The sequence below is a fragment of the Somniosus microcephalus genome, chromosome 14 (genome assembly GCF_052327205.1).
Source record: "Somniosus microcephalus isolate GS21.2 chromosome 14, FLI_Smic_1.0, whole genome shotgun sequence".
Taxonomy (NCBI): Eukaryota; Metazoa; Chordata; class Chondrichthyes; order Squaliformes; family Somniosidae; genus Somniosus; species Somniosus microcephalus.
In genome coordinates, this window is record NC_141000.1 from 55,597,775 (window position 1) to 55,741,953 (window position 144,179).

At 45.3% G+C, this 144,179-nt stretch overlaps 2 protein-coding genes and 1 long non-coding RNA gene across 5 annotated transcripts in view; 1 reads left to right on the forward strand and 2 right to left on the reverse strand.

The window, feature by feature from the left end:
• Positions 1–14,192: 14,192 nt before the first annotated feature.
• LOC147107500 (zinc finger X-chromosomal protein-like) lies at positions 14,193–70,274 on the reverse strand. 3 transcript variants are annotated; one of them, XM_086006573.1, is made up of 10 exons: positions 69,541–70,274; positions 46,876–46,954; positions 45,319–45,416; positions 38,860–39,426; positions 34,690–34,848; positions 33,766–33,909; positions 32,766–32,807; positions 26,394–26,513; positions 21,532–21,672; positions 14,193–18,034 (listed from the first exon to the last, which is right to left on the reverse strand). In XM_086006573.1, the coding sequence occupies exons 3-10, from the start codon at positions 45,383–45,385 to the stop codon at positions 16,839–16,841; spliced, it is 2,436 nt and encodes an 811-aa protein (XP_085862699.1). In that variant the 5' UTR covers positions 45,386–45,416; positions 46,876–46,954; positions 69,541–70,274; the 3' UTR covers positions 14,193–16,838. The 3 variants fall into 3 exon arrangements, with proteins under 3 accessions (XP_085862699.1, XP_085862700.1, XP_085862698.1); XM_086006574.1 differs by having other exon boundaries at positions 26,394–26,531; positions 39,097–39,426; positions 69,541–70,273; XM_086006572.1 differs by having other exon boundaries at positions 26,394–26,531; positions 69,541–70,273.
• On the forward strand, positions 68,322–77,600 carry LOC147107501 (uncharacterized). Its single transcript, XR_015080819.1, has 2 exons — positions 68,322–69,543; positions 76,092–77,600. It is a non-coding gene; the product is annotated as an uncharacterized LOC147107501 (long non-coding RNA).
• A 54,857-nt stretch (positions 77,601–132,457) lies between these two features.
• Positions 132,458–144,179, reverse strand: part of eif2s3 (eukaryotic translation initiation factor 2, subunit 3 gamma) — a 58,395-nt gene continuing 46,673 nt past the window's right edge. Inside the window, exons 9-12 of the mRNA XM_086006575.1 lie at positions 142,007–142,151; positions 140,453–140,622; positions 139,936–140,108; positions 132,458–138,801 (exon numbers count right to left, since the gene is read on the reverse strand). Of these exons, the coding sequence (XP_085862701.1) occupies positions 138,738–138,801; positions 139,936–140,108; positions 140,453–140,622; positions 142,007–142,151 (552 nt within the window). The 3' untranslated portion in view covers positions 132,458–138,737. The remainder of the gene's footprint in view (positions 138,802–139,935; positions 140,109–140,452; positions 140,623–142,006; positions 142,152–144,179) is intronic.

Below are 144,179 nucleotides of genomic sequence, written 5' to 3' on the forward strand. Positions count from 1 at the left end.
TCTATGGGTGCTCCGGAGGTAGAGCGCTGATAGCAACCGACGGAAGCGGCGAACGGGATGCCGAGGAGACCGCCGTCTACGTCTACGATGGAAGGTGGCCAGGGTGGCTGGGGTCCAATTCGTCTCAGTACTCCAGTCAGACTGGGTTCACGTACGGGGAGGCCTCCCTCCTGTGCCTCAGGGTACGGGTCATTACCACAAGGGTCAGCGTCACCGTAGGGAAGCGTATATGTTTAACGTGCAAGGGACATATTCCTCTGGATAGGTGGTGGTGGCTCAGGAAGCTGAGCAAAGATATGAGGAACCCCACAGTTGAGTGGGAACGGTTGGGGAACAATACCCACCGGACGATTACAGGGACTCATGGGGGATTAAGTGTGTGTTGGGACAAGTGGTGGGAACCGGATCAAGGGATTTACATCTGTATGTGGGGGTCGGAGATGGTCTGCCCCTCAGCTATATCCATTATTTTCCACCGACAGTGGCAAGACACCAGGGAGGGGATGAAGTGGGATACCAGCCTGAAGGCGTGCGCGGTCCCATTCTCCCCGATCCCAGTCAACGCCACTGAGCTTGCTACCCACCCCCGAAAGCCCCTGCCCATGGCACAGGTGGCGAGGTTACCCAGGGAAGGGTGCCCCACCACCACCAGGGGACCAGGGAATGGGTTGGTACTAGTGCCTACCGACCAGGTGCTGTTCCGGGGGTACACTACGCGGGAGCCTCCGTGATTTTAAATCTCACTGAGGTACATTTGCTGGAGTGGTGTCCCAAAGAAACAGAGCAGCTATACCAGGCCCTATTAAAGGACATGTTCAAGAAGTTTTATGAGTTCTATTTCGCCCATTTTGACAAAACCGAACTCTACACCACACACCGCGAGATTTTGGGTAATGCAGGGAGACAAAGAAGGGGAGTATGGAATGATGTTTTTGCTGCGTTTAATACTGGGTCCTCTGTCATCAACAGTTTGGATGACATAGAGCTGCAGACCCAGATAAACGGTTTAAAAACTCAGTTAAAGAAGATATTAACGGATGAGAACAGGGTGCTGGGCTCTGACTTGCATGAGGACCAGGCCATGACGGTCCAATTAAAGGAGATTATAGCGGAGTTGGAGAAACACGCAAAGATGGTAAATGCCCTCATAAGGGAGGAGAGAAATGCTTCTGACCAGGCTGCACAGAACGAGGTGTGCGTGCTATATGGGGCATGGTTGCTGGGCGAGGGCCGCAGCAATCTGGAGGATTTAAAACAGGGTTTAGTCCCCTCCTGGGTCAGCAACAAGCACCTCGCAGCCCTCCACCTGTTTGAGAACGCATTAAGCCCATGCCAACTCCGGCTAGCTTCCGAAGCCTACCCAGTCCCAATGGATTGTGGACGGTCCAACCACACGATCATGGGAGTAGTAGTTAGGATGCCGGTCATGGGTAGTGTTGTGTCTGTGTATAATAAGACACAGACTGCAGGAGAACGGTATAACAGGTGTTTACTCAACGTGGCTCACAGTGTAACTGATCTGTACAGATTACTACTCAGTGCTATATACAGGTGTGGTCACTGCCGGTACTGCAGTATACATGAGCTGTAAAAGATAGTTCCCCTCTTAAAGGTATATACATTATAATTCCTCCCCTTTTAGATTAACAGTACCATAACACTCATTTAACAATTAAATATCAAACTAATTACAATTAACACTTTTAACATGCAACATTAGCTGAAAATAGTCTATTTATATATTCAGTCTTTGGGGAGGCTTCCTGATCCTTTCTGGATAGCGCCTTTCCCGAGTGTCTTGCTCTTGGTGCGGAGGCGATTCTGGCCCCCTGTCGTCGGTTGGGTCATCAGCTTCCGATGCTATTGTTTCTGGGGTAGATGCGACCTGTACGTTGGGTTCATCACCAGGTACGTATGGGCGAGGCATGGGGTTGACTTGTTCCTGTGAATTTAGGATCTGGTCAGCATGGCATCTCACAATGCTCTCCCCAACGTCCACTGTGTACATTAGTGGGCCCTGCCGTGTGCATATCGTTCCTGGCTGCCATTTTTCTGTTCGGTAGTCGCGGGCCAAGACTGGTTGCCCTACATTGAAGCTCCTTGTTGGCTTCTCATGGATGTGCTGGAACTGCTTACTCTCAACATCTCTTCGTACGTTTGGTCTGAGCAAATCCAGGCGAGATCTTAACCTTCGGTTAAAGAACATCATGGCTGGGGCCTGGTTGGTGACTGCATGTGTCGCATTCCGGTAGGCGAACAGGAAATTGTCCACCTTGTGCTGCAGCGGAATGTTGTCATTGTACATAGCCTTTATTGCCTTCTTAAAGGTTTGTACAAACCTCTCAGCCAATCCATTTGTGGCTGGATGATACGTGGCAGATGTGTAATGCCTTACCCCATTCTTTTTCAAGAACCTCCGGAACTCTTCGGACACAAACTGTGGTCCGTTGTTGGAGCAAATCCGTTCTGGCAAGCCATTCCTGGCAAAAATGGTCCGTAGGACTGCAATAGTTTTCTCCGTGGTGGTGGAGGACATTTTGATGACCTCAGGCCATTTCGAGTGCGCATCCACGGCTATTAAAAACATTGAGTCCATGAATGGACCAGCAAAATCAATATGCACCCGTTGCCATGGAGATGAGGGCCACTCCCATGGGTGTAGAGGGGCCTGTGGTGGTGCATTTTGGACTTTCTGGCATCCTGAGCAGCTCTTGGTCAGGTCCTCGATTTGTTTATCGATTCCCAGCCACCACACATAAGCCCTGGCTAGGCTTTTCATTTTTACCCCTCCCAGATGAACCTCAAGAAGCTCATTGAGCACTCTATCCCTTAACTTGGGTGGAATTACCACTCGGGATCCACACATCAAGGTCCCCCGTGACCAGGATGTCGTCCAAATAACACTGGGTCCCTGAGATCCCTTGCAGGACTTGTTCCATTGCCCTCTGCCAAATAGCCGGAGCTGATGCTACCCCGAATACCAGCCGGTTGTATTGGTAGAGACCTTTATGGGTGTTGATTGTGAGGTATTTTTTTGATGCTTCTTCTACCTCCATTTGCAGATACGCCTGGGCCAGATCAATCTTAGTGAAGCATTTCCCTCCAGATAGCGAGGCGAAAATATCTTCAATCTGCGGAAGTGGATATTGTACGGTGTGAAGGATCGGGTTCACTGTTACCTTAAAGTCCCCACAGATGCGAACCTTCCTTGGTTCCCCAGGCGTGCTGCTCAACGACTTTTTCATCACAGGGACGATGGGTGTAGCCCACTCACTCCAGTCTACCTTGGACAGTACACATGAACGTTCCAGACTCTCCAGCTCTGCTTCGACGGCTGGGCGGATCGCATAAGGTACCGGTCTGGCCTTAAAAAAATTTGGGCTTGCGTTTTCTTCAATTTTATTCATCACTGTCATGCCTTTTAGTGTTCCGAGTCCTTGCTGGAACACTTATTTTGCGTCAGTTAGGATCTTTGACAGTCACCCAGGTGTGACGTTGTCATCCTTTTTGTCAGCCACAGTCAGTGCCTGTATGGAATGCCAATCCAGTTGTATTTTCCGGATCCATTCACGTCCCAGTAATGGTGGTCCTCCATCTTGCATTACATACAGGTCTAGTTTTGGTGTTTCCTTACCGTTATATATAACGGTCACCCTTATTTTTTCTTTGGGGTAGACTTCTTGCCCTGTGTACGTCTTCAAAATAATTTTTGTGTCTCTCAAGGGTATGTGTGAGAATAGCCGCTCGTAGTCCCGTCGGTTTATGACTGTTAGGGCTGATCCTGTGTCCAATTCCATCTTTACCTGGACTCCTGCTATCTTGAGAGTGACCCAAATGGTTCGGTGATCCTCCGTTGTAATCACATTATGACGTTTCAGACAACTCAGTTCCCTGCTTTCGGAGTCGTTATCACTCTTTTGTTCGTCTGAACTATTCTCCGTCATCTTATGTACCTTCTTGTACTTTCCTTTGGTAGGTTTCTTATTGCTGGTTTTCTTTCCCGACCTGCAGACTTATGCTATGTGTCCTACTTTTTCACACTCTCTGCACACTTTGTCTTTGAACCAGCAATCATTCTGGTCGTGTGTTGTTCTGCCGCAGCGATAGCACTTCTCTGTTCCATATGACATTTCGTTTGTGCCATATTCTTGCGGTCTCTGTTGTATCTCTGCAGCGCCCCGTGCTGCTGCTTCATATGATACCGCAATGCTGAAAGCCTTTTCCAGCGTAAGGTCCTTTTCAGATAAAAGCCGTTTCTGGGTTCCTTCACTTTGAAGCCCACACACAAACTTGTCCCTTAAGGTATCTGCCAGTCCCGCTCCAAACTGGCAGTGTTTCGATAGTTTGCGCAGTTCTGTTAAATAATCAGCATTGCTTTCATCCTTATGCTGGTTCCATTTGTGAAAATTGAATCTTTCTGCTATCAGCAGCGGTGTGGGGTTTAAATGTTCCTGTAGTATCGTTACTATGTCTTCAAAACTCTTTTCCATTGGCTTCGTTGTGGTTACTAGATTTCGTAATAAACCATACGTCTTTGCACCCATTAAATTTAACAGTACCGATGCTTTCTTGTCATCTGACACCTCATTTGCCTTGCAGTACACCTCTATTCGTTCGACATATGTAGTCCAATCTTCGACTTCATTGTCAAATGCGGTGATACTGCCACTCTTCGGCATTTTGGGTGTGGTTTAAAATGGCGTATCCCAATGGCTTAAAATTGTGTCTCCCGCGCTTTCCTTCCTCCCCCGCTGCTGCCAACGCCGCTCCCAGTGGTTCTCGTAGCAATGGCGGCGCCCTGTAGGTTTCGCGCGCTTCTCCTGCGCTGCTGCCAACGCCGCTCTCGGCGGTCCTCATGGCAATGGCGGCGCCTCGCGGGTTTCTGCGCATCTCTCTCTCCCTCTCTTCGATGCTGCTCGGCCCCTGAACACCGGCTGCGCCCTGTGCGCTCTGCCCTCTCTCTCTCTCTCCCCCGTCGACGCTGCTCGGCCCTTTGCTGTGCCGCTCGGTCGGGCTCTAGCCCGCCGCTGTCCGGGAAGGGTCTGCGCACTACCTGTTGCCAGCCCGCTTCGCTGGACCACCTCGACTGGAAAGCCAAGCCTGGCCCTCGACAGCCTCCCCCGCAATTCTCGAGTCTCTGCTGGATGACTGGGCGGTTGCCCGTGGTCGACGCCCGAGTCTCTGGCCTTGACCTCCAATCCACTGATCTCCAGGAATGAATCCCCGGGAGGTGATGCAGAGTTGCAGGTAGGTTCGAACTTGCCTCGTCGCCAATGTTGTGTCTGTGTATAATAAGACACAGACTGCAGGAGAACGGTATAACAGGTGTTTACTCAACGTGGCTCACAGTGGAACTGATCTGTACAGATTACTACTCAGTGCTATATACAGGTGTGGTCACTGCCGGTACTGCAGTATACATGAGCTGTAAAAGATAGTTCCCCTCTTAAAGGTATATACATTACAGGTAGGACAGCCCGACCCGCACTGGTATACATGGTTGAGAACATTGGAGTCATTCAAGGGGGTGCGCACATTCGTTTCACAGCGGTCCCACCTTACGTCATAAAGTGGGAGCACGCTATGACAGGTACTGACCTTTCAGGGTGCCGGAGCCGGGGAGCACACATAATCCTGTGTCCCCAGCACTTGAATGCCTATTCAAAACCGCAGTGTGGGTTCAGAGCTGCTGGTGCGAAACCTATAAATTGTACCATGGAGGCAATGGCACAAGGCCATGTTCCCCCGCAGGTAGCATATATAGGAGGTGGGACATATTGGGCTAGATTTTCGGGGAGCTGTCAGGCGGGGTTTCAGGCGTGTGCGGGGGGGGGGGGAAATCCCGAATTTGGGGGTCCCGCCACCATCCTGCCCAAAACCCCGCCCCACGTAAGTTTCAGGGGCTGCGGGTACCCGTCCCGCACTGGAACCCGCCAAAACCAGGCGGGAAGGGATTAGTGCCAATTAACTGCCTGTTAACAGGTAGTTAACAGGCAGTTTTTAGCCTAATCCCTATTTTGAGGGGTTGAAGGAGTTGGAGGGGTCGCGATGTTGGCGCTCAGGTGAGTGATGGGTGCATGAGTGCAAAGGTAAGTGTGTTTGGTGTGTCTAAAGTTTGTAAAGAACTTTTACTTACCTGTACTTACCTTAGCAGCCTTTCTTCCTGTAGCCGTCGGGAGCGCATCACTCAGCCGGAACTGAAAGCTGAACGGCTGCGATCTGTCAAAAGTGACAGCCTTCAGCTTTGAGTGCCGGCAAGAGTTCTAACTGAGTCTGTGCAGAATGACTCAGCTTAAAACTCATAGGCCTAGAAATTCGGTGGGCTGCGCCACCAGTTAGCGCCTAAAGAGGGCACTCAGTGGCTTTAGCGCCACTGGCCACGCCTCCCGCGATATTTAGCGGGGCGCTAATGGCGGCATTAGCCTGTAGCACTGCGCCGCCACCGATGACGTCATCGGTGTGCGCAGCGCCCCGCTACCACCCCGAGCGCAATATTGGGTCGCGCCCCCCCCCGTAGCGCCGGTCGCAAAACACGACCGGTTCACGGGGCCTACCTGTGGCAATAGTGGCGCAAATTAATGTGGAGGTGCGGGGCGGCCATTTTTTTCGGTGGCCGCCTGCCAGCACCTCCTCGCGCCGCCCTCCCTGGCCTCCTGATCCCCCCCCCCCCTGGGCAGTGCCGGCTGTGTCCCGAGCGCCCAGCACTTCTCCTCGGTGCTGGGCTCCTTTGCCGGCACTCGCGATCAGTGATCGCGCTGGTGCAGGCCCCTCCCCCTCAAGAAGCGGAGGAAGGCCTGCAGTATCGCAGCGCGCTGTGCCGCAGCATGTGCCGCTGTGGCACGTAGTGCTGCGATATTCAGTTTGAGCGCCCCAAGCGGGACGCGGGGAGCCTCGAGCAGCGCCCCGAGTCCCTCTTGGGGCGCTCCAACTGAATATCGGGAGGGCGCAAGCGGCCCCGCCCAGAGCGCAAATTCCGGCGCCCAGGCGAGCTTGGCCCCCCAAATGCGGCGCCACCGAATTTTTAGCCCAGAGTGTCAGTGTTTTACAGCTTCAAACAGCTGTGAAACACTGATATTTCATCTGTCAAAGAACTCTTGACAGATGAAATTTCAGTCTGTGACGTCACCTGTTGCCGGGTGGCCCTTAATTGGCCTGCTGAGCCCGCTGGGCGGGCTCAACAAGGTCAATCAAGGGAAAATCGTGCGGATTGGCCAGACGTCTAAGTAGGCGGGTCAAAAACCCGAAAGCGGAAGCCCCGCCTTCTTCCCGATAGGTTCGGCAAAATCTATCCCATTGTGTCACCACAGGTACGTCTCACTACCAGCATGGACAGCATAGCTGGTGTCCGGTTAGTGATAGCAGTTTCTGTTTTAAACCCGAGACAGAAGTTCAAGTGGCCCAGGAGCAAATTGTCTCACTGTGAAGGAGAATTTTACCAACTTGCAGAAGTACGTAGCGCATTTCGGCTACGAAATTCCCCCTCTCCCTGAACACCTTACCAAAATACTCAAAGCCATTATAGTTTTGCAGAAACATTTTTACACTCTAGAGCAGAAAACAGTAGAGATAGGGACTAAGAATCATAGAAATTTACAGCACAGAAGGAGGCCATTCGACCCATCGTGTCTGTGCCGGACGAAAAAGAGCTATCCAGCCTAATCCCACTTTTCAGCTCTTGGTCCGTAGCCCTGTAGTTTACTACACTTCAAGTACATATCCAAGTAATTTTTAAATACATTGAGGGTTCCTGCCTCTACCACCCTTTCAGGCAGTGTGTTCCAGACCCCACCACCCTCTGGGTGACAAAAGTTCTCAACTCCCCTCTAATCCTTTTACCAATTATTTTTAATCTATGCCCCTAGTTATTGACCTCGCTGCTAGGAGAAATGGGTCCTTCCTATCCATTCTATCTAGACCCCATATAATTTTATACACCTCAATTAAGTCTCCCCTCAGCCTCCTTTGTTCCAAAGAAAACAACCCCAGCCTATCCAATCTTTCCTCACAGCTAAAATTCTCCAGTCCTGGCAACATCCTCGTGAATCTCCTCTGCACCCATTCTAGTGCAATCACATCTTTCCTGTAATCTGGTGACCAGAACTGTACAAAGTACTCGAGCTGTGGCCTATCTAGTGTTTTATACAATTCTAGCATAACCTCCCTGCTCTTATATTCTATGCCTCAGCTAATAAAGGAAAATATCCCATATGTCTTCTTAACCACCTTATCTACCCGTCCTGCTACCTTCAGGGATCTGTGGACACGCACTCCAAGGTCCCTCTATACTTCTCAGTATCCTACCATTTATTGTGTATTCCTTTGCCTTGTTAGCCCTCCCCAAATGCATTACCTGGTGACTTCACAATAGGGCTCAGAGACTCCAAACATAAAACTATAACTATGAAGTAAAAAGAAAGCAAACTGCAATGCTGGAAATCAGAAAGAAAATGCTGGAAATATATAGCACCTCAGTCAGTGTCAAGGAGACATTAGCAAACTTGCAGACTGGAGAGTTAAGTGGGAAATGAACGTTAACATAGATATATGTGAGGTGATGCACTTGGGAGGAAAGACAGAAACATCACCTACACCTTAGAAAATAAGAAAGTGAATGGCATAGAAGAGCAAAGGGATCTAGGGGTACAGATGGACAATTCATTAAAAGCAGCATGGCCGGTCAGCAAAGCAATTAAAAATGCGAACAAAGCACTGGGATTTATTTCTAGGGGTATAGAATTCAAAAGTAGTGAAGTTATGTTAAGCTCATATAGGACCCTGGTCAGGCCGCACTGTGTACTGGGCACAGTTCTGGTCTCCATACTATAAAAAGGATATAGAAGTACTGGAGAAAATGCAAAAAATATTTACAAGGATGGTACCAGGACTGAAAGATTAGAGCCATCAGAAAAGATTGAAAAGGTAACATAAGAAGATAAGAACGTAAGAAATAGGAGCAGGAATAGGCCAGTTGACCCCTCGAGCCTGCTCCGCCATTCAATAAGATCATGGCTGATCTTAAGACTTAGAGGAGACCTGATAGAGGTCTTTAAAACTATGAATGGGTTGGACAGAAACAGAAAATGCTGGAAACACTCAGCAGGTCAGGCAGCATCCATGGAGAGAGAAACAGAGCCAACGGTTCAGGTTTCGCCAGAACAGCTTTGAGTTCTGACGAAACCCGAAACGCCAACTCTGTTTCTCTCTCCACAGATGCCACCCGACCCGCCGAGCATTCCCAGCACCCTCTGTTTTTATTTCAGATTTCCAGCATTTGCTTTTGTAATCGATTGGACAGGTTGGATGTGGGGGGAATGTTTCCACTTGTGGGAGAATCTAAAACTAGGGGCCATAAATACAAGATAGTTACTAATAAATCCAATGGGGAAATAAGGAGACATTTATTTACTCAGGGAGTGGTTAGAATGTGGAACTCACTATCACAGGAAGTGGTTGAGACAAATAGCTTAGATGCTTTCAAAAGGAAACTAGATGAGTACATGAGGGAAAAGGAAATAGAAAGATATGCTGAAAGGCTGAGATGAGGCAGATGGAATGGGAGGAGACTCGTGCAGGGTATAAACACCAGCACAGGCTAGTTGGACCGAATGGCCTGTTTCTGTGCTGTATATTCCATGTAATTCTATGTAAGTTGGTTTAAAATTTTGGGTATAGACCTTTCATCAAAACTATAGACCTTTCATCAAAACTGAAAGATAAGTAAGCATTTTAGTAAGGTTGGAAAAAAACAAAGAAACAAGCAGTAGATTCTCTAATCATGGAGAGAGAGAGTGACAGAGAGAGAGTTAATGGGTTGAATGGCCTGAAAGTTGCTCTATTGGAAACTGTTGGATGATATAAAATATTTACAGTGAGGAAATGGAAAGACTTTACAACAACATTTTGCATTTATATAGCATCTTTAATGTAATAAAATGTCCCAAGGTGCTTCACAGGGACGCAATCAGACAAAAATTGACACCGAGCCAAAGAAGACGACATTGGGATAGGTGACTAAAAGCTTGGTCAAAGAGATAGGTTTTAAGAAACGTCTTGAAGGAGGAGAGAGCGGTGGAGAGGCAGAGAGGTTTAGGGAGGGAATTCCAGAGCAAAGGGCCTAGGCAGCTGAAGGCACAGCCTCTAAAGGTGGAGTGAAATGCATGAGCGGCGTTTTAAAAAAAAACATGCAAATAGTTAAGAGGTTGAAAAGACATGGGAGATGCGCACACAATGAGAAAAGGAGGAATTGGAGAGAAGGAGATCGGAACCAAACTCAACAAATGCTGGCTTGTGCTGAGCATTTCTGGAACAGCATAGGAGACAAAGACAGAGAGGTCAGAGTGGGAATAGGAGCGAGAGTTAAAGTCACAGGGGTGGGTTGGAGGATCAGGGTCAGATTTGCAGACAGAACAGAGGTGTTGAGCAAAGTGGTCACCTAATGTGGATTCAGTCTCTCCAATGTAGAGAGGGCCAAACCATGAACAGTGACTACAATACACTAGATTAGATGGAGTACAAGTGAACTGCTGTCTCGAATGCAAGGAGGGTTTGGGCCTCTGTTGTGGGAGGAGGTAAAGAGACAGGTGTTGCGTCTGCTGCAGTTGCAGAGGAGAGTGCCAGGGAAGGGCAACTGGAAGTAGAGGGAGTGGAAGAGTGAACAAGGGTATCAGAGCGGTAATGTGGAGGGGATAGGATAGCTAGTGGGATAGTGTTGGAGGTGGCAGATGATGATCTGACAAATGCAGGTCCTAGCAAGGTAGAAACTGAAGACGAGGGTTGATCCCGTCGTTGAAGGTGGAGGAAGTGGCTCGACTGAAGAGAAAGGAGGACATTTCAGAAGCTCTGGCTTGGAAAGTGGAGTCATGAGAGCAAATGCAATAGAGACAGAGAAACTGGAAGAAAGAGACAGAGTCCTTACAGGAGATGGGATGGGAAGTAGCACAATCCAGGTAAGAATAAAGCACTGAAAGCCAGAGAACAGGCAGAATTCACTTACCTTTCAAGATATCACCATGGACCTCCTGACAGGAGGACACTTTCTGGTTCAAACACAGTATTGTGTACGGACACATGACACTTTATAGGCTTGGCACTGGGGTGAGACATCCCAAAGGCTACACTTTCAGGTGTGATGCCCTTGCAAAGTGTAACCAGCAAAGACTGACAATAAAGCACACTACAAAATGGGTACCCTGGAGTTTTAGCAGCACTAACTTCAGGGGCTTTTCCTGTGACTATTCACCTCTGCCACATTAAATTGGAGAGTATATAGCAGTGCAAACTTTAGATCAATGAACAGACTCAATTCCCCCCCCCCCCCCCATTCTATTCTTATAGCTTTACTTGTGCTTTCTCTTGGCTATTAAGCAGGCTGGCAAAATTAATAGCAGTCCTCAGGAGAAACAGTAACTCTCTACCTATTTTCCAAAATCAGTGACCAAAGGGATGTTGCTGACCGTGGTTACCTGATAAAGTTCTTCCAAATTATACTTTATTGATGTGCTATTCTGAATGGCGCCCACTGCTTCATGGAGTTTCTGCCACATATCCTGAGTGTAGTTGTCAGGCAATTTTGGTTTATCTTTGAAGTTCTTGAGTATTGGATATTGTGATTCCACCCTGGTGGGACATTTTCAATAACATAGAGGTCCCTTCGTGGATCAGACTGGCCTCCCACATTCTCATGGTTTGCCAGTTAGGGATAGTGTTGTATTTATTTTGCATTCAGTGAAAGGGAAAAGGTCAGTTGTTAGAATTCCGAAACCAGAGGATCTGGAAGGAACATTATGTAAAGGTGGAGGGAGATACACCTGTTTGAGTTTTTCCTTGTATTTTTGATTAAAGGTTGTTGTTTTTTTGTGTTTGTTGTTTTTAATAAAGATTCTACGATGCGTTGTTAATAAAGATGTATGTGTACCAAGTGGTGCAGGGGTGTTGGACCCCTCCATGCTTGGCTGTGTGTAAAACGACTGTGGTTATTCTATGTATACTTATGTACACTACATTTTCGCGGAATGGGAAGTGCATGTGTCATGGGTGTATTAGATAGGTAATTACAGGGGAAGGTTGACTATGGAGGGTCAGAAAATTTTGCTCACCTTGTAAGGATGATACTTCAAGCAAGTTTTAGTATCACAGGGGGGAGTGTAAGATTCGCAAAATTCCCACATTCCCCCAAGGTTATTAATAAAAGGGACCCTGCATAGACATTTTAAAAAGGGTACCCAAAAGATGGCGTCCGCACCGCGTGACCAAAAGCCTGTAAGATTTTTAAAGCTTGGACTCTGTAGCACAGAACAGGCAGTTTCGGGAAATCGAAACTTAAAATGCATTTCTGTGAAAAAGGACTTTGTGTTTGAAAACCCAAACAGTTAAGCAAACACTGAATATGCATTTCGTCAGATTGGAACAGATCAACCCAGTTAGGCCTAAGCATGAAGCCATTAGTTTGTCTGCATAAATAATCAGAAACAGCTTAGGGAAGCCACCAAGGCTGCACAGGCCGATTAAAATGCATTAATGACAATACAGCTCGGATATCGGGCCATTAGGTGCGATAAACGGCCATCTAGAACTAGTTAGTTTAGATTGGTGTAATCATTTAAAACAGCCCGCCAAAAGTGAAACAATGGACTGACCCGATTTGGCGCGCAGATTAGGGCCTGCCGAAGGAGTATAATTGTAGGCCCATCAGTACCAATCGCTCTCTTGACTCTGACCTCTTGTCTGGTCTTGGGCTGCCGCCGTTCATACTCGTACCCTGGCCTCATGGCGGGTTCTCTTCTTGCTCCCCGCATTGGGTTTTCAACAGTCAAGGACATCTATACCAATCGCAGGGGTGGGGAATGAGACCCGAGTCCAAAGTCACCCAGGACACCCGGGCCATGGGAGAGGGCAGAGGAAACGAGGCGAAACGAACCAAGACGAAGAATAAGGTAGACCCAACAAAGAGCAGAGAAGGGCAGCAGAAGACGCACTAACAAAACCCGAGCGCCTAGTTATAAGCTGGCGCTTGGAGGAAGAAAATATATGGAGAGAATAAGTTGGCCATTGGCCACTGCGAATTAAGCAGGCGTTAAACGCAGGTGTCCACGCCATAACGAATATACTGGCATTCTGAGAATGGGTAGAAAAATCTAAGCAGTAAAGACTGCCAACGCAACATTACCGCCGACGACCGCCCGAGGGAGAAGAGAACCCATCGCGACGAGATGACAACGGTAGCTGAGAGGAAAAGGTGTGTCGCAGCAACAGCTCCAGCACAGCGCCCTGAGACCACGTGGCGACAGAGTATCCCAAGGGACAGGAGACCAGACCTCAAAACTCGCGATTGCTAAAACAACAGGCTTTGCTTTGGATTGGTGAGCACGAATTCTTGGCCCCTCATAGCTTAATCTAGTTAGGTATAAGGGTGGGATAAGGATAAGGGGATTGTTAATGTAGTTTATTTTCCCTCGATGTGCCGTGTGTTCCCCATTCCCTGTATAAGTAGTTATTTTGTTTATGCCTGTAAGCATTTACCAGTAATTTCTCGTAAGACTGTGTTGTTATTTCTGTTTTAATAAAATCTTGGTTTTCTTACATCCAAACCACTTGTCTACTCGAATTTTTTCTGTATCGCCGCCTGCACCTAAGTCCGGTGTCTAGAACCCAGGGGCGTGGGAGCGATTCGAACCGCTCACCAACAGCCAGGGGCATAACTGACTGGGCGCACGCGACCCGCCACCCCCTACATGATCTTTCTTGTTCATATTGCTCAATGCATTCATGTTTAAAAAAAGGAAAGATTTGCATTTACATAGCGCCTTTCACGACCACCGGACGTCTCAAAGCGCTTTACAGCCAATTAAGTACTTTTTGAGTGATGTCACTGTTGTAATGTAGGAAATTTAGGCTGATTTGACCACTCCAGTAAATGTCCATTTGAAATTACTCAAAGCTGACCTCAACTGTCCTCAAAGGTCTTCATTCTGGCTGCATGGCAGCATTGAAATTCCAGTCCAGAATGTGCAGAGACAATACGCAGTAGCCTGCACAATGCAATATTTAAAACACTATTAACCTGACTTGCAACTCCTTATAATCCCAAAGATTTATTAGCTATTGAAAACCTGTACAGAAATGTATTCATTACTAATAGTGAACAGCTTAATTACTACCAATGTACTTACAAAGACTGGGGAAAATTCAGTAAATGATGCAAAGGAAAATAATCTGAATTTTATTTGTTTACAGATTATATGAAGTACAATGTTAAGTACAATAATGTCACAGAGGATGGTTCTGTTTACAGGGACATAAAACTTACTTTTCAAACCAGCTGGCTTTTTAAAAATCGAACAGTTTACATTTTATCCCAGTAAAAAAAATTCTACACCCATTCAAAAGTTTCCCTCGGCTGCCCCAAAAAACGGATCAAATCCATTAAACAATTCAATTGTTTAACAGCTAAAATTACTTTTCCAAGCATGTAATTATGTCCGCACAATAAGCAACTATTAACTTTTTTAATGCAGTATATGTCTTTAAATTTTTAAACATATACATTTTCCCTTATTGCCCCTTCTCCAAAAGTCTCAATAAATTGGACTAGCACCAGCAGCCTCTGGCACTGAGTGCTCAAGCTCGACCAATAGCACAGTATCTGTTGTCAGCGTACAGTTTAAACATTTTTTTGAGTTCCTAATATCAGAGTAACAAATTTAACACCAAATATGTTTCTGATGAGACAATAACTCAACTAAATTTCATCCATGTAGAGTAGCTATTATGACGCACATGAATTTCCATTACAAAGCACAACAAAGAGACTGGGGCATTGTTGCAATATTAGACTCACGTTAATTTATAAAGGATGTGGGGGTGGTGTGAAGATAGCCAACTAAAATAGTAGAACATTTACATAACTGCTACATAGTATCTATTTCACTGCACTGCAAAATCTGTTATTTCAAGCAGGTATCAAAAGAAATAACAGCAGAGTTTATGCTGTGTATTTTGTAGTAAGGTGGGGAGGGGCTTAAAGCACAAAGATTAAAATTTTACAAAATTGCAATCTGTTTTTAGTGCTCCTCACACACCAAAGCATTCTGGAATGATTTCAACAAATTTATTGCTCAAAAGCATTTTCCTTAAGGATAGAATATGCTACTTTAAATTAGATGACTGCTTTCTGAAGAATTTAAATTATGGTTAATCACTGTGCTTCCAAAAATCTTTTACAGTAATGGAATGTTGTCTTGTACCATGTTTTCTTTTAAATAATGTATTTTCCCCCATTTACAGCCAAAGGTGTCTAATGCCTGGAGAACATGTAGAGGAATTAGAGTTTTGCCAGTTATAGAATGATATAATTTGTAGCTCTTCCATTTGAAATTTATTTCAACTTGCACGCCATTTACACGATGCTGATATACATAAAGGCCAATTTATTACATTTCAAACCTTGCAGGATGCTGTAGAAATTATAAGTAGCACACTGTCTCGAAGCTCAAACAATTAGAAAAAATTATACAAACCTGAAATTGCTGAATTATACTGTCATTTTCTTTCTTATTTGTCTCAACCTTTCAATTTTATTCTGTTTCCAAGTGAATATACTGTATTTGAAGATTGCATTCAGGTTATTCCACTTTGTATTTTACCCGGCAGTGGTTTCTCAATACTTTAAAAGTTGCATCCTTTCTTTTTGTATTTGTGTTACAAAGATTTAGGTAGACAGAACACCAGTCTCTCTCTCCCCGCCCCCCTCCACTATGACCAGACTGAGGTACATGGTGTAAAGCAGGATACTGCATACATCGGAGTTATTTCTTTTAAAATATAGTTTTTGCAGCTCATGCAGAACAGATACTAATACGTACATATTTTTCCTTTAAACTGCTAATTTAAGATTAAGCTGCAGTATACTACAGAAAGCACTGGACTTTTTTTTAGAAAACATATAGTGCTATTTGTTTTATTTATACAAGATACAGACATTGGCAAAATATAATCCTGGAAAAATGTGTACACTTGTAAAAACATGAGCGATGTCATTCTTTTTACACAATATCTGGAAAAGTAAATTAGCGGAGAGAATTCTGCCACAACAATGCATTGCTAGACCACACTTGACACCGAGGAATGAAGCACATCTGGAAATACAGGTAAAATGTAGTAAGGCAAAGGCCTTTAGGCTCAAGATTATGTCAGTGAAGTTTTTTTTCTCTTTCTAAAACATGAAATTGTAATAAAAATTGAAATCCAAATAAGGACTGAAAACATTCTATTACCAGAATACATTGCAGCGTCAGAAGCGTAGGTGAAAAAATATAACTATAGCTCAAACACCAAAATGAAATGTCAAAATACAGAAGGATATGCTGAAAACATGGATTTCAGCCAGTTAGCAAGCAAGCACATAAACTGTAGCACTTCAACAAAACTGAGCAATGAGACAAACTGATAAAGGGCCACATTTGCCATCAATAATTAATCTGAAGCTAAATTGTTCTCGTATAAAATAGTTAATTTTGGGTCCAGTAATTATATAATGGCAGGGACCGTAGAACTGTAGCTGACTGGTTGCAGCTAACTTGTTACTTTCATCTCTTAAAAGAGCTGACACCATGTTCCAAAAAAATGTCCATTTAATGGATTTCTAAAGTCAAAGGACATACGGCTTTTCAATTTAGGCTAGATCTCCAATCTATGACACAATACAAATGGAGAGGGGGGAAAAGTTAGTTCAGTAATCAGAGTGAACTTAACTTCCAAGTCTTTAACAATGAATGGACACAAATATTCTTTATCGAACAACTGATGTACTAGAAGCAGTTGCTTCCTAACTTGAAAATAGTTCATGATAACCCCTCGACCAAAACAGCATCCTTATGATGTCGAGAAATATGCTGGTTCTTTTCTGAAGGTCTTCGGAAGCCTTTCTTGCAGTAATCACAACGATGGGGATAGTCCTTTGTGTGAATAGAAATAACGTGCCTTTTAAAGCCTGAGGCATCGGTAGTGCTATACTCACAGTACTCACACTGATAAACTTTTTTGCCACTGTGGGTTTTCATGTGCTTCTTGAGCTCAACCTGTTGCCGAAAGCCCTTTTTGCAACGTTTACATCTGAACGGCAGATCCTTGGTATGAACTGAAAGAATATGACGGCTAAGCACAAAAGGGTCTGCAATTTTAAAGTCACAGTGCCTACACTGGTGCAGTTTTTTACCCTTGTGAGTTGACATGTGTTTCTTGAGCTCTGAGGGTCGATGAAAGCCCTTGTCACATACCTCGCACTTGTGAGGGTAGTCCTTGGTATGGACTGAAATAATATGGCGCTTCAGATCACTGGAATTGGAACTCCTGTGATCGCAGTGTGTGCACTGGTGGGTTTTGTGTCCCTGATGAATGGCGGCATGTTTCTGCAGTTCTTTGGCATCTGTGAATGTCATCAAACAATGCTCACACTTGAATGGCAGATCCTTGCTGTGCTTTGTCTTCATGTGGGTTTTCAGGTTTGAGGCATCAGCTGACTTGTAGTCACAATACTGGCACTGGTAGGGTTTCTCCCCAGTGTGGGTTCGCATGTGCTTCCTCAGCTCTGATGGATGGCGAAACCCCTTGCCGCACTCCACACATATGTGAGGGAAATTCTTGCTGTGCACGGCCAAGAGGTGGCGATTCAGAAGCCCCTGCTCCGCAGTCTCATACTCGCAAAATTTGCACTTGTGCATCTTTGTGGCTCCCTTTTCCCGGTGAACCAACTTATGGGAAACCAGTGCTCCTGGGTGAGAAAACATCTTGCCACATTCATCGCACTCATAGGTCTTCTCCACTTTGCTCATGAGCATGTGGCTCTCCAGGTGGTTGTGTAAACTGGTTTTCTTGTTGGTAGTGTAATCACAGTCAGTACACTGGTATTTTTTCTTGGTCAGCTGCTCTGGATGATTTTTCATGTGTCTCTTCAGGAAGCCCCTGGACTTGAACTTTTTTCCACAGATCATACATGGATAAACAGTTATAGGATGTCCATCAGGCCCTATGATGATTGCTGCATCAGAGTGAAGAAATAAAAGTCAGCATTCTACTCCAAACTATTTTATGTTATGCGACTGTTACTTTGTATGGTTAATTAGCTTACGAGTTTCCAAGAACAAAAACTAGAATAGCATGGCAATGTGTTTCATTTGAAGCTTCACTACAGATAGATAGTTAGCAATTTTCTGTAATGAAATTTTAATTCTTGGCATCCCTGTAGCAATCGTTTTTGGATAGTATATTTTGTGTAAACTTTAAAATTGTACCTTTCACCCAGAGGCTTGGTTTGCAACCTTCTCATGCGCAAGTGCAAAAACCCAAATTAAATCACCTCCTCAAAATAAAAATAAAATCTCCATCCTTCCGCTCTAGTACTGAAAGGAAAGGTTGTGTAGTCAAAATGCTTTAAGGTAGCCCCTCCCCCATGTTTCAATTGGTTAAGAGAGCACATCGAGCTATACGATCCTGAGTTTGTTATTAGCTGACCTCAGCCAGACTGGCATTAAAGGTGTTGCAGTTGGCCTTAACCTCCTTCAGCTAGGGAGGGGGAGAGTAAATAGTAATGGTTCCCATTCCTGATTGCAATCCAGTGACCTCTGCTGAAAAGTGGACGGCAGGTCAGCACAGGATTAGATAGGCTGTGATGCACATGCCCAGTAGTCTGCCGACAATTAGTCTGGGCTCACATATTAAGAAAGGTCGCTTGGGTGAGACACCAGAGCATACCCGAGGCCTGTGAATTCATACACCAGTGTAAGCCAGTGCCCATCAGAAAATGGGAGGTGGGTGTTTAACAAAACCCAAAAGAGAGCACATGGAGGCAGATCAACGTAAACTTAAAAAGCCAGATACTGCATAAACACACTAGCGCTGTCCTTCAGTTCTGCCTACCAGCCTGGTGGGAAAGGGAAAAGGTAGAAGCGAGCTGTACCTGTAGAAACTTCCAGAGTTAGCCCAATTACAATAATGTAAGTGAGCTCCTGGTCCATATTGTGGCTGACTTTGGAAGCTTGTCTGGGGGAGGGGGGCAAAAAATTACATGGGAACATTTGAAAGGACACAGCCACGTAAAGGTAAGTGACTATTTATGAGGGAAATTAGTTTTTAAAAGGACTAAATATTTGAGGCATGCTTGAGCCCAACACCAATTTTGGGCAAAAACATAGCTGGTACTATCCAGTTACTGCTACAATAAACATGGAAGAAACAAACAAAGAGAGTCAGTGGGTTAGTGATGGAGCAGCACAGCACCTAACTCCCTGCTTGATGGCTGGTGTACTGGAGCTGCGCTTGCATGAGGTGGGTGAAAGGAGGGTTACCGTGTTAGCCGCTCTAAAGTATCTTCCGCAGAGATCAGTGGGGCAGCATGTTTAGCAGGTGGTGGTGGTGGCCAGGCTTAACATTGTATGCACTGCCTACAAGATCTGGAAACAAATGTGGAAGCTGGTATACATTATGGAAGCTGCCAAGGTAAGCCTATGCAATGGTTCCATTTACCAGGTATATGCCCAGCATATGCATGCCCCACACGGTGCTATTGGGCCATGCCGAGCCCTCACATAACTTTACATTTTTTCATTGCTAACCATGCGTGTACATATGCACACATTTCATCTTTAATTTGTAACAGGCCATGGCACACATCTTCAAACGGCTTCACACAAAAAAACATTGTAGCACAGCCACTGCAGTTTTGGCACATGTTTCTGTCACTGTTTCATGTGCTCCTTCAATTCATCATGCCAAGACTACATTACATGGCAGCTAATACAAGGAAATAGGCCAAGGCAGGAGAAGGTCTCAGAAATTACAAGCCCTTGACTCCCTTGGAGGATACCATCCAGGGTGACCTCGCCTCTAAGAACACTGAGGGTGCAAAAGGAGGCGAGTCTATAAACCTGTCTGTAAGGGAGCAGCATCTGCTGACAAGAAATGCCTACTGCACCTGGTATTCCCAGGCAGTCGCCAAAGCAAATACTAACCAGGTTTAACCGTTCCGCTTCCAAGATCAGATGGGATCGGGCGCTTTCAGAATAGTGTGGCAGTAGGCCAATGTATGGGGGGTGGGGTGCAGAGATGGACATTTTTAATGACAAATAAACAAACTTCCCACAGTGCTAGTTTTGCTTTAACTAATTCTGGAGTCTGAGGAACAAAGTTAGGTTGAGTCTAATTTGAGGGCCAATGTTAGAAGGCTCTTAAATATGTATGTAGGTTTGCAGCAAGTTTCTACGGAAACACAGTGCAGGATAAACCAGCAGGATCAGAAGTTTCAGTTTGTGATCAGCACATGGCAAGTTCTTGGCACCTCCTCTGGCAGTGTGGACAAGTGTACATCAGGTGCTTTCCTACAAGGATTGAGGGAGGACATTTTTTAAAAAAGAAAATGAATGACCAAATCTTCCAGCACTACTCTCTCACATGTCTTAGAGATCAATTTAAGAATAACATTGGACATATGAGGAGAGGTTGAGTAGATTGGGACTCTACTCATTGGAGTTCAGAAGAATGAGAGGCGATCTTATTGAAACATATAAGATTGTGAAGGGGTTGGATCGGGTGGATGCGGGGAGGATGTTCCCGATGATGGGTGAAACTAGAACTAGGGGGCATAGTCTTAGAATAAGGGGCTGCTCTTTCAAAACTGAGATGAGGAGGAACTACTTCACTCAGAGGGTGGTAGGTCCATGGAATATGCTGCCCCAAAAAGCTGTAGAAGCTACATCATTACATAAATTTAAAACAGAAATAGACAGTTTCCTAGAAGTAAAGGGAATTAAGGGTTACGGGGAGCGGGCAGGAATTTGGACATGAGTCTAGGTTCGGATCGGTCATGGCCCTGTGGGTAGCGGAGCAGGCCCAGGGGCTGTGTAGCCTGATCCTGCTCCTATTTCGTGTGTCTAATTCTGTTAGATTCAGGAGATGGTTCTGTGATAGTAGATTGGCGGTTAGGATCAGATCAGCCATGATCTTATTGAATGGCGGAGCAGGCTCAAGGGGCCGATTGGCCTACTCCTGCTCCTATTTCTTATGTTCTTACTGGCAGGGGCTTGGAAGAAAGTAATCTATTCAGTCAGGGAACAGTGCAATGGTACGTGGTTAAAGGAAAGTATCATTTTAAAATGGAATGGGAAAACAAATTAAGGGTATGTATGTAGATAGTTTCCAGTTATACTAGTATCAAAATGAAACAACTGTCAGAGAATGCTCCCTCCTCCCCCAAGTTTAGCATTTTTCAGTTTTGGGAGCAACAAGTTAATGTTCAAATAGAGAACTGTGAATGATGGTTCCTGGCACACTGAATTTTAAAAAGGTGCTAAAAGGCGATGAGAGGAAACCCCTTTGTTTGAAGATGAGCTAAAGACATCGCTTCCTGCAGATATGTGAACAGGAAAAGTAGCCAGTTTTGGTAGGTTTGAGTTGACCAGTTATCAAACAGCATTGCAAAAAACCGATCTTCCACTGCCACCACTGAATGGGCATTAAAAATTAATGAGGAAAATTCTGTACCTGTCTGATACTGTCTACTTTCAAGTCTCTTCCTTTTCCTTGACTTTGGCTTAGCCAGCCTGGTAAGCTCAGCTGTTCCATCTGCTTGTAGAAGGTGGCTGGCAGTTCCATTCCTGTTCTCTACAGTATCAGAACTATTACCTGAGAGAGGACAAAAATCATCTGTTTTTAGCGTTCACTTTACATATTTTATTTCAGGATTCTAATTAAATTAAAAAAATAAATTCATGTATTTTCATATCATATCTTCTATATATATAAATAAATAAAAGGATATGTCTCTCTGTCTGTCTCTCTGTCCGGCTATACAATCAAAAGTTATAGAGCGTACCTACACATATGTTATATCAAAAGAAAGCTCATCATTAGGGGACTCTTGTAGGCGTATTTACTTTTTGCTCGGACAAAAATTGTGCCGACGGTATCCAAAAAACGTTCAAAATTCCGCTCATTAGCATCGAGTGGGGGCGGGTTCATTGTGTGCGCGGGCGGGCCATCCTACAGTTGAGTGACGTGATGATTGACCAATCCTACAGTTCAGTGACCTGACGGTTGACCAATCGGTGCGTGTGTGGGTGGGCCTTATCATTCTGAACTGAGGTGAGTGGCCGCCATCTTGATTCCAAACTGTTCATTTCTTTTTCCCACTTTCTGAGTGTTTCTTTTCAAATCTACATTTCCAGCAAAAAAAAAGTTGCTTTACAAACAAATTGTTTTTAAAAAAAAGTTAATTAATTTGTAAATCTTTTCTCTAACATCTAGAATTTTCCTACCTTTCACCGTTTTTCCAGGCCTGTAAGCCTGGGCCTCTGTTGCCCAGCCACGCCCAAGCTAGGCACCTCCCGTCGCGCTCAACAAGCGGCTCGCGATCGCCACCATCTTTGTGAAGGCTGGAGGGGGCGGGCCTGAGCCGAGCGTCGCCACCGCCGCCATCTTAGTAAAGGCGGGTGGGGCAGGAGTCAGCGCGCGCGACTTGAGTCCGGCCGGGCCTCACGTGGTAGGTTGCGCGGCGGCGTCTCTCTCTCTGCTCTTGAAGCCGGCTCAGGCGGGGGGGGCGGAGCTCGGGAGATCAGGCCTCGGGAGATCAGGGGGGGCGAGCCTCGGGAGATCGGCGGGGGCAGGGCTCGGGAGATCGGGTTCGGGAGATCGGGCCTCGGGCGGGGCTCAGGAGATCGTGGCTTGGGAGATCGGGGGGCGGGGCTCGGGAGATCGGGGGGCGGGGCTCGGGCTGACGGGGCGCTCCCCTCCCCCCTTTTTCCCCCTCCCCTTCTTCCCCCTCCCCCTTCTTCCCCCCATCCCCCTTCTTCCTCTCCCCCTTCTTCTCTTCCCCCCAGTCGCTCTCTCTCTTCCCCCCAGTCGCTCTCTCTCTTCCCCCCAGTCGCTCTCTCTCTTCCCCCCAGTCATAGAGTTATACAGCCCTTCGGCCCATCGTGTCTGCGCCGGCTATCAAGCCCTATCTATTCTAATCCCATTTTCCAGCACTTGGTCCGTAGCCTTGTATGCTATGGCATTTCAAGTGCTCATCTAAATGCTTCTTGAATGTTGTGAGGGTTCCTGCCTCTACCACCCTTTCAGGCAGAGTTCCAGATTCCAACCACCCTCTGGGTGAAAACGTTTTCCCCCAAATCCCATCTAAACCTCCTGCCCCTTACCTTGAAACTATGCCCCCTGGTTATTGACCCCTCTGAAGAGATCGCAAAGTCTCTGAAGAATGGATTTAGTCAAGAATATTTTTTGTGGACTTTATGGGATTTTTCTGAGGGTATTTTCCCTGTTATGGGATCGCCCTGTGCAGATACGTGAAAGACTGGTTTGTTAAAACTCCAGAGAATGCATGGCAGTTGGCTGTGACAAAAGGACTCATCCAGTATGTATGGGTCCGGCCGACAGTCCTGGAAAAAGGAAGTGGGCCATTGAACTTGATTAGAAAAACCACTCTAATATGCAAAGCACTTCTCACCTCCATCTCAGAAGAGAAGCAGAACAATGAACCCACTAGCTCACCCAGCAAAGACCGAAAGATATGTCCCAGGCTTCGGGCCATTAACCCAATACGCATGGGTCTGAGGATAACTCATCACAGATTTAGCTCCGGTGTGCTCAGAAGCAAATGGATTTTTAAGATTGGTGGGAAAAGACTATCTATAAAGACAGATTCTTTTCCACCATTCTCTCTCTCCTGCTCCTGCTCCAACAAGACAAGTACCAGAGAAACCGACGAGCAGAGCGATCGAAACCGGGGTAAGCTTAGTCTCTCAGAAGTGAAGTTTTTGGGCTATTCCGAGGGTTTATGCGACTGGGTAATTTGTTGGTAGGGGTGGAATCAGCATCCACCATAGCAATAAGGGAATTACTGCTTGTTATAGTCTCCAGTTTTGTACTGTATGTATGTTGATCATAATCTGGATTTTATTCTCCACAGGGATAGTGATTTCGTGTAGTAGTGCATGTTTTAGCCAGTGTATGTTAGACCAAATAAATACAAGTTTGATTTTTCACCGAAGCATTCCTGTCTGTGACTTATTTCATTTACACTCTAAATAATAATTCCCGGGTATAGAACTTTCGTAAGGCGGGGGCGATTCAAACCGTCCGTCTAGCAATTGGGCTAGGATCAAAAACCGTTTACATCTCCTGGCGACCAGCGGCAGGATCTGGGTTAAAGGAGTGTAAAAACCGCCTACACCTCTACTAAGGGGAAAAGTTCCTTTCTATCTACCCTATCTATGCCCCTCATAATTTTGTACACCTCAATCAGGTCCCCCCTCAGCCTTCTCTGCTCTAAGGAAATCAACCCCAGCTTGTTCAGTCTCTCTTCATAGAAGAAGCGCTCCAGCCCAGGTGAATCTCCTCTGCACCCTCTCCAATGCAATCACATCCTTCCTATAGTGTGGCGACCAGAACTGCACACAGTATTCCAGCTGTGGCCTAACTAGCGCTTTGTACAGCTCCATCATAACCTCCCTGCTCTTATATTCTATGCCTCGGCTAATGAAGGCAAGTATCCCATATGCCCTTTTAACCACCTTATTTACCTGTCCTGCTGCCTTCAGGGATCTATGTACATGCACACCAAGGTCCCTCTGATCCTCTGTCTTTCCTAGGGTCCTACCATTCATTGTGCATTCCCTTGCCTTGTTAGTCCTCCCAAAATGCATCACCTCACACTTTTCAGGGTTAAATTCCATTTGCCATTGTTCTGCCCATCTAGCCAACCCGTCTATCAGTGTGCACATCTTTGATTTAATCTTCATAGTCAAATGATGGTCCCAAATAACGAATAAAGTTGCAAATTTAGATATCGTTTTTCAATCATCTGTTCAATTCGATCTTCCCCTTCAACTTTAACCTTTGCATTTCCACTTGTGTCCCAAATCACATTGTATGTCTCGTCCATTGAAATAATAACAGACAATGTCCTAAAACACCATGATTATGCTGCTCTGTGATTAGCTAACAGAACCTCTTCTGCAAGTACTGGGCCCGATCTTGCCTTCCTGCAGTACCGCAACAAGACCGTGCCACAAACTTATGATATTGTCCAGTGAGCAGCAGAGTTTTAATGATTGTTATGGGAAAGGTTCAAACTCTGACCCTCTAGGTGGAAGTACAATGGTTACCTATGTTTCAACTACTTAATGAAACTTATGTATAGGTCTTGCTCACTCATTCCTTTTGTTAGCAAAAGGTTACTTGTACAAGTCACACCATATTTACATACTAGACTTTATAGGACTTGGTTTTAGCACACAGAACAAAAAACACCCAAATGGCTTTTTCTTTCCTACTTTCATATTATAAGATGTAATGACATTTACCACATGCCATGTACCTCGCTTAGTTTGTAGGATCTGACCCACTGTAACTGCAGAACGCTGAAGTGAAGCAGAACTGAGATACGTCACCCCTATTTACTATACTGTTCTTACTAATGGCTTGCTAAAGAGCAGCATTAGTTACGCCCTCAAATGGCTTAGCGCCCCACTGCATCAGAATGGTGTTGGGAGATCTGAATGATTGGATGATTTAGCAAGTTTAAAATAGGGGAACAAAATGAAGATTGCTTAGCTCACAATGTCCGTTCAGTCAAGCCCAGAACGATAAAAATATTTTTGTCTGTCTACTACAGGGAACACTAGATGGCAGGACTGTCATATGAGGAGAGATTGGGTCTACTAGGCCTGTATTCACTGGGGTTTAGAAGAATGAGAGGGGATCTCATTGAAACGTATAAAATTCTGACAGGGCTAGACAGACTGGATGCAGGGAGGATGTTTCCCCTGGCTGGGGGGTCTAGAACGAGGGGTCACAGTTTCAAGATAAGGGGTAGGACATTTAGGACTAAGATGAGGAGAAATTTCTTCACTCAGAGGGTGGTGAACCTGTGGAATTCTCTACCACAGAAGGCTGCGGAGGCCAAGTCACTGAATATATTTAAGGAGGAGATAGATAGATTTCTAGACACAAAGGCATCAATGGATATGGGGAAGAGAGAGGGAATATGGTATTGAGATAGAGGATCAGCCATGATCATATTGAATGGCGGAGAAGGCTCGAAGAGCCGAATGGCCTACTCCCGCTCCTATTTTTCTATGTTTCTATGTTCAGAGGCTACAGGGAACCTTACTCTATAAGGACCAGTGAAGTGTCTTGAGTTGGGGGAAAAGTTTCTATTTTCAGCTTAGAGATGCCTCACCTTGATACGTGCAAAATATGTGAGAAAAAAAATCCAATAAACTTTCAATCAGAATCAAATGTATAACTGTATACCACTGCACTGACAATAATCCCACTATATTTTTGAAATTAGTAAAATAAATCTTAACTGGTAACTCCTTAAGAAAATCTTTAAAGATATTTACCATATGCACTAGCCCAAGCTACAGGCACAAATGTTTTGCTAATGTCTGTGTCCTCAATTTGTTGCTCATGACCTACTGTTGCATCATCTTCTCCTACGATGACTTCCATGTAAACTTCATCTGCAATATCAGAACAATCTGTGAAAACCAGAGAACAGGCATGAGGAGTGACAGGGACTATCTCTCAATTCTTTCAAATAAGCTCATTTTACAAACTTCTCACTAAATGTCAAGTAAAAAGTACAAACCTCTTGGAACTACAAAACTGTAATGCAAATAAACATACCTCTAAGAGGTTTGCATTTTCAAGTTGTTTGGATCGTTCGCACTGAAATTTCAAACAAGCTGCCCCAGCATCAATGCAATTCCAAACAGAAAGGCTTGATGTTCCATCAGCCCAGATTTGTTTTATTTGAATTTGAATTCAAACAGCATGTGAAGTATTTACTTTGTTCACATTTACATTTTTCTTTTTCCTTCCCCACCACTTACTTTTGTTTAACTCAATCTCTTGCCTGCTATCTCTACAATTGAGCCAGTTTCATAACATTCAGGGCATTCTGAAGGGGGAGGGCGAACAGTCAGAGGTGGTGGTTCACATTGGTACCAACGACATGGGTAGAAAGAGGGATGAGGTCCTGCAACAAGAATTTAGGGAGCTAGGTAGCAGGACCTCAAAGGTTGTAATCTCTGGATTACTCCCGGTGCAATGTGCTAGTGAGTATAGGAATAGGAGGATAGAGCAGATGAATGCGTGGCTAAAGAGTTGGTGCAGGAGGGAGGGCTTTAGTTTCCTGGATCACTGGGTCTGCTTCTGGGGAAGGTGGGACCTGTACAAGTCGGACGGGTTGCACCTGAACCGGAACGGGACCAACATCCTTGCGGGGAGGTTTGCTAGTACTGTTGGGGCGGGTTTAAACTAACTTGGCAGGGGGATGGGATACGGAGTGGAGCTATAGTAGGGGGTGATGCACAGCCAAATATAGAGGAAAAAACAAGTCAGCCTGGAAGGCAGAGCAAATATGTAACGGCACAAGGGAGTATGGCAAGGCTGGATGGCATTTATTTTAATGCAAGGAGTCTTGCGAGTAAGGCAGATAAATTGAAGGTGTTGATGAACACATGGGAGTATGATATAGTTGCTATCACAGGGACATGGTTGAGGGAGGGGCAGGACTGGCAGCTCAATATTCCGGGGTATAGAATCTTCAGAGGAGGGGGTGTCGCAATATTAATCAAGGAGTCAATTACTGCTGTAAGGAGGGATGATATCTTAGCAAGTTCCTTTAATGAGGCCATATGGGTAGAACTTAAAAACAAAAACGGGGCAAGCACTTTGCTGGGAGTGTACTATAGGCCCCCAAGCAGTCAGGGGGAGATAGAGGAACAGATATGTAGGCAAATCTCAGCGAAGTGTAGAAATAATAGGGTAATAATAGTAGGGGATTTCAACTTCCCCAATATTAACTGGGATAGTCAGAGTGTGAAAGGCTTAGAGGGTGCAGAATTCTTAAAGTGCATCCAGGAGAGCTTTTTGAGCCAGCATGTAGAAAGTCCTACAAGAGAGGGGGCGGTACTGGACCTAATTCTAGGGAATGTGGCCGGGCAAGTGGTAGAAGTGTCAGTAGGAGAGCATTTTGCTGATATTGACCATAATTCGATGAGATTTAAGGTAGTCATGGAAAAGGACAAAGATGGACCGGAAATAAAGGTTCTAAATTGGGGGAAGGCCGATTTTAATATGATATGGCAGGATCTGGCCAAATTGGACTGGGATCAGCTACTTATAGGAAAATCCACATCAGAGCAGTGGGAGTCTTTCAGAAAGGAAATAGAGAGAGTACAACGCCAACATGTTCCTGTAAAGGTCAAGGGTGGGACCAACAAGCCCAGGGAACCCTGGATGTCAAGGGATATACAAGAATGGATTAGGAAAAAAAGGGAGGCTTTTGGCAGATACAAAGGACTAAAAACAGTGGAAGCCCTAGAGGAGTATAGAAAGTGCAGGGGGGCTACTTAAAAAAGAAATTAGGAGAGCGAAGAGGGGGCATGAAAAAACACTGGCGGGCAAAATAAAGGAAAATCCCAAGGCATTTTATAAGTATATTAAGGGCAAGAGGATAACCAGGGAAAGAGCAGGGCCCATTAGGGACCAAAGTGACAATGTGTGTGTAGAGCCGGAAGATGTAGGTGAGGTTTTAAATGAATATTTTGCATCTGTGTTCACTATGGAGAAGGGTGATGTAGGCATAGAAATCAGGCAGGGGGATTGTGATATACTTGAACAAATTAGTATTGAGAGGGAGGAGGTACTAGCGGTTTTAGTGGGCTTAAAATGGATAAATCTCCTGGCCCTGACGGGGTGTATCCCAGGCTGCTGTGTGAGACAAGGGAGGAGATTGCAGGGGCTCTGACACAAATTTTCAGAACCTCTCTGGTCACAGGGGAGGTGCCAGAGGACTGGAGAACAGCTAAGGTAGTACCATTATTCAAGAAGGGTAGTAGGGATAAACCAGGGAATTATAGGCCAGTGAGCCTAACATCAGTGGTAGGGAAATTATTGGAAAAAATTCTGAGGAACAAAATTAGTCTCCACTTGGAGAGGCAGGGATTAATCAAGGATAGTCAGCATGGCTTTGTCAGGGGGAGATCATGTTTGACCAATTTGATTGAATTTTTCGAGGGGGTGACTAGGTGTGTGGATGAGGGTAGTGCAGTTGATGTAGTCTACATGGACTTCAGTAAGGCTTTTGACAAAGTCCCATATGGGAGACCGGTCAAGAAGGTAAGAGCCCATGGGATCCAGGGCAATTTGGCACATTGGATCCAAAATTGGCTTAGCGGCAGGAGGCAGAGGGTGATGGTCGAAGGATGTTTTTGTGACTGGAAGCCTGTGTCCAGTGGTGTACTGCAGGGATCGGTGCTGGGTCCTTTGCTGTTTGTAGTGTACATTAATGATTTAGATATGAATGTAGGAGGTATGATCAGTAAGTTCGCAGATGACACGAAAATTGGTGGCGTGGTAAATAGCGAGGAGGGAAGCCTCAGGCTACAGGACGATATAGACGGGATGGTTAGATGGGCAGAACAGTGGCAAATGGAATTTAACCCTGAAAAGTGTGAGGTGATGCATTTTGGGAGGACTAACAAGGCAAGGGAATACACAATGAATGATAGGCCCTAGGAAGGACAGAGGATCAGAGGGACCTTGGTGTGCATGTACATAGATCCCTGAAGGCAGCAGGACAGGTAGGTAAGGTGGTTAAAAAGGCATATGGGATACGTGCCTTCATTAGCTGAGGCATAGAATATAAGAGTAGGGAGGTTATGACGGAGCTGTACAAAACGCTGGTTAGGCCACAACTGGAATACTGTGTGCAGTTCTGTTCGCCACACTATAGGAGGGATGTGATTGCATTGGAGAGGGTGCAGAGGAGATTCGCCAGGAGCGCTTCAGCTATGAAGAGAGACTGGACAGGCAGGGGTTGTTTTCCTTAGAGCGGAGAAGGCTGATTGAGGTGTACAAAATTATGAGGGACATAGATAGGGTAGATGGAAAGGAACTTTTCCCCTTAATAGAGGGGTCAATAACCAGGGGGCATAGTTTCAAGGTAAGGGGCAGGAGGTTTAGAGGGGATTTGAGGAAAAACTTTTTCACCCAAAGGGTGGTTGGAATCTGGAACTCACTGCCTGAAAGGGTGGTAGAGGCAGGAACCCTCATAACATTCAAGAAGCATTTAGATGAGCACTTGAAACGTCATGGCATACAAGGCTAAGGACCAAGTGCTGGAAAATGAGATTAGAATAGATAGGGCTTGATGGCCGGCGCAGACGCGATGGGCCGAAGGGCCTCTTTCTGTGCTGTATAACTCTATGACTATGACTCTATAATCAGTGAGAGTGAAACTGCTCTATTGTATATAGGTGATTTTGGGGGGGGGGGGGGGGGAATTTTAACCTAAAAAAGGGTGGGTTGGGGATGTGGGGGTAGTTAAAGTGTTAAAAATCAGAATCCTGACCTGAACCCACCTCCAACCCGCCCACTTCCGGTTTTAACGGAGGCAGACAGCCAACCCGCTGCCAGGAGGCGGGCCGTCTATTTAAACACTATAATGAGGCTGGAAACCTCTTCTTTAACCACCATTTATTCGTTCATGGGATGTGAGCGTCGCTGGCAAAGTCAGCATTTATTGCCCATCCCTAGTTGACCTCGAGAAGGTGGTGGTGAGCTTCCTCCTTGAACCGCTGCAGTTCATGTGGTGAAGGTACTCCCACTGTGCTGTTAGGGTGGGTGTTCCAGGATTTTGACCCAGCAACAATGAAGGAACAGCAATATATTTCCAAGTCAGAATGGTGTGTGACTTGGAGGGGAACCTGGAGGTGGTGGTGTTCCCATGCGCCTGCTGCCATCGTCCTTCTAGGTGATAGAGGTCGTGGGTTTGGGAGGTGCTGCCGGAGAAACCTTGGCGAGTTGCTGCACTGCATCTTGCAGATGGTACACACTATAGCCACGGTACGCTGGTGGTGGAGGGAGTTAATGTTTAAGGTGGTGGATGGGATGCCAATCAAGCGGGCTGCTTTGCCTTGGATGGTGTCGAGCTTCTTGAGTGTTGTTGGAGCAGCATTCATCCAGGCAAGTGGAGAGTATTTCATCACACTCCTGACATGTGGCTTGTAGATGACGGAAAGGCTTTGGGGAGTTAGGAGGTGAGACACTTGCCGCAGAATACCCAGCCTCTGACCTGCTCTTGTTGCCGGAGTATTTATGTGGCTGGTCCAGTTAAGTTTCTGGTCAATGGTGACCCCCCCAGGATATTGATGGTGGGGGATTTGGCGATGGTTGTGGCGTTGACTGTCAATGGGCGGTGGTTAGACGCTCGCTGTTGGAGATAGTCATTGCCTGGCACTTGTGTGGCGTGAATGTTACCCGTCAGTTATCAGCCCAAGCCTGAATGTCGTCCAGGTCTTGCTGCATGTGGGCATGGACTGCTTCATTATCTGAGGAGTTGTGAATGGCACTGAACACCGTGCAGTCATCAGTGAACATCCCCACTTCTGACCTTATGATGGAGGGAAGGCCATTGATGAAGCAGCTGAAGATGGTTGGGTCTAGGACACTGCCCTGAGGAACTCCTGCAGCGATGTCCTGGGGCTGAGATGATTGACCTCCAACAACTACAACCATCTTCCTTTGTGCTAGGTATGACTTCAGCCAGTGGAGAGTTTTCCCCCCAATTCCCATTGACTTCAGTTTTACTAGGGCTCCTTGATGCCACATTTTTTCAAATGCTGCCTTGATGTCAAGGGCAGTCACTCTCACCTCACCTCTGAAATTCAGCTGTTTTGCCCATGTTTGGACCCAGGCTGTAATGAGGTCTGGAGCCGAGTGGTCCAGGCGGAACCCAAACTGGGCACCAGTGAGCAGGTTATTGGTGAGTAAGTGCTGATTGATAGCACTGTCCACGACACCTTCCATCACTTTGCTGATGATTGAGGGTAAACTGATGGGGCGGTAATTGGCCGAATTGGATTTGTCCTGCTTTTTGTGGACAGGACATAGCTGGGCAGTTTTCCACATTTTGTTGGATAGATGCAGGGACCCTGGATCCAGGAGGCTTTCAAAGCCATCTAAAAGGCAAGTCAGGAGTGTGATGGAATACTCACCTGATGGGTGCAGTTACAACAACATTCAAGAAGCTCAAAACCATCCAGGACAAAGCAGTTTACTTGATTGGCAGCCATGTCACCAAACTTGATATCCAATAGCCCCCACCCACATCATCACTGGCATACCGTGGCTGCTGAATGTACAATGTAACTCACCATGTTTACTTCAACAGACCACCCTCCTTTTTGACCTCGATCACTGAGAAGGATAATGTTGTGGGAACACCATCACCTCGTTTAATTAAATTGAAGCAAATTAAATAAAAAACGTATGTTCTTACATTTGGTCAAGCTTTGGGCCCCTTGATGAGCCTGAGACTCCAGTAGTGTCAGTTGCTGCACCTACTCAATTCTAAATTTTTCTTCAAATTTTGTCTGTAACTAACACCACAGGTGATCAACTGGTACTGAAATAATTTATTTGATTACATTCAACAGATATATTTGCACAATATGATGATATTTGTCTACAACATCTGTCCAATATAAACCTTTTCAACTAATATGCATCTCCTGTGTTATGCAGTAGAAAGTATAATGTAAAATGTACAGGGAATACAGTTTAGAATAGGCACATGCAAAGTAGTTGCTCAAAACAAAGTAATAATTTGGTTAATAAACCACACAATCAGTGTTCCAGGGTTGTTCAAACATAGAACTCACTTAATTTTAGGATACATACACTAAAAAAAAATTGGCACTCACTTGGTTGAAGGTAGCAGTTCTCCTCGTGTTGTGTTGTATTCACTATGACATAAGCAAGTGCAAGTTATTGATCACTTGACTGAAGGACATTATACATGTACAATAGTCAAATCTTAAATTATTAAAAGAAACACAGCTTTTTCCTAATCAGGGCACAGTAGTGTTGTGGTTATGGTACTGACCTAGCAATCCAGAGGTTGAGAGTTGAAATCCCATCATGGCAAGTTATGAAAGTGAATTCAATAAATCTGGTAATTCTGGCACCAGAAAATTACTACAACATATTGCCATAAAAAACAACTAATTTACTAATCCCCTTCAAGGAAGGGGACCTGCCATCCCACCTGGCCTATATATGACTCCACAATATATTATTGACTCATAATGCCCTCTGAAATGGCCACTCAGTTGTAAGAATAATCACTCAAGAAGAAGGCCTGCCTTCTCAGGGCAACGATGGAAGGACAATAAATGAGGCCTTGCCCATGTCGCCCACATCCCGAGAATAAACAATAAATTACTTTGACAAAACGGAGCAGATACATCAGGGTTAATTATGTTATGCAAATGAAGCTCCCCCAGAGTAATATCAAAATATCATATGCATTTCAATGCATCAAGAGCTACCTAACTTACTTATTACACTAGTACTTTTCAATGGAAGGGTGTTCATTATGGTAGTGTTTCATTGCATGTAACTCAAAACACCTAGCTACAATCTTGTTTTTACAAAAACACTTATCTTTGACTCAAATTGAATACTAATTGGTATTATGATTGATGTCACCCAGCACCAGAATAAACCTTTATGCACTATTTCCCTACAATTTAAGGTTGGATTTCCAGAAGACATCCAGGGAACAGTAAATTTATTCTGACTCATCTAAATACCTTTAATTGCTAAATTTTTACTTAGTTAAAACTCTGATTGCACTGAATATACATTTTTATTTTAGTTCAATGCAAAAATTAACGTTAGGAATTTGTACCAGCTACTTACTTATATCTTCATCCTCCTGGTTGGGGTCATTAACAGTCATATAAACCATCTTCTCTCGTGATATTCTGCCCATGTTGCCCTGATCCAGTAATCCGACCGCATGATCATTATCAGGTTCACTTTCGCCAATATCCACGGTTCCACCTTGAATTACAGAAGAAAAACTTAATAGTGCTCCAGCATTAAAAAGTCACTCACATCCACACTTCCTACCATTTTGAAAAGTTTCAAAGTCTTATATGTTTCACTCTCACAGACCGACATAGCATGTGAAATTTCACAGGAAGTGACTGCTCAATTACATAACACTAATACAAGGTTACAGGTTGGAGGAACCTGCTAGTTTGCGAATTCTAGACAGAGAGACTTACAATTTGATTGTACAATTTGAAGTACAGACACTGAAGTCCCAGCAATGTTTAAGAATATAGATCCAAGAGAACAATAGAAATGAGCACTACAAGGAAAGGACAAATAGGAAGGGCCAAAAATATTGGTCTTAATTTTCAAAAGTTTATATTTTTGTGGAAATTTTACTTCTTTTCCATTGTCTTGTGAGCAAGTTGGGATCTAACATGTCAAAGGGAAATGAGAGAAGTTGTATATTTTGTAGGCTTGTAGCAATTCAAGTTCCATACAAATACCACAAACTACCACTATATGCAAGAACTGTGAATGATGTGAAAAAGGACAGATAGAGAAATTTGACTCCCTTTCACTAATTGTTCCAATTATTTCTTAGTCACTCACACAAACAAAAAGGCCTAGCACCATTATACAAAATCCAAAAAATTAGCTTGCCTAACATTTTTGACAAAAGTAGCCTAGTTCAATCACAAGTTATGGTCATAACTCCCACTCCCAAATTCGTTTTTAGTAGGCTGTAAAAATACTAAAATGGCAGTATTACAGCCAATTACTCACCCAAATCATCATCTCCATCATCTGCTTTGAAAATGTAAACTTTAATGACTTCAGAGCAAGTACCATCTGCTTTTAAATGATCGTCCTGTGCCGACAGTCCACTTTCAATTTTCAGTTCACCATTTTCTCCATTTTCAATCTTTGCTCCATCGTCATCCACTTTAAAAAAAAGCACACAATTTACCGTTAACTGTATTACTGTACACAGCTAGAAAACACACTTTGGCTATGACATGTCTCGGAACTTGCACACACAACACACACTGACAAGCTTCCTGCAAACCACGTAGCGCTCTGTGTATCAAAATAAAGCTTTGAACGGTTCGATTTCTTCCAACAAACTAGCATATTTTATACAAAACAATAAATATATGGCTTTCTACTGGTAAAAATATATATAACAGAATTGTAATATGCGATATGACAAAACAAGTTTAGGAAAATTAACATTAGTTGCCAGGTTTATTTGCAGATAAGTAAAAGTTCTCTGGTACCATTTCAATCTTTCTAGATGAAACTTCTATGTAATTATCAAACACAAAAATACTAAATTGGAAGCTAGCTGGCACTGCATTCTAAGAGTCAAGAGCTAGTGATACAACTCTGCTACCCTGTGCTGCCAACTGTAACCAGGTACAGGGTGGTAGGTGCGCATCTTAGTGGATGATTTCCCAACAACTCAGCCACATGGTATGCATTTTCAAGTGGTTTTGTAGTTGGTTTGCACAAGACCTATTCAGGATACACACAGAGAATATTGAATGGATGTAAAAATTAATCTTCAGGCTTGATGTCTCAGTTGGTGAATACACGCATGATGTAGCACTGTGCTGGGCAGCTTCAGATTTAATCACTGGGCTGTCCCAAGGCAGCCAATCTTAGTAGGACAGCGGCTGTCTACACATGCGGGGCTGGAAGGAGGATGCTGATAATAGCCGCAGCATTGGAGGGAAGAGAAAGAAAATAATATTTCAACCATTTTATGATCTATGGTAGAAAGGATTGTTTATGAATGCTGGATAAGGGAAGGGGTGACACTTGGCTATGATGATCCCCGTGGACATTTGGTCACTGTCCAGGCTTGCATATGAGGAAAGAGGGCTGTCTGCATCATCTGCGGAAACATATACCACTATGAGGAGGAGAGACTAATGGGGAAAAATGAAAAGAAAAAACTAAGCATCACAACGCCATAATCAATCAACAAACGGTAATAATGCTGTAACTACTCTAACCTGACGCTTTAAAAAAAAAACCCTCATGACAGACAAGACGTTGGAGGAGACAGCTATGGAAATTAACAAGAACAGTTGAAATGCAATGAAAATAGCACATGAGAAATTTTGCACCATTTAAGTGCATCTATGGTAATTTTAAGATGTATGGGGCTTGATAGGCAATCTGCATCAGGTTTAAAGAAAAAACTCGGGCGCTTGACTGGTTGATCAATCTGATCTCGGAAAGTACGTGTTCCTTTGCCTCACTCCTCCTTCAGTACCACTTATGCAAGTATACAATGGGTAAAGCTTGGAAGGAAAGTGAGAGAGCGCTAAATTCCTAGAAAAGGAAGGAACAGACCAGACAACCTTCTTGGTAAGAGCTAGCGGGACACTCTAAATACCAATTGATGAAGGATGCTAATCCCACAGTAAATTAATAAAAATGAACATTGGAATAAACAACGTAACAAAATGTGCATAATGAAAAGATTCATTTTGATAACAGTAATTAAGCATACGGGATCTCCTTATAAAGTTAAGCTTTCGATCTGCTTATAAGCCTTGGAATCTGAGGTCAAATAGTCTGCTGACACTCACTGTCTAGGCTCACACATAACGAATGGTTGCTGAGTGAGTGAGGTACCTCAGGACTGCTGGTAGCTGTGTAACCATACCCCAGCAGGAGTCACTGCCTTCTGAAAGGATATTAGAAAAACAAAAATATGTAAAGACCCATTTAAATCACTTAAAGAGCTGCCCCAGTTGTTCAAAAAGTTCATCTAAATAGCCGAGCCATACAGACCATGAAGTATCAGGGTGTGATTCCTAGTCTATGTGAGTTAGTTGATCTGAGTCAGGGTAGTAGTGGGAGTGCTAAAATTGGCCTAGTGCCCCTGGGTTAGGATGGGGAAATTGGCGAGGGACCCTGTTCCTGATCATTATCCAGGCCTCCTGCTCGAAGTGCACATGCTCAGTTGTAGTGTCCCTTGCAATTAAATAGCCTGCCAACATTCACTGTCAAGACTCACACGTGATGGCCACTTGGGCAAGGCACTTGAGGATACCCAATGCTTGTGTAGCCATACTCCGCTGGAGGAGCCAACACTTGGAAAGGAGAAAAATTGTTAAGAAAAAAAATCAATTACAATTTAAAATAATCTGCTGGAACTTGAGGCACAATAGTAGAAATGTGACTTTTTCATGTGTCACGATAATATTCAACTGACCACACATCTGCATCAGTGGATCTCTATGAACCATATATTATTGGAAAAATGCAAGCAAATAAAATACAAAGCTAATCAACCCAAGTGCTGGGAGAGAAATAACATTTAACCTGGCTGCTCATATTGAAACAACGCTAATGGCTTATAGAAATAATAAAGAAGAACGTATTTGCATTTATATGATGCCTTTAAGTCGCAAAACGTCCAAAGTGCTTTACAGCCAATTAATTATATTTGGAATGTAGCTTTCTAGGCAACCATGGCAGCCAGTCTGCACACAGCAAGGTCACACAAACAGCAATGAGATTAATAATGAATTAAATCGGTTTTTGGCATTGATAGTTGAGGGATGAATGTTGACCAAGACACAGCTCTTCTTCAAATAGTGCAACGGGATCTTTTACGTCCATCTGAGAGGACAGAGCTTAACATGTGAAAGACATGCTCTCTAACAATGCAGCACTCCCTCAGCACTGCACTGAAGTGTCAGCCTAGGTTATGTGCTCAAGTCCTGTAGTGGGGCTTGAACCCACAACCTTCTGACTCACACCAGAGTGCTACTACTAAACCAAGGATACACCAATTACTTTTAAAATCAAGGTGCAACTTGAATGTGAAATTTTGGATTTTTATTCTAAATGCAAAAGCTGGAAAAGCCCACCATTCTTTATTTAACACAAGTACTCGAAGGAGCCAATGGGGTTGAGGGGGTAGGAAAAAAAAACAATCTGAAAAATGTTACTTTAAGAAACCATGGTCATATTTGCAAGTGGGTGCTCCCAATTCAGTTATTATATATTTATTTTATTGTGACTGAACAAGTAGCTTCTAATTTGATTGAATTGAAACATTATTTTCTGTCACGTGATCTTACTCAAAAAATATTTTCATAATGCCCATATAATGCAGATAATTGCCGTGCATGGCATGGCACCGAGGGCAATAAAAATAGTCCAGCGCTTTTGCTGCTACTTACTAGCTAGCTGTTTAAAGTCATTTTAGTGCTAAAAGTATTTACTTAATGCAAATTATTGTATAATTCAATGTAAATAATACAGCAAAGTGGCAATTTAGGACTGAAAATGAATTATTAGCTAAATTGAATGCTGGCCTAGTATTACGACCAGGAAAAGTAAAACAGCCAGAAGTTGGGTGGGTCTTGTGACAGATGAACTTGCAGTGTGTGGAGAGATGAGAGAGAAGAAATGGCAGCTACATAAATGGTCTCAATCTTTGAGACAAAGTCTGAGTTCCTCACGATTGGTGTTAGAGGGTAGGGTGAGGGGGTGGGGCTCAGGGATTCAAGGAAGCACTTGTTGTCAAGAAAAATAACTGTGGATTCTCCGCATCCTCCAGAATGATCTTAGGCAGATCATTCAGTAATGTTCAACATGGTTGAGTCAGATTTTACAGTGGATGACAAAAGAATCATGCCAAATGTACTCAAGTCTGCGGCGCTCAGTTTAGGGTTTGGAGGTGGTAGCTGCAGTGAGTGACTTGGTAAGGAGTTCTATAATTAAAGAACAAGCCTTACTGGAATGAATCCAACTTAAACTTCCTTCCCTACATTGCAATCACAAATTGCAAAGTTTCTCAGTCCCAGTATATTTTCAATATAATAATACACTGAACAATTCATTCAGCTAGTTTTCAGGGCTAAAGGAATAAAGTCAATTAATACTTCATTTTCCATGTGCCAAAGGCCTACCTCTCTCGTCACTTACAGGAAATCATTAAATAATCCTCGCTGGTGCCTTTATTGCCTACAGGAGCCTCGATGGTGACAGGAACTATCTCCTGACTCTGAACGTGTAAACTGTGTGCGTCTATCACAGTCTCTGTGGCAGAGTCCGTCACTAGAACCTCTTCTACATCAGGCGACAAGGTGTCCGTGACTATTTCAGCTTCTGTGACAGCAATGTGCTCAACAGTGGCCATATCAGACACGTGTATCGACTCACTTGTCAGTACATGTTCTGCTACACACATGGCCTCTGAGGTGATGTCAGAAGCCAAAACATCTTCAGGGACTGTTCCCAAGGTTTCTTCTGTGACAACATCTGTGTCTAGCACTTGTTCGGGAACAATGATGGTTTCTGGCTCCTCAATAATATCAGGGCAATTAACATCTTCAGCGACAACATCTTCAATGACATCCTGTATTACAACAGAGTCTGTATCATCAGAGACAAAGTGGGATCCAGAGGTAATAGTGGAATCTATAAAGACAGTTTCTTGAACTTCCACAAGAATATGGTGTTCGTCAATGTGTTGAGAAGTTACTTCTTGAACTGGAAAATGTAAAAGGAAAATTTTATTTTCACAACATTCGATTAAGATGCAAAAAAAAAATTGAGTACAATTGAAAGGAAAATGTCTCTGTATTCAGTTAAGCTCTCAACATTTACATGGGGGAGTATTCTGTACTCATTACATTTAACAGCTAAGCTATGTATATAGAACACAATTTTTTTCAAAAACTCGTGGCTACAATTGTATTTTTTTTAGAATTATCTTTTATTTTTGTATTTTCTTGACCAAAAAAATATTTATTCCTCTCCGGTGTACAATTCATGTTAATCTGTCAAAGTACTCTTCACATTTCTAATTGCACTTTTACATTATAAAAATGGTCCAGAAAGTGGTCCCAGAGGAGCAGCGTTGCGAGATTCACAACTTCTGGGCATTGCTCACCTCCTGTACTTTTCTTCCTGCAACTGCTCCAAATCAAGGACTTAGACCAGCAATTCCCATATCAAAAAAGAAAGGAATCCAAATCTGCGCTTTTAACCAAACACCTGATAGCAGCTTGCAAGATCCACAAAAATGTGGGTTTCCAATAACATTGGACCTCAGGACTTCATATATCAGAGTACCATCTTTGTAAAACCCCTCTAGGAAACTTCTAGCTGTGTAACTGCCATTATTCTAATGAGTAAAATATACTGCAAGTACATATCTTCGATGAACTGTAAATCTTCTAATCTTAAACCTCTACACAAAAATAAGCAAAATTCTGTTGGTGCAGTATTTGGGACTAGAGCTTCCAAGTAAATTATACTGAATTTCTACAATTTTCAAAAGGTAGAACCAGAAGAAAAAAATCCACAATAAGTTTACCTATAATTGCTCACGTCAAAATCTCACAATTCGCATTTGAATGTAACACTTAGGCACACACAGGAGAATTTTAAATTGGATAGTAAATATATTAACACATTAATATTGACAAATACATTAATATACAAACAATCTCCAAACTGATGTTCAAAACCCCATGGCACTAGTCAATGAGTAGCAAGGAGTATCAGTATCACAGCCAACTTTCATACCACAGCCAACCCTAATAAAATAGATTAATTGGTCATTCATTTTATTGCTGTTTGTGGGATCTTGCTGTGCAAAAATTTAACTGTAAATAATGGATTACATAGGATATAAAGCACAGAAACAGGCCATTCGGCCCAACCAGTTCATGCCACTCGAGTCTCCTCCTGTCTTTCCTCATCTAAATCTATCAGCATAACCCTCTATTCCCTTCTCCCTCATATGCTTGTCCAGCCTCCCCTTAAGTGCATCTATACTATTCACTTCAACAACTTCCTGTGGTAGTGAGTTCCAGATTCTCACCACTCTTTGGGTAAAGAAGTTTCTTCTGAATTCCCTATTGGATTTCTTGGTGACTATCTTATATTGATGGCCTCTAATTATGCTCTTCCCCACAAGTGGAAACATTCTCTCTGTATCCACTCTATCAAAACCTTTCATAATTTTAAAGACCTCTATTAGGTCACCCCTCAGCCTTCTTTTTTCAAGAGAAAAGAGACCCAGGCTGTTCATCCTTTCCTGATATGTATACCCTCGCATTTCTGGTATCATCCTTGTAAATCTTCTCTGCACCCTCTCCAGTGCCTCTATATCCTTTTTATGATATGGCGACCAGAACTGTACGCAGTACTCCAAGTGTGGTCTAACCAAGGTTCGATACAGGTTTAGCATAACTTCCCTACTTTTCAATTCTATCCCTCTAGAAATAAACCCTAGTGCTTGGTTTGCTTTTTTTATGGCCTTGCGAACCTGTGTCGCAACTTTGAGTGATTTGTGTATTGGTATTCCGAGATCCCTTTGTTCCTCTACCCCATCTAGACTCGCACCCTCCAAGTAATAAGTGACCTCCCTATTCTTCCTACCAAAATGTAATACCTCACATTTATCTGTGTTGAACTTCATTTGCCAATTATGCCCATTCTGCAAGTTTATTAATGTCCTTCTGTAATTTGTTGCAGTCCTCCTCAGTATTGACTATCCCCCTCACAATGTAAATTGTGAACAGTGGTCCCAGCACTGATCCTTGTGGAACACCGCTACTCACCTTCTGCCGCTGTGAATAGCTACCTTTTACCCCTACTCTCTGCTTTCTGTCTTGAAGCCAGCTAGTTATTCATTCTGGTACTTGTCCCCTGACTCCGCATTCTCTGACCTTGTTCATCAGTCTATTATGGGGTACCTTATCGAAGGCCCTTTGAAAATCTAGATAAATTACATTTACTGCATTACCATTGTCTACTCGCTCTGTCATAGAATCATAGAATGGTTACAGCACAGAAGGAGGCCATTTGGCCCGTCGAGTCTGTGGCAGCTCTCTGCAAGAGCACTTCAGCTAGTGCCACCCCCCCACCCTTTCATAGAAACATAGAAGATAGGAGCAGGAGTAGGCCATTCGGCCCTTCGAGCCTGCTCCGCCATTCAACGAGATCATGGCTGATCATCCAAACCCTAGCACCCGGTCCCTACACCGACAGCATCCCACCCAAGCCCTATCCCCGTAACCCCACGTATTTAATCCCCCCTAACACTAAGGGCCAATTTTTATCATGGCCAATCAACCTAACCCGCACATTTCCCCATAGCCCGCAAATTTTATCTTTCAGGTACTTATCTAATTCCTTTTTGAAAGCCACAATTGAATCTGTCTGCACCACCCTTTCAGGCAGTGCATTCCAGATCCTAACCACTCGCTGCGTAAAAATGTTTTTCCTCATGTCGCCTTTGGACCTTCTGCCAATCACCTTAAATCTGTGTCCTCTGGTTCTCGACCCTTCCACCAATGGGAACAGTTTCTCTCTATCTACTCTGTCTAGACCCCTCATGATTTTGAACACCTCTATCAAATCTCCTCTCAAACTTCTCTGCTCTAATGAGAACAACCCCAGTTTCTCCAGTCTATCCACGTAACTGAAGTCCCTCATCCCTGGAACCATTCTTGTAAATCTTTTCTGCACCCTCTCTAAGGCCTTCACATCCTTCCTAAAGTGCGGTGCCTAGAAATGGACACAATATTCCAGTTGTGGCCGAACCAGTGTTTTATAAAGGTTCATCATAACTTCCTTGCTTTTGTACTCTATGCCTCTATTTATAAATCTCAGGATTGCTTTTTTAACCTTTCTCAACCTGTCCTGCCACCTTCAAAGATTTGTGTACATATACCCCCAGGTCTCTCTGTTCATGCACCCCCTTTAGAATTGTATCCTTTAGTTTATATTGCCTCTCCTTGTTCTTCCTACCAAAATGTATCACTTCGCACTTTTCTGCATTAAACTTCATCTGCCACATGTCCGCCCATTCCACCCGCCTGCCTATGTCCTCTTGAAGTCTATCCCTATCCTCCTCACTGTTCACTATACTTCCAAGTTTTGTATCATCTGCAAATTTTGAAATAGTGCCCTGTACACCTAAGTCCAAGTCATTAATATATATCAAGAAAAGCAGTAGTCCTAATACCGATCCCTAGGGAACACCACTGTTTACCTTCCTCCAGTCTGAAAAACAACCGTTCACCACTACTCTCTGTTTCCTGTCACTTAGCCTATTTCGTATCCATGCTGCCATTGTCCCTTTTATTCCATGGGCTTCAACTTTGCTGGCAAGCCTATTATGTGGCACTTTATCAAACGCCTTTTGGAAGTCCATGTACACCATGTCAACTGCATTGCCCTCATCAACCCTCTCCGTTACCTCATCAAAAAACTCAATCAAATTGGTTAAACACGATTTGCCTTTAACAAATCCGTGCTGGCTTTCCTTAATTAATCCACACTTGTCCAAGTGACTGTAATTTTGTCTCGGATTATCTTTTCTAAAAGCTTCCCCATCACGGAGGTTAAACTGACTGGCCTGTAGTTGCTGGGTTTATCCTTACACCTTTTTTTGAACAAGGGTGTAACATTTGTAATTCTCCAGTCCTCTGGCACCACCCCCGTATCTATGGAGGATTGGAAGATTATGGCCAGTACCTCCGCGATTTCCACTGTTACTTCGCTCAGCATCCTAGGATGCATCCCACCCGGTCCTGGTGATGTATCTACTTTAAGTACAGCCAGCCTTTCTAGTACCTCCTTTTTATCAATTTTTATCCCATCCAATATGTCAACTACCTCCTCTTTCACTATGACTTTGGCAGCATCTTCTTCCTTGGTAAAGACAGATGCAAAGTACTAATTTAGTACCTCAGCCATGCCCTCTGCCTCCATGCGTAGGTCCCTAATTGGCCCCACCCCTCCTCTTACTACCTGTTTACTATTTATATGGCTAATTGAAGACTTTTGGATTCCTTTTTATGTTAGCTGCCAGTCATTCTCCCTCTTTGCCCCTCTTATTTCCTTTTTCACTTCCCATCTGAACTTTCTGTATTCAGCCTGATTCTCACTTGTATTCTCAAGCTGACATCTGTCATACACCCCTTTTTTTTGCTTTATCTTACTCTCTATCTCTTTTGTCAGCCAGAGAGCTCTGGCTTTGGTTGCCCTACCTTTCCCCCTCATAGGAATGTACCTCAACTGTACCCGAACCATCTCCTCGTTAAAGGCAACCCATTGTTCGATTACAATTTTGCCTGCCAATCTTTGATTCCAATTTACCCGGGCCAGCTCCGTTCTCAACCCACTGAAATTGGCCCTCCTCCAGTTAAGTATTTTGACTCTAGATTGCTCGTTGTCCTTTTCCATAGCAAGACCAAGGGGTCGATTTTGCCGAAGCCGTCAGGAAGAAGGCGGGACTACAACTTTCGGGTTTTAGTCCCGCCTACATCGACGTCCGGCCAATCCGTGTGATTTTCCCTTGATTGACCTTGTTGAGCCCACCCAGCGGGCTCAGCAGGCCAATTAAGGGCCACCCGGCAACAGGTGACGTCACAGGCTGCAATTTGACAGATGAAATATCAGTGTTTCACAGCTGTTTCAAGCTGTGAAACACTGACAGTCTGAGTTCTGACATGAGTCCTTCTGCACCGACTCAGTTAGAACTCACATCGGCACGCAAAGCTGAAGGTGGTCACTTTTCACAGATCGCAGCCGTTCAGCTTTAATTGCCGGCTGAGTGATGGGCTCCCGACGGCTACAGGAAGAAAGGCCGTGAAGGTAAGTAAAAGTTCTTTACACACTTTACACACACCAAACACACTTACCTTTGCACTCATGCACTCATGCACCCATCACTCACCTGAGCGCCGACATTGCGACCCCTCCAACTCCTTCAACCTGGTCTAACCTGGCGTGGTTTGGAGCCGTCGGGAAACCCAGGCGAAACCCCTCAAAATAGGGATTAGGCTAAAAATTGCCTGTTAACTGCCTGTTAACAGGCAGTTAATTGGCACTAATCCCTTCCCGCCTGGGGTCGGCGGGTCCCAGTGCGGGGCGGGTACCCGCTGCCTCTGAAAGTTGCGTGGAGCGGGGTTTTGGGCGGGATGGTGTCGGGACCCCCGAAATTGGGATTTCCCCCCCCACACACGCCTGAAACCCTGCCTGACGGCTCCACGAAAATCGACCCCCAAGTGTCCATCAGGACCAAGAACGATTCAGAGCACTTGATTATATTTTGTATCTGTTTTGTTTGTATTGTCAATCCAATTACTATTTTATTTTGATGGTAGGTGGAGGATGTTGAAATGATGAGTAACTTTAAAAAGAACCGTGAGAGCTGTCCTACGCGTGAACATGCAAATTACATTGGCAAGTCCGAATGGAAATTCCTCAACACAGTTTAAACTCTGCTTTAACAAGCTCTATTCTAATCCATCAAGTTAGGACTTGTATATTAAAATGGTGCCGTAAATGATTCCAGTGTAGTAAATAAATGCCACTTAAATATTCTTAAAGTTACTTAATACAAATCTGTATTTGGATTACCTGCGTTATCAAAAATCACCTTGGGCTGCTGTTGCTGCAGTTCAAGTCCTCCTACATCTTCATCCATGGTCTACAAATTTCGTCAGTTACTGCTAAATCTGTTAAATAAATCAAGAAGCTTTTTAAGGAATCTCTCACCACTTGTGTTGCTATACAAAACATTATTTGTTTTTCACATCAGTATATGCACAAATAGGATAAGAGTTTACAACCATGGCAGACTGCTAACTGAAATCCAAAGTTAGGATGAATTTGACAATTTTGTCTCCAACAATCTACTGGACTTCATTCATAAATTTCAACCATGCCATTCAAAGCAGCAATATTACCAGTTTTATGCTATGGACTTATATGAAAACTACATATAAATTTCTTACTAAATTATTTGCACATCATAACTTTTATATAATTGGGTGTTATTGGGAATAGAACATTGAAATTCTATAGCTAGATCAGATTTATTCAGACTCCACGGACTCAGAATTTGGAGAATTCCAATAGCTGGGGCATCACGTGGATTAGTTTTTTGACCATACTAATTAGTGGCTAACTACAGTGGCTATATCCAACAAACAAAAGTCTATGCGCACATTTCATTTAACCTATATATATCAGCATTACTCACTTAGCAAAGCTTCTGCTAACCTTGAAATTCCAGAGATCCCAATAATTTTAATGATGGATATCAGAAGCACTATAAGAAATGCAAGCTTTAAATGGCATAAAACTGTATGTTCGCATCTGTAAACCCCTCCAGTCAAATTCTCCAATTTCAACTCTGTTGTAAGGAGGAAGCAAGCAGAGGCTAGTCATTTCCCCACAGGGAGGAAAAGAAAATGAATGGAGGCAACGTTATCCCTAGACCACACCTGCACACCTCACAGCATCTCATTTCACAGCATCATTGAGAGGTCTGGAAGAAGACTACTTGACCCTTCAGTAGCAGATGTTATTTGGAAACTAAGAAAGGAAATGGGGAGATTAATACATTTTAAAAAAAAATTGAAGCTCTCCCAATAATGTAGTGTGTAAATATATCATGTGGTTTACTACTTAACTAATAAAGACCAGAGAAATCCAATCTCCGTTCTGGGATCCAGCAATGGGAGGGGGTGTGGAAAATCAGTTACAACTGACTTCAGCTTCCTTGGGCTAGGGAGGGAGAAGAGTTAAAAAAAATACAGCCAAGCTAACCAAGCCTGATCACAGTCCAACTGGAAGTGCACAAGTGAACAGATGAGGCACAAATGTGATGCCTCTCATAGTTCAATACCCTATCAATATTGCCCACGGCTCACAGATGAAGAACAGAGATTTGGCTGAGGCAATGACAGCTGCCTCCCCCACCCCCACAAGTACCCCAGTCTATCTCACTGCCTTCAGGAGAGCATATGAGAGAAGAGAAAGGGAAGTCAGAGGGGAAACAAAGTTCTTTAATGCACATCTTTCATCTGAAAACCATACTGGATTATCTTTCAAGATATACTTGCAGTACTAAGGTTTCAGATTTCAGTAATGTGTTTAGAAACACATCCCCTTTATACTTTAATTACTTACAATTAAAAATATTTTTTCAGTGTGTATCGTTGTAGATCACGGGCATGCCTATCCAGGTACAGCTAAATGAAGGAGCCGCCTGTTAGAAGAAAATAAAGTCCAATTCAATTTCACCATATATTTTCACCCTTCAGAATCTGTACACCTGATTTACAAAACACATTTACAATATTGGATCAGCATCAAACTGAGTTTTTGTACATTAAAATATGCAGTTTTGTAGCTTTAAAACTATAAGTGAAGCAAACACTTAATTCTCTCTTTACAATATTAGTGTTACTATACAATAAACATTTTCTGTCTGAGGGCACTGAAGGACCGAAGTGGATATTCTTCACAATATTTCAAATTTAAAAAAAACCATTTTCCCCCAAACATGAACTTGCCCCAGACACTGACTGCTCTTCTCTTTAAAATATAGTGGAACTGAAAAGATGTAGTGCATCCCTTCCATTGTATTTCCTACATTACAACCGTGACTACACGTCAAACAATACTTCAATGGCTGTAAAGCATCTAAAGCATCTGGGACATCCCGAGGTTGTGAAAGGCACTATATAAATGCAAGTCAGTCTTTTTTTCCATTGACAACTGCAGACAAATACCTTCTGACAGTGTGTGTACAATAGCTATGAGGGAACCTCTACATACAACTAGGTTAAACACCTGCTTGCCAGCTAGATGCCCAATAAAGGTGAACCCTGTGTCCAGATTTAAAGACCTTCTCAGGCATCAACCCAACAAGTCAAATACTGCTGCAGCTAATAATCACCCATCATCAAAATTAGGTATACTGATATAGATGTCAGGGAAATTAACCAATAAGTAGACCATGATCAGAAAATGTATGATGAATGAAAGGTCCAGTATTAAAACTAAAGTTCTATTCAGTGTTGTAATGTACAGAAACGTGGCAGCCAATTTGCACCCAGCAAGGTTCCAGCAATGAGATACTGACTAGCTAATCCAAAGTTAATATTCCGTTCATCTACTGCACTCTATGCAATTTTAACTACTGTTTATTACAATCAACAGAACTTTTGTATTTAATTAAAATTAGATAATTTGAATATACTGTAGTCACTAAGTAATAAAAGGTATCGAAGAGGGTTAAAAGGATGCATGGAAAAATAAATAGGATTTAAAAAAATGAAAATGTCATGCTATTTTTAAATTATATAGGATATACGGCACAGAAACAGGTCATTCGGCCCAACCTGTCCATGCTGACGTTTATGCTCCACACGAGCCTCCTCCCGTCTTTCCTCATCTAAATTTATCAGCATAACCCTCTATTTCCTTCTCCCTCATATGCTTATCTAGCCTCCCCTTAAATGCATCTATACTATTCGCTTCAACCACTCCCCGTGATAGCGAGTTCCACATTCTCACCACTCTTTGGGTAAAGAAGTTCCTTCTGAATTCCCTATTGGATTTCTTGGTGACTATCTTATATTGATGGCCTCTAGTTATGCTCTTCCCCACATGTAGAAACATTCCCTCAGTATCCACTCTATCAAAATTTTTCATAATTTTAAAGACCTCTATTAGGTCACCCCTAAGCCTTCTTTTTTCAAGAGAAAAAGAGACCCAGCCTGTTCATCCATTCCTGATATGTACACCCTCGCATTTCTGGTATCATCCTTGTAAATCTTCTCTGCACCCTCTCCAGTGCCTCTATATCCTTTTTATAATATGGTGACCAGAACTGTACGCAGTACTCTAAGTGTGGTCTAACCAAGGTTCGATACAGGTTTAGCATAACTTCCCTACTTTTCAATTCTATCCCTCTAGAATTGTTGCCTAGGACCCCGCACTACAGATAGCCAGAAATGAACACGTTATCCCAAAGAAACTTCAAGCTGTTGCATGGGTAACTACAAGCAATGTCACCACTAAGAGCCAGCCAATGACACATCTGCGTGGGACTTCTCTGTGCACTTCTGGTTTAGCCTTCCCCCAAACATGCCGCGTTTGTTCATTTGCAATTTATTACAACTGCTGCTTCTTTAGCAGTCCTCTCTTTTTATAACTTCTATTTACTGTGGTGTATGTAACCTGTACCACCTTAAGAGACTACCTTAAGAGATGGACTACTTTCTCTTGGCTACTGTATATTGTAGTACCGGTGGTGACCACACCGGTATATAAACTCTGTGTAGTAATTTGCTAAGCAGTTCAGCCCTGACCTTCGATTAGTAAAGACCTGTTCAAGTTATTCTTGTTGTCTGTGTCCAGTGATTTAGAATAAGCATATCTGGAACACTCAGACTCAACAGTGGCGACGAGTCCGATCTTACCCTGCGGCAGTTTTGCATCCAAGGCAGCTTCGTCCTCAGAACGGGCGTCGAGAAGAGGCATCCGCCTCATCAGCCTGCTGAGCACCGCATCGCACGGGAGGCATCGAGAACCCGGATTGAAATTACTGACCACGAAGTCCTCCATCAGCGACAGGCAGTGATCATCCTTCTACCACGGTGGTGGGTAAGCCGATCTAGCGACACGGGCAGAAAGTCGGCCGCGTTGTCAGTGGAGAAGGGGAGGGAAACCGGAGGAAAAAGGGCGGAGAACTCGACCGCAGCCGGTGTAAAGGGCCGGGCTGCAATCGGGGCCAAGAGGCGCAGCGACAAGGGCAGCGTTAATGCCCACGAGAACCGCGGGGGAGCAAAAGCAGCGTCGGGGAAATTAAGAACCGCTGGGAGGCGAGAACGGCAACAGCGCGGTCATTGCCATTGTAGCCAGCGGGGGAAGAAGACAAGCGCGGGAAGCCGCCATTGTAGTCGGCGGGGGAAGAAGACAAGCGCGGGAAAAGCCGCCAAGCGCGGGAAGCCGCCATTTTAGTAGGCGGGGGAAGAAGACAAGCGCGGGAAGCCGCCATTTTGGAAAAATAAAATATTTAAAGAAACTCTCAAGGATGCCTAAACACGGTAACATCACTGCTTTTGATAGCGATGTTGAAGATTGGGCCACGTATGTAGAACGCATGGAAGTTTATTGTACAGCAAATGAGGTACCAGATGATAAGAAAGCACTAACCTTATTAAACTCAATGGGTGCGAAGACGTACGGGTTATTGAGGCACCTTGTAACACCAGATAAACCGGCGGATCAGACTTTCGCGAATATTGTTACTATCCTGCAAGAACATTTAAACGCCACGCCGCTGCTGATAGCGGAACGATTTAAATTTTACAGAAGAACGCAGCTGAAAGAGGAAAGCAACGCTGAATTCTTAATTGAACTGCGCAAGCTATCAAAGTACTGTCAGTTTGGTACAGGACTAGCAGATGCTCTGAGAGATAAATTCGTGTGTGGATTATTAAAAGAAGGAACACAAAAGCGACTGCTAGAGGAAAAGGACCTTACGCTTGATAAAGCTGTCACCATTGCAGCATCGCACGAGGCCGCAGCAAGAGGCACCGCGGAAATACAGCTAAGGTCATCGGAACTCAGCACCAATCAAATGGCATTGGGTGCAGTAAAGTGTTATCGTTGCGGAAGGACAACGCACGATCAGAACCAGTGCTGGTTCAAAAATCAGGAATGCAGAAAATGTGGCAGGCTAGGTCACATAGCTAAAGTATGCCGGTCAGGAAAGAAGACCAGCAACAAAAAGTCACCGCAGGAAAAGTGCAAAAAGGTACACAAGGTGAAAGGGAACAGTTCAGATGAACAGAAGACGGATTCAGACTCCAGCAGTAAGGAACTGGGTTGTCTAAGAATACATAATGTGGGTAACATAGCAGACCACCAAACTATCTGGGTCACACTTCAGATAGCTGGAGTCCAAGTGAAGATGGAATTGGACACTGGATCGGCATTGACGGTCATGAATAAGCAAGATTACAAAAGGTTATTTCCACACATTCCCCTAAGGGATACGGAGATTGTATTGAAAACATACACGGGGCAAAGAGTATACCCCATCGGAAAGATAAAGGTAAAGGTGGTCCACAAGGGTAAAGAAAGCCGAGGAATGGATTTATATGTGTTACCTGAGGGAGGTCCACCACTACTGGGACGGGAATGGATCAGGAGAATAAATATGGACTGGCATTCCTTAAAAGCACTAACTGTAGATTCCGGTAAAAAGGACGATGTCAAACCTAAACGACTGTCCAGAATATTGGACGATGCTAAAGAGGTGTTCCAGCAGGGACTGGGAACACTGAAAGGAATTACGGCAAACATCAAGGTTGAAGAACATGCAAACCCGAAATTTTTCAAAGCTAGACCGGTACCTTATGCGATACGACCTGCTGTGGAAGCTGAGCTGGAAGGACTAGAACATTCCGGAGTACTGTCAAAGGTGGACTGGAGTGAATGGGCCACGCCCATTGTTCCCGTCATGAAGCGTTCATCGAGTAACAAGCCGGGGGAACCCGGGAAGGTTCGCATCTGTGGCGATTTCAAGATCACTGTTAATCCGGTGCTTCACACGGTGCAATATCCGCTTCCACGGATTGAGGATATCTTCGCTTCGTTGTCTGGCGGGAAACACTTCACCAAGATAGACCTGGCGCAGGCGTACTTACAGATGGAAGCTGATGAAGCGTCACGCCAGTATCTCACGATCAACACGCATAAGGGCTTATATCGGTATAATAGACTGGTTTTTGGAGTGGCATCGGCTCCAGCGATTTGGCAAAGGGCCATGGAGCAGGTATTACAGGGAATTCCAGGCACACAATGCTACCTGGACGACATTCTGATTACAGGAGATGATGATGAGGAACACCTTGCAAATTTGGAACAGGTGCTCACCAGATTGAAAGAATATGGACTTCGAGTTAATCACCAGAAATGTGAGTTCTTTCAGAAGCAAATCTCGTACTGTGGTCACGTCATTGACCAGGAGGGGCTTCACAAGTCACCTGACAAGATCGAAGCTGTTGTGAAGGCTCCCGCTCCGGAAAATGTATCCCAGTTGAGGTCGTTCCTAGGGTTGATTAACTATTACCATAAGTTTCTGCCAAATTTATCCACGGTGCTACACCCGCTGAACGCTCTTTTGCAGAAGGGAGTGCCATGGAAGTGGAGCGAGGACTGTAAGCGGGCCTTTCACAAAAGCAGGCATTGATCACCTCTAAGGAAGTGTTGGCTCACTTTAACCCAACGCTGCCTATTCGTTTAGCTTGTGATGCTTCTCCATATGGTATTGGGGCAGTGCTCTCACATAAGTTGCCAAATGGCTTGGAAAGACCAGTCGCATTCGCATCCAGATCATTGACCTCCGCTGAGCGCAACTATGCTCAGATAGATAGGGAGGCTCTCAGCCTTGTGTGGGGAGTAAAAAATTGTAATTACCTGCAAGGGCAAAAGTTTACGCTGCTGACAGACCACCAGCCGTTGGCTTCCATTTTTAACCCTAAGAAGGGTGTTTCGGTGATGACAGCGCAGAGGCTCCAGAGATGGTCCCTTTTCGTAGGGGCACATCAATATCAGATCGAATTCAAAGGTACAAAGCAACATGGTAATGCTGATGGGCTGTCGCGCCTGCCACTACCTACAGCGGAAGAGGCACCGACAGTTGACCCTGTTGAGTTATTTCACTCGACCATCATCGAATGTTTACCAGTCACCAATGCAAGTATTGAGAGAGAAACCAGGAACGACCCGACACTGTCTCGGGTCTACGAATTGACAGTGAAGGGATGGCCAGCTCATGGTGAACCGCTGTTACCGGCATTCTCAGCCAGACGAGATCAGCTGTCCGTCTGTCAAGGAACATTGATGTATGGAACAAGGGTGATTATTCCTCCTAAATTAAGGGAGAGAGTTCTAAAGGAACTGCATGATGGTCATCTGGGGGGAGTCAAGATGAAAAGCCTTGCTAGGGCTTATGTGTGGTGGCCAGGTATCGACCAACAAATAGAGGATCTGACTAAAAGCTGCTCAGGGTGCCAAAAAGTTCAAAATGCACCTCCAATTGCACCGCTGCATCCATGGGAATGGCCTTCAACCCCATGGCAACGTGTACATATTGACTTCGCAGGTCCATTCATGGACTCCATGTTTTTAATTGCGGTAGACGCACATTCTAAATGGCCAGAAGTGATTAAGATGGCGACCACGACCTCGGAAAAGACGATCGCAGTTCTAAGAACGATATTCGCAAGAAATGGATTGCCAGAACAAATATGTTCAGACAACGGACCGCAGTTCGTGTCAGAAGAATTCCAGAAATTCATGAAGAAGAATGGGGTGAAACATTATACCTCTGCCCCATATCATCCAGCTACAAATGGGTTGGCCGAGAGATTTGTACAAACATTCAAAAAGGCGATAAAGGCCATGAGCGAAGACCAGATTCCACTACAACACAAGGTGGACAATTTCCTAATGGCATATCGAAACGCCACTCATGCAGTGACAAATCAAAGCCCTGCCATGATGTTCTATAACAGGAGGTTGCGGTCCAGGTTGGACTTGTTAAAACCAAATGTGCGGAGGGAAGTCGAAAACAAACAGTTCCAGCATATAAATAACAAGACCACTCGGAGTTTCGAAATAGGACAACCAGTGTTAGCCCGGGACTATAAGAATGAGAAATGGCAATCTGGAACAATTCGTGCCAGACAAGGACCCCTGATGTACACGGTGGATATTGGTGAAAAGGTAATACGACGTCATGCTGACCAACTTGTAGAATCGAGAACAAGGGTCGAACCCATGACTACGACAGAGACACCAGTGGAAGAAGTTAGTGAACCTGAAGCATCTACCTCAGACGCCAATGTACCTGATGATGTCCAATCCATAAGAGATCAACTAGATGAGTCACCCCAGCAACGAGAATCAGAGACCCCTGAAAGGCGTTATCCAACTCGGATCAGGAGGCCTCCTCAGAGACTGAATCTTTGAACAGTTTTGCATGAAGTTGTATATATGTTATCCATGTTATGTTTAAATTGGGATGTACACTGTTAAGCTAAAAAGGGAGGAATTGTGGTGTATGTAACCTGTACCACCTTAAGAGACTACCTTAAGAGATGGACTACTTTCTCTTGGCTACTGTATATTGTAGTACCGGTGGTGACCACACCGGTATATAAACTCTGTGTAGTAATTTGCTAAGCAGTTCAGCCCTGACCTTCGATTAGTAAAGACCTGTTTAAGTTATTCTTGTTGTCTGTGTCCAGTGATTTAGAATAAGCATATCTGGAACACTCAGACTCAACATTTACCAGCTTAGCTCAATAGTTGTTAGTTCTGAAGATGCTGACTGCACCAGTGGTGAAAGGTTAAGTTTTATCTTTTACCCACTTTAAAAAAAAATTCTATAACCAGTATTGTAGATCCCATTTTCCACATCTTAAATAATATTTCCCTACAAGAAAGCTTTAATTATCTCAAAATGGTTTAATTTGTCTGAGACAAGCAAACTGGCTACAGTATCCAAATGAAGTACCAGATTGCATCCTTGTGAATTAGTTCTACCCATATATATATTTACATTATATTAAATGTCATGTTTTCTAAGGGTCTTTAATCTCAAAATGTTATCAAATGGGCTTTATTACTATATAGAGTAAAATGTATAATAGGCAATGGTTCAACAAAATACTATTCCTTACAGCACTGATTACTTAAAATTAGATGCTTGTTACCAGTTTCCCCCCCACACACATTTTAATTTCTAAAAACAAACAAGTTTGAGGTGATGCATTTTGGTAAAAATAAATCATTATACTCTGAATGGAAGTAGATTCGCTGCCGTGGAAGAGCAGAGGGACTCGTGGGTACATGTTAACAGAACATTAAAGGTAGCACCTCAGTTTAATAAGGCCATAAAAAAGCTAATAGAACTCTAGGTTTTATCTTAAGATGTATATAATCTAAAAGCTAAGAGGTAATGATGAGCCTATATAAAACCATAAGACCTCAGTTAGAGTACTCTGTACAGGCTCCGCACTATAGGAAGCATGTTGAGGCTTCAGAGAGGATACAATGCGGATTCACTAGGATGTTGCCTAGTCTGAGGAAATACAATTACCAAGAAAGGCTTGAAAAACTGTCCTTTTTTGTTAGATCAACGCAGATTACAGGGAGTATAAAATAGAGATCTTTAAAATTACAAAATTATGGGACAGAGTAGATAGAAGCAGACTGTTTCCAGTATTTGAGGGATCAAGAACAAAGTGCCATAGTTACAAGAGTATCTGAAGGAGTAGGCAATCAGCTGTTCAGGAGTCTGGGTTTAATCGTTAGCCTCCAGAATAATCCTGGAGTAGGAGGAGGACTTGCAGAAAGAGGTACAGTGTAGCTAGACAGTCAAGCCAAATGTTGTGGACAAATAAGTGGTGCAACAGACAGGCTCGAGTCTGCAGCCTTCAGACTTGAAGCTACATTTAAGTTAGCATTAATGGCTTTTCTGATAGCTCTGGGGGGAAGGGGGGTAAATGCACTACATAGTATGATACTGAACCACAAAGACCAAAAAAGTGCCAGATTTATGCTTAGTTAGCCAATCTCCAGTTGGCAGTGGGGTTTGCTACAATTGACCTGGAGTGGAAGAGGGCATTATTAATTAGGATCACAGTCCTGTTTGCCATCCAGCGAACCTTGCTGGAAAGTATGCATGGCCACAGGCAAGAAGAGGCTCGAACTTGGCTGGAGCTCCTCTTGACCAAGCAGCCTACATTTCCCTTTCTTGGCTGTTATTATGGCCAGAATAGCTATTGGTGGGTTTTAAAACACACTTTGTTGAAAAGTGAGCTGTTTACATCTAATTTCCCAACAACAGCAACAATTGTATTTATATAGCGCCTTTAACGTAGTAAAACATCCCAAGGCGTTTCACAGGAGTGTTATAAGACAAAAAATGACACCGAGCTACATATGGAGAAATTAGGGCAGGTGACCAAAAGCTTGGCCAAAGATGCAGGTTTTAAGGAGCGTCTTAAAGGAGGAAAAAGAGGTAGAGAGGTTTAGGGAGGGAATTCCAGAGCTTAGGGCCTAGGCAGCTGAAGGCATGGCCACCAATGGTCGAGCAATTAAAATTAGGGATGCTCAAGAGGGCAGAATTAGAGGAGCGAAGATATCTCGGAGGGGGGGTGGGGTGGTGGTTGTGGGGCTGGAGGCCATGGAGGGATTTGAAAACAAGGATGAGACTTTTAAATCCAGGCGTTGCTTAACCAAGTTTGCGAAAGGTCTGGTTCAGCCTCAGGCAGATGCTAGGGAGAGGGATGGAGTCGGTGGCTAGGAAACGGAGTTTGTGGCGGGGACCGAAGACAATGGCTTCCTAATATTTAATGGGAGAAAGTTCTTTTCGGCCAGTACTGGATGTTGGACAAGCAGTCTGACAATTTAGAGATGGTGATGGGGTCGAGAGAGGCGGTGGTGAGGTAGAGCTGGCTGTCGTCAGCGTACATGTGGAAATTGACGCTGGGTTTTCGGATGATGTCATGTAGCAGTGGATGGGCACACGGAACCTTGTGCAGCCTGACCTGCCTGGTGTCCCCATCGTAGATCACCCTTTTCTTCCAGATATTACAGGTATAGGGATTTATACTGGGAAGCCTGTAATGCTGCTGGGGTGGGTGAATAATTACTTTACCTCAATTGATACAAAGGCACATGAGTACCAAAAGGATAAAAAGTCTAAAAAAACACACTTCTCTTTATATTACTGTTACTTCTCTTTATATTACTGTTACTTCTAAGATACTGCTGCCTAGCAATGCTGAACATCCAGTTAAAATGTGCATTCTTTACATAAGATGTTCTGCACACCAGAACTGTGGGAAGTAGCATGCAGGACAGACACATCCTCAAAGACATGAGGCAGGTACTTCTACTGCTGCTGGTCTTGCCCAATGGGAAATGAACCAGCACGCAGCTCTGGCAGGACGGGGCTTCCCCAATTTCACCATATCCAGGCGCTAAATGGGAGAAGATCCAGATTTCACTGTCTAGACACCCACATGAAGAATAGCAACTTCAGCAAGGTACCAGAAGGGTGCTGAAGCCTGTAGAAAAAAAGCCTTTTAGATTATTGTATGTATTCTCTCCCTTGTTTCTGCTATTTTGTCTATGTTTACATATCACTCTCAGCAAAGCCAGAAACTTTGTTGCTTTTCTCATTATACAGAAGAACTTGTGCGATGGAACAAACAAGTTTTGGCAGTTCTAGTATTGACATCTGCAAGTCATACTGTTGTTTAAAAACTGTATGAATGCCAATGCAATGGAGCTCAATTCTACTGCCCCACAAAGTGGTTAGATACTGTCCGCCACCCATGATTCCACTAAGAATTCTTGAAATGAACAATGCTGTTGAGAAAAGACAAGCGATGGCAGGCAGCTCAACAAGGGGAGAAATGGTTTGTTTCCAATTTTACAGCAGGTGACAATAGGTGCTCCTTTTGTCAGATGAAAGGAGACAATGGCCCAGATTCTGCTATAGCAGGGCATCTAACGGTGCCAGCCGTTAGCTAGACTTGCCCTTGCACGTTTAGGTCTTTAAATTTTTTGCGCGTCAAATTGCTGAAAGTGCGAGCTGATAATGTTACAGTGAGGGAAACAGGGCATCTGGGTCCTGAGTGATCAGGGAGAGCAACTGTGTATCTCTTTAACCCATGAGATGGAGAAGGAAGTGTAGATTGGAGTGGGTGAATTCAATGTCAAATCAGGTACAGAAAGAGAACTAAAGAGAGGGAAAGAAGACTGGATCAAGAGAGAGAGAAAGAGACAAACAAAGTTTAAAAAATTAAATTTTAAATTTGACATTTTAAAATTCTCCAATAACAATTAATACCAGAAGGAATGAGACTCCACACTTTTAATAGTTAATTTATAGTGCCAGAGAGGTTGATTGGCAGTAATTAACACTTATATCATTAAAAGGGTACTTGCGTGTGTAATGACAAGACTTAACTTTCTGTGGTGAGTTTAGTTCGCGCAAATACAGCAACTTCATGCCATTCAATGCATTTCAATGGTGAGCTAGACAGCAAAATGTAGTTTTCACAAAGCTAATGGTGGAACGTCGCAACTCGGACAGCAACTTTTGGATATTGACATTTAACTGCGCATCTATCTGCTCCTTGCCTGAAGGTGCCGTGCCATTTACACATAAATAACGGCGAGCGTTATTACCCTAACTGTTATTTTGACAGCGTAATATGGGCCAATGTAAGAACCTACAATTATATTATAATCATTCAACAAGCATTTAAAAATAATCAGAACTACAAGAAACAAATTTGCTGCACTCCCAAATGTAGTGAAAGGATTGGGAGACCTGTCGGGGCAACCCTCAAGAGTTACTAGACCCAACTGGTGATTCTAACAATTTCATAACATTTTGAAACAAAAGACACTACCACCAATATCATGATGTAATAATTACAAATCTAAGCATCTGTATTTATAAACGGACAATATATGTGGATACTGAGGGGGAAAATGTTTTTAGGGTTGCAATTTGTCGGCAAGAGTATAGGAGACAATCTACATTGGAAACAAAAACAAAGTGCTGGAAACACTCCACATGTCAGGCAGTGTCAGTGGAGAAACAGACAGGTTGACATTTTGGGTATGGACCCTTGATCAAACTATTCAGCTGTAATATCTTCCAGCTCTGATGAAGAGTCCATGCCAGAAATGTCAACTTGTCCGTTCTCTCCACAGATGCTGCCTGACCTGCTGAGTGTTTCAAGCATTTCCTGTTTTCGTTTCCAATTTCCAGCATCTGCAGTATTTTGCTTTTTGTTCAGAATTGGACTGTGGTTTATTAAACATTTGTGTGTAATGGTAAATCTGTTTATGAACTTGTAGGAAGAACAGATGGTGCTAGATGGCACTCTTGTTCCAGTTTCCCCAGCAATAAGATTTCTCTCTGATAACAGTAATTACCACACTGAGAAATCTTTTGTTGCCAACAGAGGACATGTACATCCTGATATAGGGCTACATGATTATATTAAAACTGGAATTCTTTGTATAGTAGTCACAAAGTGAAGCATTGACAATCAGGGTCAAAAAACAGTATGGACAAATGTATGTAGTGTTTTCAAGTGTAGCTCAAAACACTGTACACACAAATCCATTTCAGGTTCTAACATAGTACAAACTTGTTTTCACTTAAAATTTCCATTATTTGATTTTAAAGCTTCATCTTTTTCCTCAGCGATTACTGAATGACAGTAAAAAGTAACCTTTTTCGCCTGCAAACTATGTCCCCGACCATTCTGATTGACAGAACCACTAAATGTTCCACTTCCATGCTTCTGTCAATCTGACCATCAGTGATCCATTAGAGTGTGTGTTAACTATATCATATAGTCATTTAGTTCCCTACCCCAATTCTCTCCCTTCCTGCTAAGAAGGAGGCAACTCAAACTGGATACAGTTTTATAACCACTGGCAGCCTTGTGGTACCTGACCCATTGCCGTTCTTCATATCTAAATCTATACAATGAGTGTTGGTAGGCTATTTATATATTGATAGAGCATCACAGCTGAACCCTATTGGCGCTCACCCAACATCCACGTTTACCACTGGTGCCGCAGGATAGCAAACAGCAGAAACCCTGACTGATTTTCCCCTCTTTAGCCCATAAACACAAGCAAACTATAATGCTCCACTGCTGCCTAGCTGATATCAGCTAGTTCAGCACATACCAAGTATCAAACCTAGAGCCTTTTAGTCTAAATGGTTCAGCTTCACAACTAACAATGCATTTACCTACTGAGCCATCAAAAGAGTTTATATGCACTAATTTCTAAAAGCTCACGAGAAGTGAACCTGGCAGGTTATCAATCATAGAAACTTATGGCACAGAAGGTGACCATTCGACCCATCGTGTTTATGTCGGCTGAAAAAGAGCTATCCAGCCTAATCCCACTTTCCAGCTCTTGGCCCGTAGCCTTGTAGGTTACAGCACTTCACGTGCATATCCAAGTACTTTTTAAATGTGATGAGGGTTTCTGCCTCTACCATCCTTGCAGGCAGTGAGTTCCAGGCCCCCACCACCCTTTGGGTGAAAATAGTTCTCCTCAAATCCCCTCTAATCCTTCTACCCATTACTTTAAATCTATGCCCCCTGGTTACCCTCATCTAAGGGAAATAGGTCCTTCCTATCCACGCTATCTAGGCCCCTCATAATTTTATACACCTCAATCAAGTCTCCCCCTCAGCCTCCTCTGTTCCAAAGAAAACAACCCCAGCCTATCCAATCTTTCCTCATAGCTAAAATTCTCCAGTCCTGTCAATATCCTCATAAATCTCCTCTATACCCTCCCTAGTGCAATCACATCTTTCCTGTAATGTGGTGACCAGAACTATACGGTACTTTAGCTGTGGCCTAACTAGTGTTTTATACAGTTCAAACATAACTTCCCTGTTCTTATATTCTATGCCTCGGCTAATAAAGGAAAGTATCCCGTATGCCTCCTTAACCACCTTATCTACCTGTCCTGCTACCTTCAGGGATCCGTGGACACGCACTCCAAGGTCCCTCTGATCCTCTGCACTTCTCAGTGTCCTACCATTTATGTATTGTCTATTTCCTTGCTTTGTTAGCCCTCCCCAAATGCATTACCTTACACTTCTCCGACCCATATCACTAATATTCCTGATCTAAAACTGCACAAAATCAGAAAATACAAAATGACTTTGGAGTAGTGGAATGGGTTAAATAATTTACTGCTGACATGAACTGCATAACTTGCTCACACTTCAGCCATCTGAGTTCTGCAGTCTGACTTCATTGATCCGTACCTGTATGTATATATCCCTCAGACTTGGGCTGGGCAGTACAGGAGGTTAGCGTGTTATCTCTTTAAGCATGTGGACTTGCTCAGACTGATCGTATAAAAGTCCCTCCTCACTTTCTGCACTAGCTCGAAGGGTCCTACAAATTTAAATAATCTTAACCCATCACCAGCAAGTAGACGACCACAAGGCAAAACTATGCATAATTCGGTAAAGAAAAATCAATAAACACAATCTCACTTCAAGACGCTAAAAGGATTTGTGTGTGAGAAATGGAAAAAACTTCACACTAGCGCAATAAAGATATTCTTTTAAGGTGGAGATAAACAGACATTGGTGGGTTCCAGTAGAAGTTTTACTTTATAATTGGCAATGCTGTGTCTAATTTGTAGTGCTTCACAGACAGTGAGTACACAAAACAGGAAAGTATTACTCATTCCTGTGGTGAATACAGAAGTGTACAATTTCTCAGTCTTTCAAATACCAACATAAACAATTAAGAACCACCATAGAAAACATATTCCTTCCCAGTGGTGGAACTGGAAAACAGGATTTTTATTATATCTTTTTGTTGGCAAGAAGCAGGTACTCAAATTTGATTACAGAAACAAAGATGCTACTGAGGTGCTCAGCAAACTTTGAAAAATGCAATCTTTCTCTGTTAACTCATTGATGATCCAGTAATCTTTGATGGAAAAGGACGGGAATTTTCCATTTAATCCCCTCCTCCAGCCACAACGAATACATCACTCCACTTTACTTCTGATATCTAGCTTATAATACAGGCTAGGTTTCAAAAGTAGTGCTGTGCTCATGGGCGTTTTAACTCTGTGATTAAGCCCCACCCCATCTTATTTCACCTGATGGCTTAGAGAAAGTCTCTTAACCACAGAGAACTGGCAAGTTCCAGGACCAACCCTCAGTTTGTGTTGAATTAGCTGATCTCAGCCAGGGCAATACTAGGAGTGGACAACTGCCATAATGCCCTGGGTTAAGGAAGGAAAAATTCACAGGATCAGCTTATGATGTCCCTCAGAGCTTGATAACCTGCAGATAATCAAATCTAGTTGGGTAAGTTAACAGAGGGCAACTACTGCCCATGGAACCATATCCAGTGCAAGTATCAATGCGTTAAGAGGAGAAAACATTACATGGGACAGTTTCACCAGCAGGAGGGCCAAAAACAATGATCACTGCCAACTTGCTGAAATGCTCCCACTTCTCCCCCCATAATGGTAGTGTAACAGTTTCATAACTGCAAACTGGTAGTGTGGGGAGGGGAAAGAGGTGAACAGAAGAAAAAGTTTAAAAAATACTCTTGATGTACAGACTGGCTTCATCAGGTGCACCACCACGCTAAACAGTAAGTGGCAACAAAGGGAAGTTTGAACCGTGCCTCCCATCTAACTTACCATGCCTAAGCCAGTCTTTAGAAAACCACCTCATTTATAATAGTAAAATCAGAAACCAATGTACTCATGCAGCTCCCGTTTGGTAGTATGAATGGGATCATGCATTTACAGTCCGCCACTGAAATTACTTTTTAGTTTATCAAACTCTTTTAGGCACTATTTTAAGTCTTCTAGGTTTGTATCAAGCCACAGAGCTTTTAAATTCATAATAGATCAGTTGAAACAAATATTCAGGCAAAGCCACACCCACAAATGAGATACTTCCTGCCTACTAATTTCCAAGGAAGCAGCCAATCCATTCTACAATGGCAACATTTGTGACAAAATCAGGAGTATTAAAGTGAACCGATAGTTATAGTAAAAAAAAACTCCCTGCTCATGCAAAATTATAAAATTTTACACATAGTAGGAACTTCAGCCCATCACGTCTGTCAACTCTCTGAATGAGCTACCCACTTAGTCTCATTTCCCCATGTGGCCTTTTGATTTCTTTTAATGTATATAAAGAGAACATACACCAGAAAACAGCAAAGTCTTCAGTGTATTGCCTGAACAAGGAGGACTTTCATAACCTTCTCAGCCAGGCATCCAACTCATTCACTGTCAAAATGACAGAAGGCAAGAGAACTCGTGCCACGACACTAATGATTTACGTGCATGGACAATGAAATGAAGAATTTTCTGAATTATGCTGAAATTTCACAAAACCCAAGGTGTCTTCCTCATTTTTGTATATATTATCTTAGCATAAAGCATTTTGTATCAACATTATACATAGGGAAGTGGAAGAACTGGGTGATGTAGCTAGTTAGAGATTGCCCTTTCACCTCTGGAACCTAGAATCATAGAATGGTTACAGCACGGAAGAAGGCCATTTGGCCTGTTTAGCCCGTGCCAGCTCCTTGCAAGAGCACCTCAGCTAGTCCCACTCCCCCGCCCTTTTCCCGTAGCCCTGCACATTTTTTTCTTTCAGGTACTTATCCAACTCCCTTTTGAAAGCCATGATTGAGTCTGCCTCCACCTTTCAGGCAGTGCATTCCAGATCCTAACCATTCGCTGCATAAAAAAGTTTTTTCTCATGTCGTCTTTGGTTCTTTTGCCAATCACCTTAAATCTGTGTCCTCTGGCTCTCGACCTTTCTGCCAGTTTCTGAATAGTTTCTCTCTAGCTACTCTATCCAGACCCCTCATGATTTTGAACACCTTTATCAAATCTCTGCTCTAAGGAGAACAACCCCAGCTTCTCCAGTCTATCCACATAACTGAAGTCCCTCATCCCTGGAATCATTCTTGTAATCAGTTCCCTCCACAGAACCTCCAACTTTAACTCTGGACTCCCTACTATTGTCATCAACCTATTCCCTGCTACTACCAGGAAATATGCATCCCTATAATAATTGCTATATAACCAGGCCTATGTAACTTGGGTATTTCCCGGTGTCCTTTCACGTGCGCATTTTGGCTGCCACTCTGGACCCGAGACATTCGCTTCTATTTCCACCTTTTTCTTTTCTCTCTATCCTTCCCGGACCGCTCTCTCCTGTCATCATGCCACCCTTCATCTCTCCTCTCTCAGCTACTCTGCCCTCCCAAATCCCTACCCCAACCCTTCATTACTCTTCGACCTTCCTACTCTCCTGCCGCCGTCCCAGGCTCGACACCCTCTTAGATAAGCCTACAGCTTCCCTATGTGCCTCTCTTGGCATCCTCCGAAGGGCCCACCGTGGCACTCGTCGCCGTCTCCTCACGAGTAGCAACCCCAACTGTCACATCTTACTCTCTCAGTGACCTTCCCTTCCAGTGCACCTGTGAGGGGCTAATCTTGCCAATCTCCTCCCCGTCCAACTCACCCCTTCAAGCGCTGACCCTGTGGACGCTGGCAGTGGATCAGCCATCGCCGACCCTCTCCGCATCTCGCTCCAGAAAGTCCGTTCGCTTGCGAACGAGGCCCTTGCCATCCATGAGCTTATCGTGGATGAATGCATTGACATCAAGGCTCTGATAGAAACTTGTCTGAGGGGTGATGACACCTTACCCTTAAATGAAACCTCCCCGCCTGGCAATACTTTCCACCAATTTCTCTAGTTTCTCTCCTATGTCCCCTCATGCCCTCTCCGAGCTCATCTTGTCCATGAAACCCACTTCCTGCTCCTTCGACCCTATTCCCACTAAACTGCTGACCACCCAACTTCCTTTCCAGGCCCCCATGTTAGCTGACATTAACGGTTCTCTCTCCTCAGATACTGTCCCCCTCTCCTTCAAATCTGCCGTCCTCATCCCTCTCCTCAAAAAAACTCTTGACCCCTCCGTCCTTGCAAACTACTGCCCCATCTCCAACATCCCTTTCCTCTCCCAAGTCCTTGAGCGTGTTGTCGCCTCCCAAATCCATGCCCATCTTTCCCGCAACTCCATGTTTGAATCCGGTTTCTGCCCCTGCCACAGTACCGAAACAGCTCTCATCCAAGTCACAAATGACATCCTTTGTGACTGTGACAAAGGTAAACTATCCCTCCTTGTCCTTCTCGCCTGTCTGCAGCCTTTGACACGGTTTACCACTCCATCCTCCTCCAACGTCTCTCCACCATCGTCCAGCTGGGTGGGACTGCACTCACCTGGTTCCATTCTTATCTATCTAATCATAGCCGGAAAATCACCTGCAATGGCGTCCCCTTCCCACTCCCGCATCATTACCTCTGGGGTCCGCAAAGGATCTATTCTTTGCCCCCTCCTATTTCTCATCTACATGCTGCCCCTTGGCGACATCATCCAAAAACACAGCGTCAGTTTCCACATGTACGCTGACGACACCCAGCTCTACCTCAGCACCACTTCTCCCGACCCCTCCACGGTCTCTAAATTGACACACTGCTTGTCCGACATCCAGTACTGGATGTGCAGAAATTTTCTTCAATTAAATGCAAGACCGAAGCCATTGTCTTCAGGCCATGCCACAAACTCCGTTCCCTAGCCACCGGCTCCATCCCTCTCCTGAGCATCTGTCTGAGGCAGAACCAGACTGTTCGCAACCTTGGTGTCTTATCTGACCCCGAAATGAGCTTCCGACCACATATCCGTGCCATAACCAAGACCCCCTATGTCGACCTCCATAACATTGCACGTCTCCACCCTTGCCTCAGCTTATCTGCTGCTGAAACCCTCCTCCATGCCTCTGTTACCTCTAGGCTTGACTATTCCAACGCACTCCTGGCTGACCTCCCACATTCTACACTACGTAAACTTGAGGTCATCTAAAACTTGGCTGCTCATGTCCTAACTCGCACCAAGTCCCGTTCACCCATCACCACTGTGTACCTTCCGCCAGTCTGGAAACAACCGTTCACCACTACTCTCTGTTTCCTGTCACTTAGCCAATTTTGTATCCATGCTGCCACTGTCCCTTTTATTCTATGGGCTTCAACTTTGCTGACAAGCCTATTATGTGGCATTTTGTCGAACGCCTTTTGGAAATCCATGTACACGTCACCCGCATTGCCCTCGTCTGTTAACTCATCAAAAAACTCGATCAAATTGGTTAAACATGATTTGCCTTTAACAAATCCGTGCTGGCTTTCCTTAATTAATCCACACTTGTCCAAGTGACTGGTAATTTTGTCCCTGATTATTGTTTCTAAAAGCTTCCCCACTACCGAGGTTAAACTGACCGACCTAAAGTTGCTGGATTTATCTTTGCACCCTTTTTTGAATAAGGGTGTAACATTTGCAATTCTCCAATCCTCGGCACCACCCCCGTTTCGAAGGAGGATTGGAAGATTATGGCCAGTACCTCTGCGATTTCTTCCTTCACCTCCCTCACCAACCTAAGATGCATCCCATCCGGTCCTGGTGATTTATCCACTTTAGGTACAGCCAGCCTTTCTAGTACCTCATTTTTATCAATTCTTATCCCATCCAGTATCTCCTCTACCTCCTCCTTCACTATGTCTATGGCAGCATCTTCATCGTGGTGAAGACATGCAAAGTACTCATTTAGTACCTCAGCCATACTCTCTGCCTCCCTGCGTACATCTCCATTTTGGTCCCTAATCGGCCCCACGTCTCTTCTTACTACCCGTTTACTATTTATTTGCCTATAGAAGACTTTTGGATTATCTTTTATGTTAGCTGACATTCTATTCTCATACCCTCTCTTTGCCCCTCTTATTTTCTTTTTCAATTCTCCTCTGACCTTTCTATAAGTAGCCTGATTCTCGGACGTATTCTCGACCTGACATCTGTCATACGCGCTTTTTCTGCTACATCTTACTCTATCTCTTTCGTCATCCAGGGAGCACTGACTTTAGTTGTCCTACCTTTTCCCCTAATGGGAATGTACCTCGACTCTACCCGAACTATTTCCTCTTTAAGAGTAACCCATTATTCCACTAGTTTTGCCTGCCAATCTTTGATCCCAATTTACCCGGGTCAGATTCCTTCTCATCCGACTGAAATTTGCCTTCCTCCAATTTTTACTCTAGATTGCTCTGTCATTTTCCATAGCTAATCTAAACCTTTTAATACTATGATGATCACTGTTCCCCAAATGTTCACCTACTGACACTTGATGCACTTCACCTACCTCATTCCCCAGAACCAGCAATGCCTCCTTCGTCGCTGAGCCGGAAACATACTGATCAAGAAAGTTCTCCTGAACACACTTCAGAAATTCTTTCCCCTCTCTGCCCTTTACGCTATTACTATCCCAGTCTATATTAGGATAGTTGAAGTCCCCCATTATCACTACTCTATAGTTCTTGCATCTCTCAGTAATTTCTCTGCAAATTTGTTCCTCTGTATTTTTCTCACTAGTTGGTGGCCTATAGAATACACCTAGTAGTGTAATGGCACCTCTATTATTTCTTAACTCTAATCAAATAGATTATGTCCTTGACCCCTCCATGACATCCTCTCTCTCCAGCACTATAATATTCTCCTTAACAACCAACTCCTATCTTTCCTGAACATCCTATATCCAGGAACATTTATACCCAATCCAGCCCTTTTTGGAGCCAGGTCTCCGTTGTTGCCAAAACATCATATTCCCATGTGGCTATTTGCACCTGCAGCTCACTAACCTTGCTTACTATGCTTTGTGCAATCACATACATACACTGTAAACCTCACTCAGACCATCTTGTGTTACATAGAAACATAGAAGATAGGAGCAGGAGTAGGCCATTCGGCCCCTCGAGCCTGCTCTGCCATTCAATGAGATCATGGCTGATCATCCAAATTCAGTACCCGGTCCCTGCTTTCTCCCCATACCCCTTGATCCCTTTAGCCTTACGAAATATATCCAACTCCTTCTTGAATATATTTAATGAATTGGCCTCTACTGCCTTCTGTGGTAGAGAATTCCACAGGTTCACCACTCTCTGGGTGAAGAAATTCCTCCTCATTTCTGTCCTAAATGTGCTCTTAGTCTGATCCCACCTAATACCTTACTATTTCTTGATTTCGTGGTATCCATCTCTCTCAATCCTTTGTGCCCTTTGTTTCTCCTTTCTAATGCTACATCCTAGCGCCCACTCCCCTGCCAACTTAGTTTAAACCCTCCTCAACAGCACTAGCAAACCTCCCCGTGAGGATATTGGTACCGACCCTGTTGAGGTTGAACCTGTCTGGCCTGTACAGGTCCCACCTCCCAATACCCCAGGAATCTGAAGCCCTCCCTCCTGCACCATCTCTCCAGCCACACATTCATCTGCTCTATCCTTCTATTTCTATATTCACTCGCACGTGGCACCGGGAGTAATCCAGAGATTACTATCTTTGAGGTCCTGCTTTTTCATCTGTTTCCTAGCTCCCTAAAATCTGCCTGCAGGATCTCAACTCTCTTTCTACCTATGCCATTGATACCAATATGGACAACATCTGGCTGATTTAATTCCAGCCTACAAACGTACGGGAAAAATGAACAAGCCTCAACAGGATCTCTGTTTGCTGTATAAGTTATGTACAAAATGAACTTGGCTAGTCTCAATCCAGTTCCTAGTGTGAGACACATGACTTGGACAAAACAGAGGGAGTATCCAGCATTGTTGTAAATGAGTGTTTGATGCTGATAATGGGTGCTTGCTTCCATTGGAAAAGTTCCAACATCTTGAGCATAAAATTTCAAAAAAAGTACAAGATGCTGCCTGACCTGCTGAGTATTTCCAGCATTTTCTGTTTTTCTTTCAGATTTCCAGCATCCACAGCATTTTGCTTTTGTCTTAAAATAACCAATTTCTGCATCAAATTGCGACAGAGCATTCTCATAAAAATGTTCACAGGCAAAGATCTGACCGTCAATTTTTTTTTATCGAACCAGAACCATTGAGGGCATTAACAGATGGATTAATGAGCTAGTTCCCCCGTCCCTCCAAAAAAAAGTTTGAATTACATATTTTTGTCGTAAAACGAAGGGCGCCGGTTACAATGAACAAATAAGCTAAATGTACGGAGCACTTTTAATTAAGAACGGCTTCTTCCAATAAGAACTGTCAAAACCAGGCTTTCCTGAACCCAGATATGCTAAGAGCCATACTTTGCATTAATCGTGATTCTTTATCGTGATCCTTTAAATGAACTGCCACAAAAAGTACCCTTAACATTAGATACGTTAGAAATTAATTGTTTGGCGATAATTTTCGCTGTCGTGCATGGGGGCGGAGGTTGAAGAGGCGAGAAGGCACTGAGGTATGAATATCTAATACAAGCAGCACCGTGCAGCGACTGGCATCCATTTACAGAGGAGAGGGCGCGAAAGCTGCTGCCGCAGTGTCAGCCGGTGACGACAACGATGGTAGAAATGGCGGCCAGTGCAGCAGGCAGAGAAGCCCGCACGGCGCCGTCTCTCGGGAGACAAGCCACACAACCAGCAGGGAAGGAAAAAAACGCCACAGGATTGAACGGCGCGTAAAGCAGCGGCTCGTCTGTAGAATTTTTTTTCTCCTTTTTAAAAATTCGATCACAACACAACGCGCGGGATTTTTTTCCCCCCGAAGTGACCCGCCCACGAGCTCCTTTCTCCTTTAGGTCCGATGTGAGGAAAAAAAAAGGTAACGAAGGAGGCAGTTGTGGGGGTTGGGAGCGACTCCATGCTGCCCCTCTCAGTGAGGAAAAAAACCACTCACCGCCAAAATGGCGCCCGACCCCTTCCTTCAACCCTGCCCCCCAGCCGACATTTTGTCTCCGCCATCGGCTGCACAATTTTGTGCCTTTACGGCAGCTCCTTTTCACCAACATGTCCCTCTAACAAAAAGAAAATATTGCCCTGGCGCTATCTTTCCCGTCGATTGCGGTTTAAAAAAATATATTTTTTGTTTAGTTGAACAAATCTTTGCCGAGGCCTAAATCCTCACACGATGCGAAACGCTTGTGGAGGATTCTGGCCGCTTGAGGCCTAACTGCGGCCTCCTCGAGGCCTACCACGCGCCATTGATTCCAACGGCTGGACTCGGGCCGCAGCGCGGGCGCCCGCTCGCCACCAGAGAAGCGGCCGCGCCATGGGAAAGAGCCGGCCGGCGGGCCGCGGCGGCGCCTCTGCTCTTACCTGGTGAGTCAATCGGGCCGCCAGTGGCTGTATTTCGGGACGTTTTGATCCCCTTCCTGGCTTGTAGGCTCAGCCTTTCCTGGCTGGGCCGAGCGCTGGCGGGTCGGGTCGGGCCTAGCCCTGCCAATCAGGCTTTGTTGTTTGATGGCTGCGGGGAGGAGGAGGAGGGGCTGACTCGACATCGGCTCCCCGCTCCCGCCGCCGCCGTCGTAATACGTAACGTCAGAGCCTAACCCCTAGGAAAATGCGGAAGAAGCAAGTGCAGTCAGGCCAGAGATGGAAAAGCAGTGAAAACCCGTTGATATTTAGCGGCCCCAGCAGCGGCGGTCGGTAAATCCGAGCCCGGGACTCTCCTCTGGGTCCAATCGGGGGTTTCACCGATCGTCCTTGGGGTGTTTTTTTTGGAGAAGTTGTCGGAATAATAAATTCAAACGCGTTCATATGGCTACAACTTGTCCGCCCCGAACCTAAAACCCGAGTTTTAGTGAAATCAAACGGTGAGCGCACGGATCGGTTTTTGTCTTTCCAGCCGTTTTATAGATATGATGAAGGAGGTTAATGTAGGTGAAATAAAACCGACATCAAACTCCCTCCCGAAAGCTCAAAAATAAGGCCAGTGGGGGAAATAATGTCGGTTAGTCGATCATTAAAGAAGTTGGTCGAGGCATTTTGTATTTTTTTTCCTGAATTTGACCCTACTGGGGAAATTAGATTAAACTTCCTTCATCATCATTACAGCCCCGCGCCCGCCATTTTCCCCTCCTCGAGCCACCATTTTACCGAAGATTAATTTCCACCCTTTGCGCAACATCTCTCCTCCTCCTGTACAGCGTTCTTGTTTGGGAGTTCGTAATTAAATTCATTTATTGAAGGGAGTCATGCACGGGCCCCTAGGACTTGCTTGATTTCCCCCCCCCCCCCCCTTTTTTTTAGAAAAATAAGTGGTGCAACCTGAGACAGTGGCTGGTGAGGGGGATGGAATCTGTGACAAGGGTATGGAGTTTGTGGCTAAAGGTGTTCCCAGTGTTTAACTGGAGGAAATTGCAGTTCATCAAAGACTGGATGTTAGACAAGAATTCTGATCAGGGATGAGGAGGGAAAATGTACCATGGTCACAGTCACAGGATGTTATTTTGGTGCTCTGGCAGAGGCAGAAACATGATCGGAAAGATTCAAATGGAATTGCAGGAAAGATGGGCACAGATTTGGCAGGTGACAACACATACAAGGATTTTGGAAAGGAAAGGAGATGGGGTAGTAGTTTGCAAGGAGGGAGGGGTCAAGTGTGGGGTGATTTATAGTTTTGAAAGGGAGGGCGACAGTACCGGAGAAGAGGGAACCATTTACAATGTCAGTCGGCATGGAGGCCAGCAATGGAATTTGTGTGGTAAGCAGTTTAGTGGGAACAGGAGATGGATCTCTTGGTCAAGGTGAGCTCGGAGTCAGCGCGAGGAGAGAAACTCTGGTTCAGGGCGAGGGCAGGGGGAAGTTGAACTGATGTTCTCACTCTTAGGCAGTCTCCAACCTTGAACTCTCTACCCTTCAAATAGCTTCTGGATTTCACTTCCCTGCTACACCTGTCTCTGAATTCTGGACAGCGGTTTGTCGATGCTCCGTGCCGACTCCATCCTGCTTATCGGCTTTGTCCCTCCATGGGAGCTTTGACTTTGACCCTGGTCTCCCTACTATTGTTTCCAGCCTAGCCAGGCCTATGTACTATGTAACCTGAGCTTTTCCTTACATCCATTTGCGTGCGCACTCGGACTCAAGCTGTTCATTTCTTTTTCCACTTTTTTCTCTCCCTCCTGGCCGCACTCTCCTGTCGTCATGCCTCCTTTCATCTCTCCTATCTCAGATACTCTGCCCTCCCAAATCCCTACCCCAACCCTTTATTACTCTTCAACCATCCTACTCGCCTGCCGCTGTCCCAGGCTTGACTCCCCCTTAGCTAAGCCTACAGCTTCCCTCTACCCCTCTTGGCATCCTACGAAGGGTCCATTGAAGCACTCGTTGCTGCTTCCTTACAAGCAGCAACCCCAACTGTCCCATCCTACTCTCTCGCCGACCTTCATGCCCAGCATGCCCACTGGGGACTAATTTGCCAATCTCCTCCCCGTCCAACTCACCGCTTCCAGCGCTGACCCTGTGGACGCTGGCAGTAGATCAGCCATCACTGACCCTGTCCGCATCTCCCTCCAGAATGTCCGTTCACTTGCGAACAGGGCCCTTGCCATCCAGGAGCTTATTGTGGATGATTGCATCGACATCATGGCCCTGATGGAAACTTGGCTGAAGGGTGATGACACCTTGCTCTTAAATGAAGCCTTCCCACCTAGCTATACCTTCCACCATTTGCCCTGCTTAGACCACCGTGGTGGCGATGTGGTTCTCCTCACCAAATCACACCTTGGTCTGTCCCCCTACTCCTCCGGCACTTTCTCTGAGCATCTTGCCTTGTTCCATGTGTCTCACCTCTCATTTAAAATTCTCGTTCTCTACCGCCCACCCAAGTACATAAAATTTTATTACTGAGATATCTTCACTGCTTTCCTCCCCCAACCTCTGCACCGCGTGACTTCTCATCCTCGGTGATTTCAACCTCCATCTCAATTCATCATGCTCTCTCCTCTGATTTCGCTATCTTCCCTTAATCTCGCCCTTCATGTAAACTTCCCCAACCCATATTCACGGCCACCCCCTTGACCTTGCCATCTCTCACGGCCTCGCTACTCCCATCGTGTCAATCGCAGATGAGGCCATCTCTGACCACTTCCTCGTATCGCTCTTTTTCCCCCCCCCCCCCCCCCCCCCAAACCCAACTTCCTTCTGTGTCCACCCCTGGAAAAAAAAACTCCCTCCCAACTCTCTTACAACTGCACTTAAGAAATCCCACTGTCCAGCCTTTGGCCCTCCGTTCACCACAACATTCTGCAGCTACTGATCTGCTCAACCACACCCTCACCACCACCTTTGATGCCCTAGTCCCTATTAAAACAATTACACTCTCACCCAGGCCGTTTCCCCCCCCCCCCCCCCCCCCATCTTTGCGCCCTTATGCCCAAACGGATATGGCGGTCAACTGGTTTAGCCATTCACCACCAGATCTTGCTGGACCACATAAAGCATTATCGGGTCCTGTGCTCGTCTGCTGAAATTGCTCACTATTCCAGAATCATTCTGGAATGCAAAGATAAACCCCGGCTTCTATTCTCCACTGCTAACCGTCTTCTTAAAACCCTCTCCTCTGTCTCCTCTGCTCTTACTTCTGACAACAACTGAGAGGAGCTCATGGACTTCTTTGTGTCTAAGATTGAGAACATCTGTTCAGTTGCCTCTACCACTTCCTTCCCCTAGTCCACTGGGCCAAACTTTCTCTAAGGTTCCCCCGTCCTAGCCCTGAGTTTGAGCTGAGGCAAGGGCGGAGACAGGCGCTGTTACGGAGGTGGAAATAGGCGGTTTTAGTTATGCCGCGGAAATGTGGTCGGAAGCTCATTTCAGGGTCAAATACAACATCAAGGTTGCAAACAGTGTGGTTCAGCCTCAGACAGATGTTAGGGAGAGGGATGGAGTCAGTGGCTAGGGAACGGAGTTTGTGGCGGGGACAAAAACAATGGCTTCGGCCTTCCCAATATTTAAGTGGAAAACATTTTTGGTCATCCAGAATTGGATGTCGGACAAGCAGTCTGACAATTTAGAGACCGTGGAGTGGTCGAGAGAAGTGTGGTGAAGGGACAGCTGGGTGTTGTCAGCATACATGTGGAAACTGACGCTGTGTTTACAGATGATGTCGCCAAGGGGCAGCATGTGGATGAGAAATAGGAGGGGGCCAAGGATAGATCCTTGGGGGACACCAGAGGTAACGATGTGGGAGCGGGAAGAGAAGCCGTTGCAAGTGATTTGCTGGCTACGATTAGATAGATAAGAAAGGAACTAGGCGAGTGCAGTCCCATCCAGCTGGACGATGGTGGAGAGGCATTGGAGAAGGATGGAGTGGTCAACCATGTCAAAGGCTGCAGACAGGTCGAGAAGGACAAGGAGGGATAGTTTACCTTTGTCACAAAGGATGTCATTTGTGACTTTGATGAGAGCCATTTCGGTACTGTGGCAGGGGCGGAAACCTGATTGGAGGGATTCAAACATTGAGTTGCGGGAAAGATGGGCATGGATTTGGGAGTTGACAACGTGTTCAAGGACTTTGGAGAGGAAAGGGAGGTTGGAAATGGGGCGGTAGTTTGCAAGGACGGAGCGGGTCAAGGGTTGGTTTTTTGAGGAGGGGGTGAAGACGGCAGATTTGAGGGAGAGGGGGAATAGTACCTGAGGAGAGAGAACCGTCAACAATGTCAGTTAACATGGGAGCCAGAAAAGGAAGTTGGGTGGTCAGCAGTTTGGTGGGAATAGGGTCGAGGGAGCAGGAAGTGGACAAGATGAGTGCGGAGAGGTCATGAGGGGATATTGGAGAGAAACTGGAGAAAGATGTGACTTGGTCTCAAGGACCACAATTCCACCATAGCAGTTTGGGCAGGGCAGATAGTGAAAAGTTTTGCCAGGTGAAAAGACTTTGGTAAGGGGGAATGTGGCACCACCTGTGAGCCAGAATATCAATGCAAGCATCAACAATAAAGTTGTTCTTGAATGAACAAACATCTGGAGGGAATTTCAGAGAGGGGCAGTGATAGTTAATCTGTTTACATGATTATCCACAATTAAGCGTGCTAGGTGAGCGGGTTGGCGAGAGAGGAGAACGGAGCAGTTGGAGTTGCTGCTTATATGGAAGCAGTTATAGATGACTCGATAGATCCTTTGGAGAATGTCAAGAGAAGCACAGTGCTGTGGGATTATTCAATGGGAATTCAAGCCTGGGAAGGTGGAGGAGAGTAAGAAGGCAGAGGAGTAGTGATGGGTTGGGGTAGAAATTGGTAACAATGAACCCAAGATGGGGGACTTAAAAAGAAAAAGAAAAACTTGTATTTATATAGCACCTTTGATGACCACTGGACGTCTCAAAGCGCTTTACGGCCAATGAAGTACAGGTACACTATCCCTTATCCGAAAGCTTTGGGACCAGCTGAGTTTTGGTTTTTGGAATTTTTCGGATTTCAGAAGGTATAAGACTGGGAAATTTGTATTTAATATAAATTGTAAAAGTTCAGGCTACCTCTTGCGACTGTTCCGTGTCTCATTCCCCTTCCTGCTTCTCTGGAAAGCCGGATATCGGCTGACTCCTACTAAGCTGGCCCGCAAATCAGGTCGGGGGTCGGGTGGGGGCGGAGAAAAGAATATCGGACGGGCCGCGGTTCAAGTCGGGGGGGGGGGGGGGGTTGGGGTCAGTTGGGGGGGTGGTCGGGGGGGAGAAAAGAATATCGGACGGGCCGTGGTTCGGGTCTGGGAGAGAAAAGAATATCGGACGGGCCGCTGTATTGTTGGGTTCACTCTCTCGGTACCTCCTTCACACTGCCCGGCTCGGCCTGCAATCTCCTACCCAGGAGGGAACTCTGTGACCCTCTGCCCTGCTCAGCGTAAGTCGTGCGCCACTCTGGTCATGTCGTGCGCACGACTTACGCTGAACAAAAAAACTTTCGGTTTTCGGAAGTTCGGATAGTTGTAATATGGGAAATGCAGCAGCCAATTTGCGCACAGCAAAGTCCCACAAACAGCAATGTGATAATGACCAGATAATCTGTTTTTGTTATGTTAGTTGAGGGATAAATATTGCCCAGGACACCGGGGATAACTCCCCTGCGCTTCTTCGAAATAGTGCCATGGGATCTTTTACATCCACCTGAGAGCAGACTGGGCACCTACGACAGTGCAACGCTCCCTCAGCACTGCACTGGAGTGTCAGCCTAGCTTTATGTGCTCAGGTCCCTAGAGTGGGCTGTGAACCCACAACCTTCTGACTCAGAGGCGAGTGTGCTACCAATTGAGCCACAGCTGACACTGAAGAAGGTTGGCAAGGTTAGCCCCCAAGTGGACATGCTGGGTGGAAAGGTTGGCGAGAGAGGAGAATTGAGGCAGTTGGAGTTGCTGCTCATATGGAAGCAGTTATAGTCCTTTGGCGAATGTCAATGACATTTTAATACACACAATACATCATACTGCTGTTAAATGCACAAATACGGTGAAATATAATCAAGTAAAATGGAATTCGGAGAATTAAAAGTTAAGGGACTGTCCTATTTTATGTCTGAGATTTGAGATCTAAATCGATTATTTTTGATTCGGCAAAGTTTCATTAAATTTACTTGAAATCTGTGAGTGTGCAAGCTGCAGCTGGCTCCGCCCCTTTTAACAGACAGTGTTGCAAAGAAGGTAATCTCTCCCACTGGCAGCGTGATTTTAATTTTTCTTCTACTATCAGGCTAGATTCACTAAATAACAACTTTTGCTGAGTTGCATTGATATCTGATGAGATATCAGACACTTAATTTTTTTTAGTGTCACAACTTAATTTGTGAGTGGATATTTACAAATTCATGGTATGAATTTAACCCATTGGCTCCAGAAGAGCCACAATGGAGTTTTTCTTTAATAACAGGTGACCATGTTTTCAGGACTGTCAGTGGCGGAGTACGCAGTATTTCTTTGACATGAAAGTAGCTGCACAGAGTCATGGAGCAGCCTTTGCTGGAAAAGTGTTGGTGCAAATAGGAGATCCAGTAGTGTGGAAGAATATCATCAAATGTTACAGCACGGTGACGAGCTGGATTAAGACTTTGCCTCTCAAAGGCTCAAGTTTAACTCATTCAAGGTCCTTTCTCAGTTTCTGAGATTGAGTGTTTGAGGGGTGTGGGTATGGGGAGTTACCTCCAAAAGCATCTACAAGCACTCCTGCCTGCTGTAAAACCACCAAGCCTGGGCATTATTTGTTTCTGAAATTGAAGTGGATAAGATAAATTGATACGAGTTACTGTACAAGCACTCGAAGGGTAAAAAAAATTACCTGAAGGATTTACCAAAATAATCAATTAAAAATAAAATAAAACAAAATAAAGTCTAGTCTGGTTGGTTCCTGTACAATGCTGTGTCTAAAGTAAAAAACGTTTCTTCGGGGGGAATAAAATTAACGTTGACATGTCTTGTCAGTCCAACAGTACTAGTCCAGTCTGAACCCCAGTACTGACGGGGGGGAGGCTGTTGTGTTAAAGGTATCTGACATTTCTCATCTTGCAGACAGGACTGCCCTATGGAATCGGCACGATCTTGAAAAGATAAAATGGACTCGAGCACAATATAGCGGCATATTTTGAGGGGGAAAAAGGTCCAATGAGAGTTTAAGTAAAATAAACAAATGTATTGATCCATTGGATCAAACTCAATTTTGTATTGAATGGTAAAGTTACTCAAGGGCTCATGAATGAGATGGCAAGATTGTATGTATATGGACCTGTAAATTGGACAAGAGGAAGTGACTGATGGTATAAAGTAGAAACAGAAAAATTACACCAAGGGATTAAGTAAGGGCAGCACGGTGGCATAGTGGTTAGCACTGTTGCCTCACAGCGCCAGGGACCCGGGTTCGAATCCGGCTTCGGGCGACTGTGTGGAGTTTGCACATTCTCCCCGTGTTTGCGTGGGTTTTCTCCGGGTGCTCCTGTTTCCTCCCACAGTCCAAAGATGTGCGGGTTAGGTTGATTGGCTATGATAAATTGACCCTTAGTGTTAGGGGGATTAAATACGTGGGGTTACAGGGATAGGGTGGGATATGTGTTGGTGTAGGGGTTACGGGGATCGGGTGGGATATGTGTCGGTGCAGGCTCGATGGGCCGAAATGGCCTCTATCTGCACTGTGGGTATTCTGTGTTCTGTCTGTGTGTGTAATACTATGGAGTATGCGAGTTGTCCCATACCAGTTAAGAAAAGGGGGTATAAAAATGGGTGTCCGGATAGAAACCTGAGAATTCATTATGGTTTGTTCAAGCTCAAAACTGTAAAATGTTTTGGATTCTCTGGCGAAGTCTCAAGATTTTGCCGTGTTGCTGTTAAGTGTGTGTTTAATTGTCAATAAGTTATTACTGTGCTTAATACTCTATGAATATCAACAATAAATGCTGTGAACCCTATTATTTTGTGGAGTAACAAAAGCATTAACACCTATCCACAGTTAGAAAAAAATAGCATTTTAAAGAGAAACAAATGGATGCAATCCTATATTCTCAAATATTCATGGGAAAAATACTTCTTTTCATCAATTTGAACCACGTGTTTTCTTTTATACCATGAATCAAATATCAAATTTCCTCAAAGGACCCCCCCCCCCCCCGCCTGAGCCCTGAACTTGCACCTTTCTCTAGTTTCTCTCCTATGTCCCCTCGTGCCCTCTCCGAGCTCATCTTGTTCATGAAACCCACCTCCTGCTCCCTCGAACCCTATTCCCACTAAATTGCTAATCACCCAACTTCCCTTCTTGGCTCCCATGTTAGCTGATATTGTTAACAATTCTCTCGGGTACTGTCCCCTCTCCTTTAAATCTGCTGTCATCACCCCACTCAAAAAACACGCCCTTGCAAATTACCACCCCATCTCCAACCTCCCTTTCCTCTCAAGTCCTTAAGTGTTGTCACCTCCCAAATCTGTGCCCATCTTTCCTGGAACTCCCATGTTTGCATCCCTCCAATCCACCCCGGCACAGTACCAAAACTGCTCTCATCAAAATCACAAATTACATCCTATGCGACTGTGACAAAGGTAAACTATCCTTTCTCGACCTGTCTGCAGCCTTTAACACGGTTGAGCACACCGTCTTCCACTCGCCTGGTTGTATTCTTATCTATCTCTTTGTAGCCAGAGAATCTCCTGCATTGTTACCTCTGTGTCCCCCAAGGATCTATCCCTGCCCGATAGCAAAATACTGCAGATGCTGGAAATCCGAAATAACAGAAAATGCTGGAAAAACTCAGCAGGCCAGACAACATCCGTGGAGAGAAATTAGTCGACGTTTCGGGTCAAACCCTTTTTCAAAACTGGAAAGGAAATGAAATAGATTGAAAGGCAGGGCTGGGGAGGGAACAAAATAAATGAATAGACATTAAGAGGTATTCAAAACAAGACGAGATGATGATAGGACTAGTAAAGAGACAAAAGATGGCTCAGATTAGGTGTGAAATGTACTGGCAGAATGAGAGACAGCTGCCATGTTTAAAAAAAAAAGGAAAGTGGGGGGGGGGGGAGGGAAAACCCAAAACAAAGGGGTGGAAAAAAATATATAAGTAAAAATGTAATAGGGGCCGAGGTTATGATCTGAAATTGTTGAACTTGATATTGAGTCCGGAAGGCTGCAAAGTGCCTAATCGGAAGATGAGGTGCTGTTCATCAAGAGGCCAAGGACGGTGAGGTCCGAGTGGGAATGGAGCGGTGACATAAAATGACAGGCGACCGGAAGCTCGGGGTCACCCTTATGGACTGAACGGAGGTGTTCCGCAAAGCAGTCACCTATCCTTGCCCCCTTCCTATTTCTCATCTAAATGCTGCCCCTTAGTGACATCATCGAAAAACACAGCGTTAGTTTCCACATGTACGTTGACAACACCCAGCTCTACCTCACCACCACCTCTCTCGACCCCCTCCACTGTCTCTAAATTTCAGACTGTCCGACATCCAGTACTGGATGAGCAGAAATTTCCTCCCAACTAAATATTGGGAAGCAATTGTCTTCGGTCCCCGACACAAACTCCGTTCCCTAGCCACTGACTCCATCCCTCTGGCAGCTGTCTGAGGCTGAACCAGACTTCACAACCTTGGTGTCATATTTGACCGCAAGATGAGATTCCGACCACATATCCGAACCATCACTAAGACTGCCTATTTCCATCTCCAGAACATCGCTCATCTCCGCCCCTGCTTGAGCTCATCTGCTGCTGAAACCCTCATCCATGCCTTTGTTACTTCTAGACTTGACTATTCCAACGCACTCCTGGCCAGCCTCCCACATTCTAACCTCCATAAACTTGAAGTCATCCAAAACTGTTGCCCTTGTCCTAACTCGCACCAAGTCCCGTTCACCCATCACCCCTGTGCTCGCTGATCTACATTGGATCCCTATTAAGCAATGCCTCGATTTTTTTTTTTTTTTTAATTCTCATCCTTGTTTTCAAATCCCTCCACGGCCTCGCCCCTCCCTATCTCTGTAATCTCCAGCCCCACAACCCTCTCAGATATCTGCTCTAATTCTGGCCTCTTGAGCATCCCCGATTTTAATCGCTCCACCATTGGTGGCTGTGCCTTCAGCTGCCAAGGCCATAAGCTCTGGAATTCCTTCTCTAAACCTCTCTACCTTTTTTTCCTCCTAATAAGATGCTCCTTAAAACCTACCTCTTTGACCAATCTGCCCTAATATTTCCTTATGTGGCTTGGTGTCAGATATTTTATTGTAATGTTCCTGTGAAGCACCGTGGGATGTTTTACCACATTAAAGACACTATATAAATACAAGTTTTGTTGTTGTTGAGTTATGCATTATATAGCTGAGCCATCCAGATCGGGACGATGCCAGGTTTTTGTTAACCTATTTTTGCCTGATTGCAATCCAGTGGCCCCACCTCCCTCCTGTGGATGTTCGGTGAGCATAAATTGAGATGGTAGCCAGTTTGATTGTCAGCTGAACTGGCCAATCCCTAGACACAGAGCTGGGGGGAGTGGGGAAGCATGTCAGATGTCAAGTCATTGGTTTCATGTCTGGCAGGGTAAAGTTGATACTTGCGGAAAAATCTAATGAGAACTCCCTTAACTTTAGTGCTAATTAGTTTCGGGGGACTGCTAGTTAAGTGGATTTAGCTCACTACAGTAATAGTGTTTATTTCTGTATTATGAGGAGTGTTATGAAACAGATTCAACTGCACTGTAAACATTTTTTCCCATAAGGAAAATAAATCGGCTTGTTGGTTTACAATTGCACTCACCTCACTGGTGTGTTCATCTGTCTGCTTTGTAGAAGACAGGAGAAACACATATGGGGCCACGTGAGCTTACAGTATCCAATTCGCATGAGGAAGTTTTATTGTTACGACCCCCCCTTGGATAATGCTATTACATGACTAGATATTGAGCAGTAACGGTAAACTCTTGTTCTTAAGGAACATGGGGTCTGCTTGAGGAGAGACTAGGACCCAAGAGAATATTTAGTATGTTCCAAATTTGGAAAACATGAAAACATTAAACGTCCAGTGTAACAGAATGCCCCTTATTTCTGAACTAGTTTATTAGAAAAATAGGAGCAGGAGTAGGCCATTCGGCCCTGCTCCGCCATTCAATATGATCATGGCTGATCCTCTATCTCAATACCATATTCCCGCTCTCTCCCCATAACCCTTTGTGTCTAGAAATCTCTATCTCCTTAAATATATTCAGTGACTTGGCCTCCACAGCCTCCTGTGGTAGAGAATTCCACAGGTTCACCACCCTCTGAATGAAGAAATTTCTCCTCATCTCAGTCCTAAATGTCCTACCCTGTATCCTGAGACTGACCCCCTCATTCTAGACCCCCCAGCCAGGGGAAACATCCTCCCTGCATCCAGTCTGTCTAGCCCTGTCAGAATTTTATACGTTTCAATAAGATCCCCTCTCATTCTTCTAAACTCTAGTGAATACAGGCCTAGTCGACCCAATCTCTCCTCGTACGACAGTCCTGCCATCCCAGGAATCAGTTTGGTGAACCTTTGCTACACTCCCTCTATGGCAAGTATATCCTTTCTTGGGTAAGGAGACCAAAACTGCACACAGTACTCCAGGTGTGGTCTCACCAAGGCCCTGTAGTAAGACATCCTTTCTCCTGTACTCAAGTCCTCTTGCAATGAAGGCCAACATACCATTTGCCTTCCTAACTGCTTGCTGCACCTGTATGTTTGCTTTCAGTGACTGGTGTACAAGGACACCCAGGTCCCTTTGTATATCAACATTTCTCAATCTATCACCTTTTAAATAATACTCTGCCTTTCTGTTTTTCCTACCGAAGTGGATAACTTCACATTTATCCATGTTATGCTGCATCTGCCATGTATTTGCCCACTCACTCAACTTGTGTAAATCGCTTTGAAGCCTCTTTGCATCCTCACAACTCTCCATCCCACCTAGTTTCGTGTCATCAGCAAACTTGAAAATATTACATTTGGTTCCCTGATCCAAATCATTGATATATATTGTGAATAGCTGGGGCCCAAGCACTGATCCCTGCAGTACCCCACTAGTCACTGCCTGCCACCCCGAAAAAGACCCATTCCTACTCTCTGTTTCCTGTCTGTTGATCAATTTTCAATCCATGCTAGTATATTACCCCCATCCCACGTGCTTTAATTTTGCACACTAACCTCTTATCAAAGGCCTTCTGAAAATCCAAATACACCAGATCCACTGGTTCTCCCTTATCTATCCTACCAGCTACATCCTCAAAAAACACCAGTAGCTTTGTCAAACACGATTTCCCTTTCATAATTCCATGTTGATGTTCTCTAATCCCGTTGATAATTTCTCAGTGTCCTGTTACCACGTCCTTTATAATAGACTCTAGCATTTTCCCTACTAGGTTAGGCTGTAGTTCCCTGTTTTCTCTCTTTTAAATAGTGGGGTTACATTTGCCACCCTCCAATCTGCAGGAATTGTTCCATAATCTATAGAATTTTGGAAGATAACAACCAATGCATCCACTATCTGCATGGCTACATCTTTTAGTACTCTGGGATGCAGATTATCAGGTCCTGGGGATTTACCGGCTTTCAGTCCCATTAATTTCTCCAGCACTTTTTTTACTAATACTAATTTCCTTTAATTCCTCCTGCTCACTAGACCCTTAGTTCCCTAGCATTTTTGGGAAGTTATTTGTGTCCTCTTCCGTGAAGACAGAACCGAAGTATTTGTTTAATTGCTCTGCCATTTCCTTGTTCCCCATTATAAATTCTCCCGTTTCTGATTGTACGGGACCTACATTTGTCTTCACTAATCTTTTTCTTTTTACATACTTGTAGAAGCTTTTACAGTCTGCTTTTATGTTCCTTGCAAGTTTACTCTCATACTCTATTTTCCCCCTCTTAATCAATCTCTTGGTCCTTTTTTGCTGAACTCTAAACTGCTCCCAATCCTCAGGCTTGCTACTTTTTCTGGCAACTTTATATGACTCCTCTTTGGATCTAATACTATCCTTAATTTCTTTTGTTAGCCATGGTTGGGCCGCATTTCCTTTTGTGTTTTTGCACCAGAAAGGAATGTATAACTGTTGCGATTCATGCATTCGTTCCTTAAATGTTCTCCATTGCCTATCCCACCATCATGCCTTTTAATGAAGCTCCCCAATCTATCACAACCAACTCACTCCTCATACCAACGTAGTTTCCTTTGTTTAGATTTAGGACCCTAGTTTCAGATTGGACTTCTTCACTTTCCATTTTATTGAAGAATTCTATCATGTTATGGTCACTCTTCCCTAAAGGATCCTGCACAACAAGATTATTAATTAACCCCTTTTCATTGCACAATACCCAATCTAGGATAGCCTGTTCCCTAGTTGGCTCCTCAACGTACTGGTCTTAAAAACCATCTCGTACACACTCCAGGAATTCATCCTCCACAGTATTATTGCTAATTTGGATTGGTCAGTATATATGTAGATTAAAGTCACCCATTGTTACTGCAGTACCCTTGTTACATGCATCTCTAATTTCCTGTTTGATGCCATCCCCTACATTACCACTACTGTTTGGAGGCCTATAGACAACTCCCACCAATGTTTTCTGCTCCTTGGTGCTTCTTAGCTCCACCCAGACTGATTCTACATCTTGATTTTCTGAGCCAATATCCTTTCTCACTATTGCTTTAATTTCATCCTTTACTAACAATGCCACCCGACCTCCTTTTCCTTTTTGCCTGTCCTTCCTAAATATCGAATATCCTTGGATATTCAGCTCCCAGCCTTGGTCACCCTGCAGCCATGTCTCTGTAATCGCAATTATATCGTATCCTTTTACATCTATTTGCACTGCTAATTCGTCTTGCCTTATTACGAATGCTTCGTGCATTCAGATACAGTGCCTTTAATTTGTCTTTAACATTTTTAGACATCTTAACATTTTTTTGTACTATGGCCCTATTTGTCTTATTACCATTTTTTCTTACCCGGACCCTATTTGTTAGTGCACTCCTTTGTTTGTACGCTCTATCCCTTCCTGACACAATCCTTACCTCAATCACTTTCCTGCACTGCTTCCTTATTTTTTCTCTTTAGCATTCTAGATTTCTCTCCACCAGGACCCTTCCCTGACCCACCCTTATTTAGTTTAAAGCCCCGCTAGAACTCTGGACCCAGCATGGTTCAGGTGTAATCCGTCCCAACGGAACAGCTCTCTCTTTCCCCCGTACTGGTGCCAGTGCCCCACGAATTGAAACCCACTTTTCCCACACCAATCTTTGAGCCACACATCTCCCTGATCCTATTGACCCTATGCCAATTTGCTCGTGGCTCTGGTAATAATCCAGAGATTTTGACCTTTGTGATTCTGCTTTTTAATTTAGTCCCTAGCTGCTCAAACTCTCTCAGCAGAACCTCTTTCTTTGTCCTACCTATGTCGTTGGTACCTACGTTACCACGGCAACTGGATCCTCCCCCTCCCACTTCAAGTTCTTCTCCAGCCCGGAGGAGATGTCCTTTACCCTGGCACCAGGTAGGCAACATAGCCTTCGGGACTCACGCTCCTGGCTGCAGAGAACAGTGTCTATCCCCCTAACTATACTGTCGCCTACTATAACCACTTTCCTTTTTACTCCCCCCCCCCCCCCCCACTTGGATGGCTTCCTGTACAATGGTGCCGTGGTCAGTTTGCTCGTCCTCCCCGCAATTCCCACACTTGTCCACAACGGTTGCAAGAACAACGAATCCATTGGACAAGAGCAGGGACTGAGGCTCCTGCAATACTACCTCCTGGATCTCCGTACCTGCCTCACTCGCAGTCACATCCTTCTGTCCCTGATCATGTGTCAATTCAAAAGTATTTAATCTAAGGGTTGTGGCTGCCTCCTGGAGCAAAAGGTCCAGGTAATTTTCTCCCTGATGTCTCTCAATGTCTGCAGCTCGGACTTCAGCTCCTCAACTCGGAGCCAAAGTTCCTCGAGCCGCAGACACTTACTGCAGATGTAGTCACCCTGGACAAAAATGTCCACAAGCTTCCACATATTGCAGCAGCAACACATCTCCTGTTCTCCCATTATTTTATTTATTTAATTAATTTAGAGTTAATCAAATTATTTGCCTCGTTTAGTTTATTAAATTAATTAAATTAAGTTTAGTTTTTAAAATTTAGTTATATGTTAACTTAAAACTTAGCCAACAGTCACTACCAATCACTTACCTGTGATGTCACACTCGTTTTCTCTTGTTGATGCCGGTCTGCTGCTGCTTTTATCCCCGCTCTCTGGCCTCGGTTTGCTCCTGCTCAGGTCCGCCGCCGCCGCTCTGCGGGAGAAGTTAGGAAAAGGAAGCACCTCCTTCCTCCACTTCACCGAACTCCCACACTTACCAAACTCCCAGTTGTTCACTGTGCTGGCTGCACTCAGAGGCCCCTGTGTTTATACTGTTTGTGACTCAGATGAGTCAGCACTGCTCTGCTACTGTTTCAGGAACAGTTTAATCCAGTTAGATAATTAACATAGAAACATAGAAGATAGGAGCAGGAGTAGGCCATTCGGCCCTTCGAGCCTGCTCCGCCATTCAATGAGATCATGGCTGATCATCCAAATTCAGTACCCTGTCCCTGCCTTCTCCCCATATCCCTTGATCCCTTTAGCCTTAAGAAATATATCCAACTCTTTCTTGAATATATTTAATGAACTGGCCTCCACCGCCCTCTGTGGTAGAGAATTCCACAGGTTCACCACTCTCTGGGTGAAGAAATTCCTCCTCATTTCAGTCCTAAATGGCTTACCCCTTATCCTTAGACTATGACCCCTGGTTCTGGACTCCCCGGCCATCAGAAACATCCTTCCTGCATCTAGTCTGTCCAGGCCTGACAGAATTTTATAGGTTTCGATGAGATCCCCTCTCAATCTTCTAAACTCCAGTGAGTATAAGCCCAATTGACACAATCTCTCCTCATATGTCATTCCTGCCATCCCAGGTATCAGCCTGGTGAATCTTCGCTGCACTCCTTCCATGGCAAGAACATCCTTCCTCAGGTAAGGCGACCAAAACTGCACACAATACTCAAGGTGCGGTCTCACCAAGGCCCTGTACAACTGTAGCAAGACATCCTTGTTCCTGTACTCGAACCCTCTTTCTACGAAGGCCAACATACCATTTGCCTTCTTAACCGCCTGCTGCACCTGCATGCTTACCTTCAGCAACTGCTGCACAAGAACACCCAGGTCTCTTTGCACTTCCCCTTCTCCCAATCTATTGCCATTCAAATAATAATCTGCCTTCCTGTTTTTGCCACCAAAGTGGATAACCTCACATTTATCCACATTATAGTGCATTTGCCATGTTTCTGCCCAATCACCCAACCTGTCCAAATCATACTGGAGTTTCACGACATCCTCCTCACAGCTTACCCTCCCACCCAGCTTTGTGTCGTCTGCAAATTTGGAGATATTACATCCAATTCCCTCGTCCAGATCATTAATATATATTGTGAACAGCTGGGGTCCTAGGACCGATCCTTGCGGTACTCCACTGGTCACTGCCTGCCACTCTGAAAACGACCCGTTTATTCCAACTCTTTGCTTTCTGTCTGCCAACCAGTTCTCTATCCAAGTCAATACCTTGCCCCCAATCCCATGTGCCTTAATTTTGCACGCTAATCTCTTATGTGGGACCTTATCGAAAGCCTTCTGAAAGTCCAGATACACCACATCCACTGGTTCTCCCTTATCTATTTTACCAGTTACATCCTCAAAAAATTCCAGTAGATTAGTCAAGCATGATTTACCTTTTGTAAATCCATGTTGACTTTGTCCGATCCTGTCACTGCTTTCCAAGTGCTCTGCTATTACATCTTTTATAATAGACTCTAGCATTTTCCCCACTACCGATGTCAGGCTTACCGGTCTATAATTCCCCGCTTTTTCTCCACCACCTTTTTTGAATAGTGGGGTAACATTAGCTATCCTCCAATCCATGGGTACTGTTCCAGAGTCTATCGAGTTCTGGAAGATGACCAGCAATGCATCTACTATTTCTAGGGCCACTTCCTTAAGTACCCTGGGATGTAGATTATCAGGCCCTGGGGATTTATCGGCCTTCAGTCCCATCAAATTTTCTAACACCATTTCCCTACAAATACTGATTTCTTTCAGTTCCACCCTTTCATCAGACCCTATGTTCCCCGGCATCTCTGGGAGGTTATTTGTGTCCTCCTTTGTGAAGACAGAACCAAAGTATGAATTTAGTTGGTCTGCCATTTCTTTGTTTCCCATTATAAATTCCCCTGATTCTGACTACAAGGGACCTACGCTTGACTTCACCAATCTTTTTCTCTTCACATATCTATAAAAGCTTTTACAGTCAGTTTTTATGTTCCCTGCAGGCTTACTCTCATATTCTATTTTCCCTTTCTTAATTAATCCCTTTGTCCTCCTTTGTTGAATGTTAAACTGCTCCCAGTCCTCAGGATTATTGCTTTTTCTGGCCAATTTATATGTCGTGTCCTTGGATCTTATGCTATCCCTAATTTCCCTTGTTAGCCACGGTTGAGGCACCTTTATTGTTTTATTTTTATGCCAAACTGGGATGAACAAATTCTGTAGCTCATCCATTCGGTCTTTGAATGTTTGCCATTGTCTATCCACCGTCAACCCTTTTGAGTGCCATTCCACAATCAATCCTACCCAACTCGCTCCTCAGACCATCGTAGTTTCCTTTATTTAAATTGAGGACCCTAGTCTCTGAGTCAACTACTTCATTCTCCATCTTAATGAAGAATTTGATCATATTATGATCACTCCGACCCAAAGGGCCTCGTACAACAAGATTGCTAATTAATCCTTTCTCGTTACATAATACCCAGTCGAAGATGACTTGATCTCTGGTTGGTTCCTCGACATATTGGTTCAGGAAACCATCCCGTAAACACTCCAGGGATTCCTCCTCCACAGTATTGTTACTAATTTGGTTGGCCCAATCTATATGTAGATTAAAGTCACCCATGATGACTGCCGTGCCCTTATTGCACGCTTCTTTAATTTCCCTTTTAATGCCATCCCCAACCTCCGCCTTACTGTTGGGAGGTCTATATACCACTCCCACTAATGTTTTTTTCCCCTTAGTATTTCTCAATTCTACCCATACAGATTCCACATCATCAGAGCTAATATCCTCCATTACAATTGTATTAATCCCTTCTTTAACCAGTAATGCTACCCCACCTCCCTTTCCTTTTTGCCTATCTTTCCTGAATATCAAATACCCCTGGATGTTGAGTTCCCAGTCTTGGCCATCCTTGAGCCACGTTTCCGTAATCCCAACCAAATCATATTCGTTTACCTCTATTTGCGCAGCCAATTCGTCCACCTTATTACAACAGCTCTCCAGCAGGAGGGCTTGCTTGCTGGTTTCTGCTTAAGCCTGAAAAAACTTAACAATTTAAAGTTTAAATTTTAACTTAAACAGTTGATCTTATGTAAGATCTACTAGCAATTAACGTTAGATTTTAAGAGATTAACCCTTAAAACTCCCACACTTGCCAAACTCCCAGTTGTTCATCCTGTGCTTGCTACACTCAGTGCTGGCTGCACTCACAGGCCCCTGTGTTTATTACAGATCATTTTCCCTGATGTGAATTAATCATTACCATAAGCATTGTAGATCTACCATATATTTGTGCTTGATGTATCTGCCTCATTGCCACGAGTATATTCATCCCAAGCCAAGGTTCTTCAAGAATGCAGGTTCTTCAAGAACTTGTTACTGTTATGCCAATATATTCAAAATAGCTTGCCAACATTCACTGTCTGGGCTCACATTTAAAAAATGACCATTTGGATGAAATATTGGAGGGCTATTGCATTGGTGCCTGTTGGACTTGAAGAACAACAATGCTGGGTTTTGGTATCCAGACAACAATATGTTGAGAAACCAGACAAATCTCAACTAACCTTTGCTTGGAACTGTCTGGGGCTTATCTCTCAGCATAGGCCTAGGAGTTAGTGGTGCCTGCATAGGCTTGTCAAATGGTCCTTACACTAAATAGTTTGGATTAAATTTTGTTGTGGTTCAACCCTCAATTAGGATACCTACAAGCTACAGAGCGATGGAATTAACCCTTTCTTGGCGAATCATCAAGGAAGATGTCAGACAACTGGTCATGCACTACAAGACTATTGATTACAAAATAATTTATGGTTAAAGTTGGGTACACAAACACCTAATAGATGTAGTCAGAGTTATCTTGCAGTCTGAATCGCAAATCATTAATAGACAGATACATAAAATGAATAGCCGAAATTACATTGGCAATTCAGAGTTTCATAAATTAGCATTAGCGGATGTTGAGTATTAGTTATAGTAGTGATCGGAGTCTGAGATTATTACAGTTGGTGAGGTTATTTTAGAGATACAACCCTAGATTGCTGACATGTTAACAGCTTTGAGAGCCAGTTTAATGGATAGATTTTCATTTAGATACTGGTGATTAGCAATGTTTCAAAACTTACACAACCATGGCCTAGAAATTCGATTAGGCCAGAAACCGGCAAGTGCCACTGGTATTTTGGTGCTGCCTGCTAATTTAAATTAGCGCTGTACAAAACCTGCAGTGTAACACATTGTTTGGGGTGGTAGTCTCAGCAGGAGGCCCAATGTAGCATAGCCTTAGCATCTCTGGAGCGAGGCAGCGTTCTCTTACAGCTAGCATGTCATTTTAGAAAGCCGTTTCGATCCCTTAAAGGGAAACAGCCTTCTAAAATGAAAAAAATAAAAATCATTTAAAAATAGGCAATTTTTAGCCCTTGCAGCTCAACTGCCCTATGAAAAAAAATTAACATTAAAAAGAATTCCCAAATGGGAGTCTTCAGCTCTTGAAGCTGAATTGCTTTCCGTATTGAAAAAAATGGGAAAAGTGCTTTAGCACTAACACAAATGGCTCAGCTAGCCAAGGAATGGACACCCGGGATATCGCACACAGCAGTCCAGCTTTGTGCAGGGAGGTCAACACTGCAAGAGAGGTCCCCTACCCACAGGGGCCAAGAGGCCCTCCAGAAAGAACAATGTGGGACCAGATCACCGAGACCGTCACTGCCAGCAGTGTCGCCCCCATGACCTGGCTCCAGTGCCCAAAGAAGCTTCATGACCTCAGACCAGTGGTCAAGGGCAGTGAATGCATCTTTAAAAGCCATCTCCTACCAACTGCACCACTAGCCTCACACACTGCTGATTGCACGACGTTCCCCCTCCCCCAATCACTCACCTACTAACAATCTGTACCAAACACGAGGCCCGCCTCCCATTCCTAGCTTCACCTCACCCCCTTGGAGGAGACGGTGCCAGCCATTCTTGGCAGGGGCATGGCTGAACCCTTGGCCAGCGGCGGGGCTGAAAGGATACAAGATGCTGGTATCTTCATGCGTTATCCTTCTTCTCACATCCCACTTCCCCCTCATCCCACAGTATCTTCTGATTTACAAGGTGTGCATGGTGTAAGCATGTGACTCTTGCTTTCCTGCCCTCTTCTCATCATAACTCTACCTTTGTGCCATCCTCATTTCACTCTCCCAAGAAATCCAGCCTGCCCAGCCAGTGGTTGAGCAAGAAGAGGCAGAGGAGAGTGAAGAAGAAGAAACACCATCACTCAATTTGACACTCCAAGCCACCAGCTCCTTGAGATTGTCCTGCAAGACCATCTGTAGTGTCTCCCACAGAAAGTCAGCAGCTTTCCACCAGCCATGCTGCAGCCACTGGGGTAGCACTGCATGACATCAGTAGGATAGGCAAAGGCACACAGAAGACAGTCACTAAGGGAATGCACAAGGGTGAATAGTTGATTTCTTGATGTCATATTGGATGGATAGATATATAAAGTTGGATTGGAAAGTTTGCTTTCTGGTGGTTTTTATTTCAGTATTGTGGCCAAGAGGATGCTGTGATGGTCAGTAGCAGAGTGAAGCTAAGGTGTAGGACAAATGTTGAAACAGAATTGGGGTTGTGGTCACCGGTACCGCAGGCGGATGATTCCATTCCGGATATCCCGGCCAGAAAGGGGTTGCCTGGGTTTCACCCTTCCTTCCGCTTCTTCCTTTTCTGCATCTTCCTCTTCTCCATCTTCCTCTTCCCTCTGTGAGTGAATGCTGGAAATCTGAAATAAAAGCAGAAAATGTTGGAAATACTCGGCAGGTCAGGCAGCATCTCGACCTGAGATGTTAACTTTGTTTCTCTCTCCACAAATGCTGCCTGACCTGCTGAGTATTTCCAGTATTTTCTGTCTTCTCAGAGGCCTTCCTTTACCAACCGAAGCCTTGCAAGCATCCAGCAGCACTCCCTGCACACTTTTAAAAACTTTTAACATCTACTGCACCAAGCCATTAATTCAATAAAATATTTTTTTATGTCCAAAAGCTTAAATCCAAACTTACCTGAAAGATGTATGTGTCCCTTTAAGAAGCACTGACAGCGTCTCTCCAGGGCTGCTTCACTCATGCTTTTCTGCGCGTGCTTAGGACCCAGCGTAATGAGTGAAAACGTCCAAGTTAGCAGTCGTGGCGTCAAGTCGGGCGTTGCATGCCGATTGGTGTCACGATCTGCTAATTTACATTTCAGAAGCCAGCGCTGTCAACTGCAGCACTATGGCCCTTACCAAAATGGCGGCCGCTGTACCTGTGCCAGAGGCGGCTGGCATTTTTAAGAAAACCGGCATTAACAGCCAGTGCTAAAGTAGACAATTTCTAGGCCCTTGTCTTTATGAGCGATATGGTTGAATCAGTCTCCTTTCTTCCCTGGGACGTGAGCATTAGCTCCTGGAGTGTCAAGTCAATGAGCCCCTTTTCGGCAGTGGTTTATCTGATCCACTTGGAACTTTAGTTCCGGCTGAACCTACTTTACGCACGATGGACAATATCTGACCTGGCTTCACTCTCGTCGTTCTCTGATCTTGGGCAATTTTCTCTGCCTGCAACTGGCTAGTATAACATCACAAGCTAACTAAATATTTTATTCCCTATCCTAACATGCTGTACCTGTAAAGGCATGTTCTTGCATCTGCTTGGTAAAAGTTTTTACAGAACAAAGATCAGTCAACTAACAGAGAGATTGCTACTTCTACAAAGAAAAAGCAATCTCTCTAGAAAGCTTCCTAAAGGCTGTCTACTACTACTGAGTAATGACTGCCCACCAGTGGAGGGGTGTAACAGCCCTCTATTTTATATCTTAATTTCAAAGGGAAGTCTCCCTACATCCACTTAACCCATCAGGGTGACACCTGCGCCAGAATGTCCCACCCCCCGCCAATAAAACCTGATAAATGTGGAGTCCTGTGACCATCATTCAATCATTGGGGCATAGCTTTTCCCCCAACAACACTTGTGTCTACAAATTTTACAACCCTTTCCCTATCAATTTTGCATTTCTCAAGATTATTCACACAAATGGGGAGAGGTAACATGTTTAGTTTAATTTGAGGCCTGTGTTAGGGATAATAGGGTCTCTTACTAGTAAGAAATATCTAGTATAAACACTTTTTTTCTGGGGTCATTATTTAAGACTTTTTATGGCTTTAATTGCATTATGGCCTTTCACTTAGAAGATTTCTATGGCTGAATGATCTGGAAACTTCTATGGCCTAAAGCCTAGGAGGTGATGGTTACAACTGGCTTCACTTGTGTTAGCTAAAGGCCATTCCCCAGCATTTAGTACAACAGCTGAGTTCTATTTTCTATGGATGGCTTTCAAGCTACACTCCATTTTAGGACACTTCCCCAACAAATCTCGAAGGCACCCTTCGGGCAATTTATGGGCACTGTTCTTACAGACTCAAACTCCCAACATGAGTCATTGCCTTCAAGAAAGAAAGAGAAAATTGTGGGGACTGGGCCAGGGTACTTTCATTCCATTAGTCTGGGTTGGATTTGAACCAAATCACACAGCTGAAAGCACAATGATTTACCTCGCTGCAATCCTTGTCCCATTTTAATCAGTTTCAAATGAAATCATCCAGACCCCTATGCTGCCAATGTCCAAGATGAGACCTGTGGGCCTTTAACGAGAGGTTTTGATTTTTAGTCCTATGTGGCCCACTCAATGGTTGTACCATGTAAATCTAGATAATTAAACAAATTGATGTGCTTTTGCTTCACTGGAAGATAATGGATATGTTTACTCAGTATGGAATAACACAATCCACATTCAGGAAAACATTTGAACAGCTCTTAACTGAATGGATGTGACAATCCATGAGTTGAAGTATTAATATGCTTCACAAACAGATCCAGGTCTGGAATAAAAGTAAGTTTCTATGGCAGCACCTCAGCATTTTGTACCAGTCCAAAAGAACCATACAGAATGTTAGCTGCAAATCTGCAGCTACCTTTGCGTATGAAAATCTCTAAGTGTCATTATCTGGAATTGCAACATCATTCATATAAAGGATAAGGAAGGATTGATCATGCTAATAGGGGCATTCTACAGACCACCAAATAGTGGAAGGGAAGTGGAGGAAGAAATATGCAAGCAAATCTATGGAATGAGTAAAAGACATAGAATAATAATCATGGGGAACATTCAATTAGGCCCAAATCAACTGGCAAGAAGACATCGGAAAAGGGGAAAAGGCAATGGAGTTTTTACAGTGTGTTCAGAACTCCTTTCTCACCAAGTATGTAAGAAACATAGAAAAATAGGAGCAGGAGTAGGCCCTTCGAGCCTGCTCCACCATTCAATATGATCATGGCTGATCCTCTATCTCAATACCATACTCCTGCTCTCTCCTCATACCCCTTGATGCCTTTTGCATCTAGAAATCTATTTATCTCCTTCTTAAATATATTCAGTGACTTAGCCTCCACAGCCTTCTGTGGTAGAGAATTCCACAGGTTCGCCACCCTCTGAGTGAAGAAATTTCTCCTCACCTCAGTCCTAAATGTCCTACCCCGTATCCTGAGATGGCGACCCCTCATTCTAGACCCCCCAGCCAGGGAAAACATCCTCCCTGCATCCAGTCTGTCTAGCCCTGTCAGAATTTTATACGTTTCAATGAGATCCCCTCTCATTCTTCTAAACTCTAGTGAATACAGGCCTAGTCGACCCACTCTCTCCTCATACGACAGTCCTGCCATCCCAGGAATCAGCCTGGTGAACCTTCGCTGCACTCCCTCTATGGCAAGTATATCATTTCTTAGGTAAGGAGACCAAAACTGCACACAGTACTCCAGCTGTGGTCTCACCTGAAAGGATATTTACTTGTCCTAGCCCCTTTGGGGCCATCCCAAATCAGGCGTATTTCTCAGATGTTCACTTTCAACTAAAGTTTGAGGTAGCTAAATCCTAAAGACGCTTAACTGGGTCTAATGGTTTGGGCTATCTCCCTAAAGGAAAGGAACAACCTGAGAATGTTACCGTGCTCCAGATAGTGCTTCTAATAAGTTTAGCCAGACTGTAACGTCTCGGATATTATGAGGGTCCAGAGATCTCCTTCAGAAATGTAACTCTTCACTAAAGAGTGTACAGAGATTGAGTTCACGAGTTATTGATACAGAAGACTTATGTGAGACAATCCTAAAAATATATAGAGATTTATTAAAAGAACCGACATGCAATTTACAGTTGGTGAATCAGTCAATCGCAATGTTAACAGTTCTAAAAAGAGAAAAAATACAATCTTATTTTTAACAATTTTTCTTTTAAATCTTAACTTCGTTACAATATTACAGTTCTTAAAATTTTCTAAACAGGATATCCATCAATATCAAAATACCTTTGATCCCCGAGGTACAAAGAGTGGAAGACCACAGAGCCACCTCTGTAGTCGAGAATTGCCGTGCTTGATTAAAGTGAGTCTGCTATCTCATTTGAGACGTCAATATTTATATCCCTTTTCAGTTGTATTTCCTTTAAGGTTTCTGCTGATGCAAGTTAATTATCACTTCATTTTTCTGCTGACCTCTGCAATTCTTTACTGCCACATCAGCTTGTAATATTCCAGAATCTGCCACATCTTCAGGTGTTCTGGGTTCACCATATAAAAAGGTGTGAACGGCAGATGCCCCTTATTTTATGTGTCATCTTTATGAGGACAGATGTTCCTTATCTTATGTGCCATCTTTACGAAGTTTAATTTATATCACTTATCCAGGGTTGACCATTGTTTTGTTCCCAAAAGGTCAGCCACTCGGAGCCATCCCATTCTTCTGTTTCAATAAGGTTATTTATTCAGGGTCAACAATTTGTCCTGTTTCAATAGCCAGAATTCTTTCATAGCTATTTCATAGTTAGGCTTCTAAATTTCCAAACCCAGTTTGTCATGTTTTAAAGAATTTATAAGGTAGAGTTCCTTATAAGGTACTCTTCAGGGTCAACCACTGTCTTATCTCAACAAGGTCAGAATTCTTCCATAAGATAGTGTATTTTTCTAAAAAGGCTATATAGTAGGTTTTTCTAAAAAGGTTATATAGTATATTCCTTCACACACCAAGGGCCTGTATAACTGTAGTAAGACATCCTTGCTCCTGTACTTAAATCCTCTTGCAATGAAGGCCAACATACCATTTGCCTTCCTAACTGCTTGCTGCACCTGCATGTTTGCTTTCAGTGACTGGTATAGAAGGACACCCAGGTCCCTCTGTACATCAACATTTCCCAATCTATCACCATATAAATAAGAAGTCCAGCAAGAGAGGAATCGCTGCTGGATCTAGTAATGGGAAATGAACCAGAGCAGGTAAGCGAAGTAAGCATAGGGGAACAACTAGGCAATAATGATCACAACATAATAAGGATTAAAATAATGACTGAGAAAGAAATAAGTAAGACAAAGACCAAAGTAATAGATTGTAAAATAGTTCAATTTGAGGAGATAAGAATGGAACTAGGGAATGTAAACTGGAGAAAAACTGACAAAGAAATAGAACAGCAGTGGGAAATATTTTAAAAGGTTTAGGAGAAAACAATTAAATTAACTAGCCAACAATTAAACACTATGAATGAATAAAGAGATAAGGGTAAAATTGAAACTAAAGAAAAAGGTATACACTAAATACCTGGAGTTTCTGCTCGAATGCACTGCTTTTTTGGTGCAATTCCCCCGATATTGACGTAACCAGCGCAAAAAAATGCAGAATTTTAAGCACAAATTGCCTTCAGCACAAATCAAGTTTCCACAATCTTTTGCGCTAGTTTTAAAAACATGATGCTAGAAACTGGTCCCGCCCACAAAACTGGCCATGCCTCCAGGCTTAATTAATCACCATTGGGAGTTTTCGCTAATTGCACTCGAAATTGCAGGTCGTCGAGGAGGCCTGGTGGAGGGCTATGCCTGGGCAGTTCCAGCTGTCCCAGGTGAAGGCCTCTTCTCCCCCCACCAGAAGATCAACATAGTAGACTTTATATACCATTGGAGAGTGCACCCCTGCAAACACCCACCCACCAAGCTCCATTGTGAGTGGCAACCCCACCCCTATGGCAACCCCACCCCTTCGGCCTCCCTCCTTCCCCCCTTTCTCTCTGAGAGGCACCTCTCTTCACTTTTTTTGTTCTTGATTTTACTTAATTTAATATTGAGCAGAGGGGAGAAAGCCCCTCTCCCATCTTTACAACAAAGGGAGAGATGGGTTTTCCTTTGCAACCCCCTCTGCTCAAAAACAAAAAACCAAGGCCTTAATTTTTAACATCAGGCCTAAGACTTAGGATGAGTGTAGCCCCTAAAAGAACAACCCTTCAATGGCAACTGTATCTTTGCCGGTGGTGGGGCCAGCAAGAACGTACGCGGGCATGGCAGCTACAACTGCTCCTGCTGCTCCTGTTGCCATTTCACATTAATAAAAAAACCACATGGGGTGAAGAGCTACACTCACCCCAACATGACGATTGAGGTGTGCGTAAAAGCCATGGGTGGGGTTGTCAGACCTTCAGCCATCGTTGCCGCCTCAAAGATTTATGGGAAGGTTGTGTTCTTCCTGAGGTCTGAGTGGATGGGGTTTCCTGCCCTTAATAAGGGGCTCACGGTGGGCAGGAACTTCCTGCCGGGCCGGCAGCTCTCCTCGAGGCCACTGCACAGCGAATTATATTACCCCAAAGTCCCGCCCTTTGTCCCCAGTGTGCTCCTCCTCCCCCACCTACGTAAGGTCGGGGATAACGCTGATCCCTCTCAGCTTCGGGGAGACCAGCCTCTGTCACATTTTCTTCTTCCGGCGCCAGCTTTTTATTCAGCTGGCGTGGGAGGAGGACACAGAAGGTGCATTCTTTGTGCACCATCAAGGGACAGCCTACTGTATCTTTTGGATGTCGGACAGTGTGTGGTGCCACACCTGTAAGGAAGTGGGGCATGTACGTAAAAACTGCCCCGCCTCCCAGGCTGCTAAAATAGCTAAAGTGTCCAAGGCTGGCGCTGCCGCCGCTTCTCCCCCTGCTCCCATCTGTGCGTCGGACCCAGCAAATGCACAGGCGATGTCGGAGGCCAATGTCATTGCAGCCTCCGGCAGGGGGATGGGAGAGCGTCTGTGCAGAAGGAAGACACTGCAAAAGAATAAACATCTTGTGGCGAGTCCCTTGGATGACCCGTACTGTCCCATACCTGCACTCATCCCTGACCCTGTACTGGTGACCGTGAGCGCGAGGGATCCTGTGCCTTAGCCCACAACCATGCCCGCTCTTGTGGGGAACTTACAACCCACGGTCGCGCTCGGGAAAGAGAGGCAGGAGGAGGGGGCAGAGATGGAGGCCTCAGCAGACATAGCGGTGTCCCTAACTCCATGCCCCTCCGGAATAAAAAGGAGGCCCCGTTCCTTGGAAGCTGAGGAGGACCCAGAAAAGGGTGGTCCCTCCGTGGAAGAGGAGTCGGTGCCCATCGTGGGTCCCGCGGCCTCCCCCACCACCCCCCCCCCCCACCAACACACGGAATCGGTGGGTGTCGCCCATCTCTCGGGATGGTGAGATAGATACTTCTGTCCGGCCTGTGACTCCCGGGGGTGGGAAGGAAGCCCTGCTGATAGAGAGGGTCATGGATCCACCTACTGCTGCACCACAACCATCCTTCGTCGCCGGGTTGGGCGCCCTGGGGGCTGAGGCGGGCGAGACCGATGAGACTGAGCTCACCCAGCCACACCCTGACATCTCCCAGGAACTGCTTGACCTGGTAGACTGCTTTAATAAAAACACCCCGTCCACTGGGTCAGAGGGTGCTGGCGAGGTAGGGGAGGGCCCCCTGTTTCTGTCTCGGACTCTGGTGTCAGGTGTATTGGAGGAACTGGGAATGGAGTTTATCCCAGTTTCACCGTACAGCCGGTGCCTGAGGCGGATGGGGAAACTGAACCTCCTGACCCAGCACCTCTGGAGGAGCCCAGGGAGGACTTCTCTGCAGGAAACCCACAACGTTCTGTGAGACGAGGCTATGTGGCTCCTGGAATGGCAAGGAGAGATCTGCATGAGCCACTTCGCCACCACTTTTTGCAGGATGGCTATCTTGCTGGCCCCACATTTTCGGCCGGAGATTTTGGGGGTCAAGGAGCCTGTGCCAGGCTGCTTGCTCGATCTCACTGTTCGCCTGGGGGACGTGCTGCTCCACCTAATGAAAGTGCACTTCTTTGAAGAAATGTCCACTCTTTTAGGCTCCATCGATGTCGGCAAGTGCATTTTCGTCAGGGGGGTTTTCAACTGCACCCTCGAAGTGAGGGACCGCTCCGATGCCCTGCACAGCATGGTGGTGATGGGGAGGTTGAGGGACCAGGTCGGGTCCTTCGACTTGGTGGATGTCTGGAGAAATCTCCATCCCAACTCCAGCGTCTTCACTAGCATGAGGTCTGCAGGAAGAAGGTCCAGAATGTGGGGCCAGCAAGATAGCCACCCCACAAAAAGTGGTGGCGAGGTGGACGTTTTCTGGGCGTACATCTCCCACATTCCGGTGGCTTCCGGCATCCCAGTGCTGTGCTCAGACCAACACCTGGTTTGGGCGGAGCTCACTCCACTCTATGCATGGGTGGGGTCCACGTACTGGCATTTTAACAACCTGCTGCTGGAGTAGGAGTGGTTCCGGGATTCATTCCGTCGGTTCTGGACCAACTGGAGAAGGAAGCTTCCCCTCCTTGAGGCTATGGTGGGATTTGGGTAAGGTTCACGTCTTACTGTCAGGAGTATGCGAGGGGGTCAACCAAGAGGTGGGAGGTCTGGGTCGGGCGGTTGGAGAAGGAAGTGCTCGTCTTGGAGTCCCATCTCGGTCAAGTCGTCGAAGACCCGACCCTGCGGAAGGTGTACGAAGAGAAGAAGGGCATGCTGAAGGGCCAGCAGCTCATCGGGTCCCGAGGTGCATATGTGAGGTTGCGGATCCGGCTCCTCCAGGCCCTGGACCGTGGCTCCCTCTTCTTCTATTCACTGGAAAAAAGATAAGGGGTCCCTAAGCAGCTCTTGGGGCTGCTGGACGACAACGGATTTTTGGTCTCAGATCCGGAGGGCATCAGTATGGGGGCCTGGGCCTATTATGAGGCTCTGTTCTTTCTGAATTCATCCAGCGAGGATGCTTGCAGAGTTTTCGGAGAGGACCTGCCGAAGATCGGCCCAGAGGGCGTCAAACAGCTGGATGCTCCGCTGAGCCTGGCGGAGCTGACCGGTGTCCTTGGCCAGCTCTCGAGGGGAAGCCCCCGGGGCTGGACGGGCTGACCATGGAGTTGCACAGGGTGTTCTGGGATGTCCTGAGGGGCGACTACGCGCGGGTCCTGGGGAAAAGTCTGGCGACCAGGGAGATGCCCCTCTCTCATCCTGCTGCCCAAGAAGAGCGATCTCCGCTTACTTAAGGACTGGCGCCCGGTCTCCCTCCTCAAAATGGACTTCAAGATCTTTGCCAGGGCAATGTCTGCTCGCCTTGGCACCGTGCTGGCCCACATGATCCGCCCCGACCAGTCCTATACGGTCATGGGCCGGACCATCTACGGCAACATTCTTCTGGTCCCGGACCTGGTCCACCATTCCCAGAGGGCTGGTCTGTTGGTTGCCTTCCTTTCCCTGGATTTGGAGAAGGCATTCGACAGGGTGGATCACGAATACCTCTTCAGGACTCTGCGCGCATTCGGGTTCGGGGTGCATTTCATCGCCCGGATCCGACTTCTGTCTGTCGCTGCGGAGTGTCTGATTAAGGTTAAAGGGTCTTTGACGACGCCCCTTCACTTTGGGAAAGGGGTGCTTCAGGGATGTCATGTCCGGCCAGTTATATGCCACCTGCATGCAGCTTTTCCTGCACCTCTTGCGGAAGAGGTTGACAGGACTGGTTCTGCAAGTGCCGGGCATGGAGGTCGTCCTCTCGACTTACGCCGATGATGTGCTCTCATGGTCACGGAACCCGTTAACTTGCGGAGGATGCGTGAGTGCCAGCAGGTCTATTCGGCTGGGTCCTCCGCCAGGATCAACTGGGAGAAATGTTCTGGACTCCTGTTGGGTCAGTGGCGGGTGGACTCCCTGCCGGAGGAGCTCAGGTCTTTTGCCTGGAGCACAACTCATCTCCTCTACCCGTGAGTCTACCTCAGACCTGCTGAGGAAGCCTGGCCGGCAAACTCGCAAAAGCTGGAGACCAAAGTCACTGCTCACCTAGGGCGCTGGACAGGCTTGCTCCAAGTCCTGTCCTACAGGGGTCAAGCGTTGGTCATAAATCAACTGGTGGCCGCAATGTTGTGGTACCAGTTGGTCACTGATCCCTCTCTCTGCATTTGCTGCCAAGATACAGAAGAAGCTCATCGACTTCTTCTGCGACCAAAGGAAGCATTGGGTCTCTGCCGCAGTTCTGAGTCTCCCGCTTAGGGAGGGCGGTCAGGTGCTGGTGTGCCTTTGTACCCAAGCAGCGACTTTCTGTCTTCAGACCCTGCAGAGATACCTATACGTCGAGAATCCTCCAAGATGGTGTGCACTGGCAACGTATTTCTTCTGCCAGCTGCACAGCCTCAATTATGTAAATCTGGGAGGTACCTGTGCCTGCTTGCGGGAGCTGTCTGTCTTCTATCAGGAACTGATCAGGGTCTGGAACAAGGTCGCCTGCAGGCAGAGTTCTTCCCCGTCAGGAGTGGCAGCTATCCTTCAGGAGCCGCTGCTCAAGAATCCGCACCTCCATGACCGCAGATTCATGTGGCTGGCGGAGGGCAAGGCCTTGGCTGGCAAGGTGACCAGGTTCAGGGACTTACTAGATGGTGGAGGAGCGAGTTGGATGGCGCCGGAGGAGCTGGCGCTGCGCCTGTCCTGAGCCAACGTCCGGCTCACGGCCAAAGCCATTGAGTCACTAAAAGTGGTACTGGGCCCCGGCCCCGACTCCACTAGGTGTATTGAGGAGGCTCAAGCACGTAGGGTGATCCCATCTGAACTGATCCCCGTTCGGATGGAATTCCTCATCGGTGCCTGGCCCCAAAACCCCTCTCGGGAGCTGCACCTCACAACTTAAGCCGTCTCCGGGAAATCCCCTCTGTGCCTTTCCATTCCGCAAGGAGAGGATTCCTGTACGGGCTGCTCTTGCACACCCTCCATTTTGTCATCCTCGTCTGCCTTCCGGATACGCCTTGGCGCACCATCTTGCCATCTGGAGGAGGCGGGGATCCCCAATGGAGGGCTCTCTACGTGGGAGTCCTCCCTTTATCGGTTGGGGACTTGGCCTGGAGGGTGTTGCACAGGGCAGTCCCATGCAATAATGTATCAAGTCAGTTCACGGACTCTCAGGCCACCTGCCTTTTCTGTTATCTGGACACTTATTTCCAGGTGGCAGTCGCACCCCTTAGGTCAGGTAGTGGTACTGGTCTGGTTAGTGGTCAGGGACAGAACGGTATGACTGCAACTCAGGCAGGTAAGGGGACCCCAGGTGCAGTGCTGGAGGAGCCTCAGCCTTTGCCCTTGTCCAACGGGTATGAGCTTTTTGCTGCCTGTGTGGATGAGGGCGAAGTCTGCAGGGTGGATGAGCAAACTGACCACGGCACTGTGGTACAGAAGCCATTCAAGTGGGGGGAGTGAAAAGGAATGTTGTAGTTGGAGTGTCCACGCCTTAATAATACACGGACTGCAGGAGAACAATAAAACAGGTATTTACTGAACAGAGGGTACTCTTTTATTTGGACCCAAAAAAAACCAATTCGACTGTAAATAAACAAAAGTTCAACTAAAGCTTAACAAATCAAATTAAAATTTGGTTTTCCGTGTTGATGATGCACTCCAGTCCCCGCGGCGCCCACCGGTCACGGAAATACTCAAGCGCACCGGCGGACACCGCGTGCTCCATCTCCAGGGCCACCCGGGCGCGAACATGGCCGCGGAAGAGATGCAGGCAATCCGGCTGGACGACCCCCTCGACCGCCCGCTGCCTGGACCAATTGATGGCTCTTTTAGCCAGGCCCAGGAGCAGGCCCACAAGGAGGTCCTCCAACCTGTCCGCTCCCCTCCGCACCGGGTGACCGTAGATCAAGAGCGTGGGACTGAAGTGCAACCAAAAATCGAGGAGCAGCCCCTTCAAGTAGTGAAAGAGGGGCTGCAACCTCTCACAATCCATATAAACGTGAAACACGGACTCCTCCAGGCCGCAAAAAATGCAGGCGGCCTGGGAGTCCGTGAACCTACTTAAAACCTTATTGCACGGGACCGCTCCATGCAACACCCTCCAGGCCAAGTCCCCGATGGAACAAGGGAGGACTCCCGCATAGAGAGCCCTCCATTGGGGACCTCCGCTACCGCCGGTCGGCAAAACGCCACGCCAAGGCGTGTCCGGACGGTAGACGAAGATGGCAAAGTGGAGAGTGTGCAGGAGCAGCCCGTACAGGAAACCCCTCCGCGCGGAATGAAAAGGCACGGAGGGTATTTCCTCGAGACGGCTCAAGTTGTGAGGCGCCGGTTCCCGAGGGGAGTTTCGGGGCCGGGCGCCGATGAGGAATTCCGTCCGAACGGGGGTAAGCTCGGACGGGATCGCCCCACGTGCTTGAGCCGCCTCGATACACCTAGTGGAGTCGGGGCCCAGTGCCGCTTTTACCGATTCGATGGTTTCGACCGCGAGCTGGACGTTGGCCCAGGACAGGCGCCGCGCCAGCTCCTCCGGCGCCATCCAGCCCGCTCCTCCGCCATCGAGCAGGTCCCCGACTCTGGTCACCTTGCCAGCCACAGCCCTACCCTCCGCCAGCCGCCCGAACCCGTGTTCGTGGAGGTGCGGATTCCTGAGCAGCGGCTCCCGAAGGAGAGCCGCCGCTCCTGACGGGGGAGAGCTCCGCCTGGAAGCGACGTAGTTCCAAACCCATAGTAGTTCCTGGTAGAAGACAGGCAGCTCCCGCAGGCCGGCACGCCTGCTGCCCACTTTCGCAAACAGGAGCTGCGTGTCGTAATTGAGGCTATGCAGCTGGCGGAAGAAAAACGTCGCCAGCGCACACCATCTCGGAGGATTCTCGACGTACAGGTATCTCTGCAGCGTCTGAAGACGGAAAGTCGCAGCCTGGGTGCGAAGGCACACCAGCGCCTGACCGCCCTCCCTAAGCGGGAGACACAGAACCGCGGCAGAGACCCAGTGCTTCCTTTTGTCCCAGAAGAAGTCGATGAGCTTCTTCTGAATCTTGGCGACAAACGCAGGGGGAGGGATCAAAGTGACCAACCGGTACCACAACATGGCGGCCACCAGCTGGTTTATGACCAGCGCTCGACCCCTGTAGGACAACACTCGGAGCAGTCCTGTCCAGCGTCCTAGGCGAGCGGTGACTTTGGCCTCCAGCTCTTGCCAGTTCGCCGGCCAAGCGTCCTCGGCAGGGCTAAGGTAGACTCCCAAATAGAGGAGGTGCGTGGTGCTCCAGGCGAAAGGCCTGAACTCCTCCGGCAGGGAGTCCACCCGCCACTGACCCACCAGGAGTCCGGAACATTTCTCCCAGTTGATCTTGGCGGAGGATGCGTCCGAGTAAATCTGCTGGCATTCCCGCATCCTCCGCAAGTCAGCGGGATCCGTGACCGTGAGGAGCACGTCATCGGCGTAAGCCGAGAGGACCACCTCCACGCCCGGCCCTTGCAGAGCCAGTCCCGTCAACCTCTTCCGCAAGAGGCGCAGGAAAGGCTCCACGCAAATGGCATATAACTGACCGGACATGGGGCATCCCTGACGCACCCCCCTCCCGAAGCGAAGGGGCGCCGTCAAGGACCCGTTAACTTTAATCAGACACTCCGCGGCGGCGTACAGAAGTCGGATCCGGGCGACGAAATGCGTCCCGAACCCGAATGCGCGCAGAGTCCCGAAGAGATACTCGTGATCCACCCTGTCGAACGCCTTCTCCTGATCCAGGGAAAGGAAGGCGACCGACAGACCAGCCCTCTGGGAGTGGTGGACCAGGTCCCGGACCAGATGGATGTTATCGTGGATGGTCCGGCCCGGGACCGTGTAGGACTGGTCGGGGTGGATCATGTGGGCCAGCACGGTGCCAAGGCGAGCAGACATGGCCCTGGCAAAGATTTTATAGTCCGTGCTGAGGAGGGAGACCGGGCGCCAGTTCTTAAGGAGGCGGAGATCGCCCTTCTTAGGCAGCAGGACAATGACCGCCCTGCGCCAAGAGAGGGGCATCTCCCCGGTCGCCAAACTTTCCCCCAGGACCCGCGCGTAGTCGCCCCCCAAGACGTCCCAGAACGTCCTGTGGAACTCCACGGTCAGCCCGTCCAGCCCCGGGGACTTTCCCCTAGAGAGCTGGCGGAGGGCGCCGGTCAGCTCCGCCAGACTTAGCGGAGCGTCCAATTTTTCGGCGCCCTCCGGGCCAACCTTCGTCAGGTCCTCCCACAAAACTCTGCGCGCATCCTCGCTGGACGGATCCGGAGAGAACAGAGCCCCGTAATAGGCGCGGGTCTCCGCGCTGATTCCCTCCGGATCCGAGACCAGAGATCCGTCGTCGGCCAGCAGCCCCAAGAGCTGCTTACGGACCCCCCGTCTTTTTTCCAGCGAGTAGAAGAAGGGGGAGCCGCGGTCCAGGTCCCGCAGGAGCTGGATCCGCGACCTCACGTACGCGCCTCGGGACCCGACGAGCTGCAGGTCCTTCAGCGCGCCCTTCTTCTCTTCGTACACCTTCCGCAGGGCCGGGTCCTCGACAACCTGACCGAGACGGGACTCCAGGTCGAGCACCTCCTTCTCCAACCGCCCGACCCGGGCCTCCCGCCTCTTGGTCGACCCCTTCGCGTACTCCTGACAGAAGAGACGGATGTGAGCCTTGCCCACATCCCACCATAGCCTCAAGGAGGGGAAACCCCCCTGCTTCCTTCTCCAGTCGGCCCAGAATCGACGAAACGAATCCCGGAACCGTGCGTCCTCCAGCAGCAGGTTGTTAAAATGCCAGTACACGGACCCCCCCCGCGCGCGCAGCGGAGCGAGCTCCGCCCACACCAGGTGGTGGTCCGTGCACGGCACCGGCCGCATGGAAGCTGCTGGAACGCAGGAGACGAACGCCCGGGAAATGTAGAGGCGGTCGATTCTGGACCTTCCTCCCCCAGACCTCACGCTAGTGAAGGCGCTGGAGTCGGGGTGGAGATTTCGCCAGACGTCCACCAAGTCGAAGGACCCAACCAGGTCCCTCAACTTCTCCATCGCCGCCGGGCTTCGCGGGGGACCCGAACGGTCCCTCGCCTCGAGGGTGCAGTTAAAATCCCCCCCGAGGATGACGCACTCGCCCACGTCGATGGAGCCCAAGAGAGCGGACACTTCTTCGAAGAAGCGCACTTGCTGCGCACTGGTCTGAGGGGCGTACACGTTCACTAGATGGAGCGGCACGCCCCCCAGGCGAACAGTGACATGGAGCAAGCGGCCCGGCACGTGCTCCTTGACCCCAAAGATCTCCGGCTGAAAATGCGGGGCCAGCAAGATAGCCACCCCGCTGGAATTGTTGGAGAGGTGACTCATGCTGACCCCTCCTTGCCACTCCAGGAGCCACGTGGCTTCGTCTCCCGGAACGGTGTGGGTTTCTTGCAGGAAGCACACCGCATACTTCCCGTCCCGAAGGACCGAGAAGTTATTGAATCTGCGGCGCGCCTCCCTGCTGCCGTTGATGTTGAGGCTGGCTATGGTTATCTTCATGTCAGAAGCATAGTGCAACCTCTACCTACACCTAACGGGGCGAGGAAGCGCAGCCGCTGGTCCGCCGCCACTTCCTCAGCAGCCCAGTGAGAAACGTTGTGAGCCGACGCAGCTCGAGCGGGTTCACACCCTCGTCCGTGCCCAAGATCTTAACGGCGGCGCGGACGGAATCGATGAGCAGCGCCAGCTCCGACCACCTGTCAAGGGCCAGCCGGACCTTATTGCGCTGACCCAGGCACGTGGCCATAAAATCCCGGAGTTCCCTTACGGAAATGAGGGGAGACTCGGCAAGGGGCACGAGGTCATCCATCGCCACGTCGGCGCTGGAGTCTGAATCGTCCTCCATGCCCATCACCGAGTCCCCATCCTCCTCCAGGGGGTCGTCACCAGCGGCCGACCCGTCCGCCGCGCAGTGCGAAGCGAACGACTCGGCCGCGCCAGCCAGCCCCGCCTCCGCCCGGATCCCACCCCCAGGATCGGCGGCAGAGGATTTCTCCCTGGGCTCCTCTAGGGGTGCCGGGCCAGAAGACGGCGGCGGTTCAGAGCTCCCCTCCGCCTCAGACGCCGGAACGACCGGAGAAACCGGGGAGAGAACAATTTCCAGCTCCTCCAGTACGTCCGGCACCAGAGACGCAGCCAGGGGGCCATCCTCCTCCCCGCCACCAACCTCCGACCCAGCGGACGGGGGTTTTTGAATTAAAAGCTCTACCAGGACGAGCATCCCCTGGGAGACGTCCGGGTCGCATTGGGCGAGCTCATTATCCTCGAGCTCGCCCGACCCAGCCCCCAGGCTGCCCGACCCGGCGAGGGGTAATGACACCGATAAAAGGTCAACTTCAATTACTGCCGCGGGTTGTTCCGCAACCCCCCCCACGGGCAGGGTCTCATCCCCATCCCCGGGAGGCACGTGCTGGACAGACACATCTGCCTCAGCCTCCCGAGGGACAGGCGACCCCTGCCGATCGCTGGTGATGACGACAGCGCTGGGGGGGCGGGGGGGCGCAGTACCCGCGGCGGGCGACGACTCCCCCTGCTCGGAGGGACCTTCCTCCTCCCGGTCCTCCTCCTCATCCAGGGGGTCGCGCCTTCTTTTTAGCACGGAGGGAGCGAGGGAGACCTCCATGTCTGCAAAGGCCTCCTCCTCGACTCCCTCCGGCGGAGCAGGTTTGTCGGGTTCCTCGGGCCCGAGCCCGGCCGCAGGTATTGGCATTACCGCTGCGGCGGTTGCGGCCACAGGCTCGGGCACGGGGCCCCTCCCGCTCACATCTGCCCTGATCAACTCCGCGAGGAGCGCGGGTGTAAGGGGCTCAAGGGGCAAGGGCTCACCATCCACGGGGGGGCCTGCCCTAAGGTGCTTCTTTTTTCCCCGCGCCTTCTTTCCGGCCGGACACGCTCCCTCCCCCCCGCCGGAGGCCTTGGTGGCATCGGCCCCCGATGTCAACCGCGCATCAGACGTACTTGACGCGCGGGCAGATCCGGGGGGAAGGGCGGCGGCGGCGGCGCCAGCCTCGGCCGCACGAGATGATCCGGCGGCCTTGGAGGCAGGGCAGATCCCCCTGATGTGCCCCACCTCCCTGCAGGCATGGCACCTCACACCGTCCGACGTCCAAAAGGCGCGGTAGGCGGTCCCCTCGTGGAGGACGACGAACGCCCCTTCAGTGTCCTCCTCCCGCGCCAGCTGGATAAACAGCTGGCGCCGGAAGGAGAAGACGTGGCGAAGGCTGGCCTCCCGGAAGCCGAGCGGGATGGGCGTGATCCCCGACCTCACCTCCCCAAGTTGTCGCAAATGGGGAAGGAGGAGCTCACCAGGAACATAGGGCGGGACGTTGGAAATAATGATCCTCTGCGCGGTGGCCTCGAGAGGATCCACCGGCAGGAAGGTCCCGCCCACGGTGAGCCCCTTGGCGACAGCCAGGGACACCGCCCGCTCCGACCCCAGGAAGAACACAGCCTTCCCATACATTTTCGAGGCCGCGACGATGGCTGAGGGGCCGACAACCCCAGCCATGGCCTTGACGCAGGCCTCGATGGTCATAGTGGGGTGAGTGTAGCTCTTCACCCCAAGCTTTTTTGTTATTAATCGAAAAGGTGACGGGGCAGCAGGAACAGCGGGAGCAGCTGTGGCTGTGGCTACCACTCTCGCATAGGTCCCGGCTGGCCCCGCCACCGGCGAAGATGCAGTCGCCATTCTGGGGTGCTTTTTTTAAGGGCTACACTCACCCCAAGTCACAGGCCTGAAGGTGTTAATGGCCTCGGTGTATATATATATTTTTTTGTCCTCTATTGAGCAGAGGGAGCTGATTAAAATGAGGACACACCTCTCTCCTTATTGATTTAAATTGGGAGAGGTGCCCTCGCCCCTCTGCTCAATTGGCAATTAATAAAAGATGAAACTAAGGTGCCTTAGAAAGACAGGCAGAGAGAGACAAAGAGAGAGAGAGAGAGAGAGAGGTGGGGGGGTGGGAAGGAGGGAGGCCGCAAAGGGCAGTGTTGCCACTCAGGATGGTGGGTGGGTGTAGGCAGGGTTGCACTCTCCGATGGAAAAAGTCTTTGGTGATGGTGGTCTTCTGGCAGGGGGAGAAGACGTCTTCACCTGGAAAAGCTGGAGAAGCCCAGGCTTAGTCCTGCAACAGGTCTTAACGATGTAATTAAATTAAATTAAGGACTTCACCTTGGGCAGCTCCAAGCTCTCCCAGGGCAGGCAATAGAAGGGATGCTAATTAGTGGTGTGTGTGGCCTAGCTTTTAACAAGAGCACACACACTACACCCCTTGATGATCCGGCCTTGCTTCTTCTTTTCTCCCCCCACCTAAAATACAAAGTCTTGGGAGAGTGCTCCAAATAACACCCACCTGTAGATGTTCCGGATGAAGTTTTCTTCCCTCCTTTCAAGCAGTTGGTTTCTCTCCCCTCTCTCCCTCTCCTGAAGTGGAGGCCAAATTGGGGAGGCAGTGATAGAAAGGCCTCTCCCCTGGTTGATGTTGATGTAGGCCTCCTTTCTCCTTCTCCTCCTCTGTCCTCTCTCTCCAGGCACCTCAGTTGATGTAATGATGGTGGAGTTGGTGGTGGTGGTCCAACGTTCTCCTCCTCTTCCTGGTCAGGGGACCACCACTTTAATCCACTCTCCAAAGTCTGGCTGCTCCCTCTGCTCGTGCTTGTAGCTGAACAGAGGGTAACTTAAGACTGACGTACAGAAGCCTGCTATGGCTTTATATACAGGGGAGGTCACTGCCAGTACTGCAGTATAGAATCAGTTCTTCTCTTAAAGGTACATACACAACAATTCCTCCCCTTTGAGATAAACAGTACATAACAATCATTTAACAACTAAATAATAACTAATTACAATTAAAATTTTCTCTGTACTATATACATCAACTGAAATAATCATTTATAAGTTCAGTCTTTGAGGAGGCTTCCTGATCCTGACTGGATAGCGCCTTTCTCGAGTATCCTGTTCTTGCGGCGGAGTTGATTCTGGCTCATTGTCATTGGTTGGTTCGTCAGCTTCCAATACCACTGCTTCTGAGGTAGACGCAATCTGTACTTCGGGTTGATTACCAGGTGCACCTGCTCGTGGTATGGGTTTGGCTTGTTCCTGTGACTCTAGAATCTGGTCAGCATGGCATCTCACGATGCTCTCTCCAACGTCCACTGTGTACATTAGTGGTCCCTGCTGTGTGCATATCGTTCCTGGCTGCCATTTTTCTGTTCGGTAGTCGCGGGCCAAGACTGGTTGCCCTATCTTGAAGCTCCTGGTTGGCTTCTCATTTATGTGCTGGAATTGCTTATCCTCAACATCTCGTCTTATGTTTGGTTTGAGCAAATCCAGGCGACATCTTAGCCTTCGGTTGAAGAACATTATGGCTGGAGCTTGGTTGGTGACTGCATGTGTCGCATTCCGGTAAGCAAACAAGAAATTATCCACCTTGTGTTGTAGTGGTATGTCGTCATTATGCATTGCATTTATGGCCTTTTTAAAGGTCTGAACAAACCTCTCAGCCAATCCATTTGTGGCTGGATGATATGGGGCAGATGTGTAATGCTTCACCCCATTATTCCTCAGAAACCTCCGGAAATCCTCTGACACAAACTGTGGCCCATTGTCGGAGCAAATCTGTTCTGGCAAGCCATTCCTGGCGAAGATGGTCCGTAGGACTGCAATAGTTTTCTCCGTGGTGGTGGAGGACATTTTGATGACCTCTGGCCATTTCGAATGGGCGTCCACAGCGATTAGGAACATTGAGTCCATAAATGGATCAGCAAAATTAATGTGTACCCATTGCCATGGAGATGAGGGCCACTCCCATGGATGTAGCGGGGTCTGTGGTGGAGCGTTTTGGACCTTCTGGCATCCTGTGCCTCTCTTGGTCATATCCTCGATTTCTTTATCGATTCCCGGCCACCACACAAACGTCCTGGCTAGGCTCTTCATTTTTACCCCTCCCAGATGACCCTCATGAAGCTCATTGAGCACTCTATCTCTCAACTTGGGTGGAATTACCACTCGGGATCCACACATCAAGGGCCCCCGGCACACTGACAGCTGTTCTCTCCTTGGCGAGAATGCTGGCAACAGTGAGTCGCCATGTGCTGGCCATCCCTTCACCATCAAATCATAGACCCGAGAGAGTGTCGGGTCATTTCGGGTTTCCTTCTCTATACTTGAGTTTGTAACAGGTAGACATTCGACTATGGTCGCATGGAATATCTCAACAGGGTCCACTGCAGGTGCTTCCTCTAACGTAGGCAACGGTAGGCGCGACAGCCCATCAGTGTTTCCATGCTGTTTCGTACCCTTGTACTCTATGTCGTATTGATGTGCCCCTAGAAAAAGTGACCATCTTTGCAGCCGTTGCGCCGTCATCACCGGAACGCCCTTCTTTGGGTTAAAAATGGAGACCAGGGGCTGATGATCAGTCCGTAGGGTGAACTTCTGCCCGTGCAGATAGTGATTGAACTTCTTCACCCCCCACACCAGGCTGAGGGCCTCCCTGTCAATCTGGGCGTAGTTACGCTCGGCTGAGGTTAACGAGCGCGACGCAAAGGATATTGGTCTCTCTGAACCGTCAAGGAATTTGTGTGACAGCACCGCTCCGATGCCATAGGGAGACGCATCACATGCTAACCGAATCGGTAGTGTTGGATTGTAGTGGGCCAATACTTCTTTTGAAGTGATTAGGCATTTACATTTCTGAAAGGCACGCTTACATTCATCACTCCATTTCCATGTTACTCCAGTTTGCAGCAGGGCGTTCAGTGGGTGCAGGATTGTAGATAAGTTCGGCAAGAACTTATGGTAGTAGTTCACCAACCCGAGGAACGACCTCAGTTGCGACATATTTTCCGGTGCTGGAGCCTTGACTACAGCCTCAATCTTGTCCGGCAACTTATGCAACCCTTCCTCATCAATCATGTGGCCACAATACGAGATTTGTCTCCTGAAGAACTCGCATTTGGGGCGGTTGGCTCGTAGCCCATATTCCTGTAATCTCGTGAGCATCTGCTCCAGGTTGGCAAGGTGTTCACTGTCATTTTCGCCCGTAACCAGGATGTCGTCCAAATAACACTGGGTCCCCGGGATCCCTTGCAGGACTTGTTCCATCGCCCTCTGCCAAATAGCCGGGGCTGATGCTACCCCGAATACCAGTCGATTGTACTGGTAAAGGCCTTTGTGAGTGTTTATCGTGAGGTATTTCCTCGATGCTTCTTCCACCTCCATTTGTAGATACGGTTGGGCCAGATCAATCTTTGTAAAGCGTTTCCCTCCAGATAGTGAGGCGAAAATATCTTCTATCCGTGGAAGTGGATATTGTACTGTGTGCAGGACTGGGATCACAGTTACCTTGAAGTCACCACAGATGCGAACCTTCTTCGGTTCCCCAGGCGTGCTGCTCAATGATTTCTTCATTACAGGAACGATGGGTGTGGCCCATTTGCTCCAGTCCACCTTGGACAGCACACCCGAACGCTCCAGACTCTCCAGCTCTGCTTCAACAGCTGGGCGGATCGCGTAAGGTACCGGTCTGGCCTTAAAAAAATTTGGGTTTGCGTTATCTTCGATTTTTATCGTTGCCGTTACTCCTTTTAGAGGCCCAAGTCCTTGTTGGAACACCTCTTTCACATCAGTTAGAATCTTTGACAGTCGTCCAGGTGTGACGTCATCATCCTTTTTATCAGTCACAGTTAGCGCCTGAATGGAATGCCAATCCAATTGTATTTTTCGGATCCATTCACGTCCCAATAATGGTGGTCCTCCATCTGGTAGTATATATGGATACTGTTTCTGTGTTTCCTTGCCGTTGTATTCAACTGGCCTTATTTTTCCTCTGGGGTAGACTTTTTGCCCCGTGTATGTCTTCAATACAATGGACGTGTCCTTCAAGGGTATGTGTGAGAATAGTCGCTCATAGTCTCGTCGATTCATGACAATTAGGGCTGATCCTGTGTCCAATTCCATCTTTACTGGGGACCCTCCTTTGCGATCACGTGTAACTTTAGACAACTTAGTCTCCTGCTCCCGGAGTCCTTATCACTCTCCTGATCTTCTGAACTACTGTCTGTCAATTTCTTTACTTTCTTGTACTTTTCCTTAGTAGTTCTTGTAGTGTTGGTTTTCTTTCCCGACCTGCAGACTCTTGCTATGTGTCCCATTTTCCCACATTGCCTGCATACTTTGTCCTTAAACCAGCAGTCCTTCTGATCATGGGTTGTTCTGCCGCAGCGATAGCACTTTTCTGCTCCATACGCCATTTCGTTAGCGCTGTATTCTTGTGGTTTCTGTTGTATTTCCGCAGCTCCCCGTGCTGCTGCTTCATAGGATACTGCCACGCTGAAAGCCTGTTCTAGTGTCAGGTCCTTTTCCGAAAGTAGTCATTTCTGGGTTCCTTCACTCTGGAGCCTGCAGACAAACTTATCCTGTAAGGTATCTGCCAGTCCTGCTCCGAACTGGCAGTGCTTCGATAACTTGCGTAGTTCCGTAAGATAGTCAGCATTGCTCTCATCTTTGCGCTGGTTTCTTTTATGGAACTTGAATCTTTCTGCTATCAGCAGCGATGTAGGGTTTAGGTGTTCCTGTAAGGTATTAACAATCTCTTCAAAACTTTTCTCCATTGGTTTAGCTGGGGTAATTAAATTCCGCAATAGGCCATACGTTCTCGCGCCCATCAAATTTAATAATACCGATGCCTTCTTTCCATCGGCCACCTCATTTGCCTCGCAGTACACTTCAATTCTTTCCACATACGTGGTCCAGTCTTCTACCTCGTTGTCGAAAGCAGTGATACTGCCACTTTTCGACATCTTGTGTGATTTAAAATGGCGCTTCCCGCGCTTTTTCTTCTTCACCAATGGATTAAAATGGTGCCTCCCGCGTGTTGTGTATGTACCTTTAAGAGAAGATCTGATTCTATACTGCAGTACCGGCAGTGACCACCCCTGTATATAAAGCCATAGCCGGCTTCTGTATTTCAGTCTTGAGTTCCCCTCTGTTCAGTAAATACCTGTTTTATTGTTCTCCTGCAGTCCGAGTATTATTGATACCCGGACACTACATTGGCGACGGGCAGGTTCGAACTCACCTGCAGTACTGCATCACCTCACGGGGATCTTTTCCCTGAAGAGAAGCTTCTTGGAGGTCGAAGTCAGAACGGCGGGCGTCGACCGCGGGCAACCGCCCAGGGATCCATCGGAGAGTTGCAGGGGAGGCTGTGGAGAGCTGGGCCTGGCTCCCCAGTCGAGGTGTTCCAGCAAGTCGTGCTGGTAGCAGGTAGTGCGCTGACCCTTCCGGACTGCGGCGGGCTCGGGCTCGATTGAGCGGCTCTGCAAAGGGGCCGTGCAGCGTCGTTGGGAGGAAGAGAGAGAGAGAGGGTGGAGCGCACAGGGTGCGGTCGGTGCTCAAGAACCGGGCAGCGTGGAGAGGATAGAACGAGGGGAAGGAAAAGTGATACTCGCCGAAGCCGCGGGTCGCCGCCATTACCCTGTAGAACGCTAGGAGCAGCAAGGGGAAGAAGGAAAAGCATGGGAGGCGCCATTTTATTCCATTGGGGAAGAAGGAAAAGCACGGGAGGCGCCATTTTATTCCATTGGGGAAGAAGAAAAAGCACGGGAGGCGCCATTTTAAATCACTCAAGATGCCGAAGAGTGGCAGTATCACTGCTTTCGACAACGAGGTAGAAGACTGGACCACGTATGTGGAAAGAATTGAAGTGTACTGCGAGGCAAATGAGGTGGCCGATGGAAAGAAGGCATCGGTATTATTAAATTTGATGGGCGCGAGAACGTACGGCCTATTGCGGAATTTAATTACCCCAGCTAAACCAATGGAGAAAAGTTTTGAAGAGATTGTTAATATCTTACAGGAACACCTAAACCCTACACCGCTGCTGATAGCAGAAAGATTCAAGTTCCATAAAAGAAACCAGCACAAAGATGAGAGCAATGCTGACTATCTTACGGAACTACACAAGTTATCGAAGCACTGCCAGTTCGGAGCAGGACTGGCAGACACCTTGCGGGATAAGTTTGTCTGCGGGCTCCAGAGTGAAGGAACCCAGAAACGACTACTTTCAAAAAAGGACCTGACGCTAGAACAGGCTTTCAGCGTGGCAGTATCCTACGAAGCAGCAGCACGGGGAGCTGCGGAAATACAACAGAAACCACAAGAATACAGCGCTACCAAAATGGCGTATGGAGCAGAAAAGTGCTATCGCTGCGGCAGAACAACCCATGACCAGAAGGACTGCTGGTTTAAGGACAAAGTATGCAGGCAATGTGGGAAAATGGGACACATAGCAAGAGTCTGCAGGTCGGGAAAGAAAACCAACACTACAAGAACTACTAAGGAAAAGTACAAGAAAGTAAAGAAATTGACAGACAGTAGTTCGGAAGATCAGGAGAGTGATAAGGACTCCGGGAGCAGGAGATTAAGTTGTCTAAAGTTACACAACGTGATCGCAAAGGAGGATCACCGAACCATTTGGGTCACCCTCATGATAGCAGGGTCCCCAGTAAAGATGGAATTGGACACAGGGTCAGCTCTAACTGTCATGAATCGACGAGACTATGAGCGGCTATTCTCACACATACCCTTGAAGGACACGTCCATTGTATTGAAGACATACATGGGGCAAAAAAGTCTACCCCAGAGGAAAAATAAGGTTGCCAGTTGAATACAACGGCAAGGAAACACAGAAACTGTATCTATATATACTACCAGATGGAGGACCACCATTATTGGGACGTGAATGGATCCGAAAAATACAATTGGATTGGCATTCCATTCAGGCGCTAACTGTGACTGATAAAAAGGATGATGATGTCACACCTGGACGACTGTCAAAAATTCTAACTGACACGAAAGAGGTGTTCCAACAAGGACTTGGGACTCTATAAGGAGTAACGGCAACGATAAAAATCAAAGATAACGCGAACCCAAAATTTTTTAAGGCCAGACCGGTACCTTACGTGATCTGCCCAGCCGTTGAAGCAGAGCTGGAGAGTCTGGAGCGCTCGGGTGTGCTGTCCAAGGTGGACTGGAGCGAGTGGGCCACACCCATCATTCCTGTAATGAAGAAATCATTGAGCAGCACGCCTGGGGAACCGAAGAAGGTTTGCATCTGTGGGGACTTCAAGGTAACTGTGATCCCAGTCCTGCACACAGTACAATATTCACTTCCACGGATAGAAGATATTTTCACCTCACTATCTGGAGGGAAACGCTTTACAAAGATTGATCTGGCCCAAGCGTATCTACAAATGGAGGTGGAAGAAGCGTCTAGGAAATACCTCACGATAAACACTCACAAAGGCCTTTACCAGTACAATGGACTGGTATTCGGGGTAGCATCAGCCCCGGCTATTTGGCAGAGGGCGATGGAACAAGTCCTGCAAGGGATCCCGGGGTCCCAGTGTTATTTGGACGACATCCTGGTTACGGGCGAAAATGACAGTGAACACCTTGCCAACCTGGAGCAGGTGCTCACAAGATTACAGGAATATGGGCTACGAGCCAAATGCGAGTTCTTCAGAAGACAAATCTCGTATTGTGGCCACATGATTGATGAGGAAGGGTTGCATAAGTCGCCGGACAAGATTGAGGCTGTAGTCAAGGCTCCAGCACCGGAAAATATGTCGCAACTGAGGTCGTTCCTCGGGTTGGTGAACTACTACCATAAGTTCTTGCTGAATTTATCTACAATTCTGTACCCACTGAACGCCCTACTGCAAACTGGAGTAACATGGAAATGGAGTGATGAGTGTAAGCGTGCCTTTCAGAAATGTAAATGCCTAATCACTTCAAAAGAAGTATTGGCCCACTACAATCCAACACTACCAATTCAGTTAGCATGTGATGCGTCTCCCTACGGCATCGGAGCGGTGCTGTCACACAAATTCCCTGACGGTTCAGAGAGGCCAATAGCCTTTGCGTCGCGCTCGTTAACCTCAGCCGAGCGTAACTACGCCCAGATTGACAGGGAGGCCCTCAGCCTGGTGTGGGGGTTGAAGAAGTTCAATCACTATCTGCACGGGCAGAAATTCACCCTACTGACTGATCATCAGCCCCTGGTCTCCATTTTTAACCCAAAGAAGGGCGTTCCGGTGATGACGGCGCAACGGCTGCAAAGATGGTCACTTTTTCTAGGGGCACATCAGTACGACATAGAGTACAAGGGTACGAAACAGCATGGAAATGCTGATGGGCTGTCGTGCCTACCGTTGCCTACGGTAGAGGAAGCACCTGCAGTGGACCATGTTGAGATATTCCATGCGACCATAGTCGAATGTCTACCTGTTACAAACTCAAGTATAGAGAAGGAAACCCGAAATGACCCGACACTCTTTCGGGTCTATGATTTGACGGTGAAGGGATGGCCAGCACATGGCGACTCACTGTTGCCAGCATTCTCGCCAAGGAGAGAACAGCTGTCAGTGTGCCGGGGGACCTTGATGTGTGGATCCCGAGTGGTAATTCCACCCAAGTTGAGAGATAGAGTGCTCAATGAGCTTCATGAGGGTCATCTGGGAGGGGTAAAAATGAAGAGCCTAGCCAGGGCGTTTGTGTGGTGGCCGGGAATCGATAAAGAAATCGAGGATATGACCAAGAGACGCACAGGATGCCAGAAGGTCCAAAACGCTCCACCACAGGCCCCGCTACATCCATGGGAGTGGCCCTCATCTCCATGGCAACGGGTACACATTGATTTTGCTGATCCATTTATGGACTCAATGTTCCTAATCGCTGTGGACGCCCATTCGAAATGGCCAGAGGTCATCAAAATGTCCTCCACCACCATGGAGAAAACTATTGCAGTCCTACGGGCCATCTTCACCAGGAATGGCTTGCCAGAACAGATTTGCTCCGACAATGGGCCACAGTTTGTGTCAGAGGATTTCCGGAGGTTTCTGAGGAATAATGGGGTGAAACATTACACATCTGCCCCATATCATCCAGCCACAAATGGGTTGGCTGAGAGGTTTGTTCAGACCTTTAAAAAGGCCATAAATGCAATGCATAATGACGACATACCACTACAACACAAGGTGGATAATTTCTTGTTTGCTTACCGGAATGCGACACATGCAGTCACCAACCAAGCTCCAGCCATAATGTTCTTCAACCGAAGGCTAAGATGTCGCCTGGATTTGCTCAAACCAAACATAAGACGAGATGTTGAGGATAAGCAATTCCAGCACATAAATGAGAAGCCAACCAGGAGCTTCAAGATAGGGCAACCAGTCTTGGCCCGCGACTACCGAACAGAAAAATGGCAGCCAGGAACGATATGCACACAGCAGGGACCACTAATGTACACAGTGGACGTTGGAGAGAGCATCGTGAGATGCCATGCTGACCAGATTCTAGAGTCACAGGAACAAGCCAAACCCATACCATGAGCAGGTGCACCTGGTAATCAACCCGAAGTACAGATTGCGTCTACCTCAGAAGCAGTGGTATTGGAAGCTGACGAACCAACCAATGACAATGAGCCAGAATCAACTCTGCCGCAAGAACAGGATACTCGAGAAAGGCGCTATCCAGTCAGGATCAGGAAGCCTCCTCAAAGACTGAACTTATAAATGATTATTTCAGTTGATGTGTATAGTACAGAGAAAATTGTAATTGTAATTAGTTATTATTTAGTTGTTAAATGAATGTTATGTACTGTTTATCTAAAAGGGGAGGAATTGTTGTGTATGTACCTTTAAGAGAAGAACTGATTCTATAGTGCAGTACCGGCAGTGACCACCCCTGTATATAAAGCCATAGCCGGCTTCTGTATTTCAGTCTTGAGTTCCCCTCTGTTCAGTAAATACCTGTTTTAGTGTTCTCCTGCAGTCCGAGTATTATTGATACCCGGACACTACACCGCGCTTTTCCTTCTTCCCCAATGGAATAAAATGGCGCCTCCCACGCTTTTCCTTCTTCCCCTTGCTGCCACGCTGCTCCTAGCATTCTGCAGGGTAATGGCGGTGACCCGTGGCTTTGGCGCGTCTCACCTTTCCTTCCCCTTGTTTTATTTTCGCTACGCTGCCCGGTTCTTGAGCACCAACCGCGCCCTGTGCGCTCCACCCTCTCTCTCTTTTCCTCCCGACGACGCTGCACGGCCCCTTTGCAGAGCTGCTCAATCGAGCTTGAGCCCGCCACAGTCTGGAAGGGTCAGCGCACTACCTGCTACCAGCACGATTTGCTGGAACACCTTGACTGGGGAGCCAAGCCCAGCTCTCCACAGCCTCTCCTGCAACTCTCCGAACTCCGATGGATCCTTGGGCGGTTGCCCGCGGTCAATGCCTGTTGTTCTGACTTCGACCTCCAAAAGCTTCTTCTCAGGGAAAGATCCCCGTGAGGTGATGCAGTACTGCAGGTGTGTTTGAACCTGCTCGTCGCCACTGTAGTGTCCGCGCCTTAATAATACATGGACTGCAGGAGAACAATAAAACAGGTATTTACTGAACAGAGGGTAACTTAAGACTGACGTTCAGAAGCCTGCTATGGCTTTATATACAGGGGTGGTCACTGCCGGTACTGCAGTATAGAATCAGTTCTTCTCTTAAAGGTACATACACAACAGTAGTGGTAGGGGACGGTATAGTCAGGGGGATAGATACTGTTCTCTGCAGCCATGACCGCGAGTTCTGAAGGCTGTGTTGTCTGCCCAGTGCCAAGGTTAAGGATATCTCCTCACGGCTGGAGAAGAATTTGGAGTGGGAGGTGAAGGATCCAGTTGTCACGGTCCATGTAGGAACCAACGACATAGGTAGAACTAGGAATGAGGTTCTACTGAGAGAGGTTGAAGAGCTAGGGTCCAAATTAAAAAGCAGAACCTCAAAGGTAATAATCTTTGGATTGTTATCTGAGCCACGCGCAAATTGGCATAGGGACAAGCATATCAGAGAGTTAAATGCATGGTTCAAAGAGTGGTGTGGGAGGAAGGGGTTTTGGTTCATGGGGTACTGGCACTAGTACTGGGGAAAGAGGGAGCTGTTCCATTGGAACGGTCTCCACTTAACTCGGGCTGGGACCAGTGTCCTGGCGAATCAAATAACTCGGGCTGTAGATAGGGCTTTAAACTAAAAAGGGGGGAGGGGGTCAGGTGAGGGGAAATTTAGAAATCTAAAGAGAAAAGTCAAGGCAATAGAGCAATGTAACGATTTGGGTAAGGATAAGCAGAGTGTGACAGGAAGGGACAGAGAGTTTAATGGTAATCGTGCATCAGCGAATAAGGTGAAAGCAGGGAATAATGGTAAAAAGTTAAAATTAAAGGCTCTTTATCTGAATGCATGAAGTATTCATAACAAGATAGATGAATTAGTGGCACAAATAGAGGTAAATGGCTTTGATCTAATAGCCATTACAGAGATGTGGTTGCAAGGTGACCAAGGTTGGGAATTAAATATTCCAGGCTACTTGACATTTAGAAAAGATAGGCAGAATGGAAAAGGAGAGGGTGGTATGGGGTGTAGCCCTGATAATAAAGGATGACATATGGACAGTGTTGAGAAAGGATTTTGGCTCAGAAGACCAGGAAATAGAATCAGTATGGGTAGAGATTAGAAATAACAAGGGACAGAAAACACTGGTGGGTGTAGTTTATAGGCCCCCAAACAGTAGTTATACCATTGGACAGAGTATTAATCAACAAATAACAGGAGCTTGTAACAAAAGTAATACAATAATCATGGGTGACTTTAATCTTCATATAGACTGGGCAAATCAAATTGGCAAAGGTAGTCTGGAGGACGAGTTCATGGAATGCATTCAAGACAGTTTCCTAGAACAATATGTCAGAACCAACCAGAGAACAGGCTATTTTAGATCTTGTATTGTGTAATAAGTCAGGGTTAATTAGTAATCTCATAGTAAAGGATCCTCTAAGGAAGAGTGATCATAATATGATAACATTCCACATTGAGTTTGAGAGTGAAACACTTACTTAAATAAAGCCAATTACATAGGTATGAGGGGCGAGTTAGCTAAGGTAGATTGGGAGATTAGATTAAAAGGTATGATGGTAGATAAGCAGTGGGAAACATTTAAAGAAATATTCAAAAATTCTCAACAAATATACATTCCATTGAGAAATTAGAAATCCACAGGAAAAATGATCCATTTGTGGCTAACTAAAGAAGTTAAGGATAGTAGTAGATTAAAAGAAAAAGTCTTATAATGTTGCAAAGGATAGTAGTAAGCCTAAGGATTGGGAGGGCTTTAGAAACCAATAAAGGATGACCAAAGAATTGAAAAAAAAGGGATAAAATAGAATATGAGAGTAAACCAGCAAGAAATATAAAAACAGATTGTAAAAGCTTCTACAAGTATGTAAAAAGGAAGAGAGTAGCAAAAGTAAGTGTTAGTCCCTTAGAAGCTGAGACAGGTGAAATTATAATGGGGAATAAGGAAATGGCAGAGACTTTAAACAAATATTTTGGCCCTGTCTTCACAGTAGAAGACATAAAAAGTATACCAAAAATAATGGGGAACCAAGGGGCTAATCAGAGTGAGGAACTTAAGTAATTAATATCAGTAAAGAAAAATACTTGAGAAACTAATGGGACTAAAAGCTGACAAATCCCCTGGACCTGATGGCCTACATCCTAGAGTTCCAAAAGAGGTGGCTGCAGAGATAGTGGATGCATTGGTTGTGATCTTTCAGAATTCCTTAGATTTTACAACAGTCCCAATGGATTGGAAGGTAGCAAATGTAACCCTGCTATTAAAGAAAGGAGGGAGAGAGAAAACAAGGAACTACAGGCCAGTTAGCCTGACATCAGTCGTCAGGAGAATGCTGGAATCCATTATTGAGGAAGTGGAAACAGGGCACTTAGAAAATCATAATATGATTAGGCAGAGTCAACATGGTTTTATGAAAGGGAAATCATGTTTAACAAGTTTATTAGAGTTTTTTAAGGATGTAACTAGCAGGGTAGATAAAGGAAATCCAGTGGATGTAGTATATTTGGATTTCCAAAAGGCATTCGAGTAGGTGCCACATAAAAGGTTGCTACGCAAGATAAGGGCTCATGGGGTTGGGGGTAATATATTAGCATGGATAGAGGATTGGTTAAAGGACAGAAAACAGAGAGTAGGGATAAATGGGTCATTTTCCGGTTGGCAGGCTGTAACTAATGGGGTGCCGCAAGGATCAGTGCTTGGGCCTCAGCTATTCACAATCTATATTAATGACTTAGATGAAGAGACTGAGTGCAATGTATCCAAGTTTGCTGACGATACAAAGCTAGGTGGGAAAGTAAGCTGTGAGGAGGACACAAAGAGCCTGGAGTACTGTGCACAGTTCTGGTCTCCTTATCTGAGAAAGGACATACATGCCTTAGAGGCAGTGCAACGAAGGTTCAGTAGATTGATTCCTGGGATGAGAGGATTGTCCTATGAGGAGAGATTGAGTAGATTGGGCCTATACTCTCTCGAGTTTAGAAGAATGAGAGGTGATCTCATTGAAACATATAAAATTCTGAGGGGGATTGACAGGATAGATACTGAGATGTTGTTTCCCCTGGTTGGAGTGTCTAGAACTAGAGGGACATAGTCTCAGGATAAGGGGTCGGCCATTTAAGACTGAGATGAGGATAAATGTCTTCACTTAGAGTGTTGTGAATCTTTGGAATTATCTACCCCAAAGGGCTGTGGATGCTGAGTTGTTCAGTATATTCAAGGCTGAGATAGATAGATTTTTGGACTCTAGGGGAATCAAGGGATATGGGGATCGGGCGGGAAAGTGGAGTTGAGATCGAAGATCAGCCATGATCTTATTGAATGGCAAAGCAGGCTTGAAGGGTCGTATGGCCTACTCCAGCTCATAATTCTTATGTTTTTATGAATGGCTTGTTTCTGTGCTGTACATTCTATGTAATTCTATGTAAAGTCTTTAACGTGGCAAAATGTCACAAGGCACTTCATCCACAACAATGTCTGATTGGCAGTTGGGCAACATAGTGTCAATTTTGGAGTCAAGTATGATGGTGGAGAATTAGAGCTGGGGATTGTCAGCAGACATATAGAAGCATACTTCCGTGCTTACAGATAATGATGCTGAGAGGTAACATATAGATGAGGAATAAGAGAGGGCAAAGGATGGACCTTTGGGACACTTGGGAGGAGATCATGTGAGTACAGGAGGAGAAGCCATTGTAGAAAATGTATTGACTGTGTGGGAACAAGTAGGAATTGAACCATTTGAGGGCAGTGCCATGGAGGAAAGGCCATGGAGGATAAAACCTGCCGAGAGGTCAAGAAAAATGAGGAGTAATAATGCACATGAGTCAAAGTCACGTAGAATGTTGGTAACTTGTATATAGAAGTAATAATGACTTGCTAAACCAGTCTTGGGTATTCATATGAGAAATTTAAGACTTTTTGTACCCCGGTCTTTCTGAGCTCCCAGTAACAAATTCATGACATAGTTACAGTTGTCTCTGAATGGCTTCCTGTTGTTATGCCATCAAATATATAAAAAGAAACATGGTTTTCAAGGTAATAGGGCTGATTTTAACCCCCATGCCTGGCAGGATCAGTGTGGTTGGGGGTAAGATGATGGGGGGGGGGGGGTCTGTGTGCATTCACAATGCGTCCCTGACCCCACCAATTTTACTTACATTACACCATTTTAACTGTGGGCCTGACTACTGGCTGCAGGTTCTCCAGGCAGCAGCAAGGACCCAGGCATAGATAAGTTCTTAAAACATTTTGTTTGAAGGTTCCTTGTGGACCAAAGTGCTACTTCTGTCCCCGCAAGAATACCTTGGGCCTCCCCTACTCCAGGTTTCCCCACCTCCACCGATCGCAAACTTCCCCACCCCAATTCATATTTATCTTGCTGGGGTCCATTTCCGTGGGTCCCCCGACCCTCCACCAATTTTAACTCTTGCCCGCTTGCGGTGATGTCATTCTCACCAGTTTTGGTTGGGAGTCAGAGTTGGGGCATGTAAATGAGACCCAAGAGCTAAAAATCTCTTGGGCTCACAATCTAGGGGGCCGGATGGTTCACTGCCTGCAAAAAAAAACCTCCGATTTTACCTAGACTCGGTATACTATTTAAACTAAGATATTTAAATAATATTTGATGCAAAACATCTTCCTCCCTTACCCTGCTGCCCCCAGACATGGAACAAACTGGGGCCAATCTCAGGCCTCAACCAATGCCGTTCTGAATGTGCTACTGAGCATATAAGCACTGACATGACCAATGGCAGTCTGGAGGTGGATATCCTTCCAATTTTTCTTCCTTCTTGTGGATAAGAACTTTCCCCACGACAATATGGTTGAGATTATAAACTTATCATGAAAAATTCTGGGCGCAAATCTACAGCCCCCAATTATATTATTGGTGCTCTAATGTACTACACTACTGTGCTGCTACAACATAACTGCTTTGAATGAGGTGCTATGTGAAGGTGAGATACTTCACCAGAGGCAAGTCACTTTGCATCAGTCACATGCATCTCTTAACAGATCAGCATTAGTAAAGGGTGGACAGAAAAGTTATTGGCTACAATTTAATTCCAAGAATGGCGCTGAAAGAGGGGCAAAATAGACCAAACATTATGGGCCAAACTTTGCTGCAGCAGGACCTCTAACGGCATCTGGGGCCCAAGTGAACAGGGAAAGCAACTGTGTATCTCCTTCACCAATCAGATTGAAGGATTTTGAAATTAACAGCACAAGGACTGAGAAGGAAGTGTAAATTAGAGTGAGTGAATTCAATGACAAATCAGGTACAGAAAGAGAAATAAAGAGAGGGAAAGAAAGCTTGGATTAAGAGAGAGAAAAGAGACAAACAAAAACATTATTTTAAATTTTAAATTTTTTAACTCTCCAACAATTAAAACCAGGTATAAGACTCCACACTTGTAATAGTTAATTTCAGTGCCAGAGAGGTTGTTTGGCATTAATTAACATTTATCACCACTTATACCGCAATGGACAAGATTTAACTTTCTGTAGCGAGTTTAGTTTGTATCTACTGCACAAATACAGCAGCTTCACGCCATTAAAGGAACGGTAGCGTAGTGGATATGTTACTGGACTAATAATCCAAAGGCCTGGACTAATGATCCAGAGATGTGAGTTCAAATCCCACCACCATTGGGGAATTTAAATTCAATTAATTAAATAAATCTGGAAAGAAAGCTAGTATCAGTAATGGTGACCATGAAACTATCGGATTGTCGTAAAAACCCATTCTGGTTCACTAATGTTTTTCAGGGAAGGAAATCTACCAACCTTACTTGGTCTGGCCTATATGTGACTCCAAACCCACAGAAATGTGGTTGACTCTTAATTGCTCTCTGAAATAGCCTAGCAAGCCACTCAGTTGTAAAAAACCGCTGTGAAACACAATAATAAGAATCCACCCAGCATTGACTTTGGCACCAGCTATCGACACGACAATGGCACACCCAGCCCAGTCAACCCTACAAAGTCCTCCTCACCAACATCTGGGGACTTGTGCCAAAATTGGGAGCGCTGTCCCACAGACTAGTCAACAGCCTGACATAGTCATACTCACAGAATCATACCTTTCAGCCAATGTCCCAAACTCCTCCATCACCATCCCTGGGTCTGTCCTGTCCCACCAGCAGGACAGACCCACCAGGGATGGCAGCACAGTGGTATACAGTCAGGAAGGAGTGGTCCTGGGAGTCCTCAACATTGACTCCGGACCCCATGAAGTCCTGCAAGAAAACATCCTGCTGATTACCACCTACTGCCCTCCTTCAGCTGATGAATCAGTACTCCTCCATGTTGAACACCACTTGGAAGAAGCAAGGGCACAGAATGTACTCTGGGTATGGGACTTCAAAGAGTGGCTTGGTAGCACCACTACTGACCGAGCTGGCAGAGTCCTGAAGGACATAGCTGCCAGTCTGGGCCTGCGACAGGTGGTGAGAGAAACAACACGAGGGAAAAACCTACTTGATCTTGGCCTCACCAGTCTACCTGTCACAGATGCATCTGTCCATGACAGTATTGGTAGCAGTGGCCACCACACAGTCATTCTGGAGACGAAGTCCCATCTTCACACTGAGGACACCCTTCATCATGTGTGTGACACTATCACCTTGCTAAATGGGATAGCTTCAGAACTGATCTAGCAGCTCAAAACTGGGCATCCATGAGGTGCTGTGGGCTATCAGCAGCAGCAGAATTGTATTTTACCACAATCTGTAACCTCATGGCCCAGCATATCACTCACTATCATTATCATCAAGCCAGGGGACCAACCCTGGTACAATAAGGAGTGTAGAAGAGCATGTCAGGAGCAGCACCAGGCGTACCTAAAAATCCAGTGCCAACCTGGGGAAGCTGCAACACAGAACTACATGCATGCTAAAAAGCAGAAGCAGCATGCTATAGACAGAGCTAAGCGATCCCACAAACAACAGATCAGATCAAAACTCTACAGTCCTGCCACATCCAGTCGTGAATGGTGGTGGACCATTAAACAACTAACAGGAGGAGGAGGCTCCATGAATATCCCCATCCTCAATGATGGTGGAGCCCAGAACATGAGTGCAAAAGACAAGGCTGAAGCATTTGCAAGCATATTCAGCCAGAAGTGCCAAGTGGATGATCCATATCAGCCTGCTCCTGAGGTCTCCACCACCACAGAAGCCAGTATTCAGCCAATTCGATTCACTCCACGTGATATCAAGAAAGGGCTGAGCGCACTGGATATAGCTAAGGCTGTGGGCCCCGACAACATCCCAGCTGTCGTGCTGAAGACTTGTGCTCCAGAACTAGCCACGCCTCTAGCCAAGCGGTTCCAGTACAGCTATAACACTGGCATCTATTCGACAATATGGAAAACTTCCCAGGTATGCCCTGTCCACAAAAAGCAGGACAAATCCAATCCGGCCAATTACCACCCCATCAGTCTACTCTCAATCATCAGCAAAATGATGGAAGGTGTCGTCAACAGTACCATCAAGCAGCACTTACTCACTAATAACTCACTGATGCCCAGTTTGGGTCCCGCCAGGACCACTCGGCTCCAGACCTCATTACAGCCTTGGTCCAAACATAGACAAAAGAGCTGAATTCCAGAGGTGAGTTGAGAGTGAGAGTGGCTGCCCTTGGCATCAAGGCAGCATTTGGCAGAGTGTGGCATTAAGGAGCCCTAGTAAATCTGAAGTCAATGGGAATTGGGGGGAAAATCTCCACTGACTGGAGTCATACCTAGGGTTGCAAAGGGGTGGAAAGTTTCCGGTAAATTTCTGGAAATTTTCCACGGGAAGTTTAGCTTGGGAATTTTGCCCAAAAAAGCACATGCTAGCATAATATTGTTTTTTTTGTATTTCTTTCTTTTTTTTCCACAGGTCCTCTCTTAAAATTACTAACAGAGATGGAATCTTAATTATTAAGGAATTTCTTAATCAATATATGTTTATCTTCTTACTTGGCTTGTTTTAATAATTACAAGTTTTGTGTGTGACTGTGAACAAATGTGTCCTTATTGGTTGGATGAGTGGATGAGTGATTAGCTCCCTCTATTTGTAATATTTGCATATCGAATTGTGATTGGCCTGCAGGCATCTGTAAGACTGCTATAGTTTTTTTAAGATCCAGGTTAGGGGTCCTGAGGGAAGTCATTTTGTTTTCTGCTGATGTTGTGATGATGCAGTAAGTAAATCAGACTTTATACCAAATAAACCAGTTACTTGTTGAACTCTGTTGTCCTTCAATTTAAAATATACAAAATAATACACTATTGGTGATGTAGCGTCATGTGTGTACAGGTCATGCTTCCATCACATGGAGCATCAGCAAAAATGTACTCACCCTGTTGCAATCGTGCTGATCGACCGCAGTTCGACACAGAGATGAATGCCCTTTATTTCTCTGCATAGAACAATGCCACGTTTACCGTCGGATGTGTGGAAGCATTTTACCCCAGGCATTAAAGATGGAAAGACTGTGTACATGTGCAAATACTGTAGAAAGCCATATGTAAAGAATGCCACAAAGATGCAGCAGCATTTATCCAAATGCAACAACTTCACTCAAAGCTCACAGCAGTCAGCCCAGAGTACCTCTGCTTCCATTCAAGAAGATGATGGTTCTCATTCAGCATCAGGCTCCTTATCATCAGCAACTCCTGGCCCACTTGGAAGGTTCTTTGATTCAATGGATAACCATAGCCAGAAGAATGCAGATGAGTGCCTTGCTCGAGCTGTATATGCAACAGGCTCACCCCTCATGCTCACAGCCAATGTGTACTGGAAGAGATTTTTCAATGTTATTCACCCTGCATACTGTCCTCCCACCAGACATGCTTTGTCTACTTATTTGCTGGAGGCTGAGTATAACAGAGTCCAAGGAAAGCTCAAAGAAATGATAGCGATGGCAGACTGTGTTGCAGTTATCTCAGATGGGTGGTCAAATGTACGAGGGGAGGGCATCATAAACTACATCGTCTCCACTCCTCTCCCAGTGTTCTTCAAGAGCACAGACACGAAGGACAACAGACACACAGGCACATACATTGCTGATGAGCTGAAAGCGGTCATCAACGATCTTGGATCACAAAAGGTCTTTGCAGTAGTTACTGACAATGCTGCGAATATGAAGGCTGCTTGGGCTCAAGTGGAGGAGGCCTACCCTCATATTACGTCTATTGGGTGCGCAGCTCATGGGCTTAACCTGCTCCTCAAGGACATCATGGGTTTGAGAACCATGGAAGCACTGTACAAGAGAGCCAAGCAAGTTGTTAAGTATGTCAGGGGAAAACAGATAGTTGCAGCAACCTACAACTCCAAGCAAATGACAAAGAACAAGAACACCACACTGAAGCTGCCCAATAACACTAGATGGGGTGGTGTTGTCATAATGTACAACAGCCTTCTGGAGGGTAAGCAAGAAATGGCAATATCCCAGTCTGGGGATATGGAAACCACCATCAAGAAAATACTGCTGGATGATGTGTTTTGGGAGAGAGTGGTTAGCAGCCTTAAACTACTCTCACCAGTAGCATCTGCAATTGCTCAGATTGAAGGAGATGACGCTGTCTTGTCAGATGTTCTCAGGCGTTTTACTGATTTAAAAGAACAAATCAGCATTGCCCTACCCACATCCCTGCTGCTCAAAGCAGAGGAGAAGGCAATTGTTCAATTCATACAGACGCGTCAAGAATTTTGTGTCAAGCCAATTCATGCTGCAGCATACATGCTGGACCCAAAGCATGTTGGGAGACCAATACTTTCTGGAGAACAGATCAACAGCACTTACAGTGTGATTTCTACCCTCTCACACCATCTCAATCTGGATGTGGGCAAAGTTCTGGGAAGTCTGGCAAAGTTCTGTACCAAGCAAGGTCTTTGGAATGGGGATAGGATATGGGAATCATGCAAACATATCAGTGCACATACCTGGTGGAAGGGACTTTGTGCATCTGAGGCCGTCACCTATTGCATCAGTGATACTCCAAATCCCACCTTCATCAGCGGCCTCTGAACGAAACTGGTCACTTTTTGGGAATACGCATACAAAGGTGCGCAACAGGCTGACTAACAAGAGAGTGGAGAAACTGGTGGCTATCCGGGCGAACCTACAACTTATTGAGCCAGATACAGAAGTGTCCACCACACAGCTAGACACTGACACAGAGGAGGAAATGGACACGTCAGAGCCAGAGAATCAGGAGGAGCAATGAGGAGTAGAAGACTCAGAAGACTCATGAGTAGAAGACTCAAAAGGGACAAAATAAGGACAAATTACAGGCTAAATAAGCTGACGCTCTTTTTATTTTATTTTAGATGGGTCTTTTTTGTGGGGGTTCAATAAAGTTCAAAATTATAACCTAAAGTTTTGAAAGCCTGTTTTTATTTGTATGGAACAGTATGTCTATTTTGACGACAAAGATAATATAAGGGTCAGAGACAAAAACCATCAGTGTGCAAAAAAACTCAAAATTCCCATAAATTCCCAAAATTCCCATGGAAAGTTTCCTCTTTTAAAAATTCCCAGAATTTTGCAACCCTAGTCATACCTAGCACAAAGTAAGATGGTTGTGGCAGTTGGAAGTCAATCATCACAGCCCCAGGATACCGCTGCAGGAGTTCCTCAGGGCAGTGTCCTAGGCCCAACCATCTTCAGCTGCTTCATCAATGACCATCCCTCTATCATAGGGTCAGAAGTGGGGATATTCGCTGAGGACTGCAGTGTTCAGTACCATTCGCAACTCCTCAGATAATGAAGCAGTTCATGCCCGCATGCAGCAAGACCTGGACAACATTCAGGCTTGGGCCGATAAGTGGCAGGTAACATTCATGCCACACAAGAGCCAGACAATGACTATCTCCAACAAGCGAGGTGTCTAACCACCACCCCTTGACATTCAACCACATTACCATTGCCAAATCCCCTACCATCAATATCCTGGGGGGCCACCATTGACCAGAAACTTAACTGGACCAGCCACATAAATACTGTGGCAACAAGAGCAGGTCAGAGGCTGGATAGCCTGTGGCGAATGTCTCGCCTCCTGACGTCCCAAAGCCTTTCCACCATATACAAGGCACAAGTCAGGGGTGTGATGGAATACTTTCCACTTGCCTGGATGAGTGCAGCTCCAATACCACTCAAGAAGCTCGACACCATCCAAGCCAAAGCAGCCCGCTTGATTGGCACCCCATCCACCACCTTAAACATTCACTCCCTCCACCACCGGTGTACCGTGGCTGTAGTGTGTACCATCTACAAGATGCACTGCAAGGCTTCTTCAGCAGCACTTCCCAAACCTGCAACCTCTACCACCTAGAAGGACAAGGGCAGCAGGCGCATGGGAACACCACCAGCACCAAGTTCCCCTCCGAGTCACACACCATCCTGACTTTGAAGTATATTGCTGATTCTTCATCGTCACTGGATCAAAATCCTGGAACTCCCTCCCTAACAGCACTATGGGAGTATCTTCACCACATTGACTGCAGCAGTTCAAGGCGGTGGCTCACCACCACCTTCTCAAGGGCAACTAGGGATGGGCAATAAATGCTGGCTTTGCCAGCGATGCCCACATCCCATGAACACTTAAAAAAAAAAATTCAATGGTATGCCAGATAGCAAGATGCCGTTTTTGCGAAGCTAACAGTGGAGCGGTGTAACTCGGACAGCAACTTTTGGATATTTGAGTTTAACCGCGCATCTGCCCCTCGCCAAATTTTGCTACCATTTGCAAATAAATAACGGCGAGCGCCCTTAGCCTCACCATTATTTTGACAGGAAAATCTGGGCCAACATCTTTGTTTAAAAGATGAAAACAAAATGTAATATTTTATTGTAGAAGTGTTTTTTTTCTATTGTTAATGGAATAACTGATGAAAATATGAATGATTGTATTGCCATAGTAATGTATATTTAAAAAATGGATGATATACTGTGATTCTATGGTCAATCAGATTTGTTTAGTCTGTGCAGATACTGGAAAATTAATTGATGTAAAGGTCGATTAAGATGAGGGATTTTAAATTAAGCTATCACTTACAGTTTTAAATGTAAAGTGAATTTATGTATAGTTAGTGATACAGTTGTAGAGCACATGGTAATTATGGGTTGACACAGCGGAGAAAGAAACTAGATATCTAGGTTACAGGTACACATTAAAATTTATAGCCCATGTCATTATCTAGTTTAAAGGCTCATGTTAGGATTTTGAAACGTTATATTTAAGTAATCTGGGTAACCGTGTCATTGTTAAATTTTAATGGATATTATTGAAGATTGATGGGAAGCTGAAGAGTAAATTAAACAGCTGCTGTTTGAACTGAGCAGAAGCAGATAATTTTAAGAGCTCAGACTTCATAAAAAAACAATTTATTTCAAGAAAACTTTGAAGAAACTTAAAAAAATTGCAAAACTATTCTGTACTAAAGAAAAACAGGTTTAGCAGATTAACATTTGAATGCACGAAGTTGTATATCTCACAATATTGCCATGTGATTATGGTAATTTTTCAATTAATGAAGTTCTGTGCATCACTTAATTTGTAAATAAGTATTGTATTAATTTTAGTTGATTCAGTCTGGACCTGAATGTGATGTTTCTGCTTATCTGAAGAGACTGAACGGAGGACAGTGAAAATTCCACATAAATTCCACTACACAATTTACTGCAATTAGATTGTTAGCTTCAGCTCATTAACTTGGGCAACGCAAGAGCTTGTAAAAAGTGGACTTCCTATTTGTGAAAGGCAAAGTTTGCCCATGGGAAGTGCAGTACAAGAGTTGAAATAGAAAACTGTTTTTAAAAGCAGAGATCCACTTCCATTACAATGCTAAGGTGGCCAAATGATTGAAGTGATGGTTGCTAATCCATTGTGCTAAAGAGGCAAATGTTCAAATCCCAGACCTGTTGATACTGCAGTGCTGTGTTTGCATTGTGGTATTGCATCCATTTGGGTAAAATCTCTCCGCACTTAATTAACCAGATAGCATTCAAATACTTCCTTACTATATCCTACTCCTAGCAGGAAAATACACATCTTTGTAGTAAGCTTGTGATGCTAACATTCTATTTCTGTAATGATGATAGTTAGTATGTGACAATGCGATTCTTCCAGCCAGGTGACATATCATTATTGTGGTTACCTCTTGAAGCCTCTGACTGTATTGCTGGAGTTGGAAAACTTCTCTCAGGTGCATTAGGCAGACTTAAGCAGATGTTCTTGGTGAGCCTGACCTGCACCTAATACACTAGTGTCACAGAATTACAGTAGAGCTACAACCATTTGACCACAAACACAGAAGTAGTTCTGCTCATAATGAAAACTCTAAAAATATTAAATCAGCGCTTTATACGTCATATTGAAAATCCATCTGTAACTATGAGTACATGCAACACTAATGTAAGACAGAAACTAGCATTGCCGGGCTCCCCTAGAGGTTTAGAGGTCAATGTCTGATTATTCCAGATCAGGGAGGTCCTAGGTTTTATCTGTAGTCTGTGCTGAGTTAGTTACTACTGAAGAAATGGACCAAGTTTCCCCACTCCTAATGCTATCCAGTGACCATCCTGCTGAAAGCCAACACAGGTGGAAATATAGCTTGGACAGGATCAGCCTGGGTGATATCTTCTACAGCCAAATAGCTTGCCAATATGGTGTCAAAATTCACGCATAAATAATTGGGCAACAGAGGGAGACTAACATCTGCGAATCTGTACCCCAGCATCCGGTCAATACCTTTAGAAGAATAGGAAAGATAGAATTGGAGGAAAAAAAGGAATAAACAATGTCCCTCCAAAATAACCCACAAGACAAATAAAACAAGGAAATAAGACAATCCTGGATTTTATAATATAAATGCAACACTTGCGTGCTGCATCTTTCAAAATGCAAGCATGCTCTATAGGATATACAAAATTAATTTTCTGTAAATTAAGTTTGTTATAGTCAAGAGTTAAAGCTGAAACAACTTTGATGCACAGTATTCCTGAAGACACTGGTTGTTTATTTTGACACAGGTTTGAAATTGGCTTGAAAAGGTTTGTGAAGTGGCTTATGTAAACCTTCTAGCTGTATGCATCAGCTGAGTCCAAGAATATTAGTATTGAGACTGAACACTACTCCCCAGATAGCAAAATACAGTAGGTTAAGCTCTAGTGGGAGTCATTATTTGCCAAAATTGATAAGCTAGCATTATACTGCTTTCAAAACATGCAGCTGCTTTTTTTGTTTTGTGACACTTCTGCCACATCTTGATCTATTACCCATGCAACTTAGGTCACCAAAATTAATTTTGGGAGAGACCTTTGTACAATGCACCCCAAAGCCTTAGCAGCCTCTTTCTGTAACCATTAGGTTCTGAATCTGCCCTCACTGTGGCTGATATTTTTTATCTCCTATCCAAGACCAGTAATTGCATTGTTTTTGTTCCTCTTAATGAGTCTGCAACTTTAAAAGGAAATTAGAACCAAAATATTAAAATTAAACTTACTATCTGAAATATAATGTTGCTGTTTTTAAAATATGTAAAAACATCTGGAAAATTCTATTCATTAGTGATAACCTAAAAGTAATTTGAATCTTTAGTCATCCAAAGCTAGAGCTCTTCAGATATAGATTAAAATAACAGACATGGGCTGAATGGCCTCCTTCTGTGCCATAAATTTCTATGAAAAAGAAGCTTATGATAAATGTTGGGTTCATAGTTCAGTAGAGAATCAAGCTGAATACAAAACTTACGGGGCAAACCAAAAAAGGAACTAAAAGGGGCAGAGTTTATGAGACTAGATTAGTGGGTAACATAAAAGGGAACCCAAAAGTCTTTTACAAACATAAATAGTAAAAGGGTAGTCAAAGGGTGGGGGCCGATCAGGGATCAAAAAGGAGATCTTACGGAGGCAGAGGTACTATTTGAGTTGCTTTGCATCCGTCTTCACTAAAGAGAATGCTACCAATGTTACAGTAAAGGAGGAAGTAGAGAAATTGGATAGGATAAAAATAAAAGGTATTTAAAAAAAGGTGGCAGCGCTCAAAGTAGAAAAGCCACCCGGTCCAGATGTGATGTATCCTGGGTTGCTAAGGGAAGGGTGGTAATTGCAGTGATTCTGGCCAATCTTCCAGTCCTCCTTAGTTATGGGGTAGTGCCAGAGGACAGAAATTCGGGTCTCCACGGGCGAGTACGCACGGGGTACTCACCCATAAGCCCAATGGAAGCGCCAGTTTCCTGCATGCACTGCACATACGCGGGAAACCGGCACTTCTGTTCCCCTGAAAGAGGGAGAGGCTGCGCGTGCGCACCGAACTTACGGCACAAGGCCTGCTTTTTACAAGGTAAGTGGGGAATTAATTAAAATTAAAACATTTTTTCCACAGGTTTATTATTTTTAAATACTTAAAGAAAGGTAAGTTTATTTTTAGCCCCGTTAGAAAATTATTTTTTTCAAAAAAAATGTATTATTTCATGTCATTTATAGTTTATTTAAAAAGTGTTTTTTTAAAATGTATTTGACGATTTAGTGATGTTTTGGGGCTTATAGTATTTATAAGTTTGACAGCCCTTCCTGTCAAACTTATGAAGCATTCCCTGCTCAGATTGGCTCCCCATGGCCAACGTGATCCCAGGGGACGCATCAAACTAACTGCGCCCCTGGGATACGCAAGCACTGCGCGCCGGCAGTTGGAGGCGGCCCAGGATCGCAATTCCACGGGGGCTCACAGCTCAACGACCGGCACGCAAGTTAAGTGCAGGTCGGGGGCTTACACCCGCGGGAAGCCCTCGACCCGAATTTCTGGGCCATTAACCCAGGACAAATTTAATTGGCACTTAGAAAAATATGGGTTAATAAATTAAAGGCAAATCTTGTTTGACGAACTGGATTGAGTTCTTTGATGAAGTAACTGAGAGGGTTGCTGAGTATATGAACCTTGAAAAGGCATTTGATAAAGTACATCAATAGACTTGTTAGCAAGATTGAAACCAATAGGATTAAATGGCTGCATGGATACAAAATTGGCTAAGGGACAGAAAGCAAAGGGTAGTGGTGAATGATCGTTTTTCAATCTGGAGGAAGTGTGCAGTGGTGTCCCCCAGAGCTCAGTATTCGGTCCACTGCCCTTCGATATATAATAACCTGGACTTTGGTATACAGGGCATCATTTAAAAGTTTGCAGATGACACAAAACTCTGAAATGTAGTGAACAGCAAGGAGGATAGTAACAGATTTCAGGAGAACATAGACTAGTGAAATGGGCAGACACATGGCAGATGAAATTTAACAGGGAAGTGTGAAGTGATTAATTTTGGTAGGGAAAATGAGAAGAGGCAATATAAACTGAATGGTACAATTTTAAAAGGGATACAGGAACAGAGAGAGTGGGAAAGAGGGAGGGGTTGTACAAGTCTTCGAAGGTCACAGGACAAATTGAGAAAGTGCTAAAAAGGCATACAGGATCATTGGATATATAAATAGAGGCATAGAATACAAAAGCAAGGAAATTATGCTAAACTTTTATAAAACACTGGTTTGTATTTTGTTGTATTCTGGGCACCACACTTTAGGAAGGATGTCAAGGCCTTAGAGAGGGTATAGAGATTTACTAGAATGGTTCCAGGGATGAAAGACTTCAGTTACGTGGAGACTAGAGAAACGGGTGGTGTTCTCCTTAGAGCAGAGGGTAAGGGGAGAGTTGATGAGGAGAAACGTTTGCCAGTGGCAGAGGGGTCTGTTAACAGGGGATACAGATTTAAGGTAATTGGCAAAACAGAACCAGACGTGACATGAGCTGGGCTTTGGGGAAAGGACAAGGGAGTGGGACTAATTAGATCGCTCTACCAAAAGGACCGGCACAGACACGATGAGCCAAATGGCCTCCTTCTGTGCTCTATGATTCTGTGCCCCATTCCTTCTAAAAAAAAAATATCCAAAACTAGAAATCCTGTGGGACTTCTCCAATACCAGTAGGATCATAAAGAGAAAAAAGTGAGTTACAACAGAATAGGATGGGGGTTAAAATTGCATGAAGTATTCAGAAACTGGGCTAGATGGAAACAAAACATTTCCACATGTTCAAGGATCATAAGATCAGTTGCAAACCCCAGGACAAATGAGTACAGATAACTGACTCTCTGTTAAACCCACACATGGGTCTATAAAAGCAAATGGCAACATAAGGAACAATATACTCATTCAGAAGAATTTAAAGTGAAAATATTTTATGCCCAGAGCTGTAATTGGACAATTAGTTCCTTAAGACATGGGTGAAAGGTAATAGACATATTCATTCAGCATAGATTAGTTCAACCAAAATTCAAGAGGACTTGGGCAGCTCTTAACTGTTTGAATATGCCAGACAAAACTACCAGATTGCAATCTTCGAGTCAGTATTTCAAATCTGTGAGGATGGATCAAACTGGCTCCCAAATTGCCCAGTAAGAAACTTACCCTGGTGTTGGGTTTACTGTTACTAAAAGTACAATACGATAGCATCAGTGCCAGGTTGCAAGTAATTGTGTGTTGGTACCAATAATGCTGCGAGTGACTTATCTCTGCAGTATTGAGGCAAACAAGGCAATCTTCCAAAGGCTCTCAACTGTTTTGCTTCACATTGTCCATAAACTAACTGGTATATCTGCAACCAGTAGTCTTTCTTTAATCTATTTTCTACTGATTAAAAAGAGTCAACTATCCAGTCAGAGTTAGAAAATACATCAGCTGGAGTAAAGGCCAAATTCCCATTCAAGTCTGTCTGAAAGATGCCATGTCTATTGAGGCTTCACTGCATTTAATTTAAAAAGCAGCAAGTAGAACCTGCATAATAAAGCATTTAACCCATCTTTTATGCTAAACATTCAAATATTTAGTACTGTATTAGGACAATTGAGCATTTCATTTGAAAATAAACAAGATTACTTGTTAATACAGACATCACAAGTTTAAAACAATAAATATGAAAGGATTTAAAGTACATTTTAAAATATTCATCAGTAATGGTCTTACATTTTCACTAATCCAACTCATATTGTACTATGAATCATTGAAGACAGATTAAAGCAAAACTTTAGTCTTCAGCCAGCTATGAGATGAGGATTTAATTTAAGAGGCATAGAACGAAAAAAAGTGCCATGTTGGAAACTTACAGCAGACCCATAGGCATCTGTAGAGGACAAAAGTTGGTCTTTTACATGTATACGCTTCCTTATAATGTTCAAGTGAATATACCGGCTGTGTATTTCCAGCACTTTGCTTTTATTCCATGCTTTGTCACGTTTATCTCAATATTTATTTTACTTTCTGACCCTTACATCACAAGGGAAGGAAAATTTGATGTTCTTTCACTCCGCTAAAATTTCACTGCTAGGTACTAAGTCACAGAATTCAAATGCTTCCTTTGACCAGCTGAGCCATTGGGGATCAAGACTTTTGTTTCATTCCTTTGTCAATTTTCTCCCCCTTCTCTTTTGTTGCTTGCTGGTATACAGTTCCATAGCCATAAATCATCTTTGGTACTTCATCCAAGTGGCCATTTTTTAATGAGTGAGCCTAGATATTGTGTTCTGTCAGTGGAAGACTTCATACTTGAGCCTTATCTCATCACCCAATTTACTCTTAGAGCAACAACCCTGGCTGTTTTCCCTTCCTTAACACAAAAGGTACAGATGCCAATTGTAACACCCAATAGCTGCCCTGACTGAATTCAGCATAGATTGGTCTGTATGTCTCAACTACTCAGTGGTTTAATGAGCTGAGCCACTAGGGGAAACCAAGCAGATTATATAATATAAAGGATTTGTAGAGGATGGTCACTTGGGAGAGGAAGATGCAAGAGAGAAAATATTCTTAGTAGAATTTTCTGAATCAACCCAAATCCTTGTGTTCAAATATAACCAACTATGGTCAGATACTGTCAAAAAATTATTTTTTTTGGTGCAACTTCTTGAAGAGTAAACTCCTATTTGATATAACCGTACCCATTTTTGTGACCTCACATTAATCTTAATGGGTTTGAAACACCCAAGCATTAGCCAGAAGATTATGGTGACCAGTCTAAGTTTTTGAACTTGTTAAAATAAGGAACGTGCCAACAAAAAATGTCATGTTGCTGCAAGCTGCACGTTGATGACAAAATGAAAATACTTCCATTTTCAGCAACCAGGATCAACAGCCCAGGCATTTTATGAGTGAATTGGATAATAAAACCAATCCACTCTACTCCAATCTTAGAACTCTCCCCACTGCTACACACCAGCGTGACATTTTCCACTTCTCATACGAGCTATCCTTGTAGTGAGCGCGAGATTGGCACTAAATTGGCAATCAAAAACAAGTTGTGGTAGTTCTGTGCTGTGGGCTCATCCCCAACAGAAATGGTATTGAGTCTGCCCATTCATTTCATATAGGATCCTTACAGACAGCTGACGAAGGAAATTTCATCCCACCAGTCTGTACTAGATTTCAGTCCAGATCCGATATGAAAGGGACAGATGTCAAGAAGTTGAAGAGCGGAAACTAGTTTCCAGGTTCATTGAATTGATCAAGAAACACTTGGATCTTGTAATGAAAGACATGGAGTTTGGGATTCTGTGAGGAGGAGATCAAATGGACTGAAGGGCCTTCTTAATCTGAATCTCTCTTAACCAATTTCTCCCCATCATCCTTTTCCTCATACATTATAATTTGCCAAATGTCCCACAATCCCTTGCAGTGTAGCCAGAAAGAAGATTCTATCTGAATGAAATAGCTGAAAGGTGTGGGCATAGGAGGGAGGATATAGAAGAGTGATAGAGGGTGAAAACACACACTTTTAATTTTAAATGTCAAAACACTTTTAATGTTTTATGTTTACTGACTGCCAGTGTTGACAGACCTGATCGAACGGAACTTTATTCTTGCTGAAAACAACTTCTATTCAAATATAAATTAGATATTTATCACCAGGAGATATTTGAAATATTTAAAAAAATCACGGTTTTCCAAATTTACTGGCACGATACCAGAAGTTCTTTTAAACAATGTTTAAGTAGGATTCAACAGTATTTGGAAAATGCTGTGTACTGCTACAGGCAGTCCACTAGTCCTCTTCAATGATATCATTCTCTCCAGCTTTAATCATCATCAATTGTTGGCTTTATCGTTACACCTCTTCTTATCTGACCCCAGCCAATTAAACTGTGAGAAAGAAAGAAAGTTATTAAGTTTTTAATGAGTGAAACAATCATGTTAACAGTTTATTCAACTATGGAATGATATATCAGTTGATTCTAATCCACTTTCCAGAAGGAATCACTGGACTTGGCAGATTCCCATCTCCTCCTTACCCCACACCTCTCCCCCAAGCCCAGGGACACAGGTGAATTGTACTGTCCCTGCTGGTGCCAGAGGAAAGATTTGTTAATCCAGCATAGAAAATTAATCAAACCAGGGGCCTTCCTGGGCTGTATGGTTCTGTATCATACCAGGTGGTGCATTTACCCACCAAGACATAGGGGAAGCAAGAAACTTAATTATTCTTTTATGATGAATCCCAGCACAATACAAGCAAGTGCCACATTACTGGTGACAAAACAAGCAAAGTCTGAAGCTGACTGGCGAAGTGAATTCCAATTTCTACACCAGTTTGTTTCATGATGGTGCCAATGGCATTAAAGTACGTTCCCAACACTAACCAGAAACAGTCACACTTCAAAAACATCTCCCTTCAGATCTGACTGCATCATATACCATTCTTAAGAGGGCAACTAAGCTATTGGTTCCCAGTTGTTTGCTAAATTCAGCCGCGCCACCTTCTGGTCAGAGAGAGCAGTCTGGGCGATTTGGCATTTGCGTTTCCTTCCCTGTTGAAGTGCTTGGCACTCATGAACAGATTTCATGATGTGTACCATCAACTCCGGTACACATGGAGCCCAGTCATCATGGTTAATACTTTCACTCTCTAGTTCAATTTTTATGGTGGGCGTAAGATAATCAGGCTTTAACCACAGCACTGCTTTTTAAGATCAAAGCATCTATAGCTTTCCTTTTCAACTACCTCTAACCCTCGAACACTTTATTTCTGCACAACAAAATGTTGATTTTTTTTCTTCCCAGTGTACATCAAGAATGTGCTCTACATCATCATTCTCAATGTGGTACCAGAACAAGTTTCTGTGGAGTATCATTTTGGATTCTCCCCCACCCCCCAACCCCTATAAAAGCAAATTCATCACAACTTATATTCGGAAACTTATTCCTAAAGATATACAAAAATGTTAACTTCCAAACTTCACTTGAAAAATTTCAATATTGCCAATTTTTTTTACTCACCGCCAATGTTTCTCTACTCTTCGGCTAAGGGCAATCTTTTCACCAACTTCTGTACATACTGGATTTGTGAGGACTATCTTCCCCAAGTCAGCCTTCACTGCACTGACTCTTCCTCCAGTAGAAAGGGATCCTATATTTACCATTAACACCTCATTTTTGGATAACTTTTGTACCTAAAGAAAATAAAAATTATTCTAAAATGCACTCATTTAAAAAATATAGTTTGTCACCAATAACTAAATGGAATTCCACTGTTTAAATATCCATAAATGGTACAATAGTCAAACATCTCACTTGCATTTTAAAGACAAAATCACGATACATTTTTAAGAATGTACATTATAACGGAACAAGAACTGCCGCTGAATTATCTCCCGGTGCCTCCAATAAGTTAGGGCTCAAGACTTTTTCTAAATTTGAGTAGATTAATACAACACATTGTATTCTTCAAAGTATGTTTTCATTTATTAGATATTCTTTTTTTTAAATGTATACGTGTGCTCAATATTGAACTCACTTTTGCAGCTTTCTTGTCTCCTTCTGTACGCACACCCAGCAATCGCCGGAGAAGAAAATATGAGATTTCCAGCTCTGTAAAGATTTCTGGGAGAGCTCCCACAGCTCCAAGCACCTGTCCCACCATACGATCAGCACGGCACAGAGTTGGGTCAATTTTCGTTCCAACACCTAAAACAAGTAGTAACTTCAGCCACTAAAAATAACATTGGGACTACAGTGTTTTTCCTCCTTCAATGATTAGTTGGATAAGTATCAACTCATCTGCAATCAGTTAGCCACAAATTCCGTAACGGCCAACCAAAATACACAATGTGCACGGGGAAAAACATCTATATGGCTCACAATAGTGAACAGTTTCTCATCTTGTTGGAGTCGTGCTCTTCCAGTCATGGCATCATGCTACTATTGATGAGTTACCTTGAGACCTCAAAGGGAGCATATCCCCTTTAGATTATTTTATTTTCTGGCCTAGACCATGGAAGAGCATGCCTGCTAAATATGATTGATCACCTAAAAGGTTCAAAATAAGTTCTCAGGAGGTCCAATAAAAGTGAAGCATGAACCAAGCTAAATAGATCTGCATTTGACATTTTCTCCAGTTTTTAAGCTAGTTCCATTTAATTAAGAAAAAGCCCAAGAGATGGATGACTGAAAAAATACATTTAAATTTTATCTGAGCATCTGCCAGTATCAGATACTGAGGAAATGAAAAGTAACAGGCACTCATGAGTACAGCTGATTAATTTCAAACCAGCAAGAAATTCATGGTTACCATATGGTCGACTATAGTAATACTTGGCAATGTTCATTATAATAGAAAGAAAACTAAAACCTCTGACTCCTCCGTCAGTAAACTGCCAATACTCCTTTGCCAATTGGTTGAGACAGGACATGCCTTTAGTAAAGCAGATAAGGCATTATGCAGATCTTCATTATTGCATGGAGCTGAATCAATCCTAACCTTGGGGACAGGAATGATCTCAAGTCATTCAGCTTGAAACAGCAGGAACTGAATACTCATGTAGGAGCATTACATTTTACCAGGCAATCAGCTTGTAATTGTACAGATTCTAAGTCACTGCTATCAAACCACCAGAAGCTCAGCTACCAGTATTGTTTTGATATGTAGTTTGAAAATAAATAGGCCTTCTGATTTTTGGCTTTAATTCAAAACCTTGAGTCAAATCAGCTACAAGCAATAAAATAATATTCCTAATCAGATAACTTCTGATTTAATCAGCAAATAAGTTTGGAAGGAGTAAAATACTTACAGTACATAATAAACACTGCCTTTTACAAAGTACAATAAGGGGTAGAGGTACATCATTAGCATATTCCTCCCATGGAACTTTGTTCACCAATCAGCATGTGACGTAGGCAGCTAAAGTAATGTACATTGATGCTGCTCGTCAGTATGGAGAGAAAACAAAGCGTTTCCTGCACCATACATGGAGAGTGGCCTTGTGGACGATACCTGCAGTATGCCAACATCGACACTTCCAGGTATATCAGGTAAAACCTCAAAATCGTAAAAGTAAGGGATCCTCCTTACCAATAAGGCCACCAGGTGCTGCAAACTGGAGGTCATTGTGCTCTGCAAAGAGTGACACAATCTTTGAAAAGATGGGCTTGCACATCAGCTTCCCTTCATGGTCTTTTGAGACAATACCAGGTCGAACTTCAAGTTCCTGCCCTACCTATGAAAGACAAACATGAAACCCTGCAGTTAGGGCTATGAATTAAATTACATCACAAATTGTTACTACACTTGTATTCACAAAACTATGTTCTGTTGAAGAGCTTTTGCTCAAGAATATTTTATCAGCTGTGCCAATTTTTCTCCCCTAAAGGCTATGAATCCTTGGTGGGGTATACTGTGCTCACACGAGTTTTGACTGAGTTTTTGTGGACTATATTGCCCTATACTGGCAGCACAGCCGAGCCCGAAGCTGCCCTCATTGAACATCCGCAAACGCATTTGTGACGGGGCTACTGGATAGGGATCATGAGGGAACATAGCCAGTTCCTTTCCCACAACTAAGGCACATCAAGGCCAATTATAATAACCTACCATGGCTTAGATCAGCTAACACAGCACAGACTAAGTATCTATGGCACAGCTATTCACTGGTAAAGTTTGCCGAGTCAGAGAGATTTGCGTTTAACGTCTCATCCGAAAGACGCCACCCTCCGACAGTGCAGCACTCCCTCGTACTGCACTGGAGTGTCAGGCTAGATATTTGTGCTCAAGTCTCTGGAGTGGGACTTGAACCCACAACCTTCAAAGGCAAGAGTGCTACCAACTGAGCCATGGGTGACATAGAATCATCAGGAAGACCACTCAAAATTAAATCCCATGGCAAGACTTTGGAAAAATTTATCAGTTTTCAAACTCAATGTATGCAGTGACTGATATTACTTTGGGGACACTGATGATTTGCAATGAGATATTGAAAGTAAAGGTCTAAACTTTGGCTTTAAGAAAGGCTGGCTTGATTTGAAAAACCTTTGTTTTCCTGCTTTTATCATTTGAAACACATAACCAGAAACAAATCATTTGAAATCTCATGTCCACACAAGAGGCATGGTGTACTTCATGATGGGCTTCAAAAATATAAAAGCTGTAGTAGTCCTATGAGACCTGGATATGTTGCTCTGGAAATTCTGAGCAGCATGGGGCAGATTGAAGCAAAGTACTCCCCATATGTGGAAATCCACCATTAATACTCGAATCTCTGTTCAAAAAAGGGAAAAGGATAAGCCAGGAAATAAGTCAATGGCCCGGATTTTGCGCTCAGCAGTGAAGGAACGGCACTCATCGTTCACCTCGCTGACAGTTGCCCAGAGTTTTTGCGGGTTTGTCAGCGGAGATTTCCCCATATCTGGCGTGTTTCAGTACAGCACCCTCTACAGGGGATCTGTGGCGGTTGAATAGAGCAAGCAACAGCGAGGCTCTTAAACCAATCAGGCTGAAGAATCCTCAGACACGCAGAGTCTAAACCAGGAAGTATAAAGCAGGAAATATAAATTTGATTTAAATGATGTGCAGAAAGCAAAATAAAGATTGGGAAATACAGATGGGATTACGGGAGAGAAATAAGAGTCAGACAGAAAAACTAAAAAAAATGATTTTTAAATTAAAAGAACTCCAGCATTAATTTACTTCTGAGGGAATGAGACGCCACACTGGTAAAATTAATTTTTCAGGGCCAGCGAGGTTGTTCAGCATCACTTATTATGCCATTAAAAACTCACTTCTGAATGCAACAGCCCTAACTTTTTCAGCCATTTTTAGTGCGGAACTAGTGGGCAAGTACCCCAAGTTCACGCCCATTGCAGTCATTTCAATGCCGAGTCTATCGGCAAGGACAGCAACAGCGCAGCCTGCGGAGGAGCAGGGTATCTTTGACAACAACTTCTGGATTTATGTGTTTTACTGCGCATGTGCAGATGTCAGAACTTGCTGTCAGATTTACCCTGTAATAACGAGTGCCGATAGCCACGCTGTTATTATTACAGCAAAATCCAGGCCAATTAGTTTTACTTCTGTTGTGGGTAAACTTCTAGAGTTCATAACATGGGATGAAATTAATGAACCATTAGTAAGCTACAGGCTAATAAGGACAGTCAGCATTGATTAGCAAAGGTCAGGACATGCCGAAAAAGTTTAATCGGATATTTGAGAAAATCAGTATATAGATAAAATTCATTTTGTATATGGATTT

Coding starts and splice junctions, on each gene's coding strand:
- LOC147107500 (XM_086006572.1), bottom strand. CDS start 45,385: ATGGATGAAGATGTAGGAGGACTTGAACTGCAGCAACAGCAGCCCAAG. Junction 34,849..38,859: donor GGATTATTTAATGATTTCCT/GTAAGTGACGAG, acceptor TTTTTTTTAAAG/TGGATGACGATGGAGCAAAG. Junction 26,532..32,765: donor GAACTGCTACCTTCAACCAA/GTGAGTGCCAAT, acceptor TGGTTTTCACAG/ATTGTTCTGATATTGCAGAT.